We start from the raw sequence: 144,179 nt of genomic DNA, 5'->3' as shown, positions 1-144,179 counted from the left end.
TTGCTGGGTTGCAGGTGATAGATCCACCCATTGACAAAAGCCCACCCCTCTTGACAAAGTCAGAGAAGCTGTGGTAAAGTGGCACCTGGCATCTGTAACATCAGTGCAGAGCTGCTCAGAGCTGGATCCACCATGATCCATGAGTTGCATGTGATCTTGACCACTCTGTGGCAATCTGGTACCAATACTTCTGACTGGAAGAGGAGGTTGGTCATTCCTATCTGGAAAGGGAAAGGGAACCGTCAGGACTGTAACAACTACCCTGGTACTATGCAGCTCAGTGTGGCAGGCAAGGTGTTTGCCCATCTATTGCTGATGCAAATTTGCAGCCATCTGCTGAAGCTGCAGAGACCTGACCAATCTGGGTTCACACCTGCTAAGTCAATAACTGACTATATCCTAGCGCTTTGCGTACTGGTGGAGCACTGCCATGAGTTTTGACAAAGGGATGCTTGCAGCCAATGTCATTCTCAAGAAGGTGTTTGACTTAGTGCATCATGAGGCACTCTGGGATCTCCTGCGACTGTGGGACTCCTGCAAGACCTATTGGTTTGCTGACTGGCCTGTATTCTGGGACTGCGAGTGTTGTGTGTGAGAGGGGCTTGTCCAGCTTCTTTCCTGTGAATGCAGGAGTGTGGTAGGGCTGTGTCCTTACCCCATTGCTATTTAATACTTTTTCTTTTTTTTTGGTCTGTCTGTAGTATTGGTAGGTGTTCTTGAGTGGCCTCATGGATGGTCCCAGCCTGTTAGTGGTGCTGGCTAATTTTATTTATAGTGGCTGCCATGATGAACGACTCTTGCTTGGCCCATGCTGTCCCCCAGTGTTCATCTTGACCGAAGTCACTGAAGTTAAGGTTGATTGAAGATCCGGACAGCATGTGGGTAATCTTGTGCCACCTGACGATGACTTGAAAAATCATTGTTTTAGTGGGGACTTGAATCTAGTCCGCGGAAGGTCCTCAGGCTCACCACACCTGCACGCCAACCACTCAGTCACCGCCTCCCAATGGACTGGGTACTAGACAGAGCTGTGGACCAGTCATTGTGGAGTATTTGTTGGCAATACCAGGGTCACTGACCTTGTTTTTGCTGATGATGCCATAATCTTTGCAGAGTCATTGGAGGTTCTGGTGATTGCTCTCAAGGCACTTCATGAAGAGGCAAAGTCTTTGGGACCAGGTCCCTTGGGTCAAGGCCAAGGTGCAGGTGTTTCAAGGCTTGCTAGATGAAACAGTATGGTCTGTTCATGCATATGGTGAGGACATTGACGTCTTTCAAAATTTCACATACCTTGGTAGTGTAGTTCAGAACAGTGGCGAGTCACATCATGAAGTCTTACAATAGATTGGCTTTGCCTACGGTGTTATAGACGCACTCAGCATCAGTTTATGGCGCTGTTGATACCTGTGTAGAAGGACAAAGATCTGGATCTTCAAGTCCCTTGTGTTCAGTGGTGGGATTCAATTTTTGTAAGAACAGGTTCTCCCACTCCAGGACTCGCTAGCAACAGGTTCTTATAACTTATAAATAAAAGGTGTTCATGGGTGAAAAATTGAGAACCCCTGATTTAAGCTAACAGTAACAACCGTTTCTCGGGATTAAAGAAATTCTAAGAACGGGTTCTAGCGAACCGGTCGAACAGCTGAATCCCATCACTGCTTGTGTTCCCTGTCTTATTCAATGGCTGTGAGACATGGACACTGAATAGGAACTTGGAGAGGCAGATTGATGGTTTTGGTAATAAGCGTCTATGCAGAATCATGACTTAGTGTCAAATCGACGACGACTACATGAGATTTATTCAGTGACCAAGCACCACCCTTTTGGGCCCCAGTACTTTTGGGAATCCCCCCCCTTTTTCCAAACATCATTCCTCTGGAAAGCCCTATTCCTCCAACTCCTCATGCAGTTAACAAGGCTTGTCTGGAAACTATATAGTATAGTAATAAAAAAATAAGCAATACTTTTACAAACCAAGCAAGTGAACAGTCATGCCGTGATGCCTCGTGGAGACAGACACACACAGCAGGTCACACCAGCTGATCAGCTGACAGACTTGGCCTTAGTAGCTCTGATATTCGAATGTGAATCTATATCAAACTTTCTGCAATCAAGCTGATAATTCTGTTCACTTTGTTAAACCGTGAAACTTACAAAATCCATAATAATTATTATGTAAGAATAATACCTTGTCAATAATTAGTAAGTGTTGCAATGAGCGAAAAACATATTTACACGTGACACTGCACTAGGAGATTTAAATGTTCACCACCAGCTTGGCTTTCATCCTCTTTCACTGGCCAGCCTTGTGAACAAGCCTACAACTTTGCTCTCCTCAACGATCTTCGATCCTTACCTCTAACCCTTCTACTTACCCTGTCAAACTGTTCTCTCTGATGGGCTCCTCCGATCACAACTTTATTTCTGTATCCTGTCCTGTCGCTCCTGCACACCCTCTGGACCCACCGAAGAGGCGATGCTTCTGGCATTTTGCTTCAGCCTGGTGGGACGGCCTGAGGCATAGACTTCACAATCTCTTGACGGGAAACGGGGCGCGGGGCCGATTCGCAGGGGGCCGATTTTCAAAAATTTAAAATTCAAATATTTTCAAAACCAAAGCAGCTAGCGACCTGAAACTAAAACAGGCACCTCCCTTAGGCATATATGAGTCTCCATGAGCAGCGGTATCAAAAAATTCAAAGTCGTTCCCTAATAAAATCCCGATTAATTGTTTTTTATATAAGTATAACAAAACTTAAAAAGGCTATAAAATCCTCAGATTTTACGCTAGATGCACAAACATCACCAAATGCAGAGATAATCACTTATATTTTCAGAATCAATAGCAATATTTAGCATATCTTATAATTTTTTGCCCGAAATAGCTACTTATTTTTTTATTTAGTGCAATTTTTACGTAAGTTTTAACATCTAATAAATCACTTAATTTTCACATTAGAAACTTAATACTTGAGGAAAGCATGAAGAAACATCTTAATTTTACTCAACAAAAGCAAAATATTCATTTTCTATATACAATCACAACTTATTTTGGTTGAATTCGATGTCACTATTGCCGCAGCACGTCTTGCCGGCTATCTGGCCCTCGTCCTGAACAATCACTTTAGCCTTTTGGCCTATGACTTGTGGGCCCCGGTCAGTTTCATGTACTTGTACACGTCCCTGTTCATCGCCGTCTCCTTCCTGCCATACTCGACACTGATCCTCTTCATGCCGGTCTGCTGATTAAAGGCCTTGTTCTTCCTCGCTTCTGAGGTCACGTCCTTGGAGACATTAGCAACGCAACAGGTGCAGCGGGACCTTCGGATGTGCGGCAAGAGGGTGTTGGCCAGGTTGTGCCCCTCCTGGCACCTGTACCCCTGCAAGGTCGGGTCTGAGGCCGCCAGGAACTCCAGGAGGTGCCTGAACCCGTCCCTGTGGCGCATGGCAAGGGAGAGGAACCTCAACCTGCGCTCCTTCTTGTCCTCCCTGCATCAGGGAGTCCCACAGCGACATCCCGAAGGACGCCATGTGTGACATTTGGAGAGATGGCCGCTTCAGGACCGCCCGGCCCGTCTCCAGCTCTCCCTGTCGACCAGCTCGACCAGGGCGTCGAACATCACAGAGGGCGGGTCGCCCCTCGAGCTCCACGGTAATCTTCATCTCCTCCTGCTGGGCAAGCTCCTGCTTGCAGCACTCGGCCACAGAGGAGTTGGCCTGGACCTTCCTGGCCAGGTAGCCGGCGTAGTTGCCGACCGCGGCGAGGAATAACTCGTCCGTCGGCGGGTCCGGCTGGTCGTCGGCCAGCTCCCTGGCAAGCTGGGCCAAGATCACCTCGTCGTCCTCCTTCTCCTCTGCCTTGGCCCGGTCCAGGTCGGCCTGCACGTCCCCGGGGAAGAACCCGACGAGCTTCAGCAAATGCAGGCGCTGGGCCAACCTGTTGCTCACCATGAAGTTCTGCACGCTCGTCCAGTAGTTGGCGCCGCACATGGTGCGGCGCTTGCAGAGAAGTGCTCAGTCGGGTCAGAGTTGGCCTTCCCCATGCACACATACTCGACCCGTAGGACGTAGTGAACAGCCCCTCACACTGCACTGAACACACCACTGCACTGCACACAACACTGAGTCACTGCACTGATGGCGTAGTACTGCTCCTCAACAGTTTACTCCACGGTGTCGAGGAGTCCTCATATATTGTGTCTCCTCCTTCACTTCCACTCGATCCACTGCCTTCTGTGTCTTATTTTATCGTCCTCTGGATCCTTGCAGTTGTGGTGAAGTGTACAGAGACGATGAATAACTGTAGGTCATTTACTTGGAGAGTAAACAGATGAAGGACAGAGATAATCCTTTACATAGGTGAAGTGCCCAGCTGACTGAGTGCGTGCCTAAGGCGAGTGAGTCGACGCGGGAACTGAGCTGAGTTGCCATGTAGGCACTAACTAAACGTACATTTCTTGTTTCCTAATACGTAAAACTGTGGACTTCACTATCCTACAGTTATCATTCATTTTACGTAAAGATTTCAACCTAAACTTACGCAAATTTGCCATTTTTTACATAACGTTTTCAAAGTGCACGCATGGTGCTATTTTATATAAGTTACCTTGAATCCTCGACCAAATCACTCTAGAGACACTCCTGCCTGCTTGTATGCACTAAAACTTGAAGATTTCGTCCTGTTTCCACTTAAATTCGGAGTAAGAACGCAGAGTGTGTTTGAGTTGTCGCAGTGAAAGTCGCCATAACAATCGGCCCCTTACGCGAAGCCAGCGCGCCAAGACTGAAGAGATTTCCCGTCAACTAGTTGTGAAGTCTATGCCTGAGGATGTACTTTTCCGATTTCCCGTGGAATGATTACTGCTTCCAGGATAGAGACCCCTTTGTGTGAGCCCAGTGCATCACAGAGGTGATTGTCTCTGGAATGGAGGCACACATTCCACATACTTTCTATTGTACTCCTCATGCTAAAAAGTCTTGATTTAATCACTTTTGTTCTCATGCTGTCAAAGATAGAGAGGCAGCTCATAAAAGCTTCACACTCCTACTAACCATGATCTTTATATTTCTGCCCGGAATTGTGCCAAATCTATTCTCCGACTTACCAAAAAGTCTTTCATAAATTAGTGCAGTGGCAACAGGGCTGAAAAATTACATAACCCCTCCACCCGGTAGAACAAAACCAAACCTGTTTTAAATGAAGGGTATGGATGTCTTTTAACATATTATGGGGTTTGTACTAAAATAAATTGCGTACAAGGGTATGAATTAACCCTTTGTTTGCGAAAATCTGGGAAATTTTTACAATTCATGTTATATGCGCCTAAGTCAGTTCTGGGTATGAAATTCACAGAAACTCCTCATGTTTTCCTGGTTTTTATTCATGGTACATCTGGACAAATACAGTAATGCTAAAAAAGTACAGATTTGATACCTCAGATTCTCATTTTAACTCCTTATTATCCAAAATTAAGTGTTTTTAAAAGAATATAATTAACTTCCTTTTCTATTTTCTACTGACTGAATGGGCGCACCTTCATGAAATCTGCTCCTAAGAAGGATGTTGATATGCTTTCAAGGAATATTGTATGTTTAGGGAGCTAGAATGACAAAAATCTCTCATATCAAACCTTGATGCTCAAGCAGCCATAAAGGGTCATAATCCATATTTTCGTTACTTTCGGAAAGAGTAGGATAAATATGAGTGTTTACCAGTCTTTAATTTAAGAGTGTTACATTTATGTCTACTTTGTTGTTTTATGACAAATCTTGGAAAAAAAAAATCTGCCCAGACTGGTATTATTTATCGGTGATTTTTTCCATTATAACCTGCTAATCCTAGTCATCTCGCATAAAGTTCCTTTGATTCCTCTCAGTGAATTTCATCCACAGCCAATTGCAAGTAAATAAATATTTAGAACGTTCAGATAACTATAGGATGTACCAATGACTACATTTTGAACTATGGTATATGGCATGTATTCCTGGCCCTTTTAAAAGACTCAAATTTGGTTTAGTCTTCTGCACTATTAACAACTCCTAACTGAACATTCGGACAGTCTTCACAAATACAAAGTTCAATGCATTTCAGCCCTGCATGAACACAAGTGCACCTACTACCATCTTTGCAGTTGCTTTCCTTGCATTGGCAGTACAGATGAGTCAGGTCTCTTACTTCAGCTGGGGCTGAATCCTGAGTGAACAATATAGGGTGTAGCCCAGACGAATCCCTGTACCAGCCAAAATCCTCAGGTTCACCAAGCTGTGGCTTAGGAAGATGACTATTACACCAGATGAGTGACTGGTACATGGCCCGTAAAGCATGCTGCTTAAAAGCATCATCAGTGGGGGGCAACTGGTTGGCTGGTTTATCAGTAGTTGTAGCAAGTTTGTAGCGAAGTTCATTAAGGGTCTTGCACTTTCCGGCTTTCTTGCCATACATGAGCAAGACAAATTCTGTAGCTGCAGCTAACCAACTCTCTGCAGGACTTTTGTAAAGCTTTGAACAGACTGACTCCGGCATATTCTGAAGAATGGTACATGCAGTTTTCTTTCCGATGCCAAAAATTGCGTTTGTAGAGTCACATCCTGTAATGGCGTGAACAGATGGGAGACTCTGACATGTGGCTTTACCCAACTCTGATGCCAGAGAGTGAACAGGGATAAACCGCTCTCTAGTAACATATTTGCCGGCATGGCCAGCATGCATGAAAACTTCATCAGTCAGCAACCCTAGGCTCATATAATAGAGCAGGATCACTAGAACAGACAAGTCAGTTGTCATTGCTGGGGGTTTTCGAGATGGGGAAACTGTGGTCAGAGTCTCATGTCAGGGTATAAAAGAGCTAGCAGAACAGTTCAGTGACCAAGAAGAAGCAGATACTAGGATGGTATTGCACGCAGTGGGCGTGAAGTCACAGTATCTGCGTACTATTGTACGGTGTGATGACACTGACGTTCTAGTGATCCTGCTCTATTATATGAGCCTAGGGTTGCTGACTGATGAAGTTTTCATGCATGCTGGCCATGCCGGCAAATATGTTACTAGAGAGCGGTTTATCCCTGTTCACTCTCTGGCATCCTCTCATTAACCCTGACAGCAATTCTGCCATCTCATCTAACTCTTCTCTCAAACTTTCAGTATAAACTCCACTCGGGACGATTCTGGGCAAATTTCTCCTACTCATCCCCCCTCTGAATCCTTTATGCCTGTTATTAAGATTTTTAAGAACGATGTTTCCTATGCCCTCTCTGGCCTCAACTCTCAGAAGGCTTATGGACCTGATGGAGTGCATCCTATTGTTCTTAAAAACTGTGCCTCCGTGCAGACACCCTGCCTGGTCAAACTCTTTCGTCTCTGCTTATCAACATCTACTTTTCCTTCCTGCTGGAAGTACGCCTTCATACAGCCTGTGCCTAAGAAGGGTGACCGTTCCAATCCCTCAAACTACTGCCCTATAGCTTTACTTTCCTGTCTGTCTAAAGCTTTTGAATCATTGCTTAACCAGAAGATTCAAAAGCATCTTTCCACTTCTGCCCTTCTATCTGATCGCCAGTATGGGTTCTGCAAGGGGCGTTCTACTAGTGATCTTCTTGCTCTCTTAATCGACTCTTGGTCATCCTGTCAGCTGTTTCAGTGAAACTTTCCCAGTTGCGCTAGACATACTGAAAACTTTTGATAGAGTCTGGCACAACTTTTCTAAACCACTGTGGTAGACAGTCACTGTTCTTCCCCTAAACCTTCCAACAGTGGTGTTCCACAGGGCTCTGTCCTATCACCCACTCTCTTTCTGTTATTCATCATTGATCTTTCCATAACAAACTGTCCTATCCATTCATATGCTGACGACTCCACTTTGCATTATTCAACTTCTTTCAACAGAAGAAGACCCTCTCAACAGGAATTACAAGACTCCAGACTAGAGTCTGCAGAACGCTTAACCTCAGACCTTGCTATCATTTCCGATTGGGGTAAAAGGAACCTTGTGTTATTCAATGCCTCAAAAACCCAATTTCTCCATCTATCAACTCGACATAATCTTCCAAACACCTATCCCCTATTCTTCGATAACACTCAGCTATCACCATCTTCAACACTAAACATCCTCGGTCTGTCCTTAACTCAAAATCTCAACTGGAAACTTCACATCTCCGCTCTCACTAAATCAGCTTCCTCGAAGTTGGGCGTTCTGTATCGTCTCCGCCAGTTCTTCTCCCCCGCACAGATGCTTTCCATTTATAGGGGCCTTGTCTGCCCTCGTATGGAGTATGCATTTTGTGTGGGGGGGCTCCACTCATACTGCTCTCCTGGACAGAGTGGAGTCTAAGGCTCTTCTTCTCATCAGCTCTCCTCCTCTTACTGACAAACTTCTACCTCTTAAATTCCGCCGCCATGTTGTATCTTTTTCTATCATCTATCGATATTTTCATGCTGACTGCTCTTCTGAACTTGCAAACTGAATGCTTCCCCCTCTCCCGCGGCCCCGCTGCACACGACTTTCTACTCATGCTCATCCCTATACTGTCCAAACCCCATATGCATCTCCATTCTTTCATCCCCTTCACTGGTAAACTCTGGAACAGCCTTCCTTCGTCTGTATTTCCTCCTGCCTATGACTTGACCTCTTTCAAGAAGAGTGTATCAAGACTGAAATTGACCTCTCTTTTGGCTACTCTTTACTTTTTATCTTTTTGTTGCCCCTGAGCAACAAAATGGTAAACCTGCAGCCATACTGATGAAACGGGTTCCTGATGGAAATTCTTTGTTTTCATGAAATGTATATGCAATTGAAATAATAATTATTATAATTTCTTAATCTTTGAATATAGCAAGCACTGTACTGATTTTTTTAGTACTACTAGTGCTACTTTTTTTTTCTGTCCCTTCAGTATTTTGACTTTTTCTTTTTTAAACTATCAAATTCAGGTTGCTATCACGGGCCCCCCGGACTGCCGGGCCCCGGGACTGTAGTACCTTTTTCCCCCCCATGTGGGGGCTCTGGATTTATTTGATGTATATTACCTGCATAGTACGTCAACGCCAACTCCGGCAGTATAGGCGTGTGGCACGCTATCAAGAACTCAACGCTGCTCATAAGGTTGTTTCTTTATGAGATAATCTTGAGTGGAGGAGGCCAAGGGGTTCCTCACAGAGTTTGTGGCTTGAGCAAATCGACTGATTTTGCCAAGAGGTAATTAGGATGAGAAGGTGGGATGCATGGAGAATTGCCTTGAGGAACCCCTGGGTTTGGTGTTGTGGGGCGGGTTAGACAACACACTCCTCAGCATATACTCCATTGACTGATTGATTGATTACATCAAATTAGATTACACTAGAGATGATAGAAAGCAAAATGCAGCCCTAAACCCAAATATCTGGGAGACTAAACATCTCATGTTGCTTTATGCCATTCATGAGGTAGATAAAGGCCCACGTACACCTGCCACTCGTGGTCATATATACCATAAATTGACACAGTCTTCAAAATCTCCGAGTAATGGGTCCCGGGCGGAGTGGAAAAATTTGGGTGACTTTTCCGATACCCTACGCCCCTGTCCACCCAAAAGTGAATGGGCACCAGGTATTAATCGGGGGTTGTGTCCCATCTCCTGGGATCTGTTTCCTTCTCCTTTAATTCCTTCCCCTTCTGTCTCTCTCTGGCATGTGACCACAGATGTTGCACCGACTAAATGAAACTTTCCAACTTTTTCCGAGTAATGGGTAATGTAATGTACCCTCCTGAGTTTCGTGCCACCCGAGTTTCGTGATCCTCGAGTTTTGCGCTCAATCTTAAATTCTTACTATCCTGACTTTCGTGCATTATCGCCCCGAGTTTAGTGCTGCTTTGACATTTACGGGTCACGTCTACTTACTGTCGGCATCACGCACGATTCCAAAAGGTGGTGTCACACTGGCCGTTTTCCTCCAACCTGGCAACTGCAGTTGCCCATGCGCCCAACCGGGAGTGAGATGTCGGTTGTCCGTATGGATGGAAAACAGTTGGGGGCACAAGCAACCGCACGGCTGTATGTAAACAAACAGATGATGATAGTGGCTGAGGAGTGAGGAGCAGTGGAAAATGGCCAACCAAGAAACTAGTAAAGTAGACTGGCAGAGCTGCTTTGTTTACTATTTAATCGATACAGGGTGACTGCTTTGTTTGCGTTGTGAATACGGACAACTGACCTCGGCCATGAGTGATGCACACCCGGAAAAGTTGTGGTTGCCCACCCCTATCGTCAGCGCGGTTTGAGGAAAAAGGCCCAGTGTGACACCAGCAGCTTAAAGGCGTTGTCACACAAGCTAGTTTCTCGGGAATTTCCCACCGAAATTATCTCCCAACAATTTTCTGCCTCGAATTTATCCTTAAGTTTGGTCACACAGAGGACTGTTGCATTCTGGGATATATCAGCTGAAAAGCAAAACAGACAATGGATCCAGACATTGCAGAGTTTGCTTTGTGGTGTTTGCTGAAGAAAAAAAATTAAAAGAAAGGATATGTTGGTTCGTGTGTGGTTAGCTCGGAGACAAAGGGAGAGTGTGTTACAGCTTGCTACTGTTAAATGCCATGAGAACTTCGCAGTGAGGACCCAGATGTGATGAGGCTACTCTTGGACAAGACTCAAGTCCAAGACCTGCTCGACCTGGTTACTATAAGCTTATCTAGCTTCGTGGAACTCATTGTGGTCCTGAACTGATCAGCTGATACGCTCTTCTTCTTCTTGTGACCACAACTTACCTACCTCACGAAAATATAATCAACATGCTGGTGACTGAGTTTCTGACTAGAATTTCGATGAGTTTCCCACGAAATGCAGCCGACTTTTAATCTCTGTACAAATTTCTCGAGAAACTAGCGGTTGGATGACCGTGTTCACACGTGCTGGGGCAAGATTCACAGAGATGCATGCTAATGGCCCATGGTAAAAGCTACGAACTAATGATTTAACTATCAACGTTGACTTCAGATTCACAAAGCTTTCGTTTCGTCATAGTTAGAGGCCGCTTATTGGATGAGCTTTCGATGGCATCGGACTTGGCCAATTACAAGCATGTTTTCAGAACTGTCAGCCAATCGTAAGGCAGCCAGCCGCCTTCAGCAGGTTCAAAATGACCCGTTCTCTCATCACATTTTCTTTCTTTTTACACAGTATGTATTTTGAGATAACAAGGAAGCAAAGTGAGAGTAAAAGTATAAACTTCTCCACAGGCCAGAACCAGTAAGCGCATTTCCAGTGTTTTCAGTATCCTGAGTTTAGAATCAGCGAGTTTAGCGCTATACCTGCGGAACGAAGCGAGCGCGAAACTCGGGAGGGTACTGCATATTTTTCCTGACCAGCAGGTAGTGCCATGTCTGGACATTTGATTGAATGATAACCTATATTCCTGAATCCCAAAACAGAAAAAGAACCTTGTGCACCAGGGCTAGTACCTCCTGGACAGTTGGTCGAGTGTGGCACTGCATGTATAGCCAGTGCGGTCCATTACATCATGCTAATGGTCAGCACTTTGTACATTTTCCTTCCTTATCTATTTAAGAACACCAATGCCCAGGTTTGTGTAAGGTAAGTTTAATGAAGTTTCCTCCCCTACATTTCACTGCTCTTTAGCAGTAATAACAGAGATGAACTGATCATATACTACACAGCTTATTGCTCTGTACTCCTCCCTGCAGTGTAAGAAGCATATGGATACCATGGAAGGCATCGTTTACAACACCAAGATGTGCTGTGTGGTGAGCAATGATGAGGAAGAACTCACTTGGTATGAAAACTCCAACTCCAGATGGACACATGAGAACATAGGTAAAACCTTCTTACCTGTTTACCTCTTCTCTCATATTACTGCACTCTAAGAGCTTTTTTTAAATGTTCAGAGAACACATAGTTACATCTCAGTTGAATCATAGACACCAATAAGCAAAATAGGAATAATTATTGTATCTTCAAGAAAGGGGTGGGTTGTGTTGACCACTTTGTTACTCCTGAAAAGTGGTAAGATTTTGTTGCTGGGTATTAAAGTCCATTTAATTCCGTCTGTCCACTCATGAATGTAGACGTGGTACCTGCGTATTGTTAGTTTGTGATTGCGTGAAGATCAACTTTATATTTTCAGTGATTTATTTGAATGTTTGTGTATACAAAAAAAAACTCAACACTCTTAAATGAACTGCAAATTAACAATTTGCACCGATACTCTACCCTACAAGCACACAAAAGAACAGCTTGTATATCAAACAGTATAGTCTGATAATACTTGAATGATTTATAGCCTTTCAAATACCCACATTTCATCTCATTCAGGTACATAAAGTGACATCTGACTCTGCAAATGTTTATACATAAGAAATTTTGATGTGTTGCATGTAAATAACATGGGTAGCCGAATATGCCATACAGCCTACCATCGCATTCAACAGTTATTATATACTATTTCATGTTATTTTGATTATTAATTGCTATTTACATGCAGTAAATTATTAAGAAACCCTTTATTTGCACTTGCAGAGCCAGATGTATTTTAACCCCTTTGCTACGGCCGGGCTGAGAGCATGTCTTGAGGCATATCTGGGAGTGCCGTGAGCACCAGTTTTGAAATGTCATCACTGAATATACCTACTGTATTTGACGGTTTAGAAGACACATTTTTTTCCCCAAAAATGTCCCAGAAAATCACCCTGCATCTTATAAGGTCAAGGTTCAGCTTTGGGTCACTGGCTAGTGAAGTTTTAGTGCTGCAGTGGCACTTAAATTAAACAACAGACATAAACAAGGTGGCGATCGCTTCTAAACCAACAACGGCAACCTTTTTTAAAGTAACAATGTGTAACAGTTGTACTTACTGCTACTTCGTATAACATAACATCAGTCAAGAAAATAATCAAGCGAAGAGCTTAACCCGTAAGGTGTTAGTCACGTCACATGATGTGCTCCTGTTGGGTACCCCGACAGGTTTCTCACATCACATGATGTTTTTCAAATACAGTAGAGCCCCATTTAGCGCGAGAATTAAGTGGATGAACATGGTCGCGCTAACTGAATTCGCGCTAATTGAATAAAGTAACCAATATGAAAAAAATTATTTGGTGCACACGTGGGTCTGACTTTTGGGTTTGATAATTACTCAAAATAATCACTCACATTAAAAAAAACAACCCTACGATTGGCTGAGCTCTGAAAACACGCTTGTGATTCACTGGGAGTCCGATGACGTCATCGCCGGCGCTCACCCAGTCAGCGGCCTCGCTGCCTTAAGGCAGTATCACACTTGGACAACTGACAAATCCAAATCTTCCGGGTGTGCGTCACACACGGCCGAGGTCAGTTGCCTGTATCCACATCCACAACGTAAACAAAGCACTTGCCCTGTACCAACATGGCGTCGTCTGCTAAAGTAAGGGCTCTCGCAGCTTGTGCCGCTCATCATGGCGGCTTGTGCTGCGAATCATGGCGGCTTGTGCTGTGCATCATGGCGGCTTGTGCCGTGCATCATGGCGGCTTGTGCCGCGCACATGGCGGCTTGTGCTGCGCATCACGGCGGCTTGTGCCGCGCACCATGGCGGCTTGTGCTGTGCATCATGGCGGCTTGTGCTGCGCATCATGGTGACTTGTGCCGCGCATCATGGCGGCTTGTGCCGCGCATCATGGCGGCTTGTGCCACACATCATGGCGGCTTGTGCCACACATCATGGCGGCTTGGCGCAATTTTCAAAATTCAGTCGTGGTGGCTGCTCGTGCTAACTGAGGCTTTCGCGCTAATTAATTTTTTTCTTGGTAGATGGTGGCTCGCGCTAATTGCGGTTCGCGCTAATTGATTTCACGCTAAGTGGGGCTCTACTGTATCTTGTTTTTGCTCCACATTCTTGCTTTGTATAGGCATTAACTATTCCTCTGGGAGTGTCTGGCATATCACTCTTGAAGATGCGGGTCCTGGTTATGCTCTCAGAGTCAGCACGTAATGAGTAATCGTGGCGAGTAGACGTCACACCTCCATGAATGTAGAGCAGATGTGAGCTTTACTTTTCAGTGAGGATGATGGAACATTGTTGATTATTCTGGTAGCTATGATAGTGATGATCCTCTAGATGATAGTAATAAAGATAAAGATTATGTGTATAGTGGAGTGGGTGATGCTGAAAGCAAGGAAGTGATGAAGAGTTAGTGGTTGCTGGGACTAGCCTACTGCCGACACCATGCACCTCAGCTGGTGCTGCCTCATTTGTTCCATCGCCCACTGCTGGTTACATGCTCCCAGGAATCGCTCAAAGAGGAGAAGGACAGATACGCGCCGTCAGTAGCAGCACCGAGACACTCGATCATACCACTGCCAAGAATGTGGTGTTCCACTCTGCGTGGAACCATGTTTTGAAGAGTATCACACTCCAGCAAACTTTTGAAGTGTCATGGCTTGGAAAATGTAAATAGCATTAGTGTAAAGAAAGAGATGTGTAAGAAGTACCCTAAATATAAACACGTCATGTTCTGGGTGGCTGATGCTTTGCCAAAAGGTAGAAAAAGGATTTTCTTAGTTCAAACATTTCATATTATGTGAAGAATTAGTTTATTTAGTTAATTTATATTTTATTACGTAAGGAAATAATCATTATGTGCTAAAAGTGTTGCTGGAAGAATAAGGGTAGAAAGTGCATCAGCAGCGCGGGGAGTACATCTGGCAACAGCGGGGGAATCCCCCACGTGACTCACCGGCGTGGGGATGGTGAACTGCGCCTTTCAAATGTTTTCATTGTTTTACGGAGATGGTTTTGGATTGTTTGGGATAGGAAAAAAAATTGTAGCATGTGGGGGTACATATTATGTAATATAATGAAACACTGTAATGGGTTAAGCATGCTTGTACCTAAACAAACCCAGTGGACGGTTTTACACCAAACCTGACCACGTGTTTTAAAAGTGTACAAAATATTGCAACTAAAAATGCAATATAGAACACAAATCAATTTTATTTTCACACTTCCTTATATATGAAAAATGTACTAAAATATTACAACAAATAGAATTACAATGTAGAATACATAATATTAGAAAAATATGATGTACAAACTTTATACCCATTACCACTCCGGCTGTCTTCGCCATGTTTGTTTACGTCTTAAAGCAGTACTTTTGAGTCTCTAAGAAGGACCAGTTCTGGGAAGTCCCAGCAATTATTTAGGGTTTCAAATGTAAAATATTGAGATTTGATAAGGATCTGAATACATATGAAACTTTATAAATGACCTGATAGTGGGGAGGGCTATGAATGTCAGGCGATAAATCTTCAACTGGCACTCGTAGTTTAAACCTGTTTATTATGCATTTTTTTAAATGCTTGCCCAAATTGGGGGGTGCATCTTATATGTAGTCAAATACAGTATATTAAAGCCATAAAACTAAACATAATCATCATGTATTATATATCAGCGTAAGGGGAATCAAATGGTGCATAAAGACAAACATAAATTCACTGATACATAAACTTACAAGAAATATGCGATACTGTGATGATCATTTATTCACTGAATTTTACTCCCTTATTTTAGTACTGATGGGTAGATAGGCTTGTGGGGAGAAGTGCAGAAAAGGGAAGAAATTGCAGTGTGGAAAATACCACTTCACACAAACATGAACCAGCAGGGTACATCAGTAAGCTACCTCCCCTGATATAGGCAGCTCACATTCCAATGTAATAATAATGAAAGCTAAGTAAGCTATCGTATCGTACATGCAGGGCCGGCCCAAGCCTCCATGGGGCCCTAAGCGAAATTGTATTTGGGGGCCCCCTAAGTAAATAAACAGGTAGACAATGTTCTTACAATATATTTTTTATTGCTCTTGGGGGCCCCCTTGTGGCCTCGGGGCCCTAAGCCACCGCTTACTTCGCTTATGCGTCGGGCCGGCCCTGCGTACATGACCCATATTCTGAAAGCTCTCGTACAATATCTGGGAAAAAAATTACGTGATTCCAGCAGAACTCATCCAGGACGCAGCATATGCATCCTCAGATATCATATGAGGGTGGCAAGGATGCAGTATACATGTCCTCACCTACATCTGAAAGGAGCTATCAATTAATGAATTTGGAAACCATAGATCGTTGGAGCATGATGTGACCATGTTGTCTGATACAAGCTTGTCTTTTCGTGTGTTTGTATGTTAGATTATCGATGCAAATGACTGAGTTGTTTTTTGTATACATAAACATTCAAATATATTATTGAAAAATAGACTTGAATGTCTATCACAAGTTTATTTTCACGTATTCACGAACTAGAAATGCGCAGGTGCCACATCTATCAAAATTCCCGCTTTGTTGATGGAACAGATGAAATGAAACAGACTATAACATCATTAATTCCTGTGCCTCAAAAGTACATGAAATGTTAATCAAACTCTATGCCCTAAAAAGTTTCTAATAGTCAAGACTTGTACTTGCTCCCTCCCAACCTTTGTTTCATTATAACAATGTATGTTCTCCAAGACTATTCATCCTAAATATTCCCAACTACTTCTCTTCATCAGTGGATGCAGAGAGAAAGGCATTAAGGTTGTTTCACTGGTGGAAGGCAGTGGGGGAAAACTTCAACTACGTGAACATGAGTTTCGGCAGTCCTTCTAAGCAAGCTGCCCCACACCCTACCTGTACTCTTGCTCAGACTGGTGGCAAGGGATATTTCAACTTATTCTGCCAGGTGTGTTTTTGTGTGTGTGTGTGTGTGTGTATTTACCTAGTTGTGAAATACAGGAAAAGAGCCGTACTAGGCTCATGCTGTCCCGTCTCCATAAGTGTGTGTGTGTGTGTGTGTGTGTACTTACCTCGTGGTGGTATTCTGGAAAGGAGCTATGCTTGTACTGTTCTATCTCTATTTACTTTAATCCAACTTAGCCTTAAAATCATTAATCGTCTTTGCATGGACGACATCTCTTTCCAGGCCGTTCCAGGCCTCCACCATGCTTTGTGGAAAGCTGTTCTTCTTTGTCTCTTCTACAGGTTTCCTTTTTCATCATCCCCACGACCTCTTAATTCTCTTGTATCCTACATTATTAGATCCTCTTTGTCCACATTTTCCATCCCATTCAGCACCCTATTTACCACAATCAGATCTCCTCTCTCCCTCCTTTTTTTCAGTGTCGGTAGGTTCAAGTGCTTCAATCTCTTCATATGTTAAATCTCTTAGTCCTGGAACCAGCTTTGTTGCTGCCCTCTGAATCCTTTCTACTTTCCTTATTTTTTTTTTTTACTCAGCAGCCATACTATTGCTGCTATTTCAGTTTTGGACGATTACGGTTACAATCAGTGTCTTCCAGAATACTAAATAAAATAAGAAATAACATGTATAATAAGGAGTTTAATATAGGCTGATTTATATAGTGTAATGATTATATAAAAATAGTAACTTTTTTTATGTAGATATCTTAAAATACTTTTAATTCAAGATAGTCTACATATTAAAGTGTTCATATATGAATATTTATGCAGATCTATTAATGTTTGTGGCGTCAATAAGGTTTTTCGTCGCGGCGCGTGAAATGAGGCAGATTCCGCGAATTTTCGTCGCGGCTTCTGGCCAAGCTCGAGGAAAAACTACTGAAGTTAGGAAATCGTGCATGGTGCAAATGAAAGCTCTATTAATACAGATTAATAATAAGAAAAAAAATTTTAAAGCACTAAATAAATAAAAACGTTATAAGCAAAAAAACTAGGACGTGTCCAAATCGTGGTAAAAGGGCCGAAAAACAGGCTATTTTGTGACGGCTCGACAACAAACGTGGAATCGAGCTATCAAAAACTTCCTCCATGCGATCAAACTACATTGCCAATAGGGGCTACATGCCAAATTACAGCCTTCTAGAGGCAATAGCAATGCCACACTAGACAAAAACGTCAAAGTTTCTGGAGTTCGTCGAAATCGCTCACAAAAGGGTTTACGTTTCGAGCTCTAGCGACGAAACTCCTGGGAGTAGGGAAATGTTATGCATCATATTGGAAAGAGCATTGGGTGGGCTAAAGTATTTGTTAAACAAGGTTTTTGAAATTCTCAAATAAATGAGTGGGTCTCAAGGTTGGGAACTCAAAAACAGTTTTTTTAAGAGTCGTTTTTTGCGTATTTATTCGATTATTTACCCTTTCGAGTCGGTTTCTGAGCCCGGTCAATTAAAAAAAAATATAGCCCTTTCATGTTGCCGTCGATCGATACCAAAAACATTTCTGTAGCCCCAGAAATAAGGGAGTTATGGCGATTCACGCCAAAGCGGTTGATTCTCCAAAATTCCCGGCTTAATGACAGGGCTGGGGCAAGTTTCCGGTCCATAGTGTAGGGTTCACTGAGAAAAGTAATAAAAATGAAAATAAAAAAAATGAGAGAGAATACAAAAGGAAATAAGCAAAAAAGAAAAAGAAAAAAAAATGAATGAGACTGATGGGAATGAGGAAGGTGACAGGCTCGGACTTAATTAAAAGGTAGGGCGGAACAGCTGGAATGGAAAAATGGGGTCATGAATACTTTTTTTTTTTTTTTTACATATTTTCATAGGAAAACTATCTAAAAAAACATAGATGACTATGAGAACAATGGGAGCGGCTGGGAAAACGTTTTAAAGGGACGCGGTGCGCAGACATTTACACGCCCGGATGGACTTTAAATCTTATGTACAAGGAGTTTCTGCTGTATTTTCTTCACTTAGGCTTGGTGGGATACGCCGATATGGTACCCACGTGGTAGTGTGGAGGGGAGGGAGGGAGGCAGCAGTGACTCACTCAGCCAAACTGAGCCAGTGACCATTGTGTCGTCGTAGAGAGAGGAGGCTTCTTTGTCTCTACACTCGTTCCTGTTGTGCCTTACTGTTTAGAAGCGCTGAGAACTCTTTCACTACCAGACTTTCAACCATGGGACTGACAAAGAAAGAGAAAGAGCGCATGAAGAAGATGACAGAGGAGAGAAGCAGGAAGAGGAGAGAGAGGAGAGAACAACACGAGGCAGGAGAGGCAGGGCCTGCAGCGAGGCTCAGGGCGGCGCTACGTCATCAACCAGCTGATCCGGCCAGCGCCACACCCCCTCTTCCACCTCTGCCAACCACATCACCCCAACAGACATCAAATCCTGCCTCACGATCAAGTTTTAAACTTGACAATGTGCCTGAAGTGGAGATAAAAGAAACAAGTCACAGAAGATACAGAATTGTAGACCTAGACAATGTGATTGAGTGGGCCACACGTTTTGCCAGGTGTGAGTGTGGAAGAAAATGAATATCAAGGAAGTTCTGGGACTTGGAAATGTGTCACCTTGTGTCTGCAGTGGCTGTGACAAAGAAGGCTAAAAGCGCGAAGAATCATCAACTCATGGGACCCTGTCAGTCACTGAAATACGCAGTTGAGAAAAGAATGCATTTCCTTATTGTAAATACATTATATTGATAACTTTTGACTATTACATATTATATTAGTGTGTAGTATATGTTTGTAGTGCATATATGTAAAAATGAATGTAATCGTGCAGAAACTCCCTCCACAGGCAAAGAATCCTGCACTGCAACAGTTACAACCTGAGAAATTATGCCAGCCTTTAGGTAGAGTCTACATAATGGTAGTGTGGTACATTCATTAATACCTTTCAGCACAACAAACTCCCCAGTGTACAAATCCTCAACAAAAGGAACAATACTCCTTACCACAAAACTGTGCGAGGCACCTGTATCACGCAGGATACTGACAGGGATGGACGGACCGGCCTCAGAGGCTGACACACTACCCTCAAATCGGAATGGTTGGAACAGCTGTTGACACTTATTAGACGTGGTTAAAACAGGATCACTCACATCTGCTGGTTTAAAGACATAATTAATAACAGGTTTTATATCGGACCTACTCTGATCTTTCTTCTCCAACTTAGGACAACGGGCCACAAACTAACCTGGCTTCTTGCAGTAATTGCAAATTTTAGTGTCAAAACTTGCACTGTTCACACTTTTCCCAACATAATCAGTACTCAAAGGCTTACCAACATGTCGAGTTGTGTTCTGGTCAGGATAACTCTTTCTGTTAGCCTTATGAATTAGATTATAGTTTTCAGCTAAGAAAGCTGCTCTATCAAGTGAATCTACCTCTTTTTCACATAAATATACTCTTATATCATATGGCAAGGTGTTCAAGTATTGTTCTAGCACCATAAGCTCACGTAACTGATCAAATGTGGTTACTCCACGAGATGCAATCCACCTATTATGCAATTTCCTCAGCAAATGTGCATACTCAATAAAAGTCTGATTGGGAGTCCTGGCAGAGTTACGAAATTTAGACTGATAAAATTCTGGAGTTAACTGGTAGGTTTGGAGGATAGATTCCTTGACAATACTGTAATCTTTCTGCTGGTCAGTCATCAAGGAGAGATAGGTTGAGAGCCCTTTTCCTTTAAAGGAAGTCTCAGCAATTATGGGCCAATACCCTTTTGGCCATGACAAACTTGTGGCAACATTCTCAAACTGAAGGAAGTATTCCTCAGCATCAAGTTCATCAAATACAGGCACAAACTTACAGCACTTTGTCACATCAAATGCCTGCTCTCCAATAAGGTCCATTTCAGACTTCTTTTCAAGCATGGTCAACTGAAATCTTCTCTCTGTCTTCCAACTTCCGCTGCTCAACCTCTAACTCCAAAGCTCTCAGTGCATTTTCACTGAGACAGGTAGCCCCCTCCTCCTCACACAAATGTAAGGCCTCCTCCTTAATAACACTAGTATTTACCAGCATTTTAATCACAGCGTTCTTAATCTGAATCTTCCTCCAACTTTTCGTAACAGTAATTTCGTAATGCTCTGCCAAAGCAATCCACTCATCCTTCCTTAATGTACCTGCACTCAAAAACTCTAGTGATGGATTATCAATGAACTTTTGTACATTCATCTTAATATTATGCACGTACTCTCTATTGCAATAGATGGCTCCCGGACAGGCCCCCAATTTGTTACACCACCGGCTAGAACTTACTTTAGTTATACAACCGTAGGGGTGTACCAATTACCATACGCCTTAAAGGCAAACTAAAACAAACCGACACTAAAAACACTTGCATTTACTGAGACCAAGCACTTAAAACACAGAATAAAACTATAAAACATACAAGTGGAAACATATGGGTACAGCACCACACACCGGCTATCTGATTTCCAGCTTTCGAGCCATAACTCACTTCTCAAATAAATTCACACCACAATGAACAATTAATACGTCCTCACACAACTAGTGAGCTTATGTTACAAAATAAAAACTAGAACAATACTTATGTATGGCCGACCCACGAAAGACCAACACCTTGCCACCTCCGCTTCCAGAACACAACTAACTAACTCCGGTACCCCAACTACCGATGAAAGCCGTAGGCTGGCGTGGCAGTGGTCTGACGTGGCAGCATTCAACCATCGGTTGAATGCTAACTATTTAATATAATATAAACAACCATTCCCAACCTAGGGTCTTACGGTTATTGCCCACGTACAAAGGCCTGCAAGGCATGAGCCTGATACAGGTGAAACCTAATTAGATAATTATGGTTATTTGCCTCACACTATATTTCTCACCATGTTATACGTATCACCGAATATTCGATTAACATGACTCTCTGGCTGTTTGTTATCTTGCATTATTACTCCCAGATCTCTCTCTTCGTGTACTTTCTTTAATATTTCACCATCTCCCATTTTATATGTCCATTTTGGTCTTCCTTCACTTTTTTCCATTTCCATAACGTGATATTTCTTCACATTGAATTTCATCTCCCATTCCATACTCCATTTCCCGATTTTGTTTAGGTCTTCTTGCAGAATCTCGCAGTCTTTACTGTTTCTTATATGTCTTAGCAGTTTTGCACGTCTGCAAACAGGTTCATACATCTATTTACTCCCTCTGGCATGTCATTAATATATACTAGGAAAAGTATTGGTGTCAATATCGATCCCTGAGGCACTCCGCTCTCTACAGTTCTCCATTCCGATTGTATGTCCTAAACCACTGTTCTCATCTCTCTTCCCCTTAGTGTGTGTGTGTGTGTGTGTGTGTGTGTGTGTGTGTGTGTGTAATTCACCTCTTGGTCTGCTGCGGGTCTCTCTCGTGACAGCCAGCCTTGTGTATGTGTGTGTGTGTGTGTGTGTGCGTGCGTGCGTGCGTGCGTGCGTGCGTGCGTGTGTGTGTGTGTGGGGGGGGGGGGGGGGGAGGCGATGAGACCCAAATAATATATAAACTAGAAATAAATAACCAAACTGGGATGTGTTGCGGGTAAATAACAAATACACAATACATAATACAGGGAAAGATGCTGAGAGGAAAGTATGCACGTGCACTGAGGCAGGAGATGTACGAGGAGAAGAGACGTGTGTAGGTAAGTACGTAAGGGAGATGAGATATAGTGGATTCCTGGGTAGGAAGAAAGAAAGCTAAATAAAAGTAGAGAGGTGAAAAAGACTGATAAGAAGGCAAGTAGAAAGTTAAGCAGGTAGGTATCTATACTACCTAAGTAGGAAGGTAGATAGATAGGTAGACAGTTAAAACGTTTGATATGTAGGTGGGGTGACAGGAAGGTTGAGGGGTAAAAATGTAGGCAGGAGGGAAGATAAGTGGGGAGGAAGGTAGGTAGGTAGGTAGGTAGGTAGGGAAGTAGGAAGGCTGGTGGAGAGGTGGACAGGTGGGAGGGTAGGTATGTAGGAAAATGTACAGAGATAAGTGGATATATAGCAAGGCAGGTAGCTGGGTAGATAAGTAGGTAGGGAAGTAGGAAGGCTGGTGGAGAGGTGGACAGGTGGGAGGGTAGCTATATAGGAAAATGTACAGAGATAAGTGGATATATAGTAAGGCAGGTAGGTAGGTAGGGACGTAGATAGATAGGTAAGTACGTAGGTAGGTAGGTGGGCAGGTAGGTAGAAGGGTGGACACATGTAATGGACAGCAGGGAAAGATTTCAATTCCAACTTTTCGGTTTGGTAAACACAACTTGGATAAGAAATATACGAGAAGGCCGACCATTGCGTAGCCTTTCCTTCCGTACTCTCTCTCTCTCTCTGACCGCCGTAGGGAGAGGTAGTGGTCGCTCCGCGCCGCGCTAGCCGCGGGACATGTGCTCCAAATCCCTCAAACCTCACTACTCAGGGATAACACACTAGAACAACGCGACTACATACGTGTCACTGTTTAATAAGGACGTATACTGCAATACCATCATCTCTAATACCATCATCAGCAAGCAACATGGATTCGTCTACCTCTGCACTCGAGACAACACGTGTGGAAAACAAGAATGAACCTTCCATGGCAAATCCTACCACAGAATACCTTCACAACCTCACCAAAGTGCAACTGCAGAAACACTGCCGCAATATAGGACTAACAAATGTGTGGGCCAACAAAGATCAGCTCGTGGAAATGATAATGGCAAACCACAGCGACGGAGCTCCTTCACCGTGCAGCACATCGACAACCAACAAACGCTGTAGTGTTAACAATCATTCTTGTGAACGCGGAAGTCCAGCATCTCTCAACAGCGAAAGTGAAAGTGAACGTGCTGTGTACCCCCGTAGTGAATCCATCTGTGCAGCATCTCAGAGCAGTGATCGTGACAAAAGTCCTGCATCTCTCAACAGCGAAAGTGAAAGTGAACGTGCTGGGTACCCCCGTAGCGAACCCGTCTGTGCAGCATCTCAGGGCAGTGATCATGACAAAAGTCCTGCATCTCTCAACAACGAAAGTGAAAGTGTAGCATCTCAGGGCAGTGATCATGACAATGTTCTCTCACACGGCAGTAACTCAAACTCAAGTAATGACCCTCAAGAACCTACAGTGAATCACAAGAAACTGGAGTGTGAAATACATAAACTGTACGGAATGCTGCAAAGTATGAACAACGAAATCGAACACTCATACGAGGAAATAAAGAAAATGAACATCTGTGTCCATCATTTGGATGAACGCCTAACTAAACTTGAAAGGATCATAAGTAGAGGAGGTCATAGTGACATTAATACTGAGGTCAGAAATACGGTGAGCCTAACTAGCCTAAACCACCGTATCAGTGATCTGGAGGAAAAAGCGAGTGAAAACACACAAGCAAGTGGTAATACAAGTGATGTGCACCAGACAACACAGCCTAATCATGACTCTCCAGTGGAAAAACATCTAATTCTTGGTGACGTCAATCTCAGCAACATCCAGGTATCCGATTTATCAGACAGCTGGAGTGTGAGAACATTAAGGGAGGCAAACTATGATCTCATGAGCTGCTGGGTGAAAGAAAAACTCTCCTGGTCTCCGGCCACTTGCATAATCTACGATGGCCTTTTTGACATTCTGGAAAGATCCGAGTACACAGTAGCCCTGGATAACCTCGGAGCCTTGATCAGTGAACTAAAAACGAAAAACGAAAACACGGACATCTATGTTAGTCAGCTGGTGCCAAGCCTGCAGAGTGATACATTGCAGGCCAAAATAAATGACTTCAATGAACACCTACAAAAATGGGGTAATGAAAATGAAATACCCATCATAAACCCTGACCCGCTATTCAGGCTGGGGGATGGTAACACTGATGAGGATTGCTACTACGCTTATGGCCAACTGAGATCCATGCTTATCAGACTAGGGCCACAAGACTACTTCGTGCCATGGCTGGCCAGTGTACGCCTCTCCAGGGACACATTAACAAGGAAAATCTCAAAAACATCTCAGTCACACTACCTCCACAAACATCCTAACAAGCAAACACAGAGGACACTGGCCACCCCCCCACCCCACCTCACCAGCACGCCAGGTGGACAGCGACGGATGGAGTAGGGCGGGGCTGCGCACCTTCTCTATTCCTTCTCGCCACCCCCATCCTCACCCTGCTGGGAACCACGGTATGCGGAACATTGACCTTAATCCTCCGCGCCACCCCCACCCCTACCCTCATGGGGGTCACAGGAGGCGGGACAGTGCCTGACAACACCTGGTCCCACACCTGACGATGGGAGGGGCACTAACCCTCACTACCCGACCTCCCACCTCCGTATGACAACTCTCAACAGCATCTCTCCCATGGATGGACTAGAAGCCACCCCACCCCACACCCAGGCTCCACACCGTCACCACCACCGCAACCATGGCCACACCAGAAGAGGAGCGTGCTACAACTGTGGGGAACAAACCACACATAAAACACATGCAGGTTTGACCATAAAATACGGTGCACAACATGTTACCAATTAGGCCACAAAAATAGACTATGTAACTTCTACAGAGGATAGGTCATTGGCGAAGAAGACGTTGCCGTTGAACATTATAGTAAAGCTAAGGACGGTCTCTCCATAGAACACATCAATGCCCAGTCTCTTCTATCTAGCTTCGAGGAAATAAAATTACTATTATATGACCGTGATATTGACATTCTCTGTGTGAGTGAGACTTGGCTTCATCAACAAACACCTGACTCACTAATAATAATACCAGGTAACAGTTTATTTCGACACGATAAGGGCCGCGGAGGTGGAGTGTGTCTTTATGTTAAGGATAATCTAAGCTCCAGATGTTGAACCCTGTACTGGAATCGAAAACATATGGATCACAGTTCAAAGCAGAAAACTACCATCAATCATTGTAGGATGCTTATACAGACATCCCAAGGCCCCCGCTACCTCATATGATTATCTAATGGAAGTCTTCAAGCACGTTAACCTAAGAAAGAAACCCATGTATGTGTTCGGCGATCTTAACGATAACCTTCTAGTTAACAACAGCAACCTGCAGAAAATAATTGAAGCTTGCGGTTTATTCCAAGTAATAAGTAAACCAACACGTGTCACCCCCCAGTCTGCCACACTACTTGATGTCCTAATCACAAACAAAAAAGAAAGTATTGTTACCTCTGATTGCCTTCCCAGTACTATCGCAGATCACGACATGATTATCTCAAAAATCGACATCAGCAAACCCAAACGAACAAAAATAAAGAAAACTTTCAGAAGCATGGCTACATACAATAAAGATAACTTTTGTGAAGCATTGCTAACCAGCTCAGACTGCTTAAATAATATCACGTTAACTGATGACATTGACGAACAGGTGAATATACTCAACACAATGTTCAATTCTTGCCTAGATCAAGTTGCCCCAATGACGACTAAATATATAAATAGACCACCTGCTCCCTGGACTGACAAAGAAGTAAGAGATAACATGAGGTACAGGGATAGCTTACAAGGCCAGCTAAAATTAGATCGACACAACACACAACTTTACAACAAATATAAAGAAGAAAAGAAACGCGTTAAGGATAAGCTCCACAAGGCAAAAAAGACATACTATCATGATAAATTCCGCCAAAGTAAAGGTAACTCGTCACAAATGTGGAGTAATATTAGAGGTATAGTGCCTAACAATAAACCTAATAACAACATCATCACTAACGAAGATATCAATGACAAGGCGGAGGATTTTAACAACTACTTCGCTAACGTAGGAAGAGAAACTTTTGAGAGGTGTAAAAATGACTCTACTAACAATAATACTAACTCAGACAACGTACGAGTAACTCATGACACTATTGATAACTTAGACACAAATAACTTCTTCAGACCTAAACCAGTTGATGTTGAGACTGTAATTCTAACAATATCCAAACTAAAAGACCAAAAGACGCGACCGTGCTACTCCTGTGTTACAAGAACTAAAGTGGATAAAGATGAAAGAAAAAGTGAAATTCGATCAGTGCATAATGGTGTATAAAGTGACCCATAAATATTATCCTGAGTGGCTACTAAACTTACCATATGTAACACAAATTAACGAACTTGTAACGAGACAAAACGGAGACCTATTTATCCCAAGAGTGAGAACAGACAATGGTGCGCGGTCAAAATTAGTAAGTGGACCAAGAGCATGGAACAAGCTCCCCCCTAATATAAAAGAACTCCCGTCACTCACGAGCTTCAAGAAAGCCCTAACTATTCACGCTCTTCAAGGAGGCTTTTGCTAAAGAACGCGTGAAGGACATAATATACGCTTATCTCGTACATATGTATTATATCTAGCAAGTTCCTATATATGATATCCCATGTAAATATTTAGTAATTAAGATAAAAGATTAGTTAAAGAAAGTATTATATATGATAACTATATTACATGTAAAGTATTTAGTAAATAAGAGAAAAGCCATTGTACATTGTACTTTAATGGAATAAAGCATTCTGATTCTGATTCTGATTCTCTCTCTCTCTCTCTCTCTCTCTCTCTCTCTCTCTCTCTCTCTCTCTCTCTCTCTCTCTCTCTCTCTCGTCCATAATTTATTTCCTTATTCTTATTAAGGTGTCTCACGTTCAGAGGACCGTTTTTTTTTGTTGTTGTTATTTCACGTTCGTAATACATTTTCCCATTGTTTACAGCACACTGAGGACCCTGATTTTGATTGTTTTTGTTGTTGTTGTTGTTGCACGTTGATTGTACCTTCCCTATTTTTATACTTTTTGTTTTGCTATTTTCTTATTTTTTATTTTTGTTATTATTTATCTTGTTGTGTTGTTATGTTATTTATTGTTTTTTTTTGTTCTGTTTTGTTTTCTTATTCTATTTGTTATTTCTTGTTTTGTTCTTTTGTTATTTTTTGTTTTCGTTATCTCGCGTGCCTACCTAATACTTCTCCCCATCTTGTTTTACGGAAGAGCGGCTAATCACACTGTTTTATGGAAGCTGATATTTTTTGTTGTTTTCTTTTCCTTCCAAGAAAATCAAAGGGAAGAAAAACCAGCACGCGAGAGACAGCAGAGAGAGGTTAGCCAAAGCGTACAAACTGGGGGTCCGCGTTCCCGAGATACCATAAGAGACGCACGCCCAGGAGAGGTTGAAAGGGCTCGAGGCGTTGATGTATTTCCTAATGTACTTCCGGGAGATCAGTGGGAAGGGAGTGGCAAAGAGTCACCACCCTACACACTCACACTGATGCTGTCTCCCACCCTGCCTATTACAACTCACTATTTGCCTTATCACTCTACATACTCACACTGATGCTGTCTCCCACCCTGCCTATTACAACTCCCTATTTGCCTTATCACTCTACACACTCACACTGATACTGTCTCCCACCCTGCCTATTACAACTCCCTATTTGCCTTATCACTCTACAGTGTAGAATGATAAGGCTGTAGTATTTTCTGGAGCACAACTTTAGCATAGCGATTCCACCACTCATCCCGTCTTTTTTTTTTTTACAGTGAGGAGGCAGCTCAGGGTGGAAATAAATAAAAAAGCCTGCTCACCACTGCTCCTGTACAAGAAAGAGACGAGTGGCCAGAAGACAGGCTGAAAGGAAACAAGTCTTGGCCTACATTTTAGCTCCTTGTTAAGCAAACCCACGTCATGGCCTACATTTTAGATCCTTGTTAAGCAAACCCACGTCATGGCCTACATTTTAGATCCTTGTTAAGCAAACCCACGTCATGGCCTACATTTTAGATCCTTGTTAAGCAAACCCACGTCATGGCCTACATTTTAGCTCCTTGTTAAGCAAACCCACGTCTTGTCCTACATTTTAGCTCCTTGTTAAGCAAACCCACGTCTTGGCCTACATTTTAGATCCTTGTTAAGCAAACCCACGTCTTGGCCTACATTTTAGCTCCTTGTTAAGCAAACCCATGTCTTGGCCTACATTTTAGCTCCTTGTTAAGCAAACCCACGTCTTGGCCTACATTTTAGCTCCTTGTTAAGCAAACCCACGTCATGGCCTACATTTTAGCTCCTTGTTAAGCAAACCCACGTCTTGGCCTACATTTTAGCTCCTTGTTAAGCAAACCCACGTCTTGGCCTACATTTTAGCTCCTTGTTAAGCAAACCCACGTCTTGGCCTACATTTTAGCTCCTTGTTAAGCAAACCCACGTCTTGGCCTACATTTTAGCTCCTTGTTAAGCAAACCCATGTCTTGGCCTACGTTTTAGCTCCTTGTTAAGCATCAGCATAACCTTGTGTCACTCATGTATTTTTTTTTTTTTTTTACAAGATGACGGCTCAAGGGCAACAAAAAGCCCGCTACTCACCGCTCCCACAACAGATAAAAGTAAAGAGTGGCCAAAAGAGAGGTCAGTTTTGAGTGTCTTGCAAACTTCCTTACACACGAGCACAACAAAGGTACAGAACAAGACCGGGTGGAGTACTCACCGGCGCGGCAGCAGAGGCACCAGGAGGGTGTGGGTGTGTGGCCCTGACCACCAACTTGCCCGGAAAGAATATGTCTTGTTGTTGATAACTACAATAAACGTAATTATGAATTTTAATGAACATAATTGCTTTTTGAAAGCACAGGAACACGACTGAGTCTACTGTCTCATTATTAGGATACAAATTTGACCCCATGGTGATTGCAGTCCCTCCTCTGTTGCTCTGTGCTGGCTGCCTTAACTTGCCTGGGCTGAGTCATCAGTCAGGGTTGTCCACTTGTGACTTCCCCGTGACAACTCACCCTGGCCAAGCTGACACACTGAGCCGTGCCTTCACTTGGCACTGCCAAAGTTTATCACAAAAAAATGTACTCACAAAAGTAAAACAATAATCAACAAAAAAAATATTTAAGAAAAAGAGTCATTTTTTTCTTATCAAGTGTTAATAGCACAAAAACTGTGCTAGGTCGCCGTCGCATGACCCTCCAACACAACCCCAACAATTTACATTATGCAACTATGGGTCTAAAATGGAAAATGCTGAATAGTAAAGATGGCGCCACTATAAACACTTGCCTGCACCACAACAGGCTGGGGCCGACCATCAGGCCCTACTATGAAGGCCTACTGGCGCCTCAGGCCAAGACGGAAAAAAAAAGAAAAAAAAACTATAATGCCATGTTGTAGGGTTCATCAGGGCTAACAAATGTTATTATACAATGTCATGTCTACAATGCTTGGGTAAGCCAGGAAAACAACTTGAAGAGAACAACAACAAGAAGATGGACAATCTGTATATAAAAATCACGATTTTTCTACCCTGGAAGTGTGTGCTGATGACTGGAAACTGACTCAATGCACTTATTAAAGCTTATAAGTGTGTTTTGGAAGCCTACTAGTGTTTGTATAAAGCTGAACACTGACTTAACACACTTATTAATCCGGTGACAGCGAAGGGCCAGATTTGTGGCTTTACTACGTACCAGCGACGGGCCAAATTTGTGGCTTTACCACGTACCAGCGAAAGCCAAATTTGTGGCTTTACCATGTACCAGCGACGGGCCAAATTTGTGGCTTTACCACGTACCAGCGATGGGCCGAATTTGTGGCTTTACCACGTACCAGCGAAAGCCAAATTTGTGGCTTTACCACGTACCAGCGAAAGCCAAATTTGTGGGTTTACCACGTACCAGCGACGGGCCAAATTTGTGGCTTTACCACGTACCAGCGATGGGCCGAATTTGTGGCTTTACCACGTACCAGCGAAAGCCAAATTTGTGGGTTTACCACGTACCAGCGATGGGCCGAATTTGTGGCTTTACCACGTACCAGCGAAAGCCAAATTTGTGGGTTTACCACGTACCAGCGACGGGCCAAATTTGTGGGTTTACCACGTACCAGCGACGGGCCAAATTTGTGGCTTTACCACGTACCAGCGACGGGCCAAATTTGTGGCTTTACCACGTACCAGCGACGGGCCAAATTTGTGGGTTTACCACGTACCAGCGACGGGCCAAATTTGTGGCTTTACCACGTACCAGCGACGGGCCAAATTTGTGGCCTTACCACGTACCAGCGACGGGCCAATCTTTTGCCATAATACAAACCCCTCAAAATAGATGATGCATAAACTGATCACAAATGCATTGATATGTATTATGAAATGGTTTGCGTGAGTGATGATTTTTTCTCATTGATTCCCTTAGAGGGGCCTTAAGAAACATGATCCCCCCCCCAGCTGCCGGGTTAAGGCCTGTAACTGTGTATTGGTGACTGAACACTGACTTAGCAAGCTTATTAAAACCTATTAGTATGTGTTTGAGGCCCAAGTGTGTATTTATGACTGAAAACAGATTTAATACACTTTTTAAGGCGTATATGTGTGTGTTTGAAGAGTGTAAGTGTGTGTTTATGGCTGAACACTGACTGCACACTTATTAAAGCCTATTAGTATGTGTTTCAGGTCTGGAAGTGTATATTTAAGGCTGGAAACTGGCATAACACACTTTTTAAGGCATGTAAGTGTGTGCTTGATGCCTGGAAGTGTGTGTTTATGGCTGAGCACTGACTTTGCACACTTACTGAAGCCTGGTGTTTGAGGCCAGAAAGTGTGTATATATGAGTGAAAAGACTTAACACACTTTTTAAGGCATGTAAGTGTGTGTTTGATGCCTGGAAGTGTGTGTTTATGGCTGAGCACTGACTGCACACTTGATGAAGCCTGTAAGTGTGTGTTTGAGGCCAGAAAGTGTGTATATATGACTGAAAAGACTTAACACACTTTTTAAGGCATGTAAGTGTGTGTTTGAAGAATGTAAGTGTGTGTGTTTATGGGTGAACACTAATTTTGCACACTTATTGAAGCCTGTGAGTGTGTGTTCGAGGCCAGGAAGTGTGTGTTTAAGGCTGACAGGCTCTCCCTTCCGTTACTAACACACCCAGGTCTGCCGTATCACCCTCCCCCAATCCTACTCTTCCACTTTCCCTGGTCCCTGCTTCCTTTTCCTCCCTTTGCTCATCGCCTCCGGCTCCACCTCCCTCCTCCACTTCTTCACTCTCTCCCATTTCTTCTCCTCCATCATCACCATCTTCGCCGAGCTCTTTACTTCCACATCCACCGCGTCATGGCCACACTTCCCTCCCACTATTAACAATTAATTTCAGTAGTATTAAAAACAAAATAGCTCAATTTCACCATCCAATCACTACACATAACTAGGAATTGTCGTTTTGGACCTTTTTCTTTGTCCTGGATTCCGGGATAAAATTAGCTCTAATCCCGGAATCCTGAATTCCTGGATTTTCAATTGTCTAAAATTGCACATTATTCCTAGTCTCCCTTTCAGGTTTTTGATGTGCTTAACATTAATAGATATGCAGAAATATTACTGTAGATTGACTGTCTGACTAATTCCACTTAATGTTTAATTTCAAATTTCCAGCAAACACTTTGCTCCTCAACAAAGTAAAAGGAACAAGAATAAGAGCTAACTGCTTCCTTTACTGCTTTATTTTTGTTCTGCTTCCGAATTCCAATGCGAATGACAATGTAAATTATAGTTCATTATCGATGATAGAAAAACACATTTGTTTCCATTGAAATGAAGAGAGTACTTAATGACAGAAAATGTAGTAAACATTCTTTATTTATAACATGAATTAAATGTTATTATTTACAACGTTATTATCTATTCTAAAATATGTTATTTTTCTTACTCTTTTTGGTATGTCATTACCCAAAGATGATAGTTAGACATTAGTCACATTACATGTCCAACATAAAAAAATCGTTATGTACCATCGCAGCAATCAGTAGCTAAAGCGTTGGGAACTATGGCAACAGCGATCAGCTGTGCGGGCAGGCAGACAGACAGACAGTTTACTGTCAACCGTCACTGGTCGGTCACTCACGCGAGGAGGGAAAGTGCGCTGTTTTTCTTGTAATTTTGTTAAGTTGTCACGCTCATTTCAATGCCGTATACATACAGCAACGAGGAATATGCAGACATGGTGTTCATTATACGAGCTGTGTTACGGGTAACGGGAGTGCCGTGGCTGCTTTATAATATTAAAGAGAATACCTAAACAGTAAGTCCTTCCTTCACACACACACAAAACATTCCACACCCTGTATATAAATATAAATAGAACCACAAGTCCACAACCATCCTACAGTCAAATTTGCCCCTATTTTTGTACTTAATTTCATCCCGGGAATTCCCGGGATGTGCAAAAATATCCCGGGATTATTAAACCTTGAAAATTGTCCGGGATCCCGGGAAACAAACCCTACACATAACCTTGACATAATAGTATAGGGACTGAGATTTGGTTAACTTCTGATGTTGAGAGTAGTGAGCTTTTCCCTCCCCCCATTAGCATGACAGTATTCCGTAAAGACCGCCCGACAGACCTTGGCAAAGGTGGCGGTGTTATCATCGCCACCAAGCCGGGTCTTTGTGTTCAGCATAGGCCTGACCTTGATACAGACTGCTAAATCACCTGAGTCCACTTACAAACCTTCAACTGTAAATCTCTTCTTATTGCTGCTTTTTACAGACCGCCTTCTACTAATACAGACTATTTACACAACCTTCAAATTTCTCTTTCACGCATACAGGCAGACAAACACATATGGATCACAGATGATTTCAACCTCCCCGACATTGACTGGACTGCAGCATCCCCATTTGGCCCTCCCGATGCTGACGCCCCCAACTTCATTATTCCCCACACAAACAGACGCCAACTACACGACACATTCGTTGACATCATAATTACATTTTCACTCTCATAAACAGTACTCCAGCCAACACGAACACATACTGTAACGCGCCCCGCTGGCCACGGTGGCCCTTTGACCACAGCACACACACTTGACCTTTTTCTCACCAACAACATTCTTAACATAACAAACACTCAGGTTGTTCCAGGACTTAGTGACCACGACATACTCATCTTTGACGCTGACCTTCAACCGATTAGACATAAACAGAGACCCAGACAGATATTCCTTTATTCAAGGGCTGACTTAGACATGATCAAACAAGACCTAACTGCCTTCAGCACTGACTTTTTTGCGAGTGACCCAAACACAAGACTTCCTTCCACCAACTGGAACAACCTGAAACACACCATACACACCTCAATGAACAGACACATACCACAAAAAACACTTTCTAGTAGGTACACACTCCCCTGGTTTTCCAGGGATCTACGCAGACAACATCGCAAGAAACAAAGACTCTACAGACGCGCGCAGACATACAACACAACAGATAATTGGACCGTTTACAAAAACCACCAAAAGACATTTGCCAAAAACATAAAAGTAGCGGAACGCAAACCCATAGCAACTTACCCCACAGACAACGTAAGAAATAACAAAAGAAACTTTTTCAGGTTCTTTAAGACGCGCAAACATGACACTAACAAGATTACATCCCTTAAAGACAACACTAACACATTAGTAACCAGCCCACAACACAAAGCACAAATACTCAACACACAGTTCCAATCGGTGTACACACAAGAACACAATCTGACACCAAACATACCTCACAGCCCCTTCCCCCCATAGCCCTTCTTGACATCACGACTAACGGAATACAGAAATTACTGGAAGGACTCGACACAACCAAATCGACTGGCCCCGACAACATTCCCGCCTTCATCCTTAAATCCTTTGCCCCCATCCTTGCCCCCATCCTTCAGGTCATATTCGCCCAATCGCTATCATCCACCTCATTATCCTCTGACTGACTTTTGGCAAACATTAATCCTTTATTCAAGACAGGTGACCGGACTGACCCAGCCAATTATCGGCCCATCTCACTAACATCGATTCCATGTAAAATTTTCGAACACATAATACACAAACACATAATGAATCACCTTGACGCAAACAACATCCTTACTGACTCACAACACGACCTAAACGCTCATGTGAATCGCAACTCATTACTACATATCACGACATGACGAGGCTACTTGACCGACGTGACATTAAACAAGTTGACACTATTGTTTTAGATTTTGCCAAAGCCTTCGACAAAGTCCCGCACAAAAGACTGACATTAAAATTGAAATACTACGGTATATCAGGACCTATTCTCCACTGGATCACTGCATTTCTTACTAACAGGACTCAACGTGTTCTTCTTGACGGATCTTCATCCGACACTGTCCCTGTTTCTTCAGGTGTCCCACAAGGCACCGTTCTAGGCCCCTTCTTTTCGTCCTGTACATTGACGATCTTCCACTGTCATCGCCTAACTCTTCCACTAGACTATTTGCCGATGATAGTTTAGAGCAGTAAAGACTACTGACGACTGCAGACTACTACAAAACGACTTGGACGCCCTCCAGCGGTGGGTGCACCTGGCAGATGCACTTCCGACCAGACCAATGCAAACTTTTAAGATTCACCAGAGCGCACAACATCACACTTACACTCTCCACAATTCAGATTTAGAATCAATTCACACACACAGGTACCTTGGTATCCATCTCTCAACTAACTTGAAATTCAACACCCACATAGACCATATTAGTGCCCCAGAACACTGGGGCTCCTGAGGAGGAATTTACATAACTGCACACCTGACATTAAACACATAGCTTATGACACACTTGTGAGACCAACACTGGAATACTGCTCCATTGTGTGGGATCCTCACACACACAGAAACGTTGATAACTTAGAACAAATCAACACCAAGGCGGCTAGGCTCATTACAAACAATTACACTCGAACGCCTGGCATCACAACACGGGCAACAGATAAACATGGAACACATACGCAGACAAGCACACACACTTATGTACAAGATCACAAACACTCACATTGACCCACAAACATACCTACACAACGCAAACAGTCAATGTACTCGTAACACACACATACCAAACATATCACACTAACACTGACGCATACAAGCACTCATACTTTCCACGCACCACACCACTGGAACAGCCTCCCTCAACAGACTGCGGTACAATAGACTCATTCAGAAAACAAATACACACTCACTTGTCACCACAACACACCAACACTAACAATTACACTTGACTCACTTCCCTCCCCTGCACACCCGGCTCCCCCGTCCCCCCAACAGCCAACAAACATGTGTGTTATGCACCTGTACGGCTGCCCTGCGCATCATCAATCCAGATCCAGATCCAGAATTAAGACACCTCTCCTCCCGAGATCGACCTCTCTTTTGGCCGCTCATTACTTTTGTTTTTGTGGGAATAGCGATGAGCGGGCTTTTTTTTTACAGCTTTGTTTGTTGGCCTTGAGCAGTTTCTTTAGCTGTAATAAAAAAAAAGCAAATGAACAGAGGTTGCTAACCCATGGTTGCCCTGCACACATTCTAAATGTTTTGGCTCATGATTTGGAAATTGGTAACATAGAAGAACATGTGGTTCACGTTGTAAAATACTTATAAAACCATCACTCTGCCTCAGCAAGACAACGTGCGAAAGGCGGTCAACGTCTTGTTCTGCCCCAGGACACTAGACGGACCAGGCGTGGCTGACTGAACATTTAGCAGCTCAGGTAAATTTGTGAAGTTGACAGGGAAAACACTGATGTCAAAGTTAGAGTGTTTTATTTGTTTATTTTTCCATTCTGTATTGTTGCCATGCAATAACATCAAGATTTAAATCAATGAAATAAAAAAAAAATCGAACAATATAAATCTTGATTCAAATCAATGATTTAAAAAAATCATTTGATTTAAATCTTGATTTAAATTAATCAATGATTTTTTAAATCATTTGATTTAAATCTTGATTTAAATCGGTGATTTAAATCTTGATTTAAATCAGTGATTTAAATCAAACAACCCTGCTCCCCCTCTCTCTATCTCTCTCTCTCTCTCTCTCTCTCTCTCTCTCTCTCTCTCTCTCTCTCTCTCTCTCTCTCTCTCTCTCTCTCTCTCTCTCTCTCTCTCTCTCTCTCTCTCTCTCTCTCTCACGCTCTCACGCATTATCACATTAAAATTGTCGTAAGTAAAGTTCCTAAAAAAGAAGAAAAAACGTAAAAAAAACACCCATGAAAAAACAATAATAAAACGTAGAAAAAGTGCAGCGCGGAGTACTTACCAACTTTGTATGTAAATTATGGCGATGTTTTTTCGTGCGCGAAGAGAGAGCGAGAGAGTCGAAATTTGGGTGGGCCTATTTCTGAGTGAGATTTTTTTTCAAGTTTTGTTTGTATTGTGATTATTTTTCGTTTGAGTATAGTTTAGTAGGTCGCTAACTATCCCTGTGTGTGTGTCTGTGTGCCTGTGTGTGTGTGTGTGTGTGTGAATGTGTGTGTGTGTGTGTGTGTGTGTGTGTGTGTGTGTGTGTGTGTGTGTGTGTGTGTGTGTGTGTGTGTGTGTGTGTGTGTGTGTGTGTGTGTGTGTGTGTGTGTGTGTGTGTGTGTGTGTGTGTGTGTGTGTGTGTGTGTGTGTGTGTGTGTGTGTGTGTGTGTGTGTGTGTGTGTGTGTGTGTGTGTGTGTGTGTGTGTGTGTGTGTGTGTGTGTGTGTGAGTGTCTGTGTGCCTGTGTGTCTGTGTGTGTGTGTGTGTGTGTGTGTGTGTGTGTCTGTGTGCCTGTGTGTCTGTGTGTGTGTGTGTGTGTGTGTGTGTGTGTGTGTGTGTGTGTGTGAGAGTGTCTGTGTGACTGTGTGTCTGTGTGTGTGTGTGTGTGTGTGTGTGTGTGTGTGTGTCTGTGTGTGTGTGTCTGTGTGTGTGTGTGTGTGTGTGTGTGTGTGTGTGTGTGTGTGTGTGTGTGTGTAATTTACCGTGGCCTGATCACGAGTTGGACTCGCTTTCGCCAGCAGGTTCCTCCTGCTCATTATCGTCGATCTCTGGGAGGACCTCACACACCACACCCCATCCCCTTGCTCGGGGGACAGTAACCACTCCAAGTCACCCGAAAGAATCCGGCCTGAGCGGGGCTCCAACCGCCGCCTGTTTGGCCGTTAAGCCTCGCAGCGCACCGCTCTACTGATTGAACCACCGGAGCGCTGCTACAGCGTACCCCCAACTTTACCTTTTGATAGTTCGACAAGACTTTAAGCGTTGTGAATTTTGAATGTAGCTCAAAATAGATGTTCTGGATCGTTATCCACAAACATTCACATTCAATAAGGCTTTCATAGCGGTTGTGGGTGCTTCTATGGGTAGTTATTTAAGCTTAGTAATAGTTTGAGAAGGCCTCTGCACCGTGAATGTGAAAACACTTATGAGCCAAAAGCGAATTCTTCAGCCGATGCATGGAAATAAACGCAAATGTAAAATGATTTACTTCGACCTAAAACAAAAGCACCGCCTGAGAAGATTTGAGCAGAAGAAAATAATCAGTCATTTGCACCGTGTTATACTAAATATGATTCCTTGAGTCAACGAAACACGCTCTTGACTGATTGGTGTTAGCGTGGTGATGAATCTATTAGCACCACCACCAAGACCACCACCATTTCCTATTTTCACTACCATCACTTCAACTACCAAAACAACCTATTCCTATCTCCACCACCACCAGCACCAGCACCACCGAAGTCAACAGTTACTATCATTCTCTTCGTTTCCCCGTCAAGGATATTTTTCCCTCACTCTATCGACGCGGCCATTCACGGGCGAGGGAAAGGTAGGACGATGAAGAGCCCGCTCGAAACTGTGTACACAATTACACATTTTGCCCCCGCCGCCGTCGGAAGCATTGTTGATGTGGTATCCGGAAATTGCTCAAATATTAGCCGGGAGAGAGCGGCGAGGCGGGGCGCGGGGTAGTCAACGGAGGCCGAAAAGTGACCAGGCTGGCAGAGTCGCCGCCGAGTTTGGGATTTTTTTTTTTTTTTTTTAAGGCTGTTATTACTGTTGTTATTGTTAATATTATTGTTCCGTCCATTTTGAAGAGTCTGGTGGTGTGTGTGTGTGTGTGTGTGTGTGTGTGTGTGTGTGTGTGTGTGTGTGTGTGTGTGTGTGTGTGTGTGTGTGTGTGTGTGTGTGTGTGTGTGTGTGTGTGTGTGTGTGTGTGTGTGTGTGTATATGTGTGTGTGTGTGTGTGTGTGTGTGTTGCCTCACGAGGTGTCAAGTAGAGTTCAAAGGCTGTTGCTGTGTCACGCCATCAACGTGCAGGTTACACAGTCACTGGACGCCCCCGGACACTCCGAGATGGTCAGCTGACATCACCGGAGCGACGACGGGTCGCGGCGAGCACTGCACGCCCTGCGGGGCTCCATCGCGCTGCCTCGCCTCACACTGTAAAATGGCCGCCCCAAACACTGCCCCGCCACGGCCGGAGCTCTCACGTGCTTACCGCTGCTACGTCATCTTCATACTGATTTTTGTTTTAAACACGACGTCCACTAGGAGGAGTGACAACAGCCCGCAGACACAGGAAAGCCGTCCACGCTAGTGTAATACCTGTGAATGAGTCGCAGCGTAACGGCCATCACGTCACGGGCTGCCGCTGCCGCCCCGCCCTCCGCCACCGCCGCCACGCCGCCCCGACCCTTCGCTGCCCTGCCCGTCCCCTGCTGCTGCCCGGCGGGGTGCCTCCATTGACCTGAAGCTCACATTACCTCGTCTCGGTGGAGAGGCGCCAGTACCGTCACAGTAAAGGGCGACAGATAAAGCACAAAGAGGCCTCTGGTGACGTGCCCGCCGCCGGGCGACACCCGTCCTTCTCCCTCGCCCCGCGCCCCGCTCCCTGCCTCTCATTCCGCGGCCCTGGCCTCTCCTGCCCCTCGTCACCGCACTGTGGCCATGGTAACAGTCACTTACGGCTGCTGGCGGCTCGTCTGTACATGAAGGGTGGCAGGAACAGTGACGCTGTTGGAGAACACAATGTCGGGGTTGGCCGCGAGTTGACCAATCACATCACACGGGCCGCACTCACGCGCGCGCCGCCGCCCATTCCACCAAGTCCTATATACTCCTATTCTCTGCCTCTCGCCCGTTGTGCCCCACGCCGCCGCTGCCTCACGGCACTGTATCATTTACTCAATCCTCTCGTCACCTCATCTCCGCGTGAAGGGCGCCGGTAACAGCTGCGTATCCCTTAGAGCAGGGATTGGGAGGAGGAGGAGGAGGACTGGGCGCGCGGAATATGGCCGCCATGCGCTAGGACCCATATCATGGAGGTAGACCCATATAGCCTAGTACAGCCCCGTTATCCTGCCCTAGCGACTCCACGCCCCTCCTTTCTCGTGTCCAAATGAAAGGGTTAACCAGAATCTCCACTCTTTCATCCCTTCCAGTAGTAAACTAAACAGCAGCCTCCCTTGAACGGCGTTTTCAAACTTTTTGCTACAGCTGTCGACTTCATCCTCGGTTAAGATAGTCTAGTCGGAAGATGGGTCCCCATGCACCATGGTGATATATTTTTCTCACTTACATTTTTGTAATCCTCAGGGTGTCTAGTAAACAGATTTTTATGTTTATGGCCCCCCAAAAAATCTCCGCCCTCCCAGAAAATCTAGAGTGTTTGCGCATAGTGAGTAGAAACCTAACTCGCTTATAATGTGCTACAACTATAATACGGAATGTGTCGTCGGCTGTAGGCATATGCAGGCGCGGATACGGGGGTGGGGAGCCAGATGGCCCGGGCCCCCCCCAAAAAAATATTAGGATAACTAAAATATTTGAAATACACATAAATTGAGAAAACATAAAATATATTTAGGATACCCCTAAAAAGCTAGAGAGCTGGGGAGCGAAGCCGGCCGCCGCTAGATAGCTCTGGACGCTGTCCTCCAAACTTTAAAAAAAAACTCCTCCTCTATAGGTTCCTTGGGCTTTACTATGTGGAGGTGGACGGGATGCTCAGGCAAGATTTTATTTTTTTCGGTGTCTGATGTAATTTTTCACTCTCCTACAGGGCCAGGGCACAACGGGCACGTGCCCAGGGACCCGCGCTCTTATGGGCCCCGCACTCGTCTAATAATCTATATACTCGTACAGGGCCGTAGTACGCCGTACCCAGGGGGGGGGCGGGAGTGTCGGACGACCCCCCCCCTCCCCCCATCTGCTAAAATGTCCACTTTCTGAGAGAATCAAAACGAAAACTGGTACCTTTCTCTTGCATTTCTGGAGAACTCAGGATTTTCTTTATATATTTTCAGTGTTTAAGTTACGGAATCGTATATTGAATATTATAGAGCAAGATTTAAAGGCCTAGGAAAAAATCTTTGTGACCTCATTCCTCACATGCAGGCAGAAAGTAGGTTTTAGTGCAGGCACTTTCATCATTCGGCACTTCGAAGAGGAAATAAGGGAAGACATCCTTGCCTTTGTGCACGCCCAAGACCTCACCGGTAAAGGTTTAGCCTGGCTCGTTTTGCGCACCGCTGAAGACCTTGGATTGGACATAGCAAAGTGCAGGGGACTTGGTTTCGATGGAGCAAGTGCCATGATGGGAAAATTCAAAGGGTGTGCCGCAGTACTCATGAAGAAGTACACCCTGGCCAAGCCAATCCAATGCTTTAACCACCGGCAGAATCTAGTGCTGACGAAGGCGTTTGACGTCAAGGAAGTGAAGATCGCTCTTCAAACACTGACCGAGGTGTATAACTTCGTTCATTCTTGGAATATGCGCTCTCGCCGCTTCACAGAGGTTGTCAAGCCTACCTCGGCCAAGCGCGAAAAGCTTGTTCCCCTGTGCCCCACCAGGTGGATTGAGAGGCATGACGCAGTGCTGGTTTTCGTTGAATTTCTGCCTGTCATCGCTGTTTTTCTCGAGGACGAACTTGACGCCACCGCTGGGCTCCTTCTCATCGCCATAGTGTCCCCCGCTTTCTCGTTGGACTGGTTGTAGTGGAGTGTATATTGGCGCATACTCTCGAGCCGAGCCGAACTCTTCAGAGAAAAGATGGCGACCTGGGCCCGTATCCTCGAGAGCTATTAACTTTTACTCTTAAAGTTACTATCAAAGTTAATAGTTTCAAATTATTAAGAGTAAAAGCTATCCTCGTCAACTTTGAGTGTAGGTATTAGCAAATCCTGGCTACTATTATCTTCTTCTTCTTCTTTATGGCGGGCTCGTTGCTAAGGACGCCTCCGTGCAAAACGTAAACATCCGACATGAATTAAGTATATTTCAAAAGAAAAATAAAGAAAAGATGTATAAATGTACAACAGAAACATAATAAATGGCAAACACAAGAAAATACTGAGTTTTGTGGCAGATAGAAGCAGCCTCAAAGGCTGCTTTTACTCCGTCACTCGTCAATGCCCGTATCTCCCCGCCTGCGTCACGACTTGCTCTGCTGAAATTACCGCACCATAACCACGTCATCTGCCCCAATGATCTACGGGCCGGAGAACCAGCGCAGAAAAGGAGTACGTTTAATTGGTCGCCAGATGAAACGGTCTTCTTACATCAAATTCAAGAAAAAATACGTATAATCAGAGGGTGTTATGGGAAGAGTATCATCCCTGAGGATAAGAAGAGAGTTTGGACTGAAGTGGCAGAAGCTGTAACAAGGTTAGTAATCACATATTCATGGTTCAATTAGCTTACAAACTAACCTAACCTAATCAATTGGGTATTTTTTGCATAATAACACAACCACTGACCTTCCAAACAGATCATACTTTTTTATTCTGTATCTGAATAGTTTCATTATGACCATTTCTGCCACAACCCCCTCTCCCTCAACAACCTAATATAACTAAACCTAACCATGCCAAACCTGCTACGTCATACCGAACACATCCTAACTTAACATGCCAAGTTTGTTGGGGGGGGAAGAGGGGGTTGGTATAGATAGTTAAGGCATATTTGCCCTGTTTTTATTCTTTATTTATTTTTATTTGTTTATTATTTTTTTTATTGGGGGGGGGGGGGGGGATGCTAGGCATGCCAGACTATGGACACTTTTACAAGTACTTTATGTCAAGACTATATGGGAACAGGTAGGTTTTGTGATAATGGTAAAGTAAGATTAAAATAGTATATTTATAGCATTGGTCAAACAGATTATGGTGATATAATGTTAGATTGGAATGTACTCAAGATAATGAAATTAAGGTTAATGCTTTTATTTTTTTGTTACATATTCACATATTCATGATTCAAGTAACTTGCAAACTAACCTAACCTCGTCAAATGGGTATTTTTGTATACAAACACAACCACAGAGTTTCCAAACAGAACATACTTTTTCCTACTGCTTCACGTGAATAGCATCATCATGACCATTTCTGCTGCAACCCCCACTCCCTCAACAATCTAACATAAATAAACCAACTCCTGCTAAACCTGTCCTACCTAACACATCCTAACCTAACATGGTAGGTCCCCAAGTGCCAAACCTGCCCCGTCCTACCGAACACATCCTAACTTAACATGCCAAGTTTGTTGGGGGGGAAGAGGGGGTTGGTATAGATAGTTAAGGCATATTTGCCCTTTTTTTTTATTCTTTATTTATTTTAATTTTTTTATTATTTATTTTTATTTTTTTATTTTATTTATTTGGGGGGGGATGCTAGGCATGCCAGACTATGGACACTTTTACAAGTACTTTATGTCAAGACTATATGGGAATAGGTAGGTTTCGTGAGAACGGTAAAGTAAGATTAAAATAGTATATTTATAGCATTGGCCAAACAGATTATGGTGATATAATGTTAGATTGGAATGTACTCAAGATAATGAAATTAAGGTTAACGCTTTTATTTTTGTTGCTACATATTCACATATCCATGATTCAGATAACTTGCAAACTAACCTAACCTCATCAAATGGGTATTATTGTATACAAACACAACCACAGAGTTTCCAAACAGGACATACTTTTTCCTACTGCTCCATGTGAATAGCATCATCATGACCATTTCTGCTGCAGCCCCCACTCCCTCAACAATCTAACATTACTAAACCAACTCCTGCTAAACCTGTCCTACCTAACACGTCCTAACCTAACATGGTAGGTCCCCAAGTTTGTTAGGATGGAAAGGGGGTTAGTATAAGAGAGTCAAGTCATATTTACCTGTTATTTTATTTATTCCTTATTTTTTTGGGGGGTGGGTGGGTGGGTTGTGCATGCCAGACTCTCAACACTTTTACAAGTATTTTATGTTAAGACTATATCGCAATAGGTAGATTTGATGAGAAGGGTAAAGTAAGATTAAAATAGTATTTTGATAGCATTGGTCAAACAGTTTCTGGTGATATAATGTTAGGTTAGAAGTACTCAAAAAGAATGGAATTAAGATTAATGCTTTGAATTTTTTTGTATAGCTGTATTGTGTAATATCATCCTACTTAGAGAAAAGCATTTTAGAAAAGTAGGTAATGAAAAGTAGTATTTATGGCCATGTTCATAACAACTAGAAAGTTAATGTCTTATGATGCATGTAAATAAAATACTGGTACTGATTTAGCTTTCCATCACAGCATGTATTAAATGTTATTGGAGAAGGTATGGGAAATAAAAAGCATGCCATAGTGAAACGATTAAGAAACTTGCTCTACATTTATACCCTGACAGTGCCTTCCCTGGGAGTGGACCCCGTATGCAGGATGACTGTGAGAGGCGTTGGTACAACGTACAACAAAAATCAAAGCCTCGCATTGCCAAGTGCAAGAATGAGCAGCGGCAGACTGGTAATTTTTTGTTGTTGTTATGTCTTTAAATGTAAAACTTATATTAGTTAGTTTTTTTATGTGCTCACAGAATGCAGCTATACTGGCCACAATGCCTTTATTTTAGCTTAAAGTTAATAAGTTCATAGCACTGAACTGCATATTTGATATAGAATTTTTTTAATGTTCATCTGTCAATGACTATCAATCTATCTAAATACCTTGGCTGTCCTCCCCCAGTGAAGGGTTTTAGCCAAGACAAGCACACACTTACTCACACACTCACACTCATGTACACCACTCTCTCAGCTGCACAGCCCCTGAGGGAGTAAAAAAGGCCCTCACTGTATGGGGGATTAGCTGCACAGTTCAGACAGGGAACTTCCACACCAAGGCCTCACAGCATACACTGGTTTACCCCTGCCCCTTCATAACAATGACATTTCCCCCAGCACCTGAGTGCCCCACACGTGTGGCACCACAGATACGCAGGCGCCTGCCTATATAACTATGACATTAACTGTGGTAGATAAACTGGTGTATGATATCATAGGCTGCTCGTCTCATGTATTTGAAGGGGTACCAGAGCCATTCAGCATTGACATGATGTGCTAGGGGTAGGACAGCAGCAACATTCAAGCAGCAGTGAAATATTGACTGGCCTGTATGTTTTTGGCAAAAACTTTTATATTCTCATTAAAACAATTTATTAATCACCCCTAAATTCATATTCTTTGTAGATACACACTTTATCAGTATTGCTAGAGACCTCCCAGCACATTGTTCATTACTTGTGGAAAAGATACCATTAGCTGCTCCGGCAACAGCCACTGCTTCAATATCTGCTGGCCCTATGACACCAACCACTGCTTCATCATCTGCTGGCCCAATGACACCTGCCACTGCTTCATCATCTGCTGGCCCTATGACACCAGCCACTGTTTCATCATCTGCTGGCCCAATGACTCCTGCCACTGCAAGGGATGACAATGAAGCTGCTCCACCACAGTCACCACCTACTTCATCGGAGTTAAGAGATGCCTTTCATAGGGTAGCAGTAAAATTTTTTGATGCTGGGGCTGAATATTACTGCCTCAAGGCTATGATTTTGTCACTTTTTTTTATTTTTATTACTGAGGAGGTAAGGGTGGAAGGGGTGAAAAATAATCTCTGCTGTTTTTCGACAGAAATGGTTAGCAAATTCATTCAAAGCACAAAATTGACCAGAAAAAAAATGGTGTGCCATTGTGAGTGGGTTCACTTGAGATTGGGCTCCAATACGCCTCCGTGGTCTAGTGGTCAGCATGCCTGGCTTCTACGCGGGCCCGGGTTCGAATCCCGGCCCAGGCAGTCGGCGTGCAGCTCACCCAGCTGATCATCCTCCCTCTCGGGCTGATCGATAAATGACTACCTGGGGAAACTGTGGTAACCCGGATGTCACACTGGCCCTGTGTCCCGGGGTAATGGGCTCCCTCCCACCACAGGCTCAAGGGCCAATGTTATGGAGATGAGCACCGAGGCCACGCGCTGCTGCAGCGTATGCCCCAACTTTACCTTTACCTTTATTGGCTCGACTGACAGACATGGCTTTGTATGTCGAAGGTCACTGGTTCAATCACCACAGCCAGCACTCTCTAACTTGGATTTTTCCGAGTTCCCTAGAGCCTAGATTAATTTATCGGTGTTAAATGAGGAGATTTGCACCGGCACCCAGTCATGGGTGTTACAAGATGCGTTGTTACAATCAGGGGCGTCATTTGGCCTTCAAAAGTGGAAGGGACATTAGGGCATTAGGGCGTTTTATATATATATATATATATATATATATATATATATATATATATATATATATATATATATATATATATATATATATATATATATATATATATATATATATATATATATATATATATATATATATATATATATATATATATATATATATATATATATTTACCATCATTAGCTTATAACACCTTTAGGCACCGATCATATTTGCATTTTATGTAGTCTGTGATGCAGGCAGGATATTCATTAGCACCTAATTAGACTCATGCTGCTCTCCAGTGCTCTCTGATGAACTCACACCTATATGGTAGCATTGAGTAATCTTAGGTCACTTAGTAAAGTGTTCACATAAGTCCGACCCAAGCTGACAACATAAACCTAAGCATGTTTGCAAGCTGAGTGCTTAGAATATTGGCATAATAATAAAAGATGCTGAAAACTAGATTCCACTAATAGAGTAATTATATACTGAATTTGTAATGGAGCCAAGATAAAAAAGCTATGTTTTTCAGTGGTCATACCATGATCTCATGAAAATAAATAGGTTGACATATATAATTAATTACTACGTATTTTGTTATGATGACTATTGCACATTAATACCATAGCTTTGAATCCAATGATGAATATCTTCAAGCAAGACACAAATAGCAATAGATTGGTCACCAATTCACTCAGTAAACACAATTCTCCAGAAAAGTATACACTGAATTCACAATAAAGTTGTTTTTCCGCTTGGAACTTTGTAAACAGAAACCAAATAACCTTGTTTTACTTCACTTATACGTCATGATATTCGCGATGTGGTCACCTCGACCTTTCGTTCCATCTCCCTCACACTGGCAGACGTCTCTAACAAGCTTTCTTACCACCATTATCTCAATACGAATAACCGGCAGGAGTAATTTGTTTTCTAACTTGATTTTAAAGCAACAATAATTATAAATCATATTCTAAATTACATTTTAATGCAAATTTAATGTCATCTTTTTCATTTGCATGTGTGTACCTTTCTGCTACAAATAAAAAAAAAAATTCCATGTTTTGTTTTCCTTAACTCAAATATTTCACATTTTAATCAGTAACAAAGGCATCAAACACTAATTGTAGGTTCAAACTTTTTTTTTTTTTTTTTTTTTATCTGTTGACATAAACTACTTCGTTTTCCTTTGGTGCCATTATTTTCACATGAGTGCAGTCTATCACTCCCACAACACCGGCAAGTTGGTAGAATTCTGCTTGCTTTTCACGGATCTCCACCCTATCAAGGGGAGACTGGATAAACCTCTCGACTACCTACGGGTCACTGAGGGCGGCCAGAGTTTCCGCAATTACCCTGCTTACACTACTCTGGCTTACCCACAAACGCATCACTTGAACACTGCAGCATTTTTCCTGTTGCCAAGTATCTTTAAGTCAAAATCACTTTCAACCCCGGGGTGAGGGAATGCTCCCTTTGAACTGGATCTTGTAGCTCTCTTCTCACCAAATCAGTCACATACTCCATTCCTGCACGGTCTAACATGTATGTCTTGACAAGCTCACCATCGTTATACAGTTCCAAAGCGTCCTATCAGACTCTAAATTGCGGAGGCGGGCTGGACGAGGAAGTCCGGTGGCCATGTTGATATGGGTCTGGGTCTGGGATTCACTATTAACTTTACTATTAAGTGTTTAGAAGTCCTCGCCAGCACTCCCAAGTTAATACCAAAGTTAATGGTAGGTATTAGGCTAATAGTTGTTGAGGATACACTTTGAGAGTGAAGTTAATACCAAAGTCGAAAGTTAATACCAAGTTTAGTATTAATAGTTGTCGAGGATACGGGCCCAGGATGCAGGCCTATAGGAGACGGAGAAGTCATGCGGCGCATCGTAGGCAAATGCATCATTGCTGTCGTCAAGGAAGATGTGAGAATGGCAGCAGGGAACCTCCAAGTTTGTGCGGGGCAGCAGGCAGGAGGAGAAGCAGCCGTCCATGCCATGTGGGAAATATTTGACCACATGGAGTGCGAAGCAGTGCTTCTTGTTGACGCCAAGAATGCCTTCAACACAATAAACAGAAAGACAATGATACACAACATTAAAACCAAGTGTCCTAGCTTAGCTATGTATGTTGAAAATATTTATACATACCCCACCGACGTATACATAAATAGCCACAGTGGAAAAGTGAAATTGTTAAAATCATCTGAGGGAACAACACAAGGAGACCCAGTAGCCATGGCTATGTACGCCCTAGGCCTATCAGTCCTCCAGAATGAAATCTCATACGCAAAACCACGGGTGAAACAGGTGGCTTATGCGGATGGCCTCACAGGTGATGGTAAAATCTCAGACTTAAAAGGGTGGTGGGACCTTGTGAACACCGCCGGCGCTGAGATAGGATACATCCCTAACGCCACCAAGTCTGTCCTTATTGTCAAACCTGAACATTATGACCATGCCGCAGAAACTTTTAGAGGAAGTGGAGTCATTGGAACAAAGGACGGACAAGGACACTTATGTGCAGTGATCGGGACAGAGGTATATAAGAAGGCGTACGTAGGAGACAAAGTAGCTGAATGGGTGAAGAAAATAGAAGCTTTGTCTGCCATTGCCAAGACTGAGCCACACGCTGCCTATTCAGGGTACACCCACGGCATCCAGCATCGGTGGACGTTCCTGATGCGCACCTTCCCCGGCATCAGTCCACTCCTCCAACCACTGGAGAATGCCGTCAAGAATGTATTCTTGCCGGGGCTGATAAAATCTCATATTTTTGGGGAAGGAGGAGAGGGATATGCTAGCACTTTCTTCAAGACTGGATGGGATGGGGATCACCAACCCTGATAAGCTGGCTGATAAGGAGAACCAAAACTCCATCAGCCTTACCAGATCCCTCATCAACAGGATCATCGCTCAGGAGGCAGAGGGCGAAAAAGACCAAACAAAAATAAGAGAAATCAAAAGAAGAATTATCAGAAGAAAGACAACAGGCCCAAAAAGACGAGCTGGACCGTCTAACACACAACCTGTCCACAGAAATGTGTAGAAAAATCCACACAGCACAGGAGGCAGGCGCCTTTAACTCGCTAACGTCACTACCAATAAGAGCAAAGGGCTTCAGCCTCAACAAACAAAAATTTGTCGACGCCGTTGCTCTGAGATATGGCTGGCCAATTCAGGAGCTGCCTGATCTCTGTGCATGTAGATTACCGAATGATGTCACTCACACCATGACATGTTAAAAGGGAGGCTTCGTCTGTATTCGACACGATGAAGTGAGGGATCTGACAGCCAGCATGCTCGGGGATGTATGCCAAGACGTCACTACCGAGCCGGCACTGCTTCCCCTGGATGGCGAACACCTTCGGCATAGGACGGCCAGTACCTCACAGGCGGCACGGGTTGATGTAAGTGCCCGTGGATTCTGGGTGCGCGGACAGCAGGCATTCATGGACATCCGCATATTCGACCCGATGGCTGCCTGTCACCGTGAGCTCCACCTGGAAGCCGCCCCCCACAGGAACGAACAGGAGAAGACAAGGGCATACGGTGAAGGAATCTTACATGTGGATCCCTGCTCAGATCAGCCATCCTATGTCTCAGGGGCATAAGACACTCTGGCCCAAAAGCCACCAACATCTCCAATATGGACTATGAGGCCACAGTGATGCACTTACTGCATACAGTTTGCCTCTAAGTAATGCAGAGGTAGAAAGGGTATTTTCTCATGTCACAAACGTGAAAACTATGTTACGGAATAAACTTCCATATATATATATATATATATATATATATATATATATATATATATATATATATATATATATATATATATATATATATATATATATATATATATATATATATATATATATATATATATATATATATATATATATATATATATATATATATATATATATATATATATATATATATATATATATATATATATATATATATATATATATATATATATATATATATATATATATGTAAAAAAAAGGGTAGAAAAAGGGTATTTAAAGTCTCTAAACCACTACCATCACCATCAATATCACCGACACCACCACCATCACCACCACCTCCACCACAACCACCATCACCACCACCTCCACCACCACCAACGCCACCACCATCACTATCTCTACCACTAACATCAACACCATCACCACCACCTTTACCTCCGCCACAACCACCACCACCATCACCGCCACCTTCTCCACCACAATCACCACAACAACCACCACGACCACCACCACCACCACCACCACAATCACCACCAACACCACCTTCATCACCAACACCATCACCAACCACCACAACCACTACCCTCACCACCACCTTCACCGTCATCACCACCACCACCACCACTACCATCATCAACAACGCCATCACACCACCACAGCCATCACCACCACCATTACCACCATCATCACCACCATTATCATCACCACCTACACCATCACCACTACCACCACCACCACCACCATCACCACCACCTCCATCACCATCATCATCACCACCACCACCACCACCACCGCCATCACCGCCTCCACCATCACCACCACCATCTCCACAAGCACCATCATCATCACCACCACCACCACTACTACCATCATCACCACCACTACCACCACCACCACCACCACCACCATCATCACCACCACCACCACCGCCATCACCACCTCCACCATCACCACCACCACCACCATCTCCACAAGCACCATCATCATCACCACCACCACCACTACTACCATCATCACCACCACTACCACCACCACCACCACCATCATCATCACCACCACCATCACCACTAACATCATCACCACTACCACCACCACTACCATCATCACCACCACCATCACCACTAACATCATCACCACCACCGCCACCACTACCATCATCACCACCACCATCACCACTATCATCATCACCACCACTACCATCATCATCACCACAACCACCACCACCACCGCCACCATCACCACCACCACCATCACCACCACCACAAGCACCATCATCATCATCACCATCACCACCACCACAACCACCATCACCACAAGCACCATCATCATCATCACCACCACCACCACCACTACCACCATCATCACCACCACCATCACCACTAACATCATCACCACCACTACCATCATCATCACCACCACCATCACCACTAACATCATCACCACCACTACCATCATCATCACCTCTACCACCATCATCACCACCATTGCCACCATAACTATCACCACAATCATCGTTACCACCATCACCACCACCATCATCATCATCATCACCATCATCATCATCATCATCATCATCACCACCACCACCACCATTACCACCATCATCATCATGTGGTAGTGGTGGTAGTGGTTGTGGTGGTGATGATGGTGATGGTGGTATATGTTGTGCTAAGTCTAATGAAGGGTATATATTTGTACTTAGTTACCTTGCCTCTTGACCGAAAAGGGTATTGGTGAGGTTAAGGGTATTTTAACTCAATATTATACCTTAGTTCCCGAGGTATACCCTTATTATACCCTTCAATTTTTACAGTTTATATATAATATGAAAAAAATTCAGTCGCGAGCAGTTTGGCAACCTGGCAACCCTTCATCCTGGCCTCACAAATAACATTCTCAGAGCCAGTGAGTCACTGTCTGCCAGGCGCTGCGAGGTGTGGGTGTTGAGGGCTTGAGTCTTGCTGAGGGGCGCTGACTCTCCCTGAGTGACAACCTCCAATGAAAAGAAGAGTGAATGATGAGACGTCGTATTATAGAGATCTGCCTATAACTGCTCTCCAAGTCAAGAAAAGAACGCCTCAAGGATAACATCAACTTCGCTAGTTAGTAATGCCTTTCGTTTGGTCATTTATTTTTGTTTGTTTGTTTTTAGTAGTAATAATGGTGTTGGTGATGATTAAGTGGTGTTATAGTGTTAATAGTGCTCGCGGCGGTACGTTGTGGTGATTGAATATTAATAGTACTAGTAGTAAATAGTAGTAGTAGTAGTAGTATATAGTAGTAGTAGTAGTAGTAGTAGTAGTAGTAGTAGTAGTAGTAGTGGTAGTAGTAGTGAATGTTGCGGAGAAATAGTGGTGGAGATGGTGGTGTTGTAGTTATGTTAATATAGTGCTGTTGGTGGTGGCGGTGGTCAAATAGTAAGAGTAGCAGTAGAAGGAGTAGGAATAGTACGTATATTAGTGAATGTTGCGGAAAAAAAGTGGTAGTCCATGGTGATGGTTGTGGTGTTGTGGTAGTAGTAGGAACCTTTATAACATTATTATTGAGTCAATTTTCCTGCGTGAGATATTAATGATAATAGTAACGACTTATAGCTATCGATTTACGCACCTCATCAAGCTTAATTAACAGGACACTTATTACTGTAATGCATGTCTGCTGACGTCATACGCAAAGGGCCGCTGTAGATCGTTGCTCTGCTGCCTGCTTGCCCAGACGTTGCCTGCAGCGCATAACACTTGCTTGATTGTCCATGAGTATTTCTGAAGTGGTGCCTCTCATGTTGGCAGATAATACAATACACCCACTCACAGTTAAAGTATCAGCCGGCCGGTTTTCAGCATGTGTTGATTGCGGCTCGCAATGTGAGGCTGTAACAGCTACATTGGCGTCCACGACTTTTATGCATGTAGCAGCAGCTGATCGAGCAGCAGCCACACGATGTGAGATTGTCCGTAGAACGTGACGAGATTATGCATGTTGCCTAATTGTGTTGCCTGCCCACCAGTGTCTATCTCGGGAAGGATTCCGTGATGAAAGCAACCATGCAGATGGATTACTGGTCTTTAGAAAACCGTATTTATAGAATATAGAGAACTTGTGGCTTTATAGGATATACGCTTGGAAGGATTCACGACTAAACTGGCTAAACTAGATGTGTAGTGGGTTATACGTGTTATTATTATTATAATTATTATTATTATTATTATTATTATTATTATTATTATTATTATTATTATCATTATCAATATTATCATTATTATAATCATTATTATAATCATTATTATTATTATTATTATTATTATTATTATTATTATTATTAGTAGTAGTAGTAGAAGTAGTAGTAGTAGTAGTATCATTATTATATTTATTAGTAGTATTAGTATCATTATTATCATTATTATTATTATTATTATCATTATTATTATTATTATTATTTATATTTCTATTATTATTATTATTATTATTATTATTATTATTATTATTATTATTATTATTATTATTATTATCATTATTATTATTATTATTATTAGCATACTACTACTATAGGAGCAGTAGTAGTAGGAGGAGGAGGAGGACAAGGGGACGCCCACAGAGCTCGTGACTTGAGCAAGTCGATATAATAGATTATGCCGTGTGGTAGTCAGAACCAGTCACACTCATACACGCGGGGCTGGGCAGAAGGCAACTTTTCCACAACCTCAGCTTTCCCTTGAAGACCACTTAGATCCTTCCACAGCGACGTAACCTTTTTCTTTTACTTTTATTGCATTTTTTTTGTCTTTTTCACACACACACACACACACACACACACACACACACACACACACACACACACACACACACATAATATCATAATAGAGGCATACGCAGTAAATTCGGTGTTATTGATTACACGGCGCCACGTAAGAGAGAGAGAGAGAGAGAGAGAGAGAGAGAGAGAGAGAGAGAGAGAGAGAGAGAGAGAGAGAGAGAGAATTGAAGTAGGAAACATCTGTAGGAAGTAGAGGAGGAGTTGGGACGCAGGGGTGTACGGGGGGGGGGCGATTAAGGCGGCGGGGGGTGGTGGGGGAGGCTCGTCTGCACCAAGGAGACTATATTAGAGGAAACAGTGGTATGTAGTAATTCTTCGGGCGTGCGGAGGTAACGCCATCTATTGGGGCCCACCAAAAACGTATTTTTTTAGGGGTAGCTTTACTGTTTTTAAAGTATCTGACACGGCCCACTACCCAGCCATTACTTGTTTTTTTCATTATTGTAAAATGATTAACTAATGGGGTAAAGAAAAATATATTTGTTCTTATGTTTTATTTGGTATTATCGACACTATATCAATTTGTTATTTTAGGAAAAAATAAGGTGTAGAAAGTATTTTCTAAGGATATATATATATATATATATATATATATATATATATATATATATATATATATATATATATATATATATATATATATATATATATATATATATTTATATATATATATATATATATATATATATATATATATATATATATATATATATATATATATATATATATATATATATATATATATATATATATATACAGAGATATACTTGTCTTGTTCTTATGTTTTTATACGTATTATTTAATCATTATTTTAGGAAATATATATATATATATATATATATATATATATATATATATATATATATATATATATATATATATATATATATATATATATATATATATATATATATATATATATATATATATATATATATATATATATATATATATATATATATATATATATATATATATATATATATATATATATATATATATATATATATATATATATATAGGAGGAGGTGGCTGAATCGACAGAGTAACACCACCGCGTTCAGGAGGACGTGAGTTCAATCTCTTGGTGCCACCAAGCTGGGATTTTCAGCCGCCGCCGAGTGGCTTAAAACTACCCACATGCTGTCCAGAAGACCACCTATCAACGGACTCTAGATTCTAGGATTAAAGATGAGAGTCTGGAGGGCAGCATGAGCCAATGCAAGATGGCGCCACTATAAAACACTCGCCTGCGCCAGAACGGGCTGGGCCGACCATCAGGACCCACCGGGAAGAAGCCTTGGGCCGACCATCAGGCCCCACCGGGAAAAAGCCTACCGGCGCTATAGGCCGCGACGTTAAAAAAAAAATAAAAACGAGAGAGAGAGAGAGAGAGAGAGAGAGAGAGAGAGAGAGAGAGAGAGAGAGAGAGACTGTATGTACGTATGTATGTATGTATGTACGTATGTATGTATGTATGTATGTATGTATGTATGTGTGTGTGTGTGTGTGTGTGTGTGTGTGTGTGTGTGTGTGTGTAGCAGATATATTCAGTGCTTCAAATACAAGCAAAGCATACACCATTCTACTATGATTACTACAATGCCTTTGCAACATCCTCTTAGCTGAGTAAAAATATCATACCAACTGTGCAAGTGCCAGATAATGGCAAGCAGCAATGTACACCGTTTGGCAGGGAGAGAACAAAAGCTTCTAAGCATTACAAATAAAATCAACAATGCCAGGCACCCAAAGCTTGTTAACTGAACATGATCTGATTTATAACAGGCAAACCCAACTATGATGTATTACATGCGGTAATAACTTTATAAAAGTTGCAAGGCACATCAATATAAGAGCAAAGCATCATAAAACATGCTGACATACGTGGTGGAGGATATCAAGAAGGTAGCACATGAGTTGTCTTAAATGGAATGCAATAACGTGGTGGTCCTGGGAGACAGCTAAGCATGGAAGTAAAAATGGGACGTAGGACACGGTATGATCTCACATGCTCTGACCTTGGCATCAGTGTCCTGAAGATATTAAGCTCAGTAGGCACAACTATGCAGTGGAGACACATATTATGATGAAAACAAATGAGACAAAAACCGGCAACTATTAATGTAAGAAAATAGCAGGAAAGTTATGGTGCAGTATGTGACATACCAAATTACAGGGCAAAGAGTGATTAGTTTTTCATGGGCTACATCAGCAAACATGCAGCATTTATTGCAGGAACAGTAAAACAATATTTGTTTTTTTATCAACCATTAAATTTGGATGGAATAAAATCATTTGAAATGAAACTCCTTGAAATAGCCAATTAAACAAACTACTCTGCCCCCCCCAAAAAAAATAAGCATTATTTTTCACAAGGTTTACAAGGCATTAGTCAAAAATATCAACTGCCATTACATTTTGTCAAAAAAAAAAAAATCATACCTATGTGATTATATAAAGCAGAACAAATCATAGCATGCTATAGTACAAACAAGATTAGTCCTGGACGCCACATTAATGATGCCAGATATGTGATGATAGACACTTAGTGTGATGAAATTACATGCTGTATTTCACATCATGAAACCAAGCCAAGTGTCACTGTAGCACATATTAGGTAAAGCAGACACCAAAAGCTTGTTACATGAACAAGATAAATTATAACAAGCAAAATCCACAATAAAGCATTGCATACTGTTTGGCAGGGAAGAGAACAAAAGTTTCCAAGCATTACACCAGAAATAAACAATGGCAGACATCCAAAGCTTGTGAGCTGAACATGATCTGATATTTAGCAGGCAAAACCAGCAATGGTGCGTTACATGCGATATCTGGCAGGGCAGGTAAATAATTCCTTGCATTACAACTGGAAAGAAAGTGGTAGACACCCAAAGCTTGTTAAGTGAACAAGACCCGATTTATAACAGGCAAAACCAACAATGGTGCATTTTACTTGCAATATTTGGCAAAGTATATGTAAAAAATGTATTGGCGTAACAAAAGCAATACCAAATAATGGCAAACATCCAAAGAGTGGTGGCACTGTGATAATTTCTTACAACAAAATACCATCAAAATCATTTAATCAACTTACTATACCAATTAATACCAAAAACATTTGTTCAACATGCTGCAATAAATTAGAGAGCAGACCTCACATGCAGGATAGATTTTCAGCTTCAGGGATAGAGAAGGCAGGCATAATATGATTATTATGTTGTAATAGACAATAAGAAAGCATTGATGCATTAAGTTAGAAAAAATCAATTGAAGAAAAGATCAGGCACAAAAAAAACTTCCCCAGCTGGGGTACAAGAACACCATTCTGTTACAATCTGGCTTAGACTCATGCACGCTATCAATCCAGAAGACTGAAATATTGATCTGTAAAAGAAATTATAAATGTCATGAATGAATTCATACCCCTCAATATTATTGTTATTAATCCTTCATTTTCATTAATTTCCTTTTTTTTTCATTTTGGGACGGGTTTGTAGTGTATCCTTAATTTTACGTAGATGAGGTGAATGTTTTCATTTAGTTAGGTGGAACACAGGTGCAGAGGACTTCTAAATTCATGATTATTTAATTAAGACGAGCATTTTGGAGACTCTATTGGCCAACATTGCCTTCTCCAGTGTTGCCTGGAGAATGGCTTCAACTTAATGAAAGTGTTTGAAAACACTGCCGTTGGGCACAGAGAGTCCCTCAAATGGAATCTCTGGATTATTGGAAAAGGCTTTAAAGTAACAAAATAAATTACTGTTGTCAAGTTGTTGTTTAACATCCAACAGATGCTCCCTGCAGAGCTGACAATTATGTTTTTTCAATTTTTTAAACAAGTCCAGCCAACTACATAAAACAAAGCATTGACCTCAGCAGGTGGCATGTTTGCTATTGACTCCTCATTGTCCGAGTCAGTATCTGAAGGGGGCAAATCTGCATCATAGTTTGAGGTTACGTTAAGGAAGTATGACTCATCCGCCTCACAGTTACTTGTCTGGGGAACTTGTGAATAATGATTGGTCATTACTGACTTGAGGCCCTTCATAAAGTTGTAGGCAGTGGGATGGTCACAGTTCCAAAATCTAACCCTCAGTCTGGCAAACAGATTTTCAAGACAGTCCTGATTCAATCGCCGAGTGAGGAGGTACTTTACTTGATAACTCTGCAGATCTTGCCACAGAGCATCAAGTGCTGTCAAGTTGATGAGCCAGCCATTTACACTGTGGATGTGTACATGAGGTTGAGCACAGACCTTTAATGACACCAAGTAATCTTTAGTCTCTTATGATTTTCATATGACATGAATTTGAAGTAATGGCAGCAAGGGCACCTTTATAATTATACATGGATGAACTATTGAAACAATCAAACAAGATAACCACCTTATCTATGAATTCTGCAATATAAGTGGCTTTCTAAGGTCGCATTCCTGATGTTGAATGAAGGTAAACTCCTACCGCTACAGTATGACTCATCACTTGGGCAGCAAGATTGACACGCATTTTTGAGAAGCCTTCACCACACATATGTTTGCTGCTCAATTTAGGAGCAAGTCTAATATTTTGTTGCTGATCTTTTTCAAAAAACTTTTTTATTTGATCCCATGAAATTTTATTTTCCCCAATTTTAATATCATATTTGAGAAGTGTGTTCCTCAGGCTTTTCAAAAGATGTGGAGAATAAAAAAAAAAAAGTGAACCTTCTCACCATCGACTGTAAAGGAAGGATTTTCAGTTGCAATGCCAAGAGTCTGGAACAAGGAACGATGCACTCCCTCTTGATCACAAACTGTAAACATAGCTCTGTGTCCCGTGTCCTTGACTTTTTTTATTGCTGTTTCATACAGTTCCCTCATTTTACAAGTTTTAATCCCTCCCGAATAAAAGAAACATCCTAACACAAGTTTCCATTTTTTCAATAAGCCCTTAACCATGAACACGAGTGCATGATTTGCTTGTTTCAAACTCTTCCCATGCTCTCCGAAATCCTCCCTTCTTATGATAGAATCAGAGGTTTTGTCAAAATGCAAGGATTCTTTAATACTCATGGCATCAACTGCAATCCCACAAAGTGTCTTCTTTTGACAAAGCCTGTGCTCTTTTCTTCAGGGCTGTCAGAGTCTGTTTGCTCCAGCAAACATTTACTGAAATATCTCTGAGCCATGAGTGAAGTGTTGAAACTGAAGGCAAGTGAACACTGTGCTTAGAAATCTATAAGCTTTTGGACTTTGATAGTATAAGGCCAGAACAAACCTCCTCTCTTGTACCAAATATCTCCTACCAGGCTTAGATCTTGCAGCATGTTGAACCTATCCTTTGAAAACATCTACCAATTTGGATCAAAGAAATTGCTGGCTTTGGCCAAAAACGGCCCAGGAGTGGTAATAGCCTGAGCTTTGAGCTGCCTCACCTGCCGGCGCAGACGGCAGACTGTCTTCTGCAATAATTGCAGTTTTGATGTCTCTGAAAATGCATACACTAATATTAAAAGCTAATTTACACAGTGCTCTTCTCACAATTCTAAATAATAAAATATGTGCATGTTAATGCATTATTATTGCTATTAGGACAGCGAATCCAAGCAATGACATTTTGTCTGCACGCCAGCTTTGACTGGAAAGGCTTCAGTTAGATTGCCTGACAAGAGTAATATTTTCAGGAGTTGGGGGAGAGGGTGCAACTGGAGACTTGACATAAATAAAGTCAAGATCTACACGCACTGATTATCCATCTACATCTCAGGTGTTCAATCCCTACTGAAACATACGTCAATATGGTTCCACACTAAAAATCTAAAAATTATGTTTCTGCAATGTTTTTTTTTTTTTTTTTTTTTTTTTTTACGTTGTTGCCTATTGCGCCGGTAGGCATCTTCCCGGTGGGGCCTGATGGTCGGCCCAAGGCTTCTTCCAGGTGGGGCCTGATGGTCGGCCCAGCCCGTTCTGGCGCAGGCGAGTGTTTATAGTGGCGCCATCTTGCATTGGCTCATGCTGCCCCCCGGAACTCGTTCTTGATTCGCTTGGACGGCTTCCTCTAGAGTCCGGGTTGATGGGTGGTCTTCAGGACAGCATGTGGGTAGTTTTAAGCCACTCGGCGGTGACTGAAAAATCCGAGTGGTAGCGTGAGGATTCGAACCCGCGTCGTCCATCACGCGGCGAATGTGGGTCCAGTACGCTATCACTTCGGCCACCGTCTACCCAACCTACCTAAATTCTGCCTGCTAACTAACTCTTCCTTTTCACAATTATAATCCATTAAGCTGGTGGTCTCCGGGATGTGCCACTTTACCCAACAAACTAATCCTTATTACTTATTAAAACCATTTGAACATTTGCATAAATCATAATTCAATGATTATCCCAGCTCTTCCACATGTCCCGTGTAATGTGTATGATGTGGGATGGTTCAGCCTCATGTCTCCCATGCATACATTAAGTTTAGAGGATAATACTGTTCCTTGTAGCTCCCATTTCCCTGATACTCACGACTATCCCTTTAAGAATAACGTATGAAGAATCACATTTCTTGGTTTCATAATACGAGGAAAAGCCTGAATATGTGATTAAAGATGGACTATTAAATAGCAGGGACATTGACCTCATTTTTAGGGTGCTGCCATGTTTGGGAGTGAATGGTAAACATGGTCACATCGGTAGCATGGATAAATGTTTGTTAGTATCACTTCAGGGTTATGCTACCTCTTCAAAGATTGGCCAGTCATGGTTTAAAGTGGAACAGGATAAACAAGAGACAGGCAGGTATCTGTGGACACTACTGTTACTATCAATTGCCAGCCTATGTCAAAATTTGAACCCATGCTATCAAGAACATCAGACCCATGTTATGTTTACTCATTACTGCCATAGGAATATAATAAACAGATTAAATATGTCAGGAGTAGGTAGGAAGACACCTACCGAACGGGCATGAGCTACTCCCGGTGAGGATATATGGGAAGCGAGGAGGGTGCTGAAGCCCTTCAAGGACCCTTCTCATGTCCTCACTAACCGTTTCCCTTTTGTCTCATCAACACCAGAGAGCAGCTCAGCTTCTTCTTCCCAGCTTTTCCCTATTCGGGGTCGCCGTTGTGAATGAGCCTTCTCCACGTATTTCTGTTGTTGGCCATCTCTGGGTTTAAATTCTTCTCCCTTAGATCTCCGTTTATGCTATCAATCCACCTTCGTTTGGGCCTTCCTCTTCTTCTATTTCCCTGCACTTCCATTTCCATGACTTCCCTTCCTACATGATCTTCCCCAACTCTTCTTCTCAAGTGTCCATACCACCTCAATCTTGACTCCTGGATCTTCTTGGAGATTTCAATTACTTTCACTGTTCCTCTTATATATTCATTCCTAATTCGATCTCTTCTGGTGACTCCTACCATCCATCTCAACATCTTCATTTCCGCCACATCCATCTTCTTTTCTTCGTTCTTCTTCAGAGGTGCTGCTTCAAGCCCATACGCCATTGCAGGTCTGACCACTGCTTTGTGAACTTTACCCTTCACTCTTACTGGTACCTTCCTATCACATATCACACCAGAAACTTTCCGCCAGTTATTCCAGCCACATTGGATCCGGAAATTCACTTCTTTTTCCATCTCCACTGTCTCGTCTACCATTGATCCCAAGTACTTAAATGTTTTCACTCTCTTCAACATTTCACCATTTAGTCTAATTGTGGCCTGTTGGTCGCCACTTGTATCTGTTGTGAAGTATTCCGTTTTGGACCTACTAATCTTCATTCCTCTGCTTTCCAAAGCAACTCTCCATTCTTCTAGTTTTCTTTCCAGCTGTCTTCTCTCCTCTGTCACCAAGACGATGTCATCAGCATATAATACACACCAGGGTGGTTCCTCTCTGACATTTTCTGTAATGACATCGAACACTATATTGAAAAGTAATGGACTTAGTGCCGATCCTTGGTGTAAGCCGACTTTCACATGGAAACTGTCAGTTGTACCAACCGTACTCCGAACTCTAGTTGTAACATTCTTGTAGCATTCTTGGACAATTCTGACATACTTTTCTGGCACTCCTCTTTCTCTTAGGCTTCTCCATACTTCTTGCCATGGGACCCTATCGTATGCTTTCTCCAAGTCAATAAAAACCATATGTAGTACTTTCTGCTTTTCCCGATGTTTTTCCATATTCTGTCGAAGTGAGAAAATTCCGTCAACCGTTCCAAGTCCCTTCATAAATCCTAGTTGTTGCCTACCGATATGTACCACCTGTCTCAATCTATCATCCAACACCCTTTCGAATAGTTTAAGGGTGTGAGACATTAGTTTTATCCCTCGATAGTTCTCACAGCCCTGGATGTCTCCCTTCTCTTTAAAGATCGGTATCAGTGTGCTTTCTCTCCACTTTTCTGGTATAACTTCCTTCTCCATTATTCCTCTGATCAGCTGGTGCAACATGTCAACTCCTTCTCTTCCTAAGGCTTTCCATACTTCTACTGGTATTCCGTCGGGCCCTATTGACTTGCCATTTTTCATTTTCTTCAGTGCTCTTTCTACCTCTTGTCTTGTCACCTCCCCTACTAATTGGTCGTTCGGTTCTCTATCATCTCTAATAAGTCTCTCATTTTCTTCATTTAGCAGCTTCTCAAAGTAGTCCTTCCACCTTATTATGATATATCTTTCCTTTCGTATCACAACCCCTCTTTCATCATTGATCTGTCTAACATGTGTAATGTCTTTTGTGCTCTTGTTTCTCGTCTTGGCCAACTTGAATACTTTTTGTTGTCCTTCCTTGGTATCCAACTCTTTATACAGGTTGTCATACGCTTCTGACTTTGCAATTACTACCGTTCTTTTTGCTTCCTTGCTGCACTGTTTGTAATGCTCTTTATCACCGTCCAACTTTGTTACTTCCCATCTTTTCTTCGCAATCTTCTTTGCTTGAACTTTCTGCCGTACCTCTTCATTAAACCACCATGTTTCTTTATTTTCCCATATCTTGCCACTACTTTCACCGAGGATTTCTTTTCCAGCTCTCAAGATGTTTTCACTCATTCTGTTCCACCATCCATTTACATCTTCCATTTCCATGTCCATATCTCTTAGCACTCTTTCTTTGAAAGCCTGCTTATGATCTTGATTTTTCAGTTTGAACCATTTAATCCTTTTCTCCATTTTGACCTTCCTTTTCTGCCTGCGTTTAACAGCTATCGCTAGGTCTATGACTAGTAAACGGTGTTGTGCAGTCACGTGGTCGCCTGGTATAACCTTACAATTTCTTATCTCCTTGATATCTTTCCTGCGATAGAGTAAGAAATCTATTTGACTCGCTCTATCTCCACTACGGTACGTAATTAGATGTTCATTTTTCTTGCGGAATATAGTATTTCCTATCACCAAGTCGAATGACAGGGCTAAGTCTATAATTTTCTCTCCATCCTCATTCCCATCACCATAAGCATTTCCACCGTGAATCCGACTGATTGCATCGTTTCCATTTCCAATGTGTCCATTCATGTCTCCTCCAACTATGCACCTTTCACTTTCGTCTACCTTTTCCAATTCCTCCTGCAAAGCTGTCCAAAACTGTTGCTTTTCCTCCTCTGAACTTCCTGTTTGTGCTGCGTACACACTAAAGATATTCACTGGGAAATCATCAAATGACAGTCGCACCCACATTATGCGGTCATTTTTCCTATTCACTTCTGTCACCAGGTCTTTCAAATCCTTGGATAAAATTATTCCTATTCCATTTCTCTTTTCATTATTAGCCCCTCCATAGATGAGTTTAAATCCCTCACCTAGTTCTTTGGCTTTATTTCCTGTCCATCTCGTTTCCTGCACGCATAACACATCCACTTTTCTTTCCTTCATTAGGTCTGCGATGGCACGACCTCTTCCAGTCATCGATCCAACATTTATTGTTCCAAACCTCATTTTTTGAGCTTGCTTCTTTGGCCACATCCGCTCTTGATGCGGTAGCCCTCGCTGCGCCACAGAGTTAGGGCGATGTATCTGTGGGTCACTTACGGGTGACATCCTAGCATTTGTCTCATTTTCGGTAAGGCTCATATCATATCAGGTTTTGGCAGGAGTTTTATGGGTGGATGCCCTTCCTAACCCAAACCCTCCCCATTTTTCTGGGCTTGGGACCGGCACCGAGTTGCACTGGCTTGTGCAGCTCAGCATGCTCTCTAAAGACAGTTCCTCTCTCTTTTTACACCACACTACATTCACACAGCATACACACCTTTTCCCAGAATTAAAAATTCAAAATGGCGAAAAATTACAGAGCCTAGGAGTCCCCGCCTGGGGGGGGACCATAAATTCCCCCAGGAAGGACTCCACTTCTAACCTTCTATCTGATCGCCAGTATGGGTTCCGCAAGGGACATTCTACAGGTGATCTCCTTGCCTTCCTAACTGACTCTTGGTCATCCTCTCTTAGCTGTTTCGGTGAAACCTTTGTTATTGCACTGGACATATCAAAAGCTTTTGATAGGGTCTGGCACAACTCTTTGCTTTCCAAACTACCCTCCTACGGTTTCTATCCTTCTCTCTGCACATTTATCTCCAGTTTCCTTTCTGACCGTTCTATTTCTGCTGTGGTGGACGGTCACTGTTCTTCCCCTAAACCTATTAACAACGGTGACCCACAGGGTTCTGTTCTATCTCCCACTCTCTTTCTGTTGTTCATTGATGATCTTCTTTCCAAAACGAACTGTCCTATCCATTCTTACGCCGATGACTCCACTCTGCATTACTCAACTTCTTTTAATAGAAGACCCACTCCACAGGAACTTAACGATTCAAGGCTGGAGGCAACAGAACGTCTAGCCGCAGACCTTACTATTATTTCCGATTAGGGCAAGAGGAATCTGGTGTCCTTCAACGCCTTAAAAACACAGTTTCTTCACCTATCCACTCGACACAATCTTCCAAACAACTATCCCCTATTCTTTGACAACACCCAGCTATCACCTTCCTCAACTCTAAACATTCTCGGTCTATCCTTAACTCAAAATTTCAACTGGAAACTTCATATCTCATCTCTTACTAAATCAGCTTCCTCTAGGCTGGGTGTTCTGTACCGTCTCCGCCAGTTCTTCTCCCCTACACAGTTGCTATCCATTTACAGGAGCCTTGTCCGCCTTCGTATGGAGTATGCATCTCATGTGTGTGTGTGTGTGGGGGGGGGGGGGGGCACTCACATAGCTCTCCTTGACAGAGTGGAGTCAAAGGCTCTTCGTCTCATCAGCTCTCCTCCTCATACTGATAGTCTTCTACCTCTCAAATTCCGCCGCCATGTTGCCTCTCTTTCTATCTTCTATCGATATTTTCATGCTGACTGCTCTTCTGAGCTTGCTAACTGCATGCCTCCCCCCCTCCCACGGCCCCGCTGCACACGACTTTCTACTCATGCTCATCCCTATACTGTCCAACCCCTTATGCAAGAGTCAACCAGCATCTTCACTCTTTCATCCCTCACGCTGGTAAACTCTGGAACAATCTTCCTTCATCTATATTTCCTCCTGCCTACGACTTAAACTCTTTCAAGAGGAGGGTATCAGGACACCTATCCTCCCGAAACTGACCTCTCTTTTTGGACACTCCTTTGACCTCTATTCAGGAGCAGTGAGTAGCGGGCTTTTTTTTTATTTATCTTTGCGCCCTTGAGCTGTCTCCTTAGCTGTAAAAAGCTGTAAAGGTCAAACTTTTTACGTATCTTTTTTTAAGATTATGTACTGGTGTAACAGTTAAATATTGAACTCAATTCGTATGCAGGGATGTGAGGTATATTGTTAAGCTGTAATGTTTCCAACACATTAAATGTGGTCATAACAACACTGAACAGTAAACTAGAGGATAAATTATCACTGAGCACAAGAGGTTGCTTACTATATTTTGGTGAGCTTGATGGCCGAGTCGAGTTTCCTCCAACCCCTTCAGTTTCACACCCTGTTGAAAGTCAGTTTCCTATTCAAAGTGAAAAATGAATGCAAATGGTCACTAAAATTAATTATTATACTTGGCGTCACAAATTTGGGCACAGAATTTAGGGAAGGACTCCCGGACTTGGCGTCACTGTTGAGGTAAATGATCTCGTGCACTCATTGGGCTATATGTACATTGTTATAATGTGCATTATTGTTACGTTCAACGATGATGATGATGATGTATTGTTGTCTTTACTTGACATTTTAGCGGGCAGGACTACTAAAAGTAAGGCTATTAGCATCAACACAGCCTACTTTCTCTCTAAATCAGCATTGATATCAGCTATATGTACAGTTATTCTTATAATTACTCTTCCTGCCGATAATGGAAATACATATCAGGATTAAGCATCACATACAAGGAAAGAATTGTTTTATGGGGAAACAGGGAACTTTTAGGTTCATATAATAGACAAGGTTATACTCAAAACGATTGGATGCTTCAGATGCTAAGATTTTTGGATATAACATCACCCCCTTCCTCCAAATTGGTTCTTTAAAGCAAGGGTTGACTATAGCTGATTATTTTTTGCTTAGGTTTCATGACACTTTTTGTTAATGCAAAGCATCTGAAAATCAATGATTATTACGAAATACGTCTCATGAGTAGCTACTAAAACTTGACAACCTGAAAGGATGTACCATCAAAGACTGTAAAGGACAGATATATTATATACAAAATAACATGGTTTAGTGATCATGAACAAAAAAAAAAAAAATGTTAAGACAATCAAAATCCAATCATTTCAGGATACACAAATCAACAGCTATATGAAGGAATTATACAACTCTCCTGGGATGCCTAAGTTAAATAAGTGAGGGAATTTAATTTCCTTCCTCTTGTTTGTGTAAAATGGTGTGGACATATGCATGACTAATGTGATGAGTATACATTTATATGATGGTGAAATATCATCCACAAGGTAGGATGGTCCATGCTCAAATGCTGATTCAAACTATCAATCACATTTCATTAATAGCTTCAATTTTCATGAACCAACTAAACATTCAGTGAGAAAGTACTGTTTTTAATGATTTTGTTGCAATGCTGTGCTCTGCTTCAGAGGAGCATGCTGGCGTGCTGCTCTTGCATGATACAGTTAAGAAAATCGTACCGTGAAGCCACTTAAAATTGATGTTGCACAATCTATTTTGTGAAGTCATAATTAAATTAATAACACAACAATCAATAAAAACTAATAGTATTCATACCAAAATCAGCACGTGGAGCTAGTGCAGTGCAATGGGGAGAACACTCATCAGTGTCAGGCTGCAGCTCATTATTTTCATGTGTGGCTTGGGGGACACTGTGCAGCTGTGTAAGTGGTTGGATACTGCCACATTCCTCAGGGGGTGGCAGATTTCTATTCAGCTCCACCCTTGGCCTCTTTCTTGGACTCTTATCTTCGGCTGCCACAGTCTCTTGGATATTACCAAAACCTGTGTTCAGATCTGTTGGGATGTGGTTGTGTTAGATGTGGAATAATATTCGACAGCGAAACATGGAAGGAAAAGAAAGAGTATGTCCACATGGTAAAATATAGATGATAATTGCCAAGTGGGTTTGTTGGTGTACCCGGGAATTAAGAGGCCAGGTGATGTTATATCATGAAGGAAGAGTTATGGGGTATGATGTAAACTGACTTCATTAGTTAAGTGATTAGAAGAGGTATATTGAAATTCTTTGGATACTGAGAGGATGTATGGGAACAACTGGGTGAGAAGGAAGAGAGATGCAGATTTTGATGATGTATAGATAGTTACACCAATGAAGACCTAGGACATACACATTCACAAAAGGCCACAACTTTGGCTGCTAGACGGAAAAGCACTAGGTTTAAAGTGCTAGGACATTGAAGGGATTCATAATAAGAAAAGCAATAATAATAAATGACTATAGCTAAATATATTTATGATACTTTTTTTATGTTACTATTAATATTAGAAATTTTAAACACTAATGATATATTAATGTGAATATTGATAAATTAATGAAAATAAATACATTAATTATATTAATACTACCACTAATGATATTAACACTGTACCTAAAAGACAGAGCAAATCACTGAATCTGAAATAAAACGATAATTGAGCTGCCTCTGTCTGAAAGTTATGTGAAGCTTGCTTCATGCACCGTGAGAGGAATGGCATAGATGCAACCAGGTTGCTGAGATACTTATGGTCACCAACCACTTGTATGGCACCAATTTGTGTTGGAAGCATTGGCGGCCAACATCAGAACGAGCAATTTATTATAATACAAGATTACCAGGAAAAAAAACTGAAGTAAAGGATGTCAGTGACACAGACAACATTAAATTGCAAACTTGAAAATCACCAAAGTATGAAGATAAAGTAAAACAACAACAATAATAATGAGCATGGCAAAATATTACTGGCTTATTACAATGTAAAGTAATTACCCTAATTATATTGTACATAATTTTCACTAGCCATAATGTGGGATGATGCTGAGGTAAGCAAATCAATCAAAAGTAAGTGATAATGATTACAAAACTACTATTTGCTCTTATCTGTCAGGTGAATACAATCAACCCATCAAGTGTGGAAATCTAACTTTTGTTCAATGCATCAAGGTTTCTTTCACTATTAGTCTATTACCAACTCATGCATTGCATTTGGTACACAAGAAAATACTGTGACCATTACCCGGAAACCCAGTGGGTGGTTGCTCCTCATGGCCATCTGCAAAATAGATAATGGGTATAAGTATTACATTTACTCTCACACACACACACACAAACACACACACACGAGAGAGAGAGAGAGAGAGAGAGAGAGAGAGAGAGAGAGAGAGAGAGAGAGAGAGAGAGAGAGAGAGATTAAGAAAGTCATAAATAAGGAACATGCATCATAACTTCGTCTTACCTGTGTGACGTGGGGTTTCAGTCAGCAGCAGCTGGCCCTTGCTGCCAAAATGAACCCCATCAAAGTGGTCACTACAGATGGCTTGAGTGTGCTGTTGAAAGCCAATTTTCAAGGCTTTCACCCACTGGAGGCACCTGCAACTAATTATTGTTAATCAATACAAAAATGTAATGTAATGAAATAAAGCAGCAGACCTTAAAAATGTATATAATCATTAACCCTAAAGACAGCGGTGGAAATATACATAGACAGTCTTAAATTCAGTCAGTCAGTTTTGAATGGCAGAAATATAACAACACTTACATATTGCTGTAGAATCTATAGTAGACGATAGAAAAAATATCTACGTATTATGGAGAGTAGCTATATATATATATATATATATATATATATATATATATATATATATATATATATATATATATATATATATATATATATATATATATATATATTTATGCTACGGACCTAAGATCAGCAATGACTATATATAGAGTACAGACCATTCATTCCTTATTCTTTATTCCTTATTCCTCTGAAGATGCCCACTAAGGCGAAACTAGTCAGGAGTAAACACTCGTTCCCTAGCCCGAGTTTCCTTCACCATCTTTCATCACTTTTCATAATGTCTACACATATATATTTATTTCCAATACATTAGTGATGCAATGCAGGGCAAATTTAAACAGAATGCTCTTTCCTTTACTAGTGAGATATTTGTGTTTTGTCTGCTCATTATCATAACGTATTTAATCCAGGGCAACTTCAAGTGTTCCTGTATATGTTGGGTTTAAATTAAATCATCAATCTGCATATATAAAAAAGATACTGACTAATTTTGTATTGCCAAATACCTGTCATTAGCACACCTTCATGAAAGGCCCCAGTAGTTAGAATGTATCTGAGTAAGGATCGAGGAGGCCTCTTGTGAATTAGCTCGGTAATAAGACGGTGTCATCTAACAGTACTTCGGCATATGTATATGAGTCAATGTCACATACTAATTTACCTCTGGGTATGCATCAACTAAAGTGCAGCTTCTTTCCGATTTTGATAATATTGAATGAATTGCAGCCATATCTCACACAAAGTTAATATTCACATTATTATAATGTCTACATTTTGTAATTCTGAATCTTTTGACCTACATATATATATATATATATATATATATATATATATATATATATATATATATATATATATATATATATATATATGTATATATATATATATATATATATATATTGCATTTTGGCAGCGAGGCAAGGTTAGGGAAATTTATGAAATGTAATATGCTTCACATTTCTTGTCACTAGCAATCAACGGTTAAGTCAGCGGTTCAGCTCCAGCAACAGTTTGCCTTCCTCATGATTTTGTGAAGGGTTAGGAGTTTCTTCGTCCTAATTTAACTGTAATGTGAGGAGATAACTTTGGCCAAGCCTGACCTGACCTCTTACCTAACCAGGTATGTGGCCGGCTGCATCGATGCATTGAAAAAGTAACTTCACTGCTATCTGTATAATTCATAAATCGGTCCATAAATCTTTCATGTCAACATAAAAATCTAAGGGTTGAAAAAAAAATAGATCATAGACCTTTAAGATGAGGACGGTTATAAGTAGGCGCCTTGCATTATCTTGAAGAACAGTGATCCCAGTGTTAGTTGAGGGGATCTGTAGACTGCCTTAATGTCTTGTGTCCTATATACATTACGTATGTCGCTTGCCTTCAGAGCACTGTGGTGTCTAGTTGCTCGCAGAAATTCATTATTTTACGGAAGTTAGAAGTTGGAATTTCCATATATATCATTATCACTTACCGTCTGGCATCTTTAGGGAATAAATGGAGCTTCACACCAGGGTGTGTTCTCCGTTTCTTCCCACAAGCACAGCAGGCCGCACATTTGAGATTTGGAGCCATGGCGGGCAGAGTTACACGAGGCGCCGGTGTGTTGATATTTGAATGACGGCAGCGTTATCGTCGAGCTGAGAAAGACGTCTGGAAGTAGCGTTATAATAACCAGTATATCAGTTAGCCCAAGATAATCTTATCCACCCACTCTTTCCCCCCACAAACCAATAAATCTATGTAAATAATTACTAGAGGAATTAAGTCAACGTGCGTGCTAAAACACTGAGTTTGAAAGAAAAACATGTTTTGAAAGAAAGGCAGTTGGGCTACAACCTCGGTTCATTCCTGTGTGTATACAGACAGTTAAAACACATAAAACACATTTAACCACTGCTAACCTCCCACATATGCAGATAAAGTAATATAAGTATAACTACGGTACAATAATAGCATTACTAACATGACATGCAGTCAGGCTATATCTACCGGGTAAATATATATAGTTCTTACTGTTCATTTTAATATTTTTCTTTCTATATGTTTTTTTTTTTTCATCTAAAATGGGAAATAAGCAGACTGAAGAAAAAAGTAGCAACATTTGCTGCCTGAATCCATATAGCAACACTGCTGATGGGTACTGGGGGTTGGGGGTGGGTGTCTTGAGGGGGGGAGGCGCCTGGATGTAAACAACGCTGCTCCTGCGCCATCTGTTGGAACCAACATACACCACCACCCCACCCACGGTCTCCCATAGAGGTCCCCTCTCCTGTACTATAGTCTCCTTGGTCTGCGCTCTCCTCGCTGGCTGACTGCTTGAAACTCAAATTCTCTCTCTCTCTCTCTCTCTCTCTCTCTCTCTCTCTCTCTCTCTCTCTCTCTCTCTCTCTCTCTCTCTCTCTCTCTCTCTCTCTCTCTCATTTACTCACTCAGAAGAACACATTCATCCTTTTGTGTGAGAAGCGAAGTAACACTAATAAAAGCCCACCTTAGTTTAATAGCGAAATTAAACACTCAGTCAAGGAGAGAAAATTGTTTTACAGGCAAAAGAAAGAGCAAAGCACGCCCGAAAACATTAAACTTTACCATGATGCCAGACGACGAGTAAAAAGACTAGTATGTCAGGTAAAGCGTAGATATGAAGAAACTATTGCGGGCAACTGTAAAAATAACCCGAAATCCTTCTTCAGTTACATAAACAAGAGAAAGGCGATCAGAAGTGGAATTGGAACCTTAACAAACAGCGACGGTGCACTAGTGACTGACAGCCAACACGTTGCAAACCTATTAAACAATTACTTTTCCTCGGTGTTTAATACTAACAGTCCTCCCACCACTACCACCAACACCAGTACTAATGTAAATCCCGAGCATGCATTGCCTAACTTTGAAATAACAACCGATGCAGTCCTTAAAGCCCTCCAACTACTTAAAACAAATAAAAGTCCTGGACCAGACAAAGTATATCCTACTCTGCTCTAAGAAATAAAGAGCGAAATAGTATCCTCCCTCACAATCGTATTCAAAATGTCCTTGCGACAAGGCATCGTCCCTTCGGATTGGAAAAAGGCTAACGTGACACCGATTTTTAGGAAAGGATACAAAAAAGTACCAGATAATTACACGCCCATTAGTCTAACTTCGGTTGTAGGAAAGCTACTTGAGAGCATAATTAGAGACAAAATTGTGAGTTACCTTGAAAGCCACTCATTAATAGGGGACTCACAACACGGCTTCCGTAACAAAAGATCCTGCCTATCAAACCATTTAACCTTTTATAACGACCTCTTCACGGTTTATGACGTAACCAAATCACTGGACGTAGTCTATTTTGATTTTCAGAAAGCGTTTGATAAAGTCCCACATCATAAATTACTTTACAAATTGAAGCAAATAGGTATTGACGGTCAAGTACACCAATTTCTTATAAATTTCTGCAACATTAAGAACATAAGAACATAAGAACGCAGGAGTCTACAAGAGGCCGGTAGGCCTGTACGAGGCAGCTCCTTTGACCCTAAGCTCCCGTGTATCTAACCCCACCTATTATCGCTGTCCATGAATTTATCAAGTCTATTTTTGAATGTGACAATTGTATTGGCACTCACCACATGACTGCTAAGCCTATTCCACTCATACACCACCCTGTTAGTAAACCAATTTTTGCCTATGTCCCTGTTGAATCTGAATTTATCCAGTTTAAACCCATTAATTCGTGTCCTACCCGGTTCTCTTACCAACAAACCTTATGAATGTCTCCCTTATTAAAGCCCTTCATCCATTTATAAACCTCGATTATGTCTCCACGTACCCTTCGCCTTTCTAGAGAATGCAAGTTTAACTGTTTGAGTCTTCCCTCGTATGGCAAGTTTCTCAACCCCTGAATCATCTTAGTCATCCTCCTCTGCACCGATTCTAACATTTTGATATCCATTCCATAGTAAGGTGACCATAACTGAACCGCATAGTCATGATGAGGTCTAACTAATGCTAAATATAGTCTAATGAAGACTTCGGGGCTTCTGTTGCTTACGCTCCTTGAAATAAATCCCAGTACCCTATTAGCTCGATTTCTAGCTTGAATGCATTGTGCCCTTACACGGAGATCAGAGCTCACTAAGACCCCTAAATCCCTCTCGCACCCAGACCTACTTATGAGAGTGTCATTTAAGCAATAGTTATGTGAGGGGTTGTTCCTACCTAAACTCAGAATACTGCACTTCCCTACATTGAACTCCATCTGCCATTTATCCGCCCAGTCATACAATCTGTTGAGTTCACCTTGGAGAATACTAGCGTCCTGATCCGACTCAACTACTCTACCGATCTTGGTATCATCTGCAAATTTACTAACATCACTACTAATTCCTGTATCTAAGTCATTGATATAAATAATAAACAAAAGTGGACCTAATACCCATAGCTGGGCACGATAACAGAAAACCTTATTCCCGATAACCGATAACTGATAATGAAAAACCTTAACGGCGATAACCGATATTCGTTAACTAGAGACACAAATATAGGCGATAACCGATAACCGATATAAATCCACAATTCCGATACTAGCTAGCGATAAGTCCGATAGGCGAAAACGATACTATATTGATATTTCAGATCGAACAACATTGATGAATTCAAATTTTCATTATCTGTATTTTAGGAAACTTACAAAACCTTAAAACCACACGTTGACACGTACATATGGACGGTAATACTAGAAATGCCTGAACCGGTGTTGTGTTATTTGGCGTCTCCACCGTCAAAAATTGTTTACAAACACTGGTCTCTCGTGAACGGTGCATGCTCAGACCAGCAAGCGTAGACCTGTACAGTCTCACAAAGCTTTTAAACCGTAATTAAGAGTTGCTGGAAGGCTGAATCAGACATATAGTACCACTACCACCATCCTCGCTGTTTCTAGAACGACACTCTGTACGAGTTGTATTTATATGTACAGAGTGTCGTTCTAGAAACAGCGAGGATGGTGGTACTGTATGTTTGATTCAGCTTTCCAGCAACTCTTAATGTGTTAAAAAAGCATTGTGAGACAGTACAGGTCTACAGTTAATGGTCTGATCATGCGCAGTTCACGAGAGACCAGAGTTTGTAAACAAAAGCGCAAGCTTTTGACGGTGAGACACCAAATAACACAACACCGGGTACCTTCAGTATCATAGCATGGTCACAAACGAATATGGAATATCAAATTTGAGGCAGTGAATAATCATTTTGGGGGGCAAAGTTAAATGATTTTTCTCTATGATATATTGATTTTTGAGTATCATAAAAAAATAACTTAGTGTTTTAATTTTCATGATCTAAGTATGAAATCTCATCACTGAAGCTATTTCATACCCCGAAGTTTTTTTCATACAACAACGGGCCACGCATGCGCAGTAGGGAGACAACGGGTTTTTTTTTCTGAAAGGCGGAAAAAAAAATAGCGATTATCGCTAGTTTGGTTACAAAAGTAACGAAGATACCGATATACGAGTATATTTAAATAAGTAGCGGATGGTCGATAATCCGATTTTGTTATCAGCGATAAAGTATCGCGATAACTTATCGCGATAACGCCCAGCTATGCTAATACCGAACCTTGTGGGACCCCACTCGTAACACATCCCCAGTCAGATCTTTTACCATTGATTTGCACTCTTTGCTTCCTATTGCTAAGCCACGCCTTGACCCAGTTCAAAACTTTGCCCTCTACTCCGTGAGCCTGTAATTTAAGCAACAGTCGTTGGTGAGGAACTTTGACAAACGCTTTACTAAAATCAAGATATATTACATCATAATTTTCATCTCTGTCAACCGCCTCAAATACTTTATTGTAGAAGGACAAGAGATTGGTGAGGCATGACCTACCTTTTGTGAACCCATGCTGCGAGTCGTGAATTAAGCTATGTTTCTCTAAGTGCTCCCGAATGTTCCTGGCTATTATGGACTCCAGCATCTTGCCTATAACCGATGTTAAGCTAATTGGGCGATAGTTTGAAGCAACTGACCTGTCCCCCTTCTTAAAAATCGGCATCACATTAGCTACTTTCCATAGGCTCGGCACATAGCCAGTATTTACCGACATCTTAAAGATGTCGGTTAGTGGGTCACTGAGTATATCGCCTAATTCCTTTAATACCCTCGGAAATATCCCGGCAGGACCTGGCGACTTGTTCTTCTTAAGCTTATCTATCTCATCCTGAACTACTTGCCTGGTAATGATTATATCCCTCAATTTATCGTCATCCCCGCCCTCGTACACCTGAACTCTTTCCGGTATAGTCGTTCGATACTCCTGTGTGAATACTGAAAGGAAGTAGTCGTTCAACAATGTGCTCATATTTTCGTAATTTTCTACTAGCTCCCCTGTGTTTGTTTTCAGCGGTCCAGTTTTCTCCCGTGTTTTTGTTCTATACATCTGAAAGAAGCCCTTAGGATTACTTTTCGTCTCATTTGCTACTTTGATCTCATAGTTCCTTTTTGCTATCCTGGTGTTTTTCTTAACTAATCTAGATAGTTCGACGTACCGGCCCCTGAGATGTGTTTCACCATTCTTTATTTTCTGATAAATCCCCTTCTTTAACCCAATCTCGTGTTTTAGTCCACGAGTCATCCACTTAGGATCATTGTTTTCTTTTCTAAGTGTTCGCTGTGGTATATGCTGTCCTTGCCCCTCTACTATTACTCTAACTAAATTATTGTAAGACATTTCTACCTGGTTCTCCTGGCTCTCCAATCCGCAGTTCTGGCCCTCATGAATCCCTAAATTATCCCAGTCTACCCCTTCAAGATGTCTTCGAAGCCCCTCGTAATGTGCTCTTCTAAAATCTGGCACTAACACTGGGTTTGGTTCGCGGGTTACCGCCCAGTCTAAGCTAAAACGAACCGTTCTGTGGTCACTATTTCCTAACTCTCCGTCCACCTCCAACTCACGTAGCAAGTTCCCATTATTGATTAGGACTAAGTCTAATATGTTATCTCCTCTGGTAGGCTCAGTAACTACCTGCTTAAGGAAATTATCTTCTATAACTTCAAGAAAGTCCTCGGCTTCCAGGTCACCCACTAGGTCTTCCCAGTCTATATTCCTATAATTAAAGTCCCCCATTACGCAGACATTTCTACTCATACTCGCCCTGCCAATCTCCTGTAGTAATATACTCGTGTCCTGCCTGTTAAGGTTGGGTGGCCTGTATATAGCTCCTAGAGTTAGTTTTTCTTTCCCTTTGTAAACGTCCACCCAAACTGATTCTGAATCCATGTTAGTTTTGACTGAATTGTTAACTAAACATTTAAGTGAGTCTTTAACATATAGCGCAACTCCACCTCCCTTTCTGCCCCTTCTGTCTTTGTGAAACATCTGATAACCCGTTATTTCAAATTCTTATCTAAAATTTCTATTAGCATTGTCTATCCATATCTCAGTGATCGCTATTATGTCAAAATTTTCTGAACAAGCTTCACCCCTTAGTAAGTAAGTAAGTAACATTCGCGGTCTTCGTTCTAATTTCCATTCTGTGGAACATCATCTCTCCTCTTCCAAACCTCACCTTCTCTTCCTTACCGAAACACAGGTTTCTGAAGCTACTGACAGCAATTTCTACTCTGTTCCTTCCTACTATATCTATCCTAAATTTCAATCCAAAGCTGGATGTTGCGCCTACTTGCGCAACGACATCACTTGCTCTCGTGCCCTTAACCTTGACTCTTCTGAATTTTCTACCATCTGGCTAAGACTTCATTGTCATTGTATTACTAAATACATATGTGCTGTTTATCTCTCACCTAACTCTACTAACTATGTAAAATTATTTGACTATTTGAATTCTAAAGTGGAGCACATCTTGACCCACTCTCCCTTCGCTGAAATCTCCATCCTAGGAGATTTCAAGGTTCACCACCAGCTTTGGCTTTCATCCTCTTTCACTGACCATCCTCGTGAACAAGCCTACAACTTTGCTATCCTCAACGACCTAGAGCAGTTGGTCCAGCACCCTACATGTATTCCCGATCGGCCCAACATTCTAGATATCTTCCTTGCCTCAAACCCTTCTGCTTATTCTGTCAAACTGTTCTCTCCGTTGGGCTCTTCCGATCACAATCTTATTTCTGCATCCTGTCCTCTCGCTCCTGTACACCCTCTGGACCCACCGAAGAGGCGATGCTTTTGGCATTTTGCTTCAGCTCGGTGGGACGACCTGAGGATGTACTTTTCCGATTTCCCGTGGAATGATTATTGCTTCGAGGATAGAGACCCCTCTGTGTGTGCTCAGCACATCACAGAGGTGATTGTCTCTGGAATGGAGGCATACATTCCTCGTTCTTTCTCTACTCCTCAGGCTAAAAAGCCTTGGTTTAATCACACTTGTTCTCGCGCTGTCATTGATAGAGAAGCAGCTCACAAAAGCTACCAGAGCCTTCAGACTAATGCTAATTATGATCTTTACATTTCTGCACGGAATCGTGCCAAATTTATTCTCCGACAAACCAAAAATTCTTTCATTAATAGAAAATGTCAAAACCTTGCTTTCTCTAACTCTTCCCGTGACTTCTGGCATCTAGCCAAAAACATCTCCTCCAACTTCACTTTTTCATCTTTCCCTCCACTCCTCAGTCCTGATGGCAACACTGCCGTCTCATCTATCTCTAAGGCTGAACTCTTCTCTCAAACTTTTTTTCTAAAAACTCCACTCTGAACGATTCTGGGCATATCCCTCCTACTCATTCCCCTCTGACTCCTTTATGCCTGTTATAAAGATTTTTCAAAATGATGTTTTCTATGCCCTCTCTGGTCTCAATCCTCAGAAAACTTATGGACCTGATGGAGTGCCTCCTATTGTCCTTAAAAACTGTGCCTCCGTGCTGTCACCCTGCCTGGTCAAACTCTTTCGCCTCTGCCTGTCAACATCTACCTTTCCCCTCTGCTGGAAGTATGCCTTCATACAGCCTGTGCCTAAGAAGGGTGACCGTTCCAATCCCTCAAACTACCGTCCTATAGCTATACTTTCTTATCTATCTAAAGCTTTTGAATCAATCCTTAACCGGAAGATTCAAAAGCACCTTTTCACTTCTGACGTTCTATCTGATCGCCAGTATGGGTTCCGCAAGGGGCGTTCTACTGGTGATCTCCTAGCCTTCTTAACTGACTCTTGGTCATCCTCTCTTAGCCATTTCGGTTAAACCTTTGCTATTGCGCTGGACATATCAAAATCTTTTGATAGGGTCTGTCACAACTCTTTGCTTTCCAAACTACCCTCCTACGGTTTCTATCCTTCTCTCTGTACCTTTATCTCCAGTTTCCTTTCTGACCGTTCTATTTCTGCTGTGATAGACGGTCACTGTTCTTCCCTTAAATCTATTAACAGTGGTGTCCCACAGGGTTCTGTCCTATCTCCCACTCTCTTTCTGTTGTTCATTGATGATCTTTTTTTCCAAAACGAACTGTCCTATCCATTCCTACGCCGATGATTCCACTCTGCATTACTCAACTTTTTTTAATAGAAGACCCACCCTACAGGAACTTAACGACTCAAGGCTGAAGGCTGCAGAACGCTTAGCCACAGACCTTACTATTATTTCCGATCGGGGCAAGAGGAACCTGGTGTCCTTCAACGCCTCAAAAACACAGTTTCTCCACCTATCCACTCGACACAGTCTTCCAAACAACTATCCCCTATTCTTTGACAACACCCAGCTATCACCTTCCTCAACACTAAACATCCTCGATCTATCCTTAACTCAAAATCTCAACTGGAAACTTCATATCTCATCTCTTACTAAATCAGCTTCCTCGAGGCTGGGCGTTCTGTACCGTCTTCGCCAGTTCTTCTCCCCCGCACAGTTGCTGTCCATATACAGGGGCCTTGTCCGCCCTCGTATGGAATATGCATCTCATGTGTGGGGGGGCTCCACTCATACAGCTCTTCTGGACAGAGTGGAGGCTAAGGCTCTTCGTCTCATCAGCTCTCCTCCTCATACTGATAGTCTTCTACCTTAAATTCCGTCGCGATGTTGCCTCTCTTTCTATCTTCTATCGATATTTCCACGCTGACTGCTCTTCTGAACTTGCTAGCTGCATGCCTTCCCCGCGGCCCCGCTGCACTCGACTTTCTACTCATGCTCATCCCTATACTGTCCAAAACCCTTATGCAAGATTTAACCAGCATCTTTACTCTTTCATCCCTCACGCTGGTAAACTCTGGAACAATCTTCCTTCATCTGTATTTCCTCCTGCCTACGACTTGAACTCTTTCAAGAGAAGGGTCTCAGGACATCTCTCCTCCCGAATTTGACCTTTCTTTTGGACACCTCTTTTATTTATTTCGTAGGAGCAGGGAGTCGCGGGCTTTTTTTATTATTGTTTTCTTTTTTGTGTGTGCCCTTGAGCTGCCTCCTTTGTTGTAAAAAAGAAAAAAAAAATGATCGCGAATTGGTTGAGCAACAGACAACAAAGATTGGTGACTGACGGATTTAACTCAGATTGGGTGCCGGTCACTAGTGAGGTCCCTCAGGGCTCGGTTCCTGGCCCAGTGCTCTTTATTATTTACATCAACTATGTGGATGTCGGACTCAATAATCGCATTAGTAAATTTGCAGACGACACAAAGATTGGTATCTCGGTTCACACTGACGAAGACAGGCAAAGCCTCCAAGAGGATTTGCACAAAATTTCAGCTTGGTGTGAGAGATGGGAGATGCCCTTTAACGTAGACAAGTGCCGGGTCCTTCAAGTTGGAACAAGGAATAAGAAGTTCGATTACGAAATGCGCAGCGTTAAACTCAAAAGCGTTCAATGCGTTAAGGACTTGGGGGTTAAAATCGCGTCAAATCTCAAATTCTCACAGCAATGCATCGATGCAGCAAATAAAGCGAACAGAATGTTGGGCTTCATTGAAAGAAACTTTTTATTCAAGAATAGAGATATAATACTTCCACTCTACAATAGTTTAGTCAGACATCACTTGGAATATGCCGTACAGTTTTGGTCTCCCCACCATTCAAAGGACATTGCTAAATTAGAAGGTGTTCAGCGTCGGGCAACAAAAAATGATCCCTTCCTTGCGCAACAAATCTTACGCAGAAAGGCTTTCCACTCTTAACATGTTCTCTCTTGCGGAACATCGCCTCCGAGGAAAACTGATCGAATGTTTTAAAGTACTTAATGGTTTCACGAATATAGACAGATCAGCATTGTTTATGATCGATGACACTTTGCGTACGAGGAACAATGGCGTAAAACTCAAATGTAGACAAGTAAATTCAGACTGCACCAATTTTTTTCTTCACTAACGTTGTAGTGCGAGAATGGAGTAAGCTCCCACCGTCAGTGGTCCAGTGTAACACGATTGACTCTTTCAAAAACAAGCTCGACCGTCACTTCCCTCAACTTAATATCAACTAGAGTTGAAATGCATCGTTTTGGAGCCTTATGATTAATCAAGAATCACTTAAGTTTAAGAACAGACCACCTAGTCTGGACCATGGGGTCTGTGTGGTTTGATTTTCTATGTAAATCTCTCTCTCTCTCTCTCTCTCTCTCTCTCTCTCTCTCTCTCTCTCTCTCTCTCTCTCTCTCTCTCTCTCTCTCTCTCTCTCTCTCTCTCTAGTGACTGACAGCCAACACGTTGCGAACCTATTAAACAATTACTTTTCCTCGATGTTTAATACTTGCAGTCTTTCCACCAATACCACCAACACCAGCATGGAATTTATGTAGGAAAGAGGAACGAACTACCATTACTGCTACCACTAACCGGGCGATAAAAACGGACTAGGACACCAGTACTCGAAAGAACTTGACGTTATTACGACAATGAGTAATATCTTACTTGCTGGTTGGATTCAAAATACTTGTCTAATCTATTCTTGAAGGCCGTAACTGTTGTACTGTCAATGACATCACAGGGTGCAGAGTTCCAAACATTAACAACTCGATTGAAGAAGAAGTGTTTAGCTTCGTGCGACGAGAATCTTTTACCACTTATCTTCAAATTGTGATTTCTTCTTGTTCTATTTGATCGATCAACTGTAAAGTAATCTTCCGCATTAATATCACTGAATCCTTTAAACATTTTAAACACTTCTATAAGATCGCCTCGCATTCTTCGTTTTGACAGGCTGAATAAATATACTTCTTTAAGCCTTTGTTCATATGATAAATTTATCAACCTAGGAATCACCTTTGTTACTCTTCGTTGAACCCGTTCCAACTTTTCTATGTCTTTTCTGTAATAGGGAGACCAAAACTGTACACAGTACTCTAGACGGGGTCGAACCAACGAATTATACAGTTTTAATATTACTTTTTTCCGATTTATTATTAAAGATTCGTCCGATGAAGCCAACCAATTTGTTTGCAGTTTTAACTACCTCTGAACAATGCTGACCGGGCTTTAAATAGCTTGATATAGTGATTCCAAGATCCTTTCCTTTACTTACTGTAGAAAGTTGTTGGCCGTTCATTACGTACCGAACGCGATTGTTATTTTTTTCGATGTGCAACACTTTACATTTGTCAACGTTAAATTTCATTTGCCATTGATTCGCCCAACGTGCAAGTCGAGCTAGATCTGATTGTAAAGCTTCTTCGTCGAGTGTCACAGTTACTTTACTAGCAATTTTTGTGTCATCAGCAAATTTTGATACTTTGCAAGTGAGCCCATCATCGATATCATTAACATAAATTAAGAAGAGCATGGGGCCAAGCACTGATCCTTGAGGTACGCCGCTTTTGACATCGAGCCAGTTAGATGTAACACCGTTTAGAACTACTCTCTGTTTCCGTTCAGAGAGCCAGTCCGCAAGCTAATTGTGAATGTTACCCGAGATACCGTGCGCCAATAGTTTGCTGAGCAATCGTTGGTGGGGGACCTTATCAAATGCCTTTTAAAAATCCAGATATATGATATCTACTGATCTGCTTTCATCGAACACCTCAAAAATATAATGAAAAAAATCAAGTAAGTTAGTTAAACACGAACGTTTACTACGGAGGCCATGCTGCGAATTATTTATTATGTTAGTTTCTTCGAAGAATTTCACCATATTGTCGCGAATGATAGTCTCCATTAACTTGCAAACAATCGATGTGAGGCTAATTGGTCGATAGTTTCCTGGATGAGACTTCCCCCCCTTATTGAAAATTGGTGTGACATTTGCTAGTTTCCAATCCGACGGAACTTTTCCAGCTGTTAAAGATTTATTGAATATGATGGAGAGCGGATTACAAATTTGATGTTTGATTTCTTTTAAGACCCTAGGGGTAATTTTGTCTGGACCAGGAGCTTTGTTTACTCTAATCTTTTCAATTGTGCGTAAAATGTTACTTTCTACGATGAGCACGCCACTTAACATCTTTTCGGTCCTTCTAACCTCCTGCGGTTGAGATGATAAACAATCTTCGTCGGTAAATACGGATGCGAAAAAGTTATTTAGGATTGTAGCCATTTCATTTTCATCGTTGGTGTGGTTTCCATTTTCATTAGCAAGCGGTCCGATACCACAAGTGAGTGACTTTTTATTAATTACATAGCTAAAAAATTCTTCAGGGTTAGATTTACTCGTTTCCGCTACATATTCTTCAAGATTTTTCTTGCTCCGTTTTATTAACTTCTTGGTTTCCCGGCGAATTCTGTCCAACTCTAGTTTGTCAGCCTCACTCTGAGTTGATGTGTATCTACTGTATACGCGTTTTTTAAGAGATAGGCTATTTTGAATTTCGTTATTCCACCATTTGGGTTTCTTCTTAAAAGCTGAACGTCTGTTACGATAGGGTACGCATATGCTTATGACATTGTTCAATATTGTGGTGGAGGCCCCCCAAGATTTATCAATATCTGTTTCCGCCGAGATTTCATTCCAGTCAGAATTATTTATAATTGATCGGAGCCTTACGAAATTCGCTCTCTGATAATCAGGCAACTTTTCTTTGCTAGGAGTTACTTTACATTCTTTCATATTGATGCTGAATGTGATTGCTCGGTGATCGCTAGAACTAAAAACTGGACCAACATTGACTTCGTCAACTAGATCAGCTGTCGTTGAAAAGAAAAGGTCAAGTATATTATTTTCCCGTGTCGGTTCTTGAACGTGTTGATGCAAATCACTTTCTAGTAAATTTGTGTACAGGTCGAGCCCTGTATGACAGTTCAACGGTTCACCCCATCTTTTCACTGGCAAGTTAAAGTCCCCAACAATTACTGCCTCGCAACTGCTACTTGTTTCTAATAATAATTCACTTAATGCGTGGTCGATATCAAGAGTCTGCCTTGGCGGCCTGTAGATAAGTCCAATTACTATTTTACGAGATTTATTTTTAATATCAATGAAGACCGTGTCTACATTGGTTATAATATCTGTTTTCACGGATACTGGATGGAGAGAGTTGTGGATATAAAAGATAACGCCTCCGCCCTGTCTGTTCTCTCTTTCATGACTAAAGATGGTATAACCCAGTAATTTATATTCCACAATGAAATCACTATTTGAAGTGTCTATCCAAGATTCTGTGACTCCGATGATGTGATGTTGATTTGTAGCTGCGAGCGTTTACATAGCGAGCTTTAATGTGATTCGAGTCGGGGGTTTCGCGGGTTGAGTGCTCCCTTACGGTGGAGCTGCTGGTGTTCTCGCCTTAGCGTTTTTTGGCTTTCGAAGAGCCACTTGGTCACAGAGCAGCCTCCCGAAACGGGCTGCTCCAACAGGGTTTAAGTGGATGCCATCAGCAAGGAACAAGTCTGAATCGTAGTAAAAACTGTTCCACAAGTTAGCGAACTGGAGGTTTTCCTGTGAGCAAAGGGACTGAAGTATGTTGTTTGTGCTGAAGGCCTTACTGTAAAAGCTAGATTCGGCACCGACCCTCGGGAGGATTCCTGAGATTATGATGTTACTGGCATCCGTTTTACGTTTATACTGCTTGATCATGCGGCGGTATTTCTCAAGCAGTTCCTCAGAAAGGGTTGTCTTTACGTTATTCGTCCCCGCGTGAATGACAAAGAGGGTGTTAAGGTCGTCATTTCTCGTGACATCATCGCACGCTGCGGTGATGTCGTCCAGTCTGGCACCTGGATAGCAGTAACGTTTTCTGCGGCCGTTTGATGAACGACCACAGAACTCAACCAGCTGGCCACGCACCATGGAGTCCCCAACAAGGCGAGTCTCATACTCATCATCCATAGTGTCTGCCAGCACCTGGAACCTATTGAAGGTAGTGGGGGTCAGTAAATCCTTGGTTGCCTGCTTCGGTTTGGCTCCATTCCTTACAGATTGGAACCCGACATCCTGTGAAGCAGGAAGAGAAGCGTTAAGTGGGGCAGGCTGGAAGTTGTACTGTGAGGCAGGCTGGGAGTTAGCCTGTGAAGCAGGCTGGGGGTTAGCCTGTGAGGCAGGCTGGGGGTCAGCCTGTGAGGCAGGCTGGCGGTTGTCCTGTGAGGCAGGCTGGGGGTTAGCCTGTGAGGCAGGCTGGGGATTAGCCTGTGAGGCAGGCTGGGGGTTAGCCTGTGAGGCAGGCTGGGAGTCAAACTGTGAGGCAGGTAGCACGTCCTCCCGTGAAGCAGGAGGGCGTCTGGAGAGGGCAGTCTCGGTGGAGGGCCTCTCCACCATCGATGGTGGAGTCACTGCCACATTACTTAAAACAAATTCCTGAAGGGAAATGGTACAGTAGTCTTCCCACAGATCACCCGTCGATGACCAGCGTGGGACAGGGAAGACGAAGTCGATTCCACGATAGGCAGCGAAAGAATGAGCTGGCAGGGCAAGGCCAAGAGAATATAAGGGCCCGTACCAAGAGTCATGAAGGTCGAGCCGCGTACCTTCCCTTCGACAAAGTAGGCACGGCCTCAGACCGTGCCTTCAATCCTTTCCACAAGTCGCTCGGAAAGGTAAATGCACATACACACACTGCAGCATACTTTTCACCGACCAGATCTAATGCACGCACACACATACAAACACACAGTGCTATTCATGGAGGTATAATACCTCCATGGTGCTATTACAACCATGATATTGTCCGTTTCATTCCGGCTGTCCACTCGTGAACGTAGATGTGGCACCTGCGCACTATGAGTTTGTAATTGCTTGAAGATCATTTGAATGTTTGTGTATACAAAAAAATCCTCAAACCATTGTATATGAACCGCAAACAGAAGATTTACATCGATAATTTACCATACAAGAACACGAAGAAACAACTTATATATCAAACAGTATTGTTTGATCATACTCGAACGATCTATAGCCTTTCAGATACTCACATTTCATCTCATTAAGGCATAAGAACATAAGAACATAAGAACGCAGGAGTCCACAAGAGGCCGGTAGGCCTGTACGAGGCAGCTCCTTTGACCCTAAGCTCCCGTGTATCTAACCCCACCTAATATCGCTGTCCATGAATTTATCTAGTCTATTTTTTAATGTGACAATTGTATTGGCACTCACCACATGACTGCTAAGCCTATTCCACTCATCCACCACCCTGTTAGTAAACCAATTTTTGCCTATGTCCCTGTTGAATCTGAATTTATCCAGTTTAAACCCATTACTTCGTGTCCTGCCCGGTTCTCTTACCAACAAAACCTTATGAATGTCTCCCTTATTAAAGCCCTTCATCCATTTATAAACCTCGATCATGTCTCCACGCACCCTTCGCCTTTCTAGAGAATGCAAGTTTAACTGCCTGAGTCTTTCCTCGTATGGCAAGTTTCTCAACCCCTGAATCATCTTAGTCATCCTCCTCTGCACCGATTCTAACATTTTGATATCCATTCTATAGTAAGGTGACCAGAACTGAACCGCATAGTCAAGATGAGGTCTAACTAATGCTAAATATAGTCTGAGGAAGACTTCGGGGCTTCTGTTGCTTACGCTCCTTGAAATAAATCCCAGTACCCTATTAGCTCGATTTCTAGCTTGAATGCATTGTGCCCTTGGACGGAGATCAGAGCTCACTAAGATCCCAAAATCCCTCTCGCACCCAGACCTGCTTATGAGAGTGTCATTTAAGCAATAGTTATGTGAGGGGTTGTTCCTACCTACACTCAGAATACTGCACTTCCCTACATTGAACTCCATCTGCCATTTATCCGCCCAGTCATACAGTCTGTTGAGTCCACCTTGGAGAATACTAGCGTCCTGATCCGACTCAATTACTCTACCGATCTTGGTATCATCTGCAAATTTACTAACATCACTACTAATTCCTGTATCTAAGTCATTGATATAAATAATAAACAAAAGTGGACCTAATACCAAACCTTGTGGGACCCCACTCGTAACACATCCCCAGTCAGATCTTTTACCATTGATTTGCACTCTTTGCTTCCTATTGCTAAGCCACGCCTTGACCGAGTTCAAAACTTTACCCTCTACTCCGTGAGCCTGTAATTTAAGCAACAGTCGTTGGTGAGGAACTTTGTCAAACGCTTTACTAAAATCAAGATAGATTACATCATAATTTTCATCTCTGTCAACCGCCTCAAATACTTTATTGTAGAAGGACAAGAGATTGGTGAGGCATGACCTACCTTTTGTGAACCCATGCTGCGAGTCGTGAATTAAGCTATGTTTCTCTAAATGCTTCCGAATGTTCCTGGCTATTATGGACTCCAGCATCTTGCCTATAACCGATGTTAAGCTAATTGGGCGATAGTTTGAAGCAACTGACCTGTCCCCCTTTTTAAAAATCGGCGTCACATTAGCTACTTTCCATAGGCTCGGCACATACCAGTATTTACCGACATCTTAAAGATGTCGGTTACTGGGTCACTGAGTACATTACTTAATTCCTTTAATACCCTCAGAAATATCCCTTCAGGACCTGGCGACCTGTTCTTCTTAGGCTTATCTATCTCATCCTGAACTACTTGCCTGGTAATGATTATATCCCTCAATTTATCGCCATCCCCGCCCTCGTACTCCTGAACTCTTTCCGGTAAAGTCGTTCGATCCTCCTGTGTGAATACTGAAAGGAAGTAGTCGTTCAACAATGTGCTCATATTTTCGTAATTTTCTACTAGCTCCCCTGTGTTTGTTTTCAGCGGTCCAATTTTCTCCCGTGTTTTTGTTCTATACATCTGAAAGAAGCCCTTAGGATTACTTTTCGCCTCATTTGCTACTTTGATCTCATAGTTCCTTTTTGCTATCCTATAAAGTGACATACGACTCTGCAAGTGTCTATACATAAGGAATTTTGATGTTCCATGTATAAATAACATGGGTAGTCTAATATACTCGAAATAGCCTAGCAAAGCATTCAACAGTTATTATTTATTATTTCATGTTCTTTTTTTCATTATTAATCGTTATTTCCATGCATAAAATTATTAAGATGCCCTTTGTTTGCACTTACAAAGCCAGATGTCTAAACTGAAAAGGGAAAGAATTTGAAAAACTATAGATCGTTGGAGAATGTGAGCCACGAAGGATCCCACCTGGCTGGTACCTCTGTGCTTTGAAGGCGCGTGCTGTTGTTGTAAACAAGACAAACATATTCGCTGCAACTATATGACTTTCCAATTAGGGAAAATATTTTCTCAGGTTGTTTTAACTGAACCGCAAGTATTTGTCACGCCAAATTTGGAAAATAAACATATTTTTCCTCGAAGGTCTGAGGGAAGACACGGGGTAGACCGTGCCTTCCCTTCGTCTCGCCAGCAGCCCTTCGTTCCAAAAATGCTAGTGACTATAGATACGCATCGTCCCTCCTTTCGATCTTCGTCGCTAAACCTTCGTGACTCTTGATACGGGCCAAGGTCTCTTCAGCCTCGTACCGGAATTCTTCTCTTCTGCGCAGTGACGTCACGGGAAGTCAGTGACTTCCCGTGACGTCACTTGCTGATCCAAAAAAGCAATCAAAAGAGTTGGCCGAAAGAAAAGTCAATTTCGGGAGGAGAGGTGTCCTTATACCCTCCTCTTGAAAGAGTTCAAGTCGTAGGCAGGAGGAAATATAGATAAAGGAAGATTGTTCCAGAGTTTACCAGCGTGAGGGATGAAAGAGTGAAGATGCTGATTAACTTGCATAAGGGGTTTGGACAGTATAGGGATGAGGATGAGTAGAAAGTCGTGTGAAGCGGGGCCGCTGGAGGGGGGGAGGCATGCAGTTAGCATGTTCAGAAGAGCAGTCATCGTGGAAATATCGATAGAAGATAGAAAGATAGGCAACATCGCGGCGGAATTTAAGAGGTAGAAGACTATCAGTAGGAGGAGGTGAGCTGATGAGACGAAGAGCCTTAGACTCCACTTTGTCCAGAAGAGCTGTGTGAGTGATGACTCCCCACACGTGAGATGCATACTCCATACGAGGGCGGACAAGGCCCCTGTATATGGATAGCAACTGCGCGGGGGAGAAGAACTGGCGGAGACGATACAGAACGCCCAACCTCGAGGAAGCTGATTTAGCGAGAGAGGAGATATGAAGTTTCCAGTTGAGATTCTGATAGACCGAGGATGTTTAGTGTTGAGGACGGTGACAGCTGAATGTTGTCGAAGAATAGGGGATAGGTGTTTGGAAGATTGTGTCGAGTTGATAGGTGGAAAAATTGAGTTTTTGAGGCATTGAAAGACACAAGGTTCCTTCTGCCCGATCGGAAATGATAGCAAGGTCTGAGGTTAAGCGTTCTGCATCCTCCAGTCTGGAGTCGTGTACTTCCTGTTTAGATGGTCTTCTATTAAAAGAAGTTGAATAATGCAGAGTGGAGTCGTCGGCGTATGAGTGGACAGGACAGTTTGTTATGGAAAGAAGATCATTGATGAATAACGGGAAGAGAGTGGGTGATAGGACAGAGCCTTGTGGAACGCCACTGTTGATAGGTTTAGGGGAAGAGCAGTGACCGTCTACCACAGCAGAGATAAAACAGCCGGAAAGGAAACTGGAGATAAAGGAACAGAGAGAGGGATAGAATCCGAAGGAGGGCAGTTTAGAAAGCACAGACTGGTGCCAGAATCTATCGAAGGCTTTCGATATGTCTAGCGCAACAGATAAAGTTTCACCGAAACGGCTAAGAGAGGATGACCAAAGTCAGTTAAGAGAGCAAGAAGATCGCCAGTAGAACGCCCCTTGCGGAATCCATACTGGCGATCAGATAGAAGGTTAAAAGTGGAAAGGTGCTTTTGAATCTTCCGGTTAAGGATTGATTCAAAAGCTTTAGATAGACAGGAAAGTAAAACTATAGGGCGGTAGTTTGAGGGATTGGAACGGTCACCCTTCTTAGGCACAGGCTGTACAAAGGCATACCTCCAGCAGGAAGGAAAGATAAATGTTGATAGGCAGAGACGAAAGAGTTTGACCAGGCAGGGTGTCAGCACAGAAGCACAATTTTTAAGGACAATAGGAGGCACTCCATCAGGTCCATAAGCCTTCTGAGAGTTGAGGCCAGAGAGGGCATAGAAAACATCATTTTATATATAGATATATATATTTATATATAGAACCAAGTTTGTACTCTAACGTTGAGCTTAAGTGTGGCATATCCCGGTAACATATCCTAAAATGAATGGTCAAATATAACCCAGTTATATACTTCTCAGGTAAGTAGCAATATGACTAAATTATGTTTTTGTGTGTGTTATAAGTCCCTCTGTACTATCCTGGAATAAATTTAGCCATTTGATGCCTACTTTGTGATTGGTCAATGGCTTTAGGAAGTCCTTGTAAATAGAACGCTAAAAAATCACCATTTTTACACAGAAATCTTTCATTTATTAATATATAATTATAATTAAATGTCATAAATCATAAATTAGTGTCTGCAGCATTAAATTCTGAGTAAATTGAGAATAATTACATGTTCATAGCTCAATGGAGTGGGAAGTGATAACGTTTTTTTTCTGAGAACATAGATTTCGTTTTAAATACGACAGTCATCTTTAGAATTGGCTGCCATAAGTGTACTAAGCTGTGGCTCCGAAACGTCCATACATTATTAATTTTCCGGATACTTCAAACATCAGGCGAATCAAAAATTAGGGTTGGATCTCTTCACCAAATTTATACTCATTTATGATCTATTTCTCGGACTAATTCTCTCGTTCAATGCGCCCTGCCCCATCTTTGGGATATTCCCGAAATACTTCAACCAATATCAATGTATTTTATTGTGCGTGTGTGAATTAGATCCAATCAAGAGTGCTGCCTGGAGCCTTAAGCCTCGTATCAGAGGCATGACAACAACAGCCCTGCCGCGTCGATTAACGATGCATTTGGCATCAGGAGACGCCACGACATCAACAGGTGAAATATTTGTCAACAACACAAGAAACAAATGACAAGAAACACAATATAATATATGACAAATATAAAAAGCCTTAATAATAAGAGAGAGAAAAGGGAAAGAGAAAGGGAGAGAATAGGGAAAGAGAAAGGGAAAGAGAAAGGGAGAGAAAAGGGAAAGAGAAAGGGAAAGATAAAGGGAGAGAAAAGGGAAAGATAAAGGGAGAGAAAAGGGAAAGATAAAGGGAGAGAAGAGGGAAAGAGAAAGGAAAAGAGAAAGGGAGAGAAAAGGGAAAGAGAAAGGGAAAGAGAAAGGGAGAGAAAAGGGAAAGAGAAAGGGAGAGAAAAGGGAAAGAGAAAGGGAAAGAGAAAGGGAGAGAAAGGAAGAAAGGGAGATAAAGGGAAGAAAGGGAGAGAAAGGAAGGGAAAGGAAGAGGAAGGGAGAAAAGGAAAGAAAGGGAAAGAAAGGGAGAGAAAGGAAGAAAGGAAAGAGAAAAGGGTAAAAGGGAAAGAGAAAGGGAGAGAAAAGGGAAAGAGAAAGGGAAAGAGAAAGGGAGAGAAAAGGGAAAAAGAAAGGGAAAGAGAAAAGGAGATAGAAGGGAAAGAGAAAGGGAGAGAAAAGGGAAAGAGAAAGGGAAAGAAAAAGGGAGAGAAAAGGGAAAGAGAAAGGGAGAGAAAAGGGAAAGAGAAAGGGCCTCTCTGAAGAGTCTCACTGTCACCACAGAGGAGGTAAAAAATCTGCTGCTGCAAATAGACCCTAAGAAAGCCCTAGGGCCTGACAACATCAGCCCTCACCTGCTAAAAAGATGCGCTGGCCAGCTCGCCCTACCACTTACCACCATCTTCAATAACATCTTTTCCACCTCCAAGTGGCCCACACTTTGGAAGAAAGCAAGAAAAAAGGCAAACAGGACCCCAAAAACTACCGCCCAGTATCCCTCATCTCCACTGTTGGGAAAATCTTGGAGTCCCTTATAACAACCAAACTCACGGCCTTCCTCGATGCCCACCATCTCCTCAACTCTAAGCAATTCGGCTTCCGGCAGGGAAGATCTGCTGCAGACCTGCTGCTCCTTAACTCTGCCTCATGGAACCACTCGCTGGACAGGGGACTCGACACCTTCGTCGTGGTTCTTGACATAGCCGGAGCCTTCGACAGGGTTTGGCACCAAGGCCTCATCGCCAAGCTGAAGAGCCTAGGTGTGCGAGGCGCCCTCCTGCAACTCATTGGGGAATACCTCCAGGACAGGGCGTTACAGGTGGTGATTAACGGCCACACCTCAAGCCAGCACCCCATCAATGCAAGCGTGCCCCAGGGCAGCGTACTAGGGCCTCTACTGTGGAATGTTTATTTCAGTGACAATCTCCAGCTCATCCCTGAGGCCCAGGCGTACGCTGACGACTGCACCCTTGCCTTCACCAGCGACAGACAGGACTGGCAAGGCACAGTGCGTCGTATCAACATGGCACTCGACAAAATTGTCGCCTGGAGCGGCTGCTGGCAAGTCACCCTGGCCCCTGACAAAACACAAGCAATGGTAATGTCCCGCAGGCGAGATGTCAACAATCTAGCCGGGCCGGGGATACAACTGGAGGGGAAAACGCAACCCATTCAAGACTCCATCTCCATTCTCGGAGTGGAGTTCGACGCGGGACTCTCCTTCACCAACCATGCTAAGAAAATATAAAAAAATGCAGCATGGAGACTCAGCTGTGTACGGCGCATCTCCCATCTACTTGACGCCAAAGGGACTGAGGTGCTCTACAAGGCACAAGTACGCCCCCTCATGGAGTACTCCCCCCTCGCCTGGTCCTCCTGCCCTCCATCCTACCTTGCAACGCTGGATCTTGTCCAGGCCAGAGCCCAGCGTCTGATACAGCGCACAGGTCCTCAGCACGCGCGTGGCTCCCTGCAACCTCTCCAGGAGCGCAGGGATGTGGCAGGCCTGTGTGTAATGTTCAAGGCACACAACCTAAACACACCCCACCTGGCAGCTCTCAAGCTCCCCGCGCCCCCAACCCCCATACACTACACCCGGTCAGCAACCCACAGACACGAACAACTGGCTGTACCCTTCTCCAGGACAGAACACCACTTCCGCTCCTTCCAGCCCCGCTACAGCCGCCTATGGAACCAGCTTGTTCGCCACACCGACCTCCACCATCGCGCGTCACTTCAAGACTTCAAGCGGGAGGTGAACAGCTGGATTAGGACTTCTAGGCAGTAATTCAATGTGTGTCTTGTATGTAGCTATAGATAGATGAAGCTTAAAACCTTCAACTTTAGCACAATCTTCTGTAAGCCCTGTTTAAATAAAAAAAAAATGGGAAAGAGAAAGGGAGAGAAAAGGGAAAGAGAAAGGGAGAGAAAAGGGAAAGAGAAAGGGACAGATAAGGGAAAGAGAAAGGGAGAGAAAAGGGAAAGAGCAAGGGAGAGAAAGGGAAAGAGAAAGGGAGAGAAAGGGAAAGAGAAAGGGAGAGAAAAGGGAAAGAGAAAGGGAGAGAAAAGGAAAGAGAAAGGGAAAGAGAAAGGGAGAGAAAGGGAAGGAGAAAAGGAGAGAAAGGGAGAGAAAGGGAAAAAGAGAGAGAGAAAGGGAGAGAGAAAGGGAGATAAAGGGAAAGAAAAAGGGAGAGAAAGTGAAAGAAAGGAGAGAAAGGAGAGAAAGGGAAAGAGAAAAGAAGAGAGAAAGGGAGAGAAAGGGAAAGAGAAAGGAAGAGAGAAAGGGAGAGAGAAAGGAGGAGAAAGGGAAAGAGAAAGGGAGAGAGAAAGGGAGAGAAAGGGAAAGAGAAAGGGAGAGAAAGGGAGAGAAAGGGAAAGAAAAAGGGAGAGAAAGGGAAAGAGAAAGGGAGAGAAAGGGAAAGAGAAAGGAAGAGAGAAAGGGAGAGAGAAAGGGAGATAAAAGGAAAGAGAAAGGGAGAGAGAAAGGGAGAGAAAGGGAAAGAGAAAGGGAGAGAAAGGGAAAGAGAAAGGGAGAGACATGGAAGGAGAAAGTGAGAGAAAGGGAGAGAAAGGGAAAGAGAAAGGGAGAGAAAGGAAGAAAGGAGAGAAAGGGAAGAGAAAGGAGAGAAAAGGGAGAGAAAGGAGAAAGGAAAGAGAAAGGAGGAGAAAGGAGAAAGGAGAGAGAAAGGGAGAAAGGGATAGAGAAAGGGAGAGAAAGGGAGAGAAAGGAGAGAAAGGGAGAGAAAGGGAAAGAGAAAGGGAAAGAAAAAGGGAGAGAAAGTGAAGGAGAAAAGGAGAGAAAGGGAGAGAAAGGAACACATAAAGGGAGAGAGAAAGGGAGAGAAAGGTAAAGAGAAAGGGAGAGAAAGGGAGAGAAAAAGGAAAGGGAAAGGGAGAGAAAGGGGGAAAATGGGAAAAAGAAATTGAGATAAAATGAAAGAGAAAGGGAAAGAAAGGGGAAGAGAAGGGGAGAGAGAGGGAGAGAAAGGGAAAGAGAAAAGGAGAGAAAGGGAAAAAGAAAGGGAGAGAAAGGGAAAAAGAAAGGGAGAGAAAGGGAAGAGAATGAAAAAAAAGGCGGCGAAAGGGGAAAGATAAAGGAAGAAAAGGAAAAAAAAAGAGAAGGAATGTGAGAGAGAGAGAGAGAGAGAGAGAGAGAGAGAGAGAGAGAGAGAGAGAGAGAGAGAGAGAGAGAGAGAGAGAGAATGAGTGTGACTGTGTGTGTCTGTGTCAAGTCTCTTCACCCTGCAGCAACTCAATGGGGACATCTTGTGGTTTAGTGCGAGGGCAAATGTTTTCCAGAAGGATTTAAATTGCAAAAAAACGATGTCGCCATTTTTTTGCCATTTCCTTATAAGTTTCTTTCAGATTAAAATATGGCCCAAATCGTGCTAGATAATTTGATTACGTTACCCCTCAAAATAACATAAACTCTACTGTGTCCAAGTCAAGCACCCAATATTATTGCTGATCTTTTTTTTCTAAAACAATAACACTCCTTTCAACAAACAAAACATTTGTTTGCTTATATAGTGTGTAAACATTGATAATGTCATTGCTTAAACATGTTTTTCTTAATTTTTTCCTTCCACCACTCTGGCTGGCGGTCAGCTTTAAAAGAGGATAGAACATTAATGTGCAGCTAGTGTTTATGTTCATAAGATGGAAGGATCTCATTCCTCATCAATTCCGAAGAGTGCCTGGCTGACGTTATATATACTGCACACCTTCACATCGGTTCCACACGTACACATCTCGGAGCAGTTGAGGTGCTGGGACCTACATGAACAATTGGACCAGCTCTGGTCTTCTTGCACTCACATTTGATGATGTGAGTAACTGTGGCTGGAGCTGGAGGATCCCTTGTTGGGATTCTTGTACCCGACACCAGTAACGAAGTAGGTGTTCCTGCAGAGCTGATGGTAACGGTGGATTGCAAGGACAAACACATAGCGTCAAGTGACTGAATGTAGAGTTATGATGCTCCTCTTCGAGCAGCATCCAGACTGTGTAGGATGAACCTTGTGTCAGCTTCTTGGGAGCTGCAAAGATGTTAAACGTCCATAGAGTTCGATCTGGATCTGGATCTGGATCTGGATGATAATGTGCAGGACACCTTTCAGTTGCATAACATGCATATATTTGTGTTGGCTGTTGGGGGGTCGGGGGAGCCTAGTGTGCAGGGGAGGGAAGGGAATCAAGTGTTGTTGTTAGTGTTGGTGTGTTGTGGTGACACGTGAGTGTGTATTTGTTTTCTGAATGAGTCTATTGTACCGCAGTCTAAAATCTGTTGAGGGATGCTGTTCCAGTCACGTATGGTGCGTGGAAAGTATGAGTGCGTGTATGCGTCAGTGTTAGTGTTATATGTTTGGTATTTATGAATGTGTGTGTTACGAGTACGTTGATTGTTTGCGTTATGTAAGTATGTGTGTGGGTAAATGTCAATGTGAGTGTTTATGATCTTGTACATAAGTGTAGGTCTGTGTGCTTGTCTGCGTAAGTGAAGAGGTTCCATGTTTACCTGTTGCTTGATCTGTGTTGTGATTCCAGGCGTTGTAGTGTAATTGTTTGTAATAAACCTAGCCGCCTTGGTGTTGATTTGTTCTAACCCATCACTGTTTCAGTGTGTGTAAAGATCCCACACCGTGGAGCAGTATTCCCGTGTTGGTCTCACAAGTGTGTCATAAGCCATGCGTTTAATGTCAGGTGTGCAGTTATGTAAATTCCTCCTCAGGAACTCCAGTGTTCGGTTGGCTGTCACTGATGTGGTTCATGTGAGTGTTGAACTTCAGGTTAGTTGAGAGGTGGACACCTATGTATATACTTGTGTGTGGGGACTCATTTTAGGTCGGAATTATGGAGAGTGCAAATGTGATGGATGGGGTTGTTAGCTCTAGTGAATCTTAAGGCGGCGTCACACAGGGCAAATTTCGGCCAAGTTGCTTGTTTTTGTTTGCCGTTGGGCAAAATGAAAAACAACCAACAAGCTTTGGTGGGTCGGGTAGGAGGGACAACAGTTGTGACGTCAGAGTGTTTGGGAGGAAATGGGGTCAAATGTCATTCGAGCTATAAGCTGTAAATGTAAATTGAAAATCAATCATCGTACATATTTACTCGAATTGTCAACGGTAAAACTCCAAAAACCGACGTACATGTGCAAGTATGTGTTTGTGAGTTATTTGCCCACTGTGGAAATTTATTTATAACACTGAACTGACAGTGGTGGTGAGTCACCACCGCCCGGCCCTTGGCCTGGGGTTGTAAGATTGGGCGAAGAGTAGCGGATTGGGCGACTTATGAAGGCTATACACTACTTAACTTTTAACCCACTACTTGCTACCTAAATTTTGAGTAATTCTGAAATGTATTGGGCTACTTCATGTTGAAATCCGCTACTTTTTGATGTGTTAGTAGGCTACTTATGTGTGAGTAGGCTACTTACCGTCAAAATAATCTGGCAACCCCGGGGCCCGCCTGGGTGGAGTCTGTGCCTGGCACGAGGATAAAAACAAATTAACCATGGACGCCCCCAATGCCTCTTCTGCCGTTTCTGCAGTCGTAGTGTAGTGCGGCGACTTTGCCTGATGAACGAGCCTGCAATAACCCACTTAGCCAGTGGGGTACCTCTTTGGCCGACTCGGTAGGGAGTGGCTCTCTCGTCACGCTGGTCGCTGGTTCGATCCCAGGCAGCTGGCGAATACCCTCTCCTGGTCTTGCTTAATTTCTCGTGTGTTTTGAAACACGCAGAGGTCGTACTGGAGAATGGAAAATAGAAAAGATAAGAGATAAAATAAGCTCTCGGGGCATGACAGTGGTGGCATAGCGGTGGGCATCCTCTCCTGCAATTCTGATGAGTGTCCCCGAAGAGATAACAGGTAGGAAGGACCATGCTCTTCGAGGTTAATAGAAAATGGGATAATTGGAGGTATGTCTGCAAGGGCCATTGTGGAGTTATGTCTCAAAGGGACATTGTCAACACACATAAATTGATCTGCATTGGGGGGGACAGTCGTGTAGTGCGGCGACTTTGCCTGATGAACGAGCCTCCCATAACCCACTTAGCGAGTGGGGTACCTCTTTGGCCGACTCGGTATGGAGTGGCTCTCTCGTCACGCTGGTTGCGGGTTCAATCCCAGGCGGGTTCAATTCCAGGCAGCCAGCGAATGCCCTCTTCTGGTCTTGATTATTTTTCTCGTGTGTTTCGATACACGCACAGGTCGTGTTGGAAAATAGAGGAAATAGAAAAATAAGCTCTCGGGGCACAGACAGTAGCACTTGCTTCATTATGTGCAATGCAGCACCACAATCTTGTAAATCGTCATTATCCTTCCGATTCATAGTAAAGTGGCTGGGGAGATGCTGGCGTGGTGTTTGTTGTTGTTGGAGCGGAGCGTCAACACAACAGTTCAGGGTCACAATGTGATGCACAACATTTTTGGTTGGCGATTATCACCAACAAAAACGAGCAACATGTTGGGAGAAATTTGCCATGTTTGACGCCAGCTTTTAACCGTTAACATTTGTCTGGTCGGAAGTGCATCTGTCAGGTGCACTGCCACCGCTGGAGGGCGTCCAAGTCTTCCTAGACCTCTCCTGTTTACAAGGATCCGTTTTAGATCACTGATCTGGGTGGGGAACCCGTGTGCTATTTACCACTGAGATCTGGATTCTCATGATCTGGGTGATCCTGATCCTGATCTGCCTGATCCATAGGACGAGGTGGGTTGTAGCAGACGACAACCGCGTCCAGCTCTCACGCGGTTACACTCAGCATCTCCTCCGAATTTATTTAAAGTTTACAACCCAAGAGCGCCTGCCACAATGAGTGAGGAGCAAATAATAAGATAAGATGATGTTGCAGAAATGGTTTTGTAGGCAGTAAAGATGTAGAATAGAAGTATTACACAACGGAATTGTGGGAGATATACAGGCCACACCGACGTGGGCAAGTGCTCGTTATCGTCGATCTCTAGGTACTGCCAGGACCTCACACACCACACACCCCATCCCCCTTGCTCAAAGGGGTACAGTAATCACTCCTAGTCAACGGTAAGTATCCGGCCTGAGCGGGGCTCGAACCGCCGCCTGTTTGGCCGTGGAGTGTTGCAGCGCGGAACTCTAACCGATTGAGCTACCGGAGCGGTGTGTGTGTGTGTGTGTGTGTGTGTGTGTGTGTGTGTGTGTGTGTGTGCGCTTTTTTTTATATGTCGCTCTGCGTTCTATTGACCCTGAGTGAATCCATATCAGATTTAGATCCGGGCCAGTGGTCTAGAGCTGATCAGTGTTCTAAATAGAAGACGCTAGTAGTCAGCAGTCGTCCGTAGTCTTCACTGTTCTAAACAGCAAACTATCGTTGCAAATAGTCTAGTGGAAGAGTTAGGTGTTGAGAGTGGAAGATCATTAATGTACGGGAGGAAAAGAAGGGCGCCTATAACGGTGCCTTGTGGGACATCTGAAGAAACAGGGACAGTGTCAGAGGAAGATCCGTCAAGAAGAACGCGTTGAGTCCTGTTAGTAAGAAAGGCAGTGATCCAGTGTAGAATTGGTCCTGAAATACCGTAGTATTTCAATTTTAATGTCAGTGTTTAATGCAAGACTGTCAAAGGCTTTGCCAAAATCTAAACCAATAGTGTCAATTTGTTTAACGTCACGTCAGTCGAGTAGCCTCGTCATGTCATGAAATGTAGTAATGAGTTGCGATACACATGAGCGTTTGGGTCAAACGCCGAGTTGTGAGTCAGTAAGGATGTTGTTTGTGTCAAGTTGAATCAGTATGCGTTTATGTATTATTTGTTCGAAAATTTTACATGAAATCGATGTTAGTGAGATGGGGGGATAATTGGATGGGTCAGTTCGGTCACCTGTCTTGAACAATGGATTAATGCTCGCCAAAAGCCAGTCAGAGGGTCATGAGGTGGATGATAGGGATTGAGTGAATATGGCCTGAATAATGGGGGCAAGGATGGGGGCAAAGGATTTAAGTATGAAGGCGGGAATATTGTCGGGGCCAGTGGATTTAGTTGTGTCAAGTCCTTCCAGTAATTTCAAGTAATGTCAAGGGGGGCTATCGGGGAGAAGGGGCTGTATGGCATGTTTGGTGACAGGTTGTATTCTTGTGTGTACACCGATTTGAACTGTGTGTTGAGTATTTGTGCTTTGTGTTGTGGGATGGTTACTAATGTGTTCTTATTGTCTTTCAGTGATGTAATCGTGTTAGTGTCATGTTTGCTCGCCTTGAAAAAAAATATAAAAAAAAAGTGTATTTTGTTATTTCTTACGTTGTCTGCGAGGTAAGTTGCTATGTGTTTGCGTTCCGCTTCTTTTATGTTTTTTTTTTTTTTGCGGCAAATGTTGTTTGGTGATTTTTGAAGGCGGTCCAATCATCTGTTGTGTTGTATGTCTGCGCGCGTCTGTAGAGTCATTGTTTCTTACAGTGGTAAATCCCAGGAAAACCAGGGAAGTGTGTACCTACTAAAAAGTTTATTTTTTTTTGTGGTTAGTGTCTGTTCATAGAGCCGTGTATGGCGTGTTTCAGGTTGTTCCATTTGGCAGAAGGAGGTTTTGTGTGTGGGTCTGTCGCAAAAAAGTCAGTGCTAAAGGCAATTAGGTCTTGTCTGATTATGGTTAAGTCAGCCCTTGAATAAAGAAATATGTGTCTGGGTCTCTGTTTATGCCTTTGTCGGTCGAAGGTCAGCGTCAATGATAAGTACCTGAGTGTTTGTTATGTTAAGAATGTTGTTGGTGAGAAATAGGTCAAGTGTGTGTGCTGTGGTCAAAGGGCCACCGTGGCCAGCGGGGCGTGTTACAGTATGTGTTCGTGTTGGCTGGAGTACTGTTTGTGACAGTGAAAATGCATCAATGATGTCAATGAATGTATCGCGTAGTTGGCGTCTGTCTGTGTGGGGAATAATGGGGTTGGGGGCGTCAGCATCGGGGGGGCAAATGAGGATATTGCAGTCCAGTTAATGTCAGGGAGGTTGAAATCACCTGTGATCCAGATGTGTTTGTCTGCCTGTATGCGTGAAAGAGAAATTTGAAGATTGTGTAAATAGGCTGTATTAGTAGAAGGCGGTCTGTAGAAAGCAGCAATAAGAAGTGCTTTACAGTTGAAGGTTTGTAACTGGACCCAGGTGAATTCGCATTCTGTGTCAAGGTCAAGCCTATGCTTAACACACAGACCCGGCTTGGTGGCGATGATAACACCGCCACCTTTGCCGAGGTCTGTCGGGCGGCCCTTACGAAAAACGGTCATACTAAAAGGGAGAGGGAAAAGCTTACTATTGTCAACGACAGGAGTCAACCAAGTCTCAGTCCCTACAATTATGTCAGGGTTTTGTATAGTGATTAGATGGTGTAACTGGGTTATTTTGTTTTTAAGGCAACACTCACCCTCTGATATAGTCGAAAAATAAAATAAAAATAAAAATTGAGATTATAGAGGATTTGAGGTGTGCATGTATGTAGCTATATATAGGAACGCGAATTTAAATCCCCACGAGCTTACTACGCCGCTCGCGTGGCTTTTAAGACCTCTTATATTTACAAGGATCCGTTTTAGATCACAGACCCGGCGGAGAACCCGTGTTCTATTTACCACTGAAATCTAGATTCTCATGATCTGGGTGATCCGGATCCTGATCTGTCTGATCCAGTGGCCGAGGTGGGTTGTAGCAGACGACAACCGTGTCCAGCTCTCACCCGCTCAAACTCAGCATCTCCTTCGACTTTATTTCGAGTATACAACCCAAGATATATAATAAGCATATAATAATATAAGATGATGTTGCAGAAATGGTTTTTAGGCAGTAAAGATGTAGAATAAAAGTATTACACAACGGAATTGTGGGAGATTTACAGGCCACACCGACGTGAGCAAGCGCTCATTATCGTCGATCTCTGGGTACTGCCATGACCTCACACACCGCACCCCCCATCCCCCTTGCTCAAGGGGGTACAGTAACCACTCAGGGTCAACGGAAAGAATCCGGCCTGAGCGGGGCTGAGCCGCCCCCTGTTCGGCCGTGAAGCCTTGCACCGCGGAGGTCTAACCGATTGTGTGTGTGCGCGCGTGCTTTGTTTTAATCTGTCGCTCTGCGTTCTATTTACCCATGCGAATCCAGATCAGATTCAAATCCGGGCCAGTGATCTAGAGCTGATCAGTGTTCTAAATAGAAGACTAATTTAAAGATCGTAGGGGTGTAAGTGTAGCCAATTAAGGGCGCGCGCGAGTATGGGCCATGTGCCTCTGTTTATGAAGCTCATTTTTTCTCGTTTTCTTCCGTGTTTTGGAACTGTATGTCTATAGACCAGTGGAAGCAATAGCCTGCGGCGCTATGTTTCCTCCGCCAGGGTCCACGACCCTCTCACACACTCAGTTGCCCACAATATACGGAGGGTGTCTGCTGCGTGCTACTCCGTATGCTGATAAACATTTTTATGATATCAAGGGTGTTATTTCTTGTTGCTTCCTTTGTAACATCATCTGGAGATCACCAGGGAAAGCAAAAGCTCCAGAAAAATGGCACCTCTGGACACGACACCAGGATGAGTCGGTAGTATTTTTTTTTTAATCTACTATATATTAGAATTATACGTTGGTTTGTTGCGTATAGTATCAATATAAGCTTTAGAGTTTTGTGTGTGAAAATAATACCAATCATGAAATAAGTAGCTACGATAAATTGTACTGAAAACTTTAAACGCCTGTATCTCAAAAAAAAAAAAAAAAAAAAAAAAAAATTACATTTAAAAAAAAAAATGTCAAACATTGAAATATGATTGAAACTGCTTGTAAATTGTAATGTTAATAGTTATTGGTTGTGCCAGCATCGTGTAATTTTGTTTTTTTTTCCGATAGAGTAAAAAACTTGAGCGATAGTGAATTTTATTTAAATAAAATGGAGATAGGCTCGACGTCACGCAAAACGTTCTTTTTATGACCTCAATAACTCATTACACATTAGGAATTTAAAAAAAAAAAATTACACGCTCTTCGTATGGTATTTGACTATTTCCATGTTACATGAAAAGTCTCTACGACAAAAAAATAAAACCAGGGAAAGTTGTGACGTCATGAAAAACGTTATGCCGTCATACCGTTGGACGCGATGACGTACCACATTCTCCTGTTCATCTAAAGACGATAGTGATAATTTGGATATACCCTGAAAGTTTCAAGTTAAAAGATCTTATATATTTTATTATTTTTTTGTGCGTCACAGGGTAAGTGCTCCCTTAATGCTACGGAAATAAATTGTTAAAAGTCGGAGGGAAGTGTGGCTATGATGTGGTTGTTGTTGAAGTAAAGGGATAGTTGAAGATGGTGATGATGAAGAAGGAACGGAAGGGAGTGAAGAAGTAGAAAAGGGAGGTGAAACGGGAGGCGATGAGCGAAAGGAGGAAAAGGAAATAAGGACTGGGGAAGGTGGAAGGGTAGGGTAGGGTGAGGGTGATAGTGCAGGCCTAGGGTTGTTAGTAAGGGTCTCTTGTCGTGAGGTCAAGAGGAAGACCTTGGGCTTACCCTCAAAGTAGTGGAGAGCTTTCTTTCCAAGATAAACCGTCAGTTCATCTTTGGTTGTGGTATTGAACAAGAATTGCTTTGCTAACATCTTACAGACTGGTGTGTTGTCAGTGACATGAGAAGCAGTAGAAGGCTTGCCACGCTGGCATCTCTCTCTCGTGGCCTCCTTCAGTGAAATGGGAAGATCATAGCGGTCAAAGACCAGATGGACCTCATCATAGTCAATGTACTTGCTGTTCAATGTGGCTGTGAAGTGGTCTTGAACTAATGTCTTGACATGTCTTGACCTAAGGTGACTCACCCAGTTCCTGGACAACTGCCATACCATCAATGACAGTCACCTTCCTTGGTAGTAATGGAGCAGTGTCAGTGGTGACATCCTCTGGCTGCAGACCACCCCCAGCTCTGCTTGGTAGCTCCTCAAGCATAACCACCAGCTAGCATACTCTTGTCTGTGCATGGTAGGAGTTCGCCACTCACTGTGAACAAAGCTCATGGGAGAGACGTGAACTCATTCTGGCCAATGCTCAGCTTCAGGTTGATCTCAGGGCGTGACCGAGCAAGAATCAAGATGTGGGCAAATAGTGGCCCGTCATATTTAAGCTCTACTACCTGATCAGCCATTTTGTGTTTCACTGACTTCCTTGCACTTTTCCACGTCTTCAGTTGAACCTTCTTCATTATGGCCCAGACACTGACCTCATATGTGTTGATGCGCTCCTCAACAAACTTGACATACTGCTGCTGTCCAATGTCATCTTGGTTCCAGACTTATTTTTGCACCTCGGCTGGCATCACAATCTTTGTGATGATGTTGGTCAGGTCTGCACCCTCATATTTCATAGGATTTACGTAGGATTTGAGCACACTCTGCAGTTGAGCAATGTTCTCTTCCTCCCTTGCCCAGACAGCCAGAGACAGATCATGGTGTTCCTTGCTTGTAGCTGTTGGTGCTTCTTCAGCGACCATAATCAGATCGAGCTGTAAAGAAGAATCACTCCCGAGCACTGGCATTCTGTGTAATGCCCCAAAATTTGGGTCATTAATTAAATTTCATCAGAAAAAAATGGCGAATGCAACATCATTTTCCCATTTCCTAGCAATGCTAAGAATACTTTCATAATGGTTGCCAATAATTAACACGCAAAACCAACGGGAACCCCAATCGGTCACATTAGCCCCCCCACTAGTTAGTCAGGGGAGTCGATACGCGTGGAGGCAAGGGAAAAGTCTTATCAGTTCAATCAAGGACACGAGTGGAGGTCAAACCTTCAGCCAACCGAGGTACGATGTCAATTTCAATGGGGGTATCTTTTTCTACAGAGTGGTGCCGTCACCATCGACTGAGGGAAGATGGATATGTTTTATGGGAAACTCCATATCCTCTACTCGCACTAATCATCGAATGTCGCCTTCTGTCCTACATACTACCTTCATACTACCATACTAGACCTCTTCCTTACCTCTAATCCTTCTGCTTACTCTGTCAAACTGTTATTTCCGTTGGGCTCCTCCGATCACAACCTTATATCTGTATCCTGTCCTATCGCTCCTGTACATCCTCTGGACCCACCGAAGAGGCGATGCTTCTGGCATTTTGCTTCCGCTCGGTGGGACGACCTGAGGCTGAGGATGTACTTTTCCGATTTCCCGGGGAATGATTACTGCTTCCAGGAGAGAGACCCCTCTGTGTGTGCCCAGCGCATCACAGAGTTCTCTGGAATGTAGGCACACATTCCACGTACTTTCTCTACTCCTCATGCTACAAAGTCTTGGTTTAATCACGCTTGTTCTCGTGCTATCAAAGATATAGAGGCTGCTCACAAAATGTACAAGAGCCTTCGCATTCCTGCTAACCATGAACTTTACACATTTCTGCCTTGAATCGTGCCAAATCTGTTCTTCGACTTACCCAAGGTCTTTCATTCATAAGAAATGTCAAAACCTTGCTTTTCCTAGTTTTTCAAGAGACTTCTGGCACCTAGCCAAAATTGCCTCCTCCAATTTCACTTCTTCATCTTTCCTGCCTCTCCTTAACCCTGACGAGAGCCCCGCCGACTCATCTATCTCTAAGGCTGAACTCTTCGCTCATTTATTTTTTTTTTCTGTAAAAAACTCCACTATGGACGATTCTGGGCATATTCGTCCTTCTCATCCCCCCTCTGACTCCTTTATGCCTGTTTTTAAGATTCTTAAGAGTGATATTTTCTATGCCCTCTCTGGCCTCAACCATCAGAAGGCTTATGGACCTAATAGAGTGCTTCCTATTGTCCTTAAAAACTGTGCTTCCGTGCTGACACCCCACCTGGTCAAACTCTTTCGCTTCTGCCTGTTAAGATTTACCTTCCCCTCCGTCTGGAAGTACGCCGTCATACAGCCTGTACCTGAGAAAGGTGACAGTTCCAATCCCTGAAACTACCGTCCTATAGCCTTACTTTCTTGTCTATCTAAAGCTTTTGAATCAGTCCTATACCGGAAGTTTCTTAAGCATCTATTCAATTCTGACCTTCTTTCTAATCGCCAGTATGAGTTCCGCAAGGGGCGTTCTACTGGTGATCTCCTTGCCTTCCTAACTGACTCTAGGTCATCCTTTCTTAGCCGTTTGGTAAGACTTTTGCTGTTGCGCTAGACATATCAAAAGTCTTTGATAGGGTCTGGCACAAATCTTTGCTTTCCAAACTACCCTCCTATGGTTTCTATCCTTCTGACTGTACCTTTATCTCCAGTTTCCTCTCTGACCAATCTATCACTGCTATATTAGACGGTCACTGCTCTTCCCCTAAACCTATCAACAGTGGTGTTCTTCAGGGCTTTGTTTTATATCCAACTCTCTTTTGTTCATTGACGATCTTTCCAAAACGAACTGTCCTATCCATTCGTACATCGATGACTTTACTCTGCATTACTCATCATCTTTTGACAGAAGGCTAACCCAACATGAACTAAACGATTCCAGGCTGGAGGCCGCAGAACGCTTAACTTCAGGCCTTACTATCATATCCGATTGAGTCAAGAAGAACCTGGTGTTCTTCAATACCTCAATAACTCTTTTTTTTTTAATTTTCAACTCAACACAATCTTCCAAACACCTATCCCCTATGCTTCGACATCACTCAGCTTTCACCTTCTCCTACACTAAACATCATCGATCTATCCTTAACTCAAAATCTCAACTGGAAATTCCAGATTTCCTCTCTCACTAAATCAGCTTCCTCGAGGTTGGGCGTTCTCTATCGTCTCAGCCAGTTCTTCTCCTCCGCACAGATGCTGTCCATATGCATGGGCCTTGTCCGCCCACGTATGGAGTATGCATCACATGTCTCTACTTCCATAGCTCTCTTGGACAGAGTAGACTCAAAGGCTCTTCGTCTCATCAACTCCCCACCGCATTCTGACAGTTTTCTACATCTTAAATTCCGCTGCTATGTTGCCTCTCTATCTTCTATCGATATTTTCATTACTGACTGCTCTTCTGAACTTGCTAACTGCATGCCACCCCCCTGTCCGCGGCCCCGCTGCACTCGTCTTTCTACTCTAGCTTATCCCCATGCTGTCCAAACCCCTTATGCAAGAGTTAACCAGCACCTTCACTCTTTCATCCCCTCACAAGCTGAATGCTGTTGAGTTTGGCAAGGTTGGAACGGTCCAAATCGCCTACCAGTGGTTGCCCATGCCAACAAAACAAAATAAATACACACACAAAAAAACAGTCGTGACATACCACCATACCAACTGCTTCATTTGTCATCTTGGCCTCAACAGTGAAGGTAGACGTGTTGGTGGTAGCGAGTGTTCTCAAGTGCTAATAGGTTCCCGGATAGAGAAACTTAATATCCGTCAGGGTTACTTTATTGGACAAAAATACAACAAGTCATTGAGACAAACACAACACAAGGAAAAGGTGTTTGTGTGGGTATGCGTTTGTGTGAATGTTGTTTGTGTAGGTTAACATTTAAGTGTTGGTGTATGTGTATAACAATGTGTAACGGTGGACAACAAAAGGACATAGACGGACAGTCAAAGGTAAACGAGTACAAGAAAGATAAACATTGAAGACACGACGCGGACAGAGACAAGTTCTGACGATGAACATGAAAACACAGAATTTTAAAGTCTTCTATGCAGTGCACCATTTGCTTATGTGTCACTGAGGGGAAGGAACACGCGATTCGAGCGGTAACTGCTACAGACGCTGCTGTTTACACCTGCATCACCTAAGACTTGAATCAAGTTAGAAAAATCTCGGTAAGTTCACTAACTAGGGCATTTTTTTTTACAGCTAACGCAACTAAAAAGAACAAAATAATAAAAAGCCCGCTAAGCGCTGGTTCCTCAAAAGAGAAAAGAGTGAGTGGCCAGAAGAGAGGCAAGCGTAATAGAGCATTGTTGTTGACATGTAGTAGTGTAAAGGAGACGAGGAGGCGCAGATATAGGAGTTCTTTATGATCCCATGAACGTCTGGACGGCATAGTGTTGGGAACCGTTGGCTGAGGCAAAATACCACAAACAATGATCTGAAGTTTTACGGATACTTCGAGTTCACATTAAAACAGTACACTGCCAGTTACAAAGAACTCGGGACATTGCAGCGCGGCTCACGTCACTGGTCTTAATGTAGACTCCTGTGACACAAAATAGGACGCAACGCCTTGCACCAGCTACTCGAAGGATGTAGCAATGGTACGTTGCCGCAGTGAATCCTGGAAAGACCAGCCAGCCTGAACAAACGACTAGGATCGAATAAAGACGGGAAGGCAGGAAGGCGACTCGTAACCTCAGTTGAGTTTCAAACGCGTTGAAGGGCGAGGCCCCGAGTGTTTAAGACTGGCCTTAAGGTGAAGAGACGCTAAATAGGCCCCAACCTCCCTCATCCACAATGCCATACTTGTCAGGGGAACAAGGGGAGGAGTGGTATGGACCTTTACAAGTAGCTAGTGCATCTCCTACCAAAAGTAGCAGGTGGTGGATGAGTGGTTAGTGTGCTGGTCCCGCGCTCTCCACGTTTTGGACGATGCGGGTTCGAATCCGCCGCTACCATCGGGGGTTTTCCATTCATCGCCAAGTGGCCTAAAACTGTCCACACGCTGTCTTGAAGACCACCTATTAACCGGACTCTAGAGAAACTGTCCAAGTGAATCAAGAATGAGCTCCTGGGGGGCGGAATGGGTCAAGAATAGATAGCGACATTATAAACACTTGCCTGCGCCATGACGGGCTTGGGATGACTACATTACCACTAAAGAAAACCTACCGGTGCTATAGGCCAGAATGTAAGAGAGAGACGGCCACAGTGTTAGTCTTCCCCATTCCCTTTCCGTACCCATCCCCATACGCGGGACTGGGGTATGGATAAGCCCTTCCCATTCCCGGGACAGATATGAGACCCAGACCAAGATCAGTCCGTACGTCATAATAATGTTGGCAGCACTTTCAAGCCAATAATTACAGAAAACGAAATAAATAATGCATTTTTCACACACCATTGTATTCATACACATTATATATCATAAAACAAAACAAAGCGTTGTTGATCTACAGGTAAATGGGTAGGCGGTGGCCGATCTGGTAGCGTGCTGGGCCCACATTCACCGCGTGATGGACGACGCGGGTTCGATTCCCCACGCTACTACCTCGGATTTTTCAGTCACCGCCGAGTGGCTTAAAACTACCCACATGCTGTCCTAAAGACCACCCATCAACCCGGACTCTAGAGGAAGCCGTCTAAGAATCAAGAATGAGTTCCGGGGGGCAGCATGAGCCAATACAAGATAGAGCCACTATAAACACTCGCCTGCGCCAGAACGGGCTGGGCTGACCATCAGGCCCTACCGCGAAGAAGACTTGGGCCGACCATCAGGCCCCACCGGGAAGAAGCCTACCGGCGCAATAGGCAGCAACATAAAAAAAAAAAAAAATAAATAAAGTAAAATAACAAGTAACGCGGGTAAGTTAATTTATGAGACAGGTGGGTATCCATGATTGATCACACACCTGGGGCAGCCACATAGGGGTTGCCAGGTCGTGTCATGGCATTTTTGTCTTTAATCAAGGTGGTCGCCAATAAATGCTATTTTTTTATGGTATATGTTAAGTATTGCCATAATAATGCCATATTTAGTCATCAATCTGCCGTCTTTTGCCATTCTTGGGGACAATTATGAATGAATTTTCAGGAATAGCTGTACGTTTACAATCAAATGGAAGCACCAGAATCTTTACAAACTAAAGCAAATATATTAACTTGAGCATATTTTGCAATATAACATCAGTCATAAAAAAAAAATATTCTGATACTTTTCAATATATGTCCGTCTATAATAACAAATAGAACACTGTTTATTCATAAAATATAAGAAAGGGGAAATGAAAAAGTCCTGATTTCTACCCCGCGGAGTCAAAACTTTTCCGACCCCATCCGGTCCCTCACTGGGTAAAGTAAAGCAACCCCAACTACATAGGGACGATTAACACTGCAGTTTATGGCCATAGGAAAGGGAAGATAAGGGAACGGGAAAGGGAAGACTAACACTACGGCCGCGAGAGAGAGAGAGAGAGAGAGAGAGAGAGAGAGAGAGAGACCACGTGACGTGAAGTAGATGATCACTGTTGATGAGACATGATTGGTAACAATGCAACTGACCAGATCTAAGAGCTGAGCTAGAGTGGTTTTGACAACCTTCCTTATTGGGAAACTTTCAAAGAGGGATGGAGCAGAGACCGCTGATTCATACTGGGCAAATTATTGAGCTCGGGCCCTGAATTAGGAAGCGCAACAGCGCAACAACTACGTTCAACATCTGCTGCTGACCACAACAATTGTTTCACCACTCACTTTGAGGCCTAATGTCATAGTAAAAATAACACAACTTTTTGTGGAGGACATTATAGCCAGAGCAGCCAAATTCTTTCCGACCTTTTTTATCTTTAAACCCTGGTCCCAACTTGATGTATTTGATCTCAGTTGATGGTATCATCTTGGGTCGAAAGGGTTATACATTTTCAACCAAGTGAATAACTTGTTAAGATCAGTGTGCTGACCCATCCATTTACAAAACCCCACCCTCTCTGTGCGAGGTCAGAGAGGCTGTGGCAAAGCACCTGCTATCTGTAACATTAAAGCGGAGCTGCTCAAACCAAGAGGTGAGGCCACCATCCACGAGTTGCATTTGGTCCTGACTGGAAGGCTGGAAGAGTGGTCTGGTCGTCTCTATCTGGAAAGAGAAAGGGGACCGGCATGACTGCAAAAACGACCGTGGTACTACACAATGTTCTATTCACTTAACTCTGAACCGTGGCGCCTAGCCTTCATTTGTAAGGAGGCCGCTGATTTGCTGGCTGGCTCTCTTGTTTTCTGGGAAAGCGCAGCTATTGCATCGATGCACCAGCGGAAAATGTTTGTTTTATTCGTTATATTTTGCCTCATACACATAACAGACGATTTATGTTCGTACCATTAGACTCGGCAGTGAATGCAGAACTGTCAATGTTCAGGGAAAATATCGCAATAACCAACTATAAAGAAGTTCTGGTGAGTTGAAGTGAAAGTCTAGCTCCGAAATGTTTATAACACTTTTTACGAACCATCATTTCCTGAGTATTTCAATGAACACTGATATAAATGATTACATTCTATAAAGGGATGTCTCCTGAACGGAATGCTATTATCAACTTATAGTTAGAAGATAATGTAAGCGACCCACAGAAGTATATATGGGAACGTGTCACTCGCGCGGCGGCGTACGGGGAAAGGAGAGGAGGTGGCCAGCCAGACACACGCTGGCCCAGGGAATGGGGACGGCAGGGGAGGGAAGGATGTTCTGCATGCATTATTATCAGCATTTTAGTTTACTTACAAAAATAACACATCCCTTGATACCGCAACGAAGTAATAGCTCCATTTTAATAATTATTAACATTGGATGAATGTTTTATCCTGTAGCACGTACATACATGAAATTAATCCCTGTAAAGGCTTGCGAGGTGACACACACACACACACACACACACACACACACACACAGCTGATCTCGGGCGGAGGTGCCACTTGACCTAATTTAAAGGAAAGCAGGGATGAAAGTGGCTTCCAATGATGCAGGTCCGTATAATGCAACACTACCAGAACTGCGGCTTAATGTTAAATGTTCACAGCGATGGTTTCCCCTATATTACTTCGTAATATACGTTTGGTGGGGACGTGTCTTGTTTCTTTCCTGTAAATACAGGAGTGAGACAGGGCTGTGTCCTTGCTCCATCACGGTGTACAAGTGGGAAATATTGTATCTTTTGTGTTAATATCTCGTGAGTGGCTGTGTGTTTGTCGATGACCTGGTGTATGTTGGTATAACTTGTTACCTGCTATTGATCTGTATAACTACTGAGGTGTGTCAGCGTCGTGGGGAGGCGGTGGCTGAACGGACAGCAAGACGGACCCGCGTTCAGGAGGACGCAAGTTCAATCCCCGACCGGTGCCACCAAGCTGGGATTTTTCAGCCGTCGCCGAGTGGCTTAAAACTACCAACATGCTGTCCAGAAGACCACCTATCAACCCGGACTCTAGATTCTAGGTTTAAAGATGAGCTCCGGGAGGGTAGCATGAGCCAATGCAAGATGGCGACACTATAAACACTCGCCTGCGCCAGAACCGGCGGGGCCGACCATCAGGCCCCACCGGGAAGAAGCCTTGGACCGACCATTAGGAATCCAGGATCCGCCGGGAAGAAGCCTACCGGCGCAATAGGCCAAGACGTAAAAAAAAAAAGGAAACAGACACCAGGTCATCGACAAACATACAGCCACTCACGAGATATTGACACAAAAGATACAATATTTCCCACTTGTACACCGTGATGGAGCAAGGACACAAACCTACCTCAATCCTGTATTTACAGGAAAGAAACAAGACACGTCCCCACCAAACGTATATTACGAAGTAATATAAGGGAAACCATCGCTGTGAACATTTAGCATGAAGCCGCAATTCTGGGGAGTGCTGCGTTACACGCACCTACATCACTGGAAGCAACTTTCATCCCTGCTTTCCTTTAAATTATGTCAAGTGGCACCTCCACCTGAGATCAGCTGTGTGTGTATGAGTGTGTGTGTGTGTGTGTGTGTGTGTGTCACCTCCCAAGCACAGAGTGGGAATTGGGAATTATAGATCAAAGTCACCGTGCACAATCTGTTGACGATATCAAAAGCTCATTGACCAGTTTTTTTGCCGATGTTCCAGTAATCCTTGCGGAGTCACTGTAGGTTCTTACAATGGATAAGGGAACTGAGCGAGGAGGTAGCCCGTGGAAATTTAGGTCTCCTTAGGCCCTAGGAGACTTTCCTAGGCCAAGACCATGGTACAGGTGTCTGGAGACTAGATGAAACAGTAGCCTATACTCTGTGGGACGAGGACATTGATATCTTTAAAAATTCACATACCTTTGCAGCGTCGTAGTTCTGAACAACGGCAGGTCAGATAAGATTATGTTGATGGCTGGGAGAGGACTGCGTTGCACAGATACGATAGAGAGAAGTGGCAGGGCACGGCATGCAAACATGCGTACAAGTCCATGCGCTCGCAAATCTTTGTAAAAAAAATGTCGCATCAGCTGTGCTATACTTAGCAAATAGTTTGAAGTGATCATGGCAATCATTATAGTATATATTATTTCTTGGAAAGTCATTACTGTATTATGGGACTGATTTGATAGTTGCTGCTATAATTAACTTTAATTCAACGTGGTCTACATATTTTAAGCCATTCTTATATGCATTCCTGCTTATAGTATATCACTGTCGTTACTCTCCCCATTCACAAACATAAAAGTGTAAGCGTAATCATGTGGTACACAAATAACTGCATATTTCCAAGAATTGCATTTTTTTTCTTATAATATGTTCGCCTATAGCACCGGTAGGCTCTCTTCAGGGGCCTGGTGGTCGGCCCAAGTCCGTCATGGCGTAGGCAATTTTCATAGTGACGCCATTTATTCTTGGCTCATGCTGCCTCCCTGAACTCATTGTTGATTCACTTGGACGGTTCCTTCTAGAGTCCGGGTTGACGGATGGTCTTCAGGACAGCATGTGGGTAGTCTTAGGCCACTCGGCGGTGACTTAAAATTACCAGGTGATAGCGTGGTGATACGAACCTGCGTCGTCCAGGACTAGGTGAATGCAGGGCCCGCACGCTAACCACTCAGCCACCACCTACCCTATTATGTTATCATTCAAAGAATGTTATTATTAGATCTTATAATTGGCTTTATAGTACAGGCCCGAGACTGCCGTGCAATAACTTAATAATTCATACGGCGCCAAGGAGGGGGTCGTGACTCACCAAGATATTGGGAAAAAATAGTCTGTTGCTAAATGATTTCATTCTTATCCTTTACTCCTATGCAGACCATGATTCGCTCAGCGGCGTCCAGGACGTGCCGGGTGTGGGTCGCAGCCTCCACTAAGGACAACATCACCACCGCCATCACCGGGTCGTCCACCAGAGGCACCAACGTGGAACGGCGGGAACGATTCTCCTACTCGGCCAAGTCCACCTCCAGCAGGCCGGCAGGGTAAGTCCTCGTGCTGGAGCGTTGCTAGGGCCGCTGCAACACATCGTGGCATTTTTGGTATCAGATAGGTTAAATATGAGTATCTTACAAGGGCGTCCGAAGTAATTTTATTTCAAGAGGAGCAGGGCCAGCATGTTTTACGTCCTATACAGAAACACATCCATATCTCCCTTGGTGAACCACAAGGCAATGGCACGCATAACTTCCCAATATTTATACCACAAGGTGTCCTCCTGAGGTTTTGATAACTATTACTTTTGTCAAAACTTGCAAACGAAAGTGTGAACAAGAGTAAGGCAAATTTCCAAGGAAGGAACTGCCCCCCAGCCCCCTTCTGGACGCTCATGGTACGTAGCTTACAGGTGACGATCAAATGACACGCTGTTTACTAAGAGGAAACACGATGGTGTGAGCTCCTGGACGCGAGGGCCCGGTGTAGCGAGACATAATGAAAATCCAGGCCAAAGTGAGGACTTACCAATCACGGAGCTAGAATTCAATGTTTCGTACCACAGCCTGCAGCAAGAGAACAGAGAAGGGAAAAGTGCTTAGTGCACTCTGAGGGCTCTTAGGTCGCTGGGGTTTATATGCGTATCATTATATAAACATGCCTCTCTCTCTCTCTCTCTCTCTCTCTCTCTCTCTCTCTCTCTCTCTCTTGATGGTGTACGCTCCTGGACGCGAGGGCGAGGGACTGCTGACCCTACCGGCACCAGCCTAGCCGCGGACACCAATGGCTGGACTGCCCAGTGCCCAGCTTGCTGCATCGTTTGCCTGTCGCTGTGCTTGGTATTGGTTATAATTTTTTTTTATTTTTTATTTTTTAGGAAGCGGACCTACAGTGCTTTCCACAACGATCCATGAGGATTTAATGAGACTATAAGAGGCGCGCGGTGCAACAACGACGTAACCGAGAAATGGAAGTTTTGAGAAAAACGCGCTCAAAGTTAAACACTGATTGCGCAATAGGATACCCTTAAATAAGTAAGTATTATACATCATTTGAAAGGTCTTGGGTAGTTCTGTTTGGTGATGTAGGTTTCGAAGTGATAGGTGACGATTTTGGGTGGATGACATACGTGTTAATTAACGGGTATACCGTAGGTAATAATTTTTTTCACGATATTGTTTTCATTTGTTAATATTGTGTTAGAGCCTATTACACATAGTATTAGGTGAAAGTTTTATGAAGATTGGTACATAAATAAATTTTTTATGAATTTTTGCGTCGTTGTTGTACCGCTTTCGAGATGTTAGTCCAGAGAAATTTTCTCCGCACTACGCTCGACTTTGAGCCTTAGTACAGGTGCTTAGATGGTCGAATATGACTTGGCCGACATCACCACGAGACTTTTACACCCTTCTACCACACGGAGCAGGCACAAACACGAAATCTCAAATTTCACGGTTACGTCGTTGTTGCACCGCGCGCCTCAATTAAGAGGCCAAATAATCTAAACAAGGGCCCATTCACGAAGTTCCCTCCCCATACAATAATATATCTAACCTCCATATAAACTTTCAGTTGTGTTTGCATCAGCTACATAATTATCTGCTCAGTATGTTTCACTCCTCAACCGCACTGTTCGTGATCCAGTTCTTGCCTATTTTTCTTTCCTGAACCTAAAACCTACTTTATTTAACCCTTAACACATTTAAAAACTGAATAATCTTGAAGAATACGTATTTCCAAGGGATGAAAGTAAGTTTTCTTTAGTATTTTTTCTGTACGGCAAGTTCTTCAAGTCCTTGAATCATTTTGGTAATTCTTTTCTTTTTCAAGATAATCTACATTATTTATGTAATCGGGGCAACATAACATAATAATCTAGGTGAGGCCTACCTTACGACATATACAATTTATGGATAATTAGTGTGTTCCAGTTGCTATGACTTTTAGCAATAATCCTGCCTCCTCGCAGTCATCCAATTTTTATTCATCATTAATTTTGAAGTCACTGGTTCTACGTTATAGTCTGTCCTAATTAAATAGGGTCCTTCACTGAACTGACCTGCCATCTGGTGGCCCTGCTGGAGTCGCTGCCAGAGCCAAGCGCTGCGGCGTTCTGGGGTCTAGCGAGGTTTAATTGACATTTTTCTGTCCCAAACTAGCAAATTATCAGAGTTGTAATGGCCACTATCATGTTTACATGAACAAATATGAGTGCTGTACATTATTCATGTCGTTATAATGTTTATTGATGGCAAACTCAGAGCATTCATTGACATATCCTCTAACATGATGTCATGCTGTCAGTCTTACATAATCAGCGGTGGGAGGTAGTGTTGAAAATTTTGCCACTCAACATTGTAATATGTATATTATAATGTACATGTGAGTGTGTGGCTGTGTGTCTAAGCACAGGCTCAGTGCCTTTGCCAGGATGTTATGGAACACGTCAGAGCTGATGGCCGTAGGAACACATGCTGAGCTAACGCAAGAATCAGCAAATGATGACTTTCATCAACAGTCATCAACCGGAACCCACACCCTTCCGGACGAGCTACAAGCAAATAAAACGGGCGAACAACGCGAAGACGAGGAGAGAAGACGGGTGACGGGCAGGCGAGCGGTGCTCCGATGCCCCGCGGCCTGTGGTGTGGCTGTCTCTGATTTCGTGCGTCTCGCTCACGTTAAACTGTAAACTTTGTGTACAACTTGTTAATATAGTTAAAATGCATTTTGTATTTGTACTTACCCTGTGAGAGAGAGAACTAAAGTGAACTAAAGTGAACTTATAACGGCTACCGCTCGGCCAACTAAAAGGCTATTGTTATCACCTTACTACAATCAACTTGTGAAAGCAGGCAACGGTACACCGGACCTGACGTGAGATAAAAATTCGCGCCTTAAACTAAAAATAGCACTTAACAACCACGTCAAAAATAACGCTTAAAAATCGCTAACAACATACCTCCGGCTGACACGCCGCTGCCCCAACACGATGCATTCCAATGTCCCTCCAATCAGAGAGCTGGAAGGTGTTTACACTGCTGCTCTTGGAGGAAGAATACAGGGAGCGGGCTTGACGTCACAGGAGTGAAGCAGTCTTGGCTCATAACATTGCCAGGCTGGCCAGACGCGCGAAACCCACACGCCTCAACATTTTGCCTACATGCCGGCCTGCTCTGCCTTTGGTTGCGCCCTCAGAGGCGGGGATGGCAGCATAACGTTTCATCGGTGAGACAAAATGATATTTGTGGTGAAACTTTATTTAGGAGGCGAAAAAACCGAGCTTGAGAAAGAGCGACACAAAAGACTGCGAATTATTCCTTGATGTAAATTTCAAGGAAATTATCTGTAATTCATCTCCCATGGCTTTAATACACAACTAGGTCACAATATTGGAATGTAGATGTCTTTAGGTTACTATAAAAAATACAATGAACACATTTATTTTGCAAAACATGTAAAATAAGAGTGTAAACCTGGGCAAGTTACTGAATTGATTCAATCCATGGGCACTCATTTGCCTGACAGCGTTAATTCTCGTTCTCATTCTCTCTCATTCTTGTTCTTTAATTCTCATTATCTCTCATTCTCATTATCTTTCTCATTCTCATTTTCTTTCTCATTCTCATTCCCTCTCTCTCAATTTCATTATCATTCCCCCTCATTTTCAATCTCTCTCTCTCTCTCTCTCTCTCTCTCTCTCTCTCTCTCTCTCTCTCTCTCTCTCTCTCTCTCTCTCTCTCTCTCTCTCTCTCTCTCTCTCTCTCTCTCTCTCTCTCTCTCTCTCTCTCTCTCTTCCTTTCTCATTCTTTGTCTCATACAGCGGCGGAGCAGAGCCTTAAACCTCATCAACGGTATAGAACCGTGGAACATTCTCTTATTCTCATTGCCTCTCTCTCATAACGAGTCTAGCTCCCTCATTCTCTCTCATTCTCATTCTCTTCCCATTCTTCACCTCGATCACTATGATAGAGCGGCGCCTTCTGAAGGCCACTCCATGCATTCATCCTCCAAGCTTCTGCTAAGCATGTCGTAGTACGTACGCTGCCGGTAGCAAATATTATAATTACTTAAAAGTCCTAGTTTAAATCATAATACATACATCTTTAGCATCTTATAATATTACATCCACTATATGGAACTTTAAAGGAGCAACAAAGCATGTGACGATTGTTTATATTGGAAAAATATTTATTCAAATTTCCTATTTCTTGTATTTCCTCGTTTCTCAAATACTACTAGTAAGTCCAGCGTTTTTATACCGTAGCTATGAGAAAAATAGGTGATTTCAAAATAATAGCAAAAAAATAGCAAGACAAATTATTTCAACGTACGCCGCATGCATATTAATATTCAGTAGTTCCACCAGGGCCACCAGATGGCAGGTGTGTTCAGTGAAGGACCCCATTGGCCAATTTGCACCAAGAAGCCCCTCCCTCATTCTGGCTAAGCTCCGCCTCCCTTTCACCTGATTGGCAGATCATGACATCATGCATTGTATCAATGACAAGTACCAAATATGTATGATACAGATAATCTAGCTAGTTTCATGATAGAAAATATTCATAATTTAATTGAATGACGGCACTCTACTTTAACAATCAATGACACCACCTAAGAAACAAAGTTCAATTATAACATTGCCAGTTTTCAAGGGAAAACGGACCTTTCAAAACAAACAATGTAGCAATGAAGGCGATATTAGGCTACCTATAAAGTAATGCACACTTTCCATCAATATTTTCTACATAGCTCATTCACAAAGGCATACTAAATATAATCACATAAAAAGCATCTTCTACAGTAACGTCATACAGGTAGGAATCATTGTAATAAGGAAAAAAAATTGTATTTGTGGCCTGGAGGGATGGGTGTGTCGTCTGGCGCCCTCCCCGTCACCCGCTGTACCGCCGAGCGTACACACCCGCCCCTTCAAACCACAGATACAAAACTTATTTCTTATTACAATGATACCTACCTCCCTGTATGAAGCTACTGCTAATTGGTTCACGGATAGGGAAAAGTCAATATCCGTCAGGGTTATTTATTTAAAAAAAATAAAAAAAACATACATGGGTCATTAACACAGACAAGACACACAAGAGACGTTGTTAAGTGTATATGCGTGTATGTGAATGCTGTGTAGTGAAAGTGACATATAAGTGTTGGTGTATATGTGGAACAATATGTAGAAGAGGATAACAGGAGGACGTGGACAGACAGTCGAAGATAAACTAGTAATATGAAAAGTTAACATTGAAGACTCCAAAGAAACACGGAGCACAGGACAAAAGAGCACAACATTTAGAACATAACGAAAATACATTAATGACAAAGTTTGTCCTGCCTCACCTTTTCCATTGAGTCACCAGGGAGAGCATACGACGATTTGTAGGGGTGACTAGCTGCTACAATATTTAGTATGCCTATGTGAATGAGCTTGTAGGAAATCATGACGGAAAGTGTGCATTACTTAACAGGTAGCCTACTATATCGCCTTCATTGCCACATTGCTTGTTTTGAAGGGCCCGTTCTCCCTGGAAAACTGGCATTTATTTTTAATGTACTTTGTTTCTTAGGTGATGTCATTGATTGTTACAGTAGAGTATCGACATTCAATTAAATTGCGAATATTTTTTTTTATCATGAAACTGGCTAGATTATCTCAATCATATATATTTGGTACGTGTCATTGATACAATGCATGATGTCATGATCAGCCAATCAGTTGAAAGGGGGGCGGAGCTTAGCCAGTATAAGGAAGGGACTTCTCGGTGTAAATTGGTCAAGTTAATTTGGATAGACTAATATTTAAGATCGCTGATGTAGCTGATAAACACACCGTGGTCAAGATCGCTGATGTAGCTGATAAACACACCGTGGTCAAGATCGCTGATGTAGCTGATAAACACACCGTTGTCAAGATCGCTGATGTAGCTGATAAACACACCGTAGTCAAGATCGCTGATGTAGCTGATAAACACACCGTTGTCAAGATCGCTGATGTAGCTGATAAACACACCGTGGTCAAGATCGCTGATGTAGCTGATAAACACACCGTGGTCAAGATCGCTGATGTAGCTGATAAACACACCGTAGTCAAGATCGCTGATGTAGCTGATAAACACACCGTGGTCAAGATCATTGATGTAGCTGATAAACACACCGTGGTCAAGATCGCTGATGTAGCTGATAAACACACCGTGGTCAAGATCATTGATGTAGCTGATAAACACACCGTGGTCAAGATCGCTGATGTAGCTGATAAACACACCGTGGTCAAGATCATTGATGTAGCTGATAAACACACCGTGGTCAAGATCGCTGATGTAGCTGATAAACACACCGTAGTCAAGATCGCTGATGTAGCTGATAAACACACCGTAGTCACGATCGCTGATGTAGCTGATAAACACACCGTGGTCAAGATCGCTGATGTAGCTGATAGAGGGTAATGGACCTGAGGCTGATCCACGTTGGACGCCACTTATTGGGCCAAGTGTACCACAGAGTTTCAACCAAGTTTGCTGTACACTCGAGTTTGTCATCCATCTTGGCTCTGCATTTTATGATCTTACCAGTCTATTTGGCTGATGTGGGCAATTGCGGTACTTATTGTGATAGTGCGGTAGTACCGCATCACAAAAAAAGTACCGCACTGCAGCAAAATTTCTGAAAATACCGCACTACCGTGGACCGGACGAAAAAATCCTGCGGTGCTTTCAAAACTATCGAAGACGACATTTGCAGGGCTGCATGATCACAGATTTTTTTTTTTTTTTTTTTTTTTTTTTTTTACAGTGAATCGAACTCAATCACTCAATCGGTATCAGTCATTAGAATCAGTGATTCAATCATTCTGACTTCTCAGTTATTGTTCAAAATTAAATACTAAATAGACAGACTAAACTATTACACTGTGAGTGCCGGCCATTTCAACCCCAGACCCGTCAGTGGTGCCGGCCAATTTTTCGTTTTTTTATGGCTTAAAAAAAACAAGCATTTTTTTTACGGCTAAGGAGACAGTTCAAGGGCGTAAATAAAAATATAAAAAAAGAGCCCGCTACTTACTGCTCCTGAGTAGAGGTCAAAGGAAAGTCCAAAACGAGAGGTCAATTTCGGGAGGAGAGGTGTCCTGATACCCTCCTCTTGAAAAAGTTCAAGTCGTAGGCAGGAGGAAATACAGATGAAGGAAGATTGTTCCAGAGTTTCCCAGCGTGAGTGATGAAAGAGTGAAAATGCTGGTTGACTCTTGCATAAGGGGTTTGGACTGTATAGGGATGAGCATGAGTAGAAAGTCGTGTGCAGCGAGGCCGCGGGAATGGGGGGGGGGATGCAATTAGCAAGTTCAGAAGAGCAGTCAGCATGAAAATATCGATAGATGATAGAAAGAGGGGCAACATGGCGGCGGAATTAGAATGGTAGAAGACTATCAGTATGAGGAGGAGAGCTGATGAAACGAAGAGCCTTTGACTCCACTCTGTCAAGGAGAGCTGTATGAGTGGACCCCCCACCACCACCACACATGACATGCATGCTCCATACGAGGGCGGACAAGGCCCCTGTAAATGGATAGCAACTGTGCGTGGGAGAGGAACTGGCGGAGACGGTACAGAACGCCCATCATCGAGGAAGCTGATTTAGTAAGAGATGAGATATGAAGTTTCCAGTTGAGATTTTGAGTTAAGGATAAACCGAGGATGTTTAGTGTTGAAGAAGGTGATAGCTGAGTGTTGTCAAAAAATAGAGGATAGTTGTTTGGAAGATTGTGTCGAGTTGATAGGTGGAAAAACTGTTTTTTGAGGCGTTGAAGGACACCAAATTCCTCTTGCCCCAATCGCAAATAATAGTAAGGTCTGAGGCTAAGCGTTCTGTTGCCTCCAGCCTTGAATCGTTAAGTTCCTGTCGGGTGGGTCTTCTATTAAAAGAAGTTATATAATGCAAAGTGGAGTCATCGGCCTAAGAATGGATAGGACAGTTCGTTTTGGAAAGAAGATCATCAATGAACAACAGAAAGAGAGTGGGAGATAGGACAGAACCCTGTGGGACACCACTGTTAATAGGGTTAGGGGAAGAACAGTGACCGTCCACCAAAGCAGAAATAAAACGGTCAGAAAGGAAACTGGAGATAAAGGTACAGGGAGAAGGATAGAAACCGTAGGAGGGTAATTTAGGAAGCAAAGATTTGTGCCAGACCCCATCAAAAGCTTTTGATATGTCCAGCGCAATAGCAAAGGTTTCACCGAAACGGCTAAGAGAGGATGACCAAGAGTCAGTTAGGAAGGCTTGGAGATCACCAGTAGATTGCCCCTTGCGGAGCCCATACTGGCGATCAGATAGAAGGTCAGAAGTGGAAAGGTGCTTTTGAATCTTCCTGTTAAGGATTGATTCAAAAGCTTTAGATAAACAAGAAAGTAAAGCTATAGGACGGTAGTTTGAGGGATTGGAACGGTCACCCTTCCTAGGCACAGGCTGTATGAAGGCATACTTCCAGCAGGAAGGAAAGGTTGACAGGCAGAGGCGAAATAGTTTGACCAGGCAGGGTGACAGCACGGAGGCACAGTTTCTAAGGACAATAGGAGGCATTCCATCAGGTCCATAAGCCTTTTGAGGATTGAGGCCAGAGAAGGCATAGAAACATAATTTTGAAGAATCTTTATAACAGGCATAAAAGAGTCAGAGGGGAGATGAGTAGGAGGAAAATGCCGAGAATCGTCCAGAGTGGAGTTTTTAGTAAAAGTTTGAGAGAAGAGTTCAGCCTTAGAGATAGATGAGACGGCAGTGTTGCCGTCAGGACTGAAGAGTGGAGGGAAAGATGAAGTGAAGCTGGAGATGTTTTTGGCTAGATGCCAGAAGTCACGGGAAGAGTTAGAGAAAGCAAGGTTTTGGCATTTTCTATTAATCAAAGAGTTTTTGGTGAGTCGGAGAATAGATTTGGCACGATTCCGGGCAGAAACGTAAAGTTCATAGTTAGCATTAGTTCGAAGGCTCTGGTACCTTTTGTGAGAACAGGCGTGATTAAACCAAGGCTTTCTAGTGTGAGGAGTAGAGAAAGTACGTGGAATGTATGCCTCCATTCCAGTGACAATCACCCCTGTGATGCTCTGAGCACACACAGAGGGGTCTGGCTCCTGGAAGCAATACTCAGGTCGTCAAACCGAGCTGAAGCAAAATGCCAGAAGCATCGCCTCTTCGGTGGTTTCAGAGGGTGTACAGGAGCGATAGGACAGGATACAGAAATAAGGCTGTGATCGGAGGAGCCCAACGGATATAACAATTTGACAGAATAAGCAGAAGGGTTTGATGTTGGGAAGAGGTCTAGAATGTTGGGCCTGTCTCCAAGACGGTCGGGAATGCGTGTAGGGTGCTGGACCAACTGCTCTAGATCGTGGAGGATAGCAAAGTCGTAGGCTTGTTCACCAGGCTGGTCAGTGAAAGAGGATGAAAGCCAAAGCTGGTGGTGAACATTGAAATCTCCTAGGATGGAAATTTCAGCGAAGGGAGAGTGGGTCAAGATGTGCTCCACTTTAGAGTTCAAGTAGTCAAATAATTTTACATAGTTAGTAGAGTTAGGTGAGACATAAAAAGCACATATGTATTTAGTAATAGAGTGACAATGAAGTCTTAGCCAGATGGTGGAAAATTCTGAACAATCAAGGTTGTGGGCTCGAGAGCAAGTGATGTCGTTGCGCCCGTAGGCGCACCATCCAGCTTTGGATTGAAATTTAGGATAGAGACAGTAGGAGGGAACAGAGTAATGTAAAATAATGTAAAAAAAAACATACAAAAAGTGGTTTAGCAATGTGAATCTTATGTATGTTGGTGTTGCCTCTCGTTGGTGCAAAATAAATGACGGTACTCTCACTCAGTTTTACATAGTTTTTTAATAGTTACTAAATCATCATCAGACATGTCTGATAAGTTGATAGCATATCCTCAATACCAAACGCAAATAATTCAAGAGTAAATCTGCTCGTCACTCAACCCAAGGCGGCGCGCCATGACTGCCTCTGACGATGACTGTACAAGCAAAAACACTCATGTCCCGTACAAAGTTTTCTTTGATGCATAACATACTATATCTGTTTTTTTTTTACTTCATTGTATCTTCTCTCTCTCTCTCTCTCTCTCTCTCTCTCTCTCTCTCTCTCTCTCTCTCTCTCTCTCTCTCTCTCTCTCTCTCTCTCTCTCTCTCTCTCTCTCTCTCTCTCTCTCTCTCTCTCTCTCTCTCTGTCTTTTAAATGTAGCCAAGATCAATATTGTTTGATTATAATAATAATAATGATAATAATAATATTATTATTATTATTATTATTATTATTATTATTATTATTATTATTATTATTATTATTATTATCATTTTTATTATTATTATCTCCTCGATTCAAATTTTCACGTGGTTGCTTCGCTGAGGCCTGAGATGCCAGTGCTTAGAGCTCCTCCACGGTCGATGTATCGCTATTACCAGTTGATGTGTTTTGTCATAATATGTTTGACAGTTTGAATAATGTTTCACACTGTTCCCGCCATGACTTTCCTATATTAGTAACCCTGTTGGTGGTTAGGTGAGTGTTCTAATTCTAGTTGGTCCATGGATTCACAAAGTCAATATCCGGCAGGGTTATTTATTTATAAAACATACAATGGCCATTAACACAGACAAGACACACAAGAGACGTTGTTAAGTGTATGTGTGTGTATGTGAATGTTGTGTTGTGTAATTGACATATAAGTGTTGGTGTATATGGCAAACAATATGTAGAAGAGGACAACATGAGGACGTGGACGGATATTCGAAGATAAACGAGTGACAATAATTATAAACAATGAGAACGCAACAAGACATGGACGCAACAGTGAAAACACTAAGATGGCACAGGAGACAAGAACATAGAAACATTAAGTTTGTGCTGGCACACCCATTTTCTTGGGTCACCGGGAAGAAGAGCACACGGCTTTCAGAGGTGACTGCTACAGATACCCCCCCCCCCCCAGTGACGAGGAAGAAGGAACGAAATCTCCCCTGGTGCAGGGGCGTTGTGGCACAGACGGTGTTGCTGGTGGTGCGTTGCGTTGAGTTAAGTTGCGTTGCGCTGTGTTGAGTTGCGTTGCGCAGTGAGTAGCGCTGAGTTGAGTTGCGTTGCGCGGTGAGTTGCGCCGAGTTGATTGCGTTGCGTGGTGAGTTGCGCGGTGAGGTCAGTTGCGGTGAGTCGAGCTGAGATGAGTTGTACGTGGAGTTCAGCTGCGGTGAGTCGAGCTGAGGTGAGTTGCGCGTTGGTTCAGCTGCGGTGAGTCGAGCTGAGGTGTTGAGCAGCGAGAAGTTGAGCAGCGAGTTGACCAGCGAGGAGGTGGGCTGCGTGAGTTGGGCTGCGTAAGTTGGACTGCGTGAGTTGGGCTGCGTGAGTTGGGTTGCATGAGTTGGGCTGCGTGGGTTCAGCGGCTGGCTGGTTAAAAGATCCTGGAAGGCTTAAATCCGCACTCCAAAATCGCGAACCACGTAGACGGGTCCTGAACAACAGAGTGGTGCTCTGAAGGACACCGCTGTTGTAGATGAAGAGTTGTCGTCGTCAGGCATGGTGAAGTTGAACGGCCTGTAGGAGACTGGGAAACGCGCTGGCGTAAACGGGCCAGGGGCCACGGCAGTCCGTGAGCGTCGAACTGCGTACTATCAGCATGGCACGTGCCAGGGGCCTCGGCAGTCCGGGAGGGTGTCGAACGACTGCGTGTTTTAGACGCTGCGGTGTGCCAGGGGCCACAGCAGGTCATAGGGAGTAAGGGGCACTAGCATGTGCCAAGGGCCATGGCCGTCCGTGAGAGAGTTATAACGAACTGCGTGTACTATCGGCGCTGGCGCGTGCTAGGGGCCTCAGTGGCTTAGAGAGCGACCCAGTGTTCAAGAAGGCACTGTAAATTAAAACATTGAACGCTTAGTATGTAACATTGTGACACTAACTGTTAGTGGGGACTTGCTGCACTGAACTGTTGGAGACACTGCACTGTACGTACATAAGGATCCACAGGAGTAGGGTAATCCAAAAGGGCGGTGGTAAATTCAAAAGGCGATAGTTAATCCAGTAGGCAGTTAGTAATCCCAGTGGGGTATCACAATATGTGCGTGTCTCTCTGAGTCTGTGAGGCGTGTACACTGAGTCTGGTGTAACAGTGTTTGTGTGTAAACTTAATATGTATGTGGCACTGCGTGTACTCTAAGTCTGGTGTGGCACTGTGTTTGAGTGTCTTGGGGGAGTATCACGCGGTGTACAGGAACTCACACGCCGTATCAGCAGAAAGGCAAGGAGAGGGGGTTCGCCTGAAAAGGGAACTGAAGGTGCCTGAAGAAGGTGTACTGAGGGTTCCTAGGGGAGGCACTGCGGGTGCCTAGGGGAGAGTAGGGGAGAACCCTGAAGGTGGCTGCTACGCCTAAGGGCGTAGTGCTTCTCCTGGTCTGAGGCTTAATCTCACGAACCCCAGGGTTGGTGGTAAGATTTATTTCCCCAGGAGAGTGTGGACGAATGAATCAGGCGTTACCTGACGCAGGTCCGCCCTCTGGAGAAAGTGTCCTAGAACGGCACCGGTTAAAAGCCACCTTGGACCATAGCAACACTGCAGGGTCACCAATTTTTGGTGGTTAGGTGAGTGTTCTAATGCTCGTTGGACCACGCATATAGAAAGTCAATATCCGTCAGGGTTATTTATTTAAAAAAACAAACATACATGGGTCATTAACACAGACAAGACACACAAGATACGTTGTTAAGTGTATGTGCGTGTATGTGAATGTTGTGTTGTGTAATTGACATATAAGTGTTGGTGTACGGTATATGGCAAACAATATCTTGAAAAGGAGGACGTGGACGGACAGTCGAAGATAAACGAGTGACAATAATTATAAACAATAAGAACGCAACAAGACATGGACGTGACAATGAAAACACTTTGATGGCACAGGAGACTAGAGCATAAAAACATTAAGTTTGTGCTGCCACACTCAGTTTCATGGGTCACCATGGAAGAAGAGCACACGGCTTTCAGCGATGACTGCTACAACCTTTCGTTTTCCCTCAAACGCCGGAGAATTCCTCCCATTCCTACCCTCCTCCTCTTCCCCTTCACTCCCCCTTATCTTCCCTACCTTTCCTCCCTGGCTACTACAGCTGTTATTCAAGGTCGTACCACCCTTCCTACTTCCCTCCCTTCCGTCCTTACTTCTGCCCCCCCCCCCCCCCCCCCCCCAGTACCTCCTCTCTCACATGACGCTGATCTCTCTTCCCTCCTCCCTGTCCCCTCCCTCCTCCCTCGGAAAGTTGTAGTATTGACCACACCAAAAAATGATATGTCCCACACAGATACCTTTCCCTCCCCCTCCCTGTTCTTTTCTGCCCCATCCCCTCTTCCCCATTCCCTTCCATCCCCATCCTCCCCTTCCTGTACTCTACTCCCCTGTCCCCCCCTTCCTCCTCGGTTACAAGGAGTATGCCATGGACTGGCAGGAGGGGAACAAAAAAGAAGGAAGAGGAGGAGGCGGAGGGCTGAGGTCTGAGGAAACTGGATAATATTTTCCTATTAAATATAAAATATGATAAATATTAAATAAATCGATTCCAAAAGTGCATTTGTAGCTGTTTGATTTATTATTGCTTTTATTTTGGGAAAATCTATTGTAAATTAAGGTAATTGTACTATTTTAGGCATGTTTCCTTTGTTTGGATAGCCAGGATAGGCACTGAAATATCTTTTTTTTTATTTTGACTACCGCTACCGCGGTACCGCACACCGCGTACCGCACTGGGAAATAAAGAAAAATGGGACCGCACTACCGCAACCGCACTACTCCGGAAAAAAAAGTACCGCACTACCCCAACCGCACTACTGATTTTTCAGTACCGCACCCACCTCTGCTATTTCGAATAAACTGTTGAGCCGAGTTATTATAGATTATGAATTATGTGCACAGGTCTTCAAGAGACGCTTTGTCACACTGATCTCAATCTTCTGACCCTTAACCGTGCTGGTGACCTTACACTCCCAATTCATCTTCCCCGCCCATTATGTTCATTCTCTCATTAAGGCTCCCTGCCCCACAGGACCAGTTCTAACCTGACTTCCCCATGAACTCTACCCAGTTAATTCCTGACAGATGTGGTCTCACTTCCACAAAGTTTTCTGTTTTGCAATTGGGCACACGCATATTATTGAACTTTTTTACACTAAAGGAGGCACCTCATGGGCAAAACTGAATGAGAAAAAAGTTCGCTAATCACTTCTCCTATACAAGAAAGTATAGATGAGTGACCAAAAGAGAAGTACTTGCTTTCCGTATTAAGTGACACCTATGGTAGCGATTACCTAATTTCCCCCAGATATCGTGATCACCAACTATCATCATCGTTGCAAAGAATAAAGTTAAGACCATTACTTCTTGTTATTTTGTTATTTTGAAAATTTATCTAGCACTTCCTCAATTAAGGTGACCAGAAATTCAAAGTCAGGGTTCAGATTTGATTTTTTCATTTTTTAGTCATGATAGAAAACGAATTTTATGGCGAATCGAATGAAATAAGAATTATATTGTTTACAACACAAATTAAAGGTCCAAACGGGGTGTTTTTAATAATTAATTAAATGTCCGCAAGCGACGAACGCCCCCGCCTCATTAGCTGTTTTACGTCTTCAACCTCTATCGGTGATCGGGAGTCTGCTGCGTATAAGGCTGTCTGTGGACTGAATAACAGCAAAGGACCTGATGACACCCGGTCCACAAAATTGAATGCCTCAATCATGTAAGCAAGCGTATGGCGGCCCGTCTTCGTAAGCTCAAGAAAAAACACGTTACTCGTGTTGAGACAAAGAAGGGCAAGACCAAAATGAGGAGTCAACTTGATGGTGCCCAAATGCTGACTGACTCAGCTATTGACAAACTTACATCATACTATGGCAAGACTATCAAGAAAACATAAACACTGATAAAAAACAATGAGGAAGGCAGTCTGGGCCACATTCCTGCATTCCACTTCTACGAAGGACATTGACTCCGTGTTATTCCCGGAAGGTTAAGAGTCCTGGCGTTGGGTTAGGAAAGAGCTCAAGCTGAAGAGATTAGGACTCCATTGTCACATCAACGGAAGAAACCTCTTCTCCATGGAATTCCTTTTGAGAAGTTGCACCTCATCAGAGCTGTCTATGCAGACTTTACCACTCCAGACTTTATTTTAAATTAAAGAAAACGGCTGAAGGACAACAAGTGCAAGTCCGCTATTCGCCGCTCCCATAAAAGACAAAAGTAAAGATTAGCCAAAAGAGAGGTCAATTTCTGGTGGAGAGGTGTCTTGATACACTCGTCTTGAAAGAGGTCAAGTCATAGGCAGGAGGAAATACAGATGAAGGAAGGCCGTTCCAGAGTTTACCAGTGAAAGGAATGAAAGAATGGAGATGCTGGTTAACTCTTGCATAAGGTTTGGACAATATAGGGATAAGCAGGAGTAGTAAGTCATGTGCAGCGGGGCCGCGGGAGGGGGAGAAGCATGCAGTTAGCAGGTTCAGAAGAGCAGTCAGCATGAAAATATCGATAGGAGATAGAAAGGCAACATGGCGGCGGAATTTAAGAGGTAGAAGACTATCAGTAAGAAGAGGAGAGCAGATGAGACGAAGAGCCTTAGACTCCACTCTGTCCAAAAGAGCTGTGTGAGTGGAGCCCCACTCCCACACGTGAGATGCATACTCCATACGAGGGCAGACAAGGCCCCTATTAATGGAAAGCATCTGTGCGGGGGAGAAAACTGGCCGATACGTTACATAACGCCCAACCTCGAGGAAGCTGATTTTTTTTTTCTATGTACGCCTTTAGCACCGGTAGGCTTTATTGAGGGGGCCTGAATAGTAGGCGGCCCCAGCCCGTCATGGCGCAGACAAGTGTTTATAGTTTATAGTTTATAGTGAGAGAGGAGAAGCAAATGCTTGAAGGGCAGGACTCGGAATGTCAATGAGTTCTTGCATGGAAGACTTTGGAGAACAGTTTCCAAGTACAAGTACGCAGGCTTGCTAAGAACCAACTTTGCAAGTCAAACAACCATCCTGGAGCACAACTTTAAAAAGGCAGACATCCACTTCCTGTCATCCCTTGGCATCCCTCTCTCACACCACAGTGTTCAAGCACTACACCACCAGGAGGTCACCAGGAGGAAAGTTTCGTTCAGTTGGCGCAACATCTGTGGTCATATGCCGGAGAGGGACAGAAGGGGAAGGAATTATAGGAGAAGGAAACATACCCCAGGAAACGGGACATAACCCCCGATCAATACTTGGTACCCATTCCCTGCTGGGTGGACAGGGGCGTAGGGTATCGGAAAAGCCGCCCAATTTTTTTCCACTTCGCCAGGGAATCGAACCCGGGCTCTCTCGGTTGTGAGCTCACCAGGAGGAGCATGACCACCAAACACACCCCTAGGAAGAAGAGGAAAGTGGAGGCAACCAGCAATGATACCAGCTACAGTGCAGGGGATCACTAAGTGGGCGAATGGAGGTGCAAACTTTGGGAGGCCGTAACACAAAAGCATCTTCACTCTAACTTCAAAATGCATCTCCTAGATTTTTTTACCAATTCTTGTTATGTCTGTGTGGTGTGAGAGAGAAAAGCATCCTGCAAAGAAATGTGGCCTCTAAAAAGTAAATGTGTGCAAAATAAATGTGGTGAAAAAACCCCCAGCAAAATAAGTTTTATTTTATTTTAAGGGAGGAACAAAAAGGCCATGGAATTGCTTAGGAAATGACATAAAATCAGGGGTTAAGAGGAAAAAGTTGTATGTTATATTATGTAAATGTAGATACAGTTTCTTTCCGACGCATTTTTTCTCCAAATTCAAAGAAAATAATAATAAAAAAAATATGTAAGTACACCTCACCAAAATTGTGGGAAATTTTTTTATGTATCGTAACCTAACTTTTGTTTGTTTCAAATAAATAGGAAGACTGGTTAACCCGAGAACGTCAGCAGACCCTTTTAGGTCTTTCACGAGTTGTGGCTGTGGTACGGTGGACCCAAAAAAGGGCTCGCCATAAAACGCCTAATTCGAGCTAATTGTAGGCAGTGGTGGCTTAGCGCAACCCACCGTGAATGCCCTAGGTCAATGTGGTAGATGAGTGATCTTGAGGTGGGCTTTTTTGTCATAGGTGGTGCTGTAAGGTCATGGCATACTGAATTAGCTATCCATACAGTAATCACTTGTCAAATTCTCTATAGCACACAACAAGCGACTCTCGGCTAGATGCCACGTGTCACGAGACCCAAAAAGAATGGAGTAAATATTTTTAACGGCTTTATGGTTATGAGAGGAGTACTCTGATGTACGTTCCATGCTCTTTTCTGAGTCTCAAAATGCAGATTAATTTTGTCGTTTTTCGGCCACTTCTCGGCTTTCCCAGAGCCGAAGCCCACGGGTTAAAAAAGTATATTTCTGTGTACCTTAAACGTTCCCATTGAAGATCACCCAAAAGGTAATCCCAGATGGTCATACTATAGATAAAGTCACCCACTGTACACATATAGCCATATCCGGAGGCTCTGATTATTTCTTAGAGTAAGGCGGAAGGGACATTTATTTCATTAGGAAGCCAGTAGACACCTGGAATTAGTTCAGTTTTCTTGAAAAGCAGTGGTGGACAACGCCATCATCATTTTGGTGATGCAGGCGGGACTTTTAAAGTGACACCTCGTTTTTTTTTTTTTTTTTTTTTTACAGCAAAGGAGACAGCTCAAGGGCACAAAAGTAAACATTAATAAAAAAAAAAAAGCCCTACTCGCCGCTCTAAAAGAATCCAAAGAGGTGGCCGAAAGATAAGTCAGTTTCGGGAGGAGAGGTGTCCTGATACCCTCCTCTTGAAAGAGTTCAAGTCGTAGGCAGGAGGAAATACAGATGAAGGAAGATTGTTCCAGAGTTTACCAGCGTGAGGGATGAAAGAGTGAAGATGCTGGTTAACTCTTGCATAAGGGGTTTGGACAGTATAGGGATGAGCATGAGTAGAAAGTCGAGTGCAGCGGGGCCGCGGGAGGGGGGGAGGCATGCAGTTAGCAAGTTCAGAAGAGCAGTCAGCGTGGAAATATCGATAGAAGATAGAAAGAGAGGCAACATTGTGGCGGAATTTAAGAGGTAGAAGACTATCAGTATGAGGAGGAGAGCTGATGAGACGAAGAGCCTTTGCCTCCACTCTGTCCAGAAGAGCTGTGTGTGGAGCCCCCACACATGAGATGCATACTCCATACGAGGGCGGACAAGGCCCTGTATATGGACAGCAACTGTGCAGGGGAGAAGAACTGGCGGAGACGGTACAGAACGCCCAGCCTCGAGGAAGCTGATTTAGTAAGAGATGAGATATGAAGTTTCAGGTGAGATTTTTAGTTAAGGATAGACCGAGGATGTTTAGTGTTGAGGAAGGTGATAGCTGGGTGTTGTCAAAGAATAGGGGATAGTTGTTTGGAAGATTGTGTCGAGTGGATAGGTGGAGAAACTGTGTTTTTGAGGTGTTGAAGGACACCAGGTTCTTCTTGCCCCAATCGGAAATAATAGTAAGGTCTGAGGCTAAGCGTTCTGCAGCCTCCAGCCTTGAGTCGTTAAGTTCCTGAAGGGTGGGTCTTCTATTAAAAGAAGTTGAATAATGCAGAGTGGAATCATCGGCGTAGGAATGGATAGGACAGTTCGTTTTGGAAAGAAGATCATCAATGAACAACAGAAAAAGAGTGGGAGATAGGACAGAACCCTGTGGGACACCACTGTTAATAGATTTAGGGGAAGAACAGTGACCGTCTACCACGGCAGAAATAGAACAGTCAGAAAGGAAACTGGAGATAAAGGTACAGAGAGAAGGATAGAAACCGTAGGAGGGTAGTTTAGAAAGCAAAGATTTGTGCCAGACCCTATCAAAAGCTTTTGATATGTCCAGCGCAATAGCAAAAGTTTCACCGAAACGGTTAAGAGAGGATGACCAAGAGTCAGTTAAGAAGGCTAGGAGATCACCAGTAGAACGCCCCTTGCGGAACCCATACTGGCGATCAGATAGAAGGTCAGAAGTGGAAAGGTGCTTTTGAATCTTACGGTTAAGGATTGATTCAAAAGCTTTAGATAGACAAGAAAGTAAAGCAATAGGACGGTAGTTTGAGGATTGGAGCGGTCACCCTTCTTAGGTACAGGCTGTGTGAAGGCATACTTCCAGCAAGAAGGAAAGGTAGATGTTGACAGGCAGAGGCGAAAGAGTTTGACCAGGCAGGGTGACAGCACGGAGGCACAGTTTTTAAGGACAATAGGAGGCACTCCATCAGGTCCATAAGCCTTCTGAGGATTGAGGCCAGAGAGGCATAGAAAACATCATTTGAAGAATCTTTATAACAGGCATAAAGGAGTCAGAGGGGATGAGTAGGAGGAATATGCCCAGAATCGTCCAGAGTGGAGTTTTTAGAAAAAAGTTTGAGAGAAGAGTTCAGCCTTAGAGATAGATGAGACGGCAGTGTTGCCGTCAGGACTGAAGAGTGGAGGGAAAGATGAAGAAGTGAAGTTGGAGGAGATGTTTTTGGCTAGATGCCAGAAGTCACGGGAAGAGTTAGAGAAAGCAAGGTTTTGACATTTTCTATTAATGAAAGAATTTTGGTTAGTCGGAGAATAGATTTGGCACGATTTCGGGCAGAAATGTAAAGTTCATAATTAGCATTAGTTTGAAGGCTCTGGTATCTTTTGTGAGCTACCTCTCTATCATTGACAGCACGAGAACAAGCGTGATTAAACCAAGGCTTTTTAGCGTGAGGAGTAGAGAAAGAACGAGGAATGTATGCCTCCATTCCAGAGACAATCACCTCTGTGATGCGCTGAGCACACACAGAGGGGTCTCTATCCTGGAAGCAATAATCATTCCACGGGAAATCGAAAGTACATCCTCAGGTCGTCCCACCGAGCTGAAGCAAAATGCCAGAAGCATCGCCTCTTCGGTGGGTCAGAGGATGTACAGGAGCGATAGGACAGGATGCAGAAATAAGATTGTGATCGGAGGAGCCCAACGGAGAGAACAGTATGACAGAATAAGCAGAAGGGTTTGAGGTAAGGAAGAGGTCTAGAATGTTGGGCCGATCTCCAAGACGGTCAGGAATACGTGTAGGGTGCTGGACCAACTGCTCTAGGTCGTTGAGGATAGCAAAGTTGTAGGCTTGTTCACCAGGATGGTCAGTGAAAGAGGATGAAAGCCAAAGCTGGTGGTGAACATTGAAATCTCCTAGGATGGAGATTTCAGCGAAGGGAGAGAGGGTCAAGATGTGCTCCACTTTAGAATTCAAATAGTCAAAGAATTTTACATAGTTGGTAGAGTTAGGTGAGAGATAAACAGCACAGATGTATTTAGTAATAGAATGACAGTGAAGTCTTAACCAGATGGTGGAAAATTCAGAAGAGTCAAGGTCGTGGGCACGAGAGCAAGTGATGTCGTTGCGCACGTAGGCGCAACATCCAGCTTTGGATTGAAATTTAGGATAGAGATAGTAGGAGGGAACAGAGTAGAGATTGCTGTCAGTAGCCTCAGAAACCTGTGTTTCGGTAAGGTTTACATCGCTTGTCCCATTAATTCCTACCGTGTGTTAGGTCAGGGTTAATGAATAACATGTAGGTGATTTTCCTGACCATAAATTTTCCTGCCCGCAGAGAGGAGGGTCTCAAGTGGAGGTTCCCCGTAGACGATAGGACACAGGCGATGGTGGCGATTGTGGAGAGCGGCTGTTGTTTGAGCACCATCCTCACCTTCAACTCCAAGGCGCCCATCACCCGTGACCTGATGGAGGAGGCGCTCCTCCACCTCTACGGGTAGGTGCAGTGGTTGCAGGAGCGTAAACAGGTACTGTATAATTATTTTTTTACAGCAAAGGTGACAGCTCAAGGGCAAAAAAAAGGAAACTAATAAAAAAAAAGCCTGCTACTCCCTGCTCCTAAAAAAAAATAATCAAAAAAGGAGGCCGAAAGAGAGGTCAGTTTCGGGAGGAAAGGTGTCCTGATGCCCTCCTCTTGAAAGAGTTCAAGTCGTAGGCAGGAGGAAATACAGATGAAGGAAAATTGTTCCAGAGTTTACCAGCGTGAGGGATGAAAGAATGAAGATGCTGGTTAACTCTTGCATAAAGGGGTTGGACAGTATAGGAATTAGCATGAGTAGAAAGTCGTGTGCAGCGGGGCCGGGGGAGGGGGGGAGGCATGCAGTTAGCAAGTTCAGAAGAGCAGTCAGCGTGAAAATAGCTATAGAAGATAGAAAGAGAGGCAACATCGCGACGGAATTTAAGAGGTAAAAGACTATCAGTAGGAGGAGGAGAGCTGATGAGACGAAGAGCCTTAGACTCCACTCTGTCCAGAAGAGCTGTGTGAGTGGAGCCCCCCCCCACCCCCACCCCAAACGTGAGATGCATACTCCATATGAGGGCGGACAAGGCCCCTGTATTTGAATAGCATATGTGCGGGGGAGAAGAACTTGCGGAGACGATACAAAACGCCCAACCTCGAGGAAGCTGATTTAGCGAGAGAGGAGATATGAAGTTTCCAGTTGAGATTTTGAGTTAAGGATAGACTGAGGATGTTTAGTGTTGAAGAAGGTGGCAGCTGAGTGTTGTTGAAGAATAGGGGATAGGTGTTTGGAACATTGTGTCGAGTTGATAGGTGGAGAAATTGCGTTTTTGAGGCATTGATGGACACAAGGTTCCTTCTACCCCAATCGGAAATGATAGCTAGGTCTGAAGTTCAGCGTTCTGCAGCCCACAGTCTGGAGTTGTGTACTTCATGTTGGGATGGCCTTCTATTGAAAGAAGTTGAATAATGCAGAGAGGAGTCGTCGGCGTATGGGTGGACATAATAGTTTGTTATGGAGTCATTGATGAATAACAGGAAGAGAGTGGGTGCTAGGACAGAGCCCTGTGGAACACTACTATTGATAGGCTTAGGGGACGAACAGTGACCGTCTATCACCGCAGAGATAGAACGGCCGGACAGGAGACTAAAGATAAAGGAACAGAGAGGGATTGAATCCGAAAGAGGGCAGTTTAGAAAGAAAAGACTTGTGGCAGACTCTATCGAAGGCTTTCGATATGTCTAGTGCAACTGAGAAAGTTTCACGGGAAGGCTAAGATAGGATGACTAAGAGTCAGTTAAGAGAGCAAGAAGATCGCTAGTAGAACGGCTCTTGCGGAACCCATACTGGCGATCAGATAGAAGGTTAGAAGTGGAAAGGTGCTTTTGAATCTTCCGATTAAGGATTGATTCAAAGGCTTTAGATTGACAGAAAAGTAAAGTTATAGGGATATAGTTTAAGGGATTGGAACGGTCACCCTTCTTAGGCACAAGCTGTACAAAGGCATACTTCCAGCAGGAAGGAAAGGTAGATGTTGATAGGCAGAGACGAAAGAGTTTGACCAGGCAGGGTGTCAGCACGGAAGCACAGTTTTTAAGGACAATAGGAGGCACTCCATCAGGTCCATAAGCCTTCTGAGAGTTTAGGCCATAGAGGGCATAGAAAACATCATTATGAAGAATCTTAATAACAGGCATGAAGGAGTCAGAGGGGGTATGAGTAGGAAAAATATGCCCAGAATCGTCCAGGGTGGAGTTCTTACAGAAAGTTTGAGCAAAGAGTTCAGCCTTAGAGATAGATGAGACGGCAGTGCTCCCGTCAGGGTTAATGAGAGGAGGGAAAGAGGAAGAAGTGAAATTGGTGTAGATATTTTTGGCTAGGTGCCAGAAGTCACGGGAAGAATTAGAAAAAAGCAGGGTGTTGACATATTATATTGATGAAAGAGGTTTGGGTAAGTCGGGGAGTTGATTTGGCACGATTCCGGGCTGAAATGTAAAGTTCATGGTTAGTAAGAGTGCGAAGGCTCTGGTACCTTTTGTGAGCTGCCTCTCTATCTTTAATAGCACGAGGACAAGCATGATTAAACCAAAGCTTTTTAGCATGAGGAGTTGAGAAAGAACGTGGAATGTATGCCTCCATTCCAGAGACAATCACCTCTGTGATGCGCTGGGCACATACAGCTTGGTCTCTCTCCTGGAAGCAGTAATCATTCCACTGGAAATCGGAAAAACTCATCATCAGGTCGTCCCACCGAGCTGAAGTAAAATGCCAGAAGAATCGCCTCTTCGGTGGGTCCAGAGGATGGACAAGAGCGATAGAACAAGATACATAAATAAGGTTGTGATCTGAGGAGCCCAACGGAGATAAAAGCTGGACAGAGTAAGCAGAAGGATTAGACGTTAGGAAGAGGTCTAGAATGTTGGGCCTGTCTCCAAGACGGTCAGGAATAATATGCCTTGGTAGATAAGCTATGCTTCATTTGGATGTAGTTATGCTGTTAAACAGTGACCACATGTGCGACTTTTTCTTATTTTCATTTTCTTCCAACAGCAAGGTCGAGTCACTCAGACTTTGCTTCCGGCAGCGAGACGGGCAGCTGTGGGTCGCCGACATGCCCCGACAAAAACTAGATTTCCAGGTAATTGATATTAGCGATACGTGGCTGCACACTGGCCTAACTCCATAGCCTTGACTTGCTAATAAGCAAAGCTGTGAGTGTTACACGGCGTCCTTGTAGTCAGTAACCATACATCGACGCTTTTGTCTTTCAGGTGGTGAACAACACGGACTTGAAGCACGAACACTCTGAACTGCATAAAGTAAAATTTGACCTCTATAATGGGCCATTGTGGAATGCTCGGCTCATGCCATGTCCTCCAGATGCTCCCTGTCCTCTCCCTGAAGTGAAGGTAGCATATCCTCATCAGAGTCACCTCCTGATGTCCGTCCACCATGCTGCTAATGACGGAATAGTCTTACTACTGATGTGGGAGTTGCTGTCCCGCATCATCGACAGCCTCCTCGGGGGATCACCCGTGGACACCAGGCCAGTCGGGGAGCTCCGTGACGGCGTGGAGGCCAGAGAGGAGGAAAACCGGATTAGAGCAGAACTGAAAAGGGATCCTGAGAGGCTTATGGCGGCCATCAGAAAACATCTAGCGAGCAGGCATCTTCCTCTGCTCATGGAAGTTTATGGTGCCCCGAACGAAGCAAACCCAACTACGACGTATTTTGAGCCGGTGTTCCTCGAGAAGCAGACAGTGGAGAAGATAATTGCCAAGGCTCGTACCACTGGCGCCACCCTAAACGCCTGCTTCATTGCTGCCTTGAACGTGTCCATGATGGAGGTGGCGCGCGAGGGGGGTTTGGAAAGGGAAGTCTACAGTCTTTCCACATGGGTCCCGGTCAATTCCCGCCGACTAATGAAGAGCTGTAAGAACTTTCCCCTTGGCAACCATGCCATACCCTTCACGCAGGACACCTCAACGCCACGTGATGTAAAAAAAAACTTCTGGCAGTACGTGCAGCACCTTGACACTGAACTCCGTGGGAAGATAAAAAGGAACTACATGTGTCAACAGAGGGTGCTGGGGGCGCTGCTCAGGCCGGAGGGATTTACGCACGAGGTTAAATTTGGCGGTCTACATATCCCTGACTGTGATTTTCTTTTATCAAACGCCTACTCCCCGAGTACTACTCAGCAGCGAGGCGTTGGCAAGAATGTTCAAATAACAGCGGCGGGTGTTTACAACAGCTTTCATTCATGGAACAGTGGTGTTGGACAAGGTGTATTCCCCTTTCGCGACCACGTCTGCTTTCAGTTCGGTTACTCGACAGGAGTCTTGAACAGGAGAGTTGGTGAAAGATTGCTCGAGAAAAACGTCTCTGTGCTCCATGATGTCTCCAATATGGTGAAGTAGAGGTATATGTAGAACTATCTGGGGAGGTGGTGGCTGAGTGGTGAGGTGCGTCTAGGAGTACGCAGGTTTGCGACCAGCCAGCTGATCCAAACAAGCTGGCAACTTTTCAATCATCGCCGAGTGTCTAAGACTACCCATATGCAATCCTGAAGACCATCATCTATCGACCTAGACTCTAGATTTTCACTAGATGGGGATCGAAGATGAGCTCCAGGGGGCAGGATAAGACAAGGAAGATGGCGCCACTATAAACACCTCCCTGCGGCACAGCGGGCTGGGGCCGACCACCAGGCACCACTAAGAAAGTATACTGGTGTTGTGTACGTAAATGTCCCCGTGTACGGAGCTGTCCTCGCGCGAGTTTCGCATTATCAAAAGTGAATGTTTACAAACAAAGACTTGCTGATGAATCAACCTGTACACAGGCATCCCCCGATAACAGCTGTAGATTTACGGGAAAGATTTGTCAAATTTAGGGATGAAATAAAGTATCTTCCCTTAAATGGACATTATCCACCAAACCTTCCAGCAACCAAAGGAGAAGTCTGATGGTTTCGTATTTAACCAAGCAGAATGTCGTTAATCAAAAAATAACCTTTATGTGGTAGTTATTAGCTTTTGATATATATGAGTTTCTCAATTTCGTTCAGAAATGTCCTGTGGGTAGGAGATGGACCCTGACCTCCAATATATAAGAATGCAATCTGCCCCAACCAATTATCATATGCACATCAAGATAGTTTTGTTTTGAAATTAGAACTCCCGTCAATTTACCCATGCATCACTGCACAAAGATTATTTAAATGGGACTCACTTCACTTATTACAAAACAGAGCGCTGTATTGGATTCATGAATGTTTTTTCCTATGAAAGAATAAAACTGTATTCCCCCTCGTGCTTTAAAACACTGGTGAGACATCCATATATCCGCGACCAGCTGCGTACACATATCCGAGTATATAGCGGTTCGCCTTTTGTTTGTAAACAAAGCGGGGACAGCATCGTACAGGTGACATTTACGTACACAACACCTTGGAGGAAGAATATAAGGAGGGGGCAGGATTGTAATGCCACATTTTTGTAAGGGCGGGAATATGTGGGTAGGAGTCAAAAAGTATGTTCAAGTAATTGTAAGTACCCGCCGGGACCGTTAGGTTCAACGAGAGGCCCAGCCCCTTACCCCTCCCTCACCCCTAGTCCGCCACGCGCCGGCCAGCCACGCCGAATTCCCGCCATTTTTTTGGCTTAGCCTTCCCCGTCTGGCTTCCCTTCCTCCCTCCCTTCGCTGCGCGCGCCCATTCAGTGTCTTACCACAAAACCCTTGTAAATGAATTACCCTCAAATAAACATTAGTCCCATAATAGATTTTTGCCACCAAAATCGGAGTGAATTGGGTTGGAAAGCGTTAAAGCGTTGTAAATTTCCTCCACACCCCGTGTTAACACTAGAAACCCCTTAAGCCTTTTTTATCGCCTCCCCCCCCACCCCACGTCTCTCCGCCCTCCTCCTGGCCCTATAGAGGTTTTGCAGTGACGTCACGAAATAGCGTCGTCTGCACCTTATGCGTCATCTGCAAACCCGTTGGTGGTCACCTCCCCAGCAGAGTGAGCACGTGTGCCCCATCCCCATGTCACTACCCGCGGGTAAATGGCAGGAGCTTCAGCATCATTTGTGTTAAGTGATTACGTGAGAGATACATCGAAAAGATTTGTGCTTTTGGAGGAGGAGACTGGTTGACTGTCTGTCTAGCTGTCTGTCTGTCTGGTTGACTGGTGGGTTACCTGGTTGCCTGGTGGGTTGATTGGCTGGCTGATTGGTAAACTGACTGTCTGTCTAACTGATTGACTGGATGGCTGACTGGATGACTGACTGGGTGGTTGACTGACTGGCTGATTGGTTGGCTGGCTGGCTGGTTGACTGGCTGATTGGTTGGTTGGCTGACTGTCTGGCTGGTCGGTTGACTGGCTCTCCCTCTGCCTGGCCGATCTCCTGTTGCTGACCAGTGATGCCCAGGTAGGCAGCACAGGCAGGCAAACAGGTGAGGGCAAGTGACGACAGGTGAGGGCAGGTGACGGCAAGTCACCTTACACTACGCACTCTTTGAGGGTCACTTCCCTGCGTACACTTATATACTCCACCCAGCACTGAGCTTTGTCCCTCTGTGCACTTTACCTCCAGCCCTCCACTGAATTTCCTTTCCCATTTTCTTCCCTTGCTTGGACGCCGACATGCGTGTTTACCTCCGCCAGCTTGTTTACCCGTTCCAGAGTAGTCCCCCGCCACACAATAAGCTAAGGGACCCGGTGCAATACCTAAATGAGTATTACCTCATGTAATAATCTAATCAGTCTTGCCTGTAATATTTACCTCTGACAAAATGAGCACTACAGAGTCGACATGAATCAGACGGCCGCCAGTTTTCCCTCCTCACAGCTGCCATCCACTTACCCCGCCCTTCTGAATTCGCTGGAAATCTATAAAATGACACAGCATCTCTCCCGTGTCGGGTAGAACATCCAATCGCACAGCATACGTATCCCATGACAAACACACAGAGCACTTGTGCAGCCGCCACTAAGGTTTGCTTTGATAAGTGACCACCGCCACTGACCACCAAGATGGCCGTGCAGCCCCGCGCTACCCCTGCACCCCCACTAATGACGTCAGCTGCAAAACCTCTATATGAAAGAGCAAAGCGAGTAAGCGGCCCACTTTAACAGGCCGTCTTCGGACGGGGGCCCGTTTTCCCTAGCCCTAGATAGGTTCAGTGGGGTCTTTCTAACCCAACGCCACTGCGCATTATAGATGTTAGGGGTACTGTGGAAAATGAGTAGTTAGTAACGTATCACTTTACAGCGAGTCAGACCAGAGTTGCCAGAACGTGCCAAATTTGGCATTCCTTGCCAAAAATTTCATATTTCTCAAAAAAAATACCAGTTGTCTTTGGCATAAGAAATTTGATGCCATAAAATGCCAATCTTTGTCTCAGAGTTGCCATAAACGGCCCAAAAAATACCAGTGTATTCAGTCAGGTTTCCTTCCAAATTAAGAAATAAGATGGGAAACAAACTTTTAAAGAGCATTTTGATGATCAGGTCACATAATTCCAGCTGCAAGGATTTTGTAGTATCAGAAGAGATGCTAAAGAAATTCAATTCAGATATGTAAAAGCATGATGAAACTAATGAAGATGTTGATAATACAGAACCTGATGATGTGGAATTAATGACTGAAATCTTACAGGAATAATGAATACCAGTGTGGTTCATAGACGAGCTGGATAAGTGTGTCTTTATGTATTTGCTTTCATTTAACTGTGTGTTATCTATTGTTGTATTTTACCTTCAGTTGTAATTTACGACAACTGAGCTGGATTTGTGAGGTCCTATTTGCAGACTCTTATATATATATATATATATATATATATATATATATATATATATATATATATATATATATATATATATATATATATATATATATATATATATATTTTTTTTTTGTCTAATCTAATTCATCAAGTGTATTTATTTTATCGATGTGCCTGTATGGAAAACTTATCATTTTATTTGCTCATAAGCATATTATTTTATTATCTTATAAACATATTGTGTTTCAGAGAGAGAGTGTGTTTGTGTGTGTGTGTGTGTGTGTGTGTGTGTGTGTGTGTGTGTGTGTGTGTGTGTGTGTGTGTGTGTGTTTTCAATAAATTTCAGGCCAAAACTACGCCTCCCCCTAAAAAATGTAATTCCAATTATTTAAGAATTTTAACTTTTTTCACGTTTTTAAAATTTTCTATCTTCCTTCAATAACTGCCATAAAACCTGCCATTTTTTTGAAAATGTGTTGCCAAAAAATGCCAAAGATCATGAATAGAGATGCCAATAAAATACTGCGGGACCTGGCAACCCTGAGTCAGACAGTGCACGCTGTGCTCTCGGAGAGATGGGTAATGTTGCTTGTCTCTCTGATCCAATATATGAGTAATTACCCATGCTGGGGTCAGATAGACCCCACTGAACCTAAATCGGACTTAGTGTCATAATGTACATTATGTAAATAAAACCATAGTTTTTCAGCAAAACAATGGACCCTGCAATGCATATCTGGTGTTGCTTGCTGTATTGATAGTTTTTACTAATATTTAGAAGCAACTGGTTGCTAGTCATGTAATTTGTACACGTTTATGTTGAATTAGCTGATATTGCATAATGAACGCTTTACTATGTATCTACAAAATTCACATGCATTGTTTTGACACATGTAAACTCAGGTTCTTTGTGTTGAATTCGGATTTAGAGGAAAGGTGTATGTTCAAACATACAAGAGGAAATTATATGAAAATATGGAGATTTAAAATTTAAATGGCCAGCTGAGTAAATGGCAGCGCGTCAGGTCATCACGTGGTTTGCGGGACCAAACCCAGCTTACAGGAACATGTGCACTCAAGATCGAAGTAAGTACTTATTTCGATCTTGCAAGCACTTTCCTCGTCAATATGTACGTAATAGTGACTAGAATGAACGGTTTTTATATGATTATTAAGTCATTCATCACTGATCAGATGTGTCTGCGGTATTCTTGTAGTCGAAAGACTAAACGTTGGCCTCTGTGCATTTTTTTATGGAATTATCAATGTAGCCAGCATTAATTCCTACATAATATACAGTAGGAGCTATTCTGATCGCCATGCAAAGAAGATGGAGAGGCGATGTTTTATGTAGGAAACTGACTATGATCTAGTCAAGCCAGCAGAGGCTCACAGAACATGGACTTCCCCGCCAGATGATTCTATACAGTCGTTCTGTATTTGGGTGGGAGACAATAGTTTTCCTAACAACATCTGGCCACAAATCAAATAAGAGAAAAAGGTGTGTCTTGTGTTCCAGGACCAAAGACTGCATCGAAGTGCTTGTACTGTAACAAGGCTATTTGTGTGATCCACTCTGTGGATGTCGGCAGTGACTGCTTTTAGATAAAAGTAAGCACAGTGAGATTTCATAAAATATAATGTGTTCATATATTTAACAATATTTTATCATTATAGCCTACCACATATATAGGAATAAAAAAGGAACCAAAAGTGTTTTAAATGACTCAAGACCGAAAAGGGCCACATAAAATAATGGCTATTTTCATTTATATATTGCAGGATCTGCCAGGGAATGGAGGTGTTTTTTAGGCATTTGCTGGAGAGGGTGATGTCCAAGGATGGACTTCATGGCAGTACAGCAAGTTTCAAGTAATTATCTTTTTTTACATTATTTTTATAACATGATATGGAAAATAAGAATAGATTTCTTTTCATAAATTCACTAAACTTATTTGAATTGAACGGATGTACAATTTTCAGTTCCAAAGAGTTTAAGAAGATATATAGTTTTATATGCATAATGTTTAAGACAATAAATAGTGTACATGATTTATCTATATATTTTTTTTCATCGCGGGGTCAAAAAGACCCTGTAGCAGTCACCGCTCGAATCGCGTGTTCCTTCCCCTCAGTGACACATAAGAAAATGGTGCACTGCATAGAAGACTTTAAAATTGTGTTTTCATGTTCATCGTCAGTACTTGTCTCTGTCCGCGTCGTGTCTTCAATGTTTATCTTTCTTGTACTCGTTTACCTTTGACTGTCCGTCTATGTCCTTTTGTTGTTCACCGTTACACATTGTTATACACATATACCAACACTTAAATGTTAACCTACACAAATAACATTCACACAAACGCATACCCACACAAACACCTTTTCCTTGTGTTGTGTTTGTCTCAATGACTTGATGTATTTTTGTCCAATAAAGCAACCTGCAGTGTTGCTAAGGTTCTAGGTGGCTTAAAACCAGTGCCGTTCAAGGGCACTTTCTCCCAGAGGGTGGACCTGAGTCAGAAGTATCTGATTCATTCGTCCTACCCTCTCCTGGGGCAATAAATCTCACCTCCGCTTGGGGCTCGTGGGATTGAGAAACGGGCCGGGAGAAATATTACGCCATGGGCGTAGTTGCCACCTAGAGGGTTTCTCCCCCGCCCTCCCCCAGGCACCCTCTGTGCCCCTTCCCCAGGCGCCCTCTGCGCCTTCCCCCAGGCACTCTCTGTGCCCCCTCCAGGCACCCTCTGTGCCCCCTCCAGGCACCCTCTGTGCGCCTCTTCCAGGCACCCTCTGTGCGCCTTCTCTAGGCACCTTCAACGCCTCCTCCAGGCTTCTTTAGTGCCCCCTGGTGCTCCTCCCATCCCTCACCCACCCACTCACCTCCTTCTTGCCTTTCCGCTGGTCCGGCGACTGAGACACGCACAATGTGTGATACGCACACTAGACTCAGTGAACACTCAAATACAGTGCGACACATTACTGAGACACAGTGCCACACACTCAGTGTACACGCCACACACAGACTCAGTGTACACCCCATACAGACTCAGTGTATACGCCACCACACACCACACATACTCAGTGTAAACGCAGACACAGTGTGACACCCTACTGGGAATACTAGCTGCCCCCTGGAATAACCACCGCCTCTTGGATCTACCACCGCCCTCTTGGATTACCCTACACTTGTGGATCTATGTGTAGAGTGCAGTGTGTCCATCAACAGTTCAGTGCAGCAAGTCCCCAGCAACGTGTACATCCTCTCTTAGCCGTTTCGGTGAAACTTTTGCTATTGCGCTGGACATATCAAAAGCTTTTGATAGGGTCTGGCACAAATCTTTGCTTTCTAAACTACCCTCCTACGGTTTCTATCCTTCTCTCTGTACCTTTATCTCCAGTTTCCTTTCTGACCGTTCTATTTCTGCCGTGGTAGACGGTCACTGTTCTTCCCCTAAATCTATTAACAGTGGTGTCCCACAGGGTTCTGTCCTATCTCCCACTCTTTTTCTGTTGTTCATTGATGATCTTCTTTCCAAAACGAACTGTCCTATCCATTCCTACGCCGATGATT

This window comes from Eriocheir sinensis, unplaced genomic scaffold (assembly GCF_024679095.1).
Source record: "Eriocheir sinensis breed Jianghai 21 unplaced genomic scaffold, ASM2467909v1 Scaffold196, whole genome shotgun sequence".
Taxonomy (NCBI): Eukaryota; Metazoa; Arthropoda; class Malacostraca; order Decapoda; family Varunidae; genus Eriocheir; species Eriocheir sinensis.
Note: the sequence above shows the minus strand (reverse complement) of the source record.